We start from the raw sequence: 144,179 nt of genomic DNA on the forward strand, positions 1-144,179 counted from the left end.
TAATTTTGTTAACTTAGGTGAATTCTAAAAATCTCTATTTCAAGGGGTTGAACTAAGATAAAGAATTCCTGGAACATGTACACTCAAAGGAATGTGTGAATCTGCATAATTTTCATGAATATATATTTGACTAATACAATGAAAAAGTATGTAAGCGTTTTTATAGTTAACCGTGTGCATGTGTGTGGATATTCTCAGTTCAGTCAGAGAGAAAAGAGAAAGAATTCACCTAGGCCTAGCCTGGGAAAGTTAGGAGAAGGAATGAAAGCAATTATTATCTGTCTTTCTGTTCATGTTGTTTATAGATATGTTCTACCACAGTGTGCCATTCATAGTGCACCAATGGAGTGAAAGGTTTTCACTTTGAGACCAATCATATTTCACCTTAGCAATCCTGGTTATAAAAAAGGAATGCTGCTTGTTAATAAAGATTATTCTTTGCCTTCTGAAGATGGAGTCTCCTAATTTCCATCCCTGCCTCAGCAGCGACACATGTGGCTCTGCATCCAGTGCTGTTACTTTTGCTTTATCCCTTATTACACCTTTAAAAATTTTAAAGAATGAGCCTCATTTCTCACACTGATCAAGCAGTTGCTGAAGCTCCTAGAAACAACCCTAACCTCCTCCAACTTAGACGGAATCCCCACTAGGCAGGTGGACATTGGATTTTTCTGCTGTGGAAAGGATTTTCTTTCTTTGTGGAAAGGCACAAATGATCTTGCTGGAGGGCATGGGCCAGGGTTAGCCATACATTTCTCTGGGGCTGGGGGACCATCCACGCGTCCAGAGAGAACTGGTAGAGGGCCACATACTGGAGCCAAATGAAGAACAGGGACACAGAAGTTGACCTAATGTGAATCTGAAAGAAAATGAGACCACATAATAAATTAACAATGGGAGGAAAATGCCACTGGAATGGCCTGTGCAATGATCTGTCCCTCCGGCAGGAAGAGAGGGGGGTGGACACAGCGCACCATGAAATAGAAAGTCGTAGGACTGAGTGAAAGGATGGCAGGAGGGACCTCTATCTCATGTGGGGTGTGCTTGGTGTCCCCAGTGACAAGGTACTTGCAGTTTAGTAGATTGTTCCGTGTGTGAGTCTCGCAATCTCGAATGCGTGGCAGAAGCTCTGCTGTTGCTGTGATGAAGTGCCAAGATTGTTCCGTCTGTGAGTCTCGCAATCTCGAATGCGTGGCAGAAGCTCTGCTGTCACTGTGATTAAGTGCCAGTCCTGGTTGGAGAAATGAATGGCTTCAGTGAGTCTTAGCCGGTATGGTTCAGTCTTGTCTGTGGTATAAGCTTTGCTGCTGATACTTGGTATGACGTGATGTATGGCAGCCTTTGCAGCAATGCCTTGACCTACCCGATTTGTGTCATCACGCGGGGTAGGTCCGTGCTCCACAATTAGTTTTTTGACTGGTTAAAGGTCTCCCCCTCCCCTGCCTTTGCCCCCTGTGGAGGTGCCATTCCCAGGAAGGGGCACTGTCTGATGAAGTTGCCCTCCTGCATGTAGTGAAAACATTGGCCTTTAGGTGGAAAAGGCCTCGATGCTGGAGTTCTTGGGGCCGCCGATGTTGAAGCCACCTTTCCCATGGATTTGTCATCAAGTCCTCAGATATCAGGGTGGCCTTTCTTGTGCACTCCTCAATAACCTCATCAAGTGTTGGTGGAGGGGATGCTAGAATTGCCAAGATGACCCGCTGACAAGGTTCATCTTCATTGGTGGTGATGATCTCTAGAGTGAACTGATCTTGCAACTCCTGCCCTTCCACCCTCTTCTCTGCAGCGGCTCTCAGCCGGTCAACAAAGTCAATGAATGGCTCTGTAACAGACTGCTTAAGAGCAATATAAGATATTACAGGTTCCATAGAGGGCATGCTAAGGAATTCCCACTCTGCAGCGTCTTTTGTCAGACCTAACACAGCCCTAGGAATCCCTGCTGCCTGCTTCTGAGCCTGGCTCCAGTCACCCTCACCAACAAGGTGGTCTGTGGTGATTTCATCTTCTTCTATGTCTGTGGCATAATCAGCGCTCTGTAAAATACCTGGAAGGAGGTCCCCTGCTAACCTCTTCCAAGTTCCTTCCCACATTTTATACTCGGATTGAGGGAACAGGCAACTAAACAGATGCTTCAAATTGGCAGGGACCCTGGTGTTAGAGTTAAATGTTGCCTTTAAAATGCTCCTAAGGAATTCACTTGTAGGGCCAAATTCACGTTTGGTTTCACAGAGCTCCCTTATGCATTCATTTGAGAGGGGTTCCCATCTTGGATGTTGCCCTCTTGCATTGTAGGTTACTGGAGCCAGGAACAGAGGATTGGCATCATTGATCACTTTCTGTTTCCCAGGCCCGGCGCTCCCACCCCCCACGTCACCGTGGGAACTGGAAGGTGGGGTGTGTGAAACAGGAAGGTGATGGGCAGCGTCCTGGAGAGTGGAGCCTTGCGCCGAAGTGACGTAGGAAGAGGGCGGAGATGTTGGTGTTGTGGGAAAAGGAGTGTGACCAGGTGACGTAGCCTCAAGGGGTGGTGCATTGGGTGGAGCAGTGGATATTCTGCCAGGTTCCGGGGTTCTGGGTGGCAGCTGTGGTGAGCCGCCAGTCTGTGTCTTTAAGGTACAGAGGCTCAGCTAAGGCTAGCCTAAAGGGAGGAAAAATTAGAACAGGTGTTAAGAATGGATTTTGGATGATCGGGGTCTTGACCTAGCCAAAACCTGGATAAGAATGTAACTTTGTCTCCTGTATTATTTGTCTTATTTGATAAAGTCATGTCCGGTATATTGTTGTCTGTGTCCTCAGGTGGGTGCTGAATACCCCTGCCCCTCCTCTCTAATGATGGTTCTTGTCCCACCTCATTTGTGTCTGCACGCAGGGAGGGACTGCACTGACCTTCTAGTGTTTTTAATTTCCTCCCTGGTGGGAAATTCCTCACCCTTGTTGTTGATTTTTAAATTTCAAGAAATCATCCCTCATTGGGCACTATTGAGCCCAGTGACCCTCCTGCTGTCAGAGATGGCATGAAGGGTCTTTTTGAGCCCCTCTTGGCGGCCCCGGGAAGTGGCGAGTCGAGTGCAAGGGTGTAGGTTTTGCAATGGAGACTGTCCTGGGTGGAGGTCGGAGAGGCTCTCGGTGATCTCTTGTGGGAATGATGACTTTTCTGGCACAGACTTCTAGCATATTCTGTAACGTGGGCTCAGGGTCCAAGGGGAGGCTGAGGATCACGTTTCTGCAGGCTTCATTTGCATTTTGCTTTGCGATTCCTTTGATGATCGCCCTCCTGAGCCCCTCATCTGGTACTTGTAGGTCTATGGCTCTATGTAGTCTATCAATGAATCTAACAAAAGACTCAGAAGGTTTCTGCTTAATACAAAGATAATTAATAACTGGGCCGCTAGGTTTTAACTTAAAGAAGGCTTTTTCTGCTGCTTTCTTACTTAACTTTAATGCTTCCTGCGGAATCTTATCTGCTTGTTTAGGGCCTGAGTCCCAATCTCCTACCGCTCACAAATGATCTACTGATATTATCGTCCCATCCGTATCTATAGAGGTGTCCTGATTAGCCCATAGATCTGGCAACAAATGCTTTATTTCTCTTTTCCATGTTGATTCCCAGACTAAGAACTCTGCTTGTATTATCAAACATGAAAAGAGAGTCCTCAGATCTGCTGGTACATACTCAGCAGAGGATAATGTTGCCTTTAAAAGACCTCGGAAAAATTCACTTCCCTGCCAAATTCTTTTTGGACTTTACATACATCTTTTTATCACTTGCTGCGATATGGGGGACCATTGTGTTTCGGGCCTACCCCCTGCTGCGGGGTGTAGGTGACTGGTGCGGCAGTGAAGGCAGGCAGGGATTGGGTAGGTTGCAGTTCCCACGCTCCCTCCCAGGACTTGAACCGTGGGAACTGGAAGTGAGGTCCTGGGACCTGGAGGAGAGGCAGAAGGGGCGGAGTTAGGGCCAGGGATGTGGATGTTGGTGGGAAACTCCCCCAAGGGGTGGAGTCTGAGGGTGAGGTAATGCATAATTCATGAGAGGAGGTGGGCAGAGGGAAGGTATAGGTGGGAAAATCTTGGGAGCAGAAGGGGTTGGTTGCCGGGAGGAAGGAGTTTTGGGAAGAAGCAGGAAGGGAAGAAGCTGGAAGGGGTTTATGGGAAGGGGGAGCAAAAGTGGCGGGAAGTGCCATGCGGTGTCCGCTATCTTGTGCCTCAGGGAGGACACTTTGTGGGGAGACATTTTGGGAGAGACTGGGACTGGGGATATTGAAACTAACGAAATGACTCTGGGACGGGGCTGTACACGGAAATTGGGGTGAGGGGAGAGTCTGGAGCAGTGTGGCTGGCACTGCTCTGGCAGGGGTCCCAAGAGTTTTTGAGGGAGCCAGGGGTCTCCTGTGGGCACTGGCGTGTTGTTCCCTTAAGAATTCCCGGTCTTGGGGAAGAGGGAGAAGAAAAAGGAGTACGGTTTTGGGAACTGGGGTTAGAACTGGGGTTTGGTTTGTCAGATGATGGTTGTGGCAATGCTTCATAATTATTCTTAACAATATTGTGGAGGGCCATATAGGTATATTTTGAGCGGGAAGGATCTGCCTGTCTCAAAATTTCCCTGCCGACTTGATCCCCAAATGGGATCTGATATAATTTTCTTGCTGAAACATATGGGAAGCTTTGCGGCAGCCACTGAACAAACTCTTTAACATAATTTTTCTTAAATTTTTAGATCCTGTGGCACAAAGCTGGGTGACTCTGTGTAAGCCATTTTGTCTGTGTATGAGATTTCTACTTAAAAAACACCTGGTGGAATTAGACTCTGTCTCTCTTGGTCAAGTTACCTGACTGCTCAGTCTGTGATTGCTGTTACTGCATGAACAGATAGTTCATTAGCATTTTCAGGAGACACATTAACAGCAGGATTTACAAGCAGTTTATGCCAACAGTTTGAGGAGATGAATGCAGAGCTGGAAGAGAATAAAGAGCTTGCTGGGAATCGCCTTAATGAACTGGAGGAACTACGCCAGGATCTTGAGGAAGTAACAACACAGAATGAAAAGCTCAAGGTGAGACATCTGTAGCCGTGTGAGGGTGAAGGTGCTCTGTGGGATGTGCTGCCCTCAGCTCTGCAGTGGTGTGCCTGCAGAAAACCTCGTTAGCAGTGTCTGTTCTGAGCCTGCTCTTTAGCTGTGTTACACGGCTCCCGGTACAGGCCATGGAGGCTGTGGCTCCGCTTGCAGCTCGGTGCGTTGGTGACAGCGTGTGGCCACCGTTGGAAATTGTGATGGTTTCCTGCCCACGTCCCTTTCTGATCTTTGAGTCCATTTTAACCATGTCTGGTTAAAACGGTTTTCACCTCTTTACAAGTAGTGATCCCTCCTCCACCTTTCCCATGTCGTCTGTAAGTGGAACCAGAGAACAGAAACAATCAGGGAACTTGTGAGGGGAGAGATGCTCTTGGAAAGATTCAATGAATTTCTGTCTTTCCCACTGTGGGGGATGGCGAGATAGGAAACAGCCTGTGAGTTTGTGATGTTTTAAAGGCAGAAACACAAGAAGCTGTGGCTCTGTGGTAGATAAGTATATAATGGAAAGAATAATCCAAATTTCAGCTTAGTGGTCAGTGCCAGTTATAAGAAATGTCTGTCTTGATAACATAAATCCAGAGATCTGATGCAGGAACTCTCGTGAGGCACCTCTGAATTCTATTTACCCACATGAATTTGTTTTGAGAGGAGTGGTCTTTAGCTTACAGCTTCCCCCCCGCCCCCCCCGCCCCCAATTAGGTTTAAGTTGAATGTATATATATATATGTCTGTTTCTCTGCTGCTACTCACAATAATTTGTTATCTTTATAAGAAGAATTCCATTCTGTACCTTTGTGTTTTTTAAAAATTTCTCTTTCTGACAGTCATTATGTTAACATTTAGTAGAAATGCAGAAATTGCATTAGAACAGGCAGAAAGGAAAGCAGGAATATCCCTGAGAAGAGAAGCCAGGGAGAATGCAGCAGTCACCTGTGTTTAATATGACAATTTGTGGTATTTGATTATAAAGTCAGAAGAGAACTTGTGAAGAGAGATTGTTAGAAATAGGTACCTTGCAGTTCTGTCTAGTTCAGCTATAGAACTGCCTCTGAACACTTTAATAGAGAAGACATGGAAGCTGGAAGGCTGAAAATACAAATTCTTATCAAAGCTGTTGTTTGGTTTATTTTTCTGGTTGTCCTGCCTCTGGTACTTTCTGTCTGCTGTCCCATCCTTTGTCCAGTTCTTGGAAACATTTCTCACAAACTTTAAACTTCTACGCTAGAGACGCTTGATCTCTTCCTTCCTCTCCTTTCAAAATATACTCAGCTAGAACAACTTTTGTCCCTTGGGCTCTATTCCCAGGAGCTTATTCCTGACACAACAGGAGGGCCAGGATGCTGCGTTATTTCTGCAGCCATTTTGTCATGGCTGCTGGGAATTTTGGCAGGGATGTGGTGTGGCTTAGAGTCTCAGTGGTCCCTGTGCTTGGAGCATTTGAAGCCTGTTCCTAAAATCAAAATGGGAAGTTGAATTGTGACATTTCTTCCTAGGGTGTAATGTTTTCCCTGTAAATTTAATTTGCGTGGATGGTGCACCTGTCAGAGGTTTCTCATGGGTTTCCCTTCCCTGAAGCATGGAATCTCCTGCCTTCCTTCATCCCCTCCCTGCATGAAATAGCAGATACAAAATAAAAGGACTTCATCACAGGCTCTTAGACTATTCATTATCTTGGTGAAAGCATTCAGAATATATGAGTAAAGCCTTGTAAATGATGAGGAATCCTGAAAAGTGAGAAGCAAGATAGCATCCTGCCTTTCCAAGGAGAATCTGGGCTGCTGAGAGTTCTGCCATGGTGTAAGAGCTGTTAGAAGGAATGAGTAGAACCTGCTCCCCTTTCCCTGGAAATTGCTCCTGGGATTACAGGTTCTGGCAGCAAATTGGCTGAGGAATGATGTGGTAATGCTGCTGGTAGATTTTGGGGAACAGATGCTTCTTCATCACACCAGGACCTGGCTCATAAATAAACTGTCTGTGTCTTCAAAGAGCTTTGCTACAGCAGCAGGAGTTCCTTTTACAGCTGTGAACAGCAGCCTGAACTTTGCAGCCCCAGCAGAGCTGCAAAGCCCCTCTGTCCGTCCCCAGTCACTCTTGTATCACCTTTGTACTGAAATGAGCTTTGTGTGAACTCTGCCCAGGTTGGCATCTCTCTGCTCCTGGCAGGAAATGGATTCCTGAAACCATCTGCATTGATTTCCCAGAGGAGTTTTGGAAACTCCTGTCTTCCCTTAACAAGAAAAATAGAAAAATGTTTTGGTTTTGTTTTAAAGTAATAGCTTATTTGAAGCTCATTGTTAAAATAACTGAATTTCTCGGTGGTTTTTATTACGTTTAATCAAAATACTGAGAATGAGAATGTATGGAAATAATTAAAATTTATCAGGACTCATAAGTACTGGGGTAAAAAAAGTAAAGCGGTGACGGTATTCTTTATTAAAACATTCTCTAAACTCAGTGTCTTAGATGAGAAAGAAAAAAACCTCATCTCCAGTCTCCCATGCACCTTCTGTCACAGCAGATCCTCCTCTCTGCCACAGTCTGCAGGCATTGATGTGCCTGTGCTACTCTCCTTTGGACAGAAACCCACAGCAATCTCTTGTCCCCAGGGGATCAGGCTGGAGCAGTGGCTAAGCAAGAAAATACTGTGCTTCTGTTGGGCAGCAATAAGCAGAGTCTTTTCTGAAAAGGCACAGTTGGTGATACACTAATTCAGAGCAATCCGTATTTTGCAGATTGCAGACAACTACCAGAAATAATACTTAATAGTAGTTATTAGGAGGTTGACATTTTTTCATTTGTTTTTTTGCTTTTGAATGAAGTCTGATTTGTTGAATGATTTGGTGTTTGGAGCTCTGAAACAAAGCATTTTTGTTTAAAATATGATTAACATTTTAAATTTTTTTTAATATGTTTCTGGGCTCATGTGTAGAGATAAGGACATAAAAGCCTTGATAAAAATACTTATGAAATTGGCCTGAAATACTTCTTTCCTAGCGTTTTAATGAAAAGAGCACTATTCCTGTATTCTAAACAAGTCATGTTGGAGGTTGTGAGGTGCCAGATGCTGCACAAAGAAAAAGCTCTTTCTAGAAATCGGATTATCTAAAGCGGGGAGGGAGGGGAAGGGAAAGCAACAAAAGTAACCTCAGTGCCTTGCCCATCAAGTTTGTCAGGAATGTGGGGACATGCCAGATATATTAGACCTACCAAGGTGCAGGCCTGTGGATCCCAGGATTCCCTAGTTTATGTCCCAATTTCTCTTCCCCATGTTACTGCATTGGAAGGAGCAGACACAGAAAATACAGAGAACAAGCCCTGAGCAGGGAACAAACAGCTCTTGAGGCTATTTAGTCTGGGTCTCACTGTGATCAGCTTTTAGTGCTGATACAGAGCTTTTCATATACAAGGGCTTTTCAAAGGTTAGAGATGCAAATAGGTAGAATGTCTCCCTCAATCTGCCTGCAGCATTTGAACTACACCTAACAAGAACGACCCTGGGCATTTCTACAGGTGGCAGGAGATACAGGGAGGGAAAAATTACTTTGGTGACTTATCTGGAAGACCAGAGTTAAGAGACAGTATTACAAACTTTCTTTTTCTCTGTAATACAGGATGTGTTGGGAAGTGGTTTTTAAAAATTGGTAGAAAACCTATTTAAAAACACACTCAGTTTGGTTGATGCAGTGTTTATTCAGATGTTGAACAGCTTACCCTTCCTTCCCCTCATCACCCAGAAGGGAGAGAGATCCATTCATTACATTCCCGCTGAAATCACAATTCTCATTCTTCATCCACAGGTTGGTTTTGGTGACTCCTTTTGGTTTTGATGGGACCTTGCAATCTGAATAAATCATGGTCCAGAGCCCCTTTAGTCATCTCATCTGTGAGAAAGGACCTTATTGTCATCTTAAGACAGAGAATATTAAGGGAGTAGTTTCATACTGGTAAATATTTCACTTTTTGAGGTAAATACTGATTTACAATAGTGCCCCCTCTCCCTTCTCATCTTTGTCCTTTGCCACTGTGAATCCGTCCCTTCACCTGTCAGTGCAGAGTTTGCATGGCTTCTCTCTGGGAGGAGTGGAAGCCCAGCCTAGGCTCACAGGCAGACAGAAGTGGTAGATTGGTTTTTGCCAGGTTATTTTTAGCTGGGTGAGTTCCTTCACCACAGCTTCAGAGCAGCCACACCTCCATTTGCTGACAGAGCTGAGGAATGATGTGTGGTGAGTCTGCCACCAGGAATTTGTCTTGTGAGCCTGTGCCAGGAGGGAAGGGACTGCCAACACAGAACAGCACCTGCCGTAAAGAGGCATCCGTGAGGAGCCTTCACATGAACAGAGACTAGACCCACACAGAATACAACAAAAATGTACCAACAAAGGGACATACTGCCAATGAACAGTTTAAACCTTTTTTTGGTATCTTTATCTTTTTTTTTTTTTTTTTTAATTAATGCACAGAAAGGGCTAAAAAAAATTAATCTCACTGTACTGTAAGGTGAAGAAACGAGGAACTCTCATTGGATGCTCCTTGTCTCTTCAGTCCCTTGGGAATGGCTGGTGTTTTCCAGGAGAATAAGAAACTTGCTGTGAAAGGAGGAGAACTCAGGAGGGTGGCAGTGGCTATGGGCTGCTGCAATTCTGCTCTCCTGAAGAGCTTATTGCCTGGTTTATTTTTGCACCTCTTTCTGGCATTACAAAAGTGTGTTACAAATTTTACAGAGGAAGGGGACAAAGGGAGAAAAGGGGAAGGGCACAGGTATGCTGGCCTAGGGCTCTGCAGTTCTGTTTGTCCGTGCATACTCTTCCAGCTCTGATTTCCTGTCCATGGCGAGTTGCAGCTCCTGCTTGATGATTTCGATCTGCTTCTCCAGCTCTGTCAGTTCTTGCAGCACTGAGGTTCTTGCAGTGTGGAGGGACTCTGCTTTCCCGTTGGTGGTTAAGGAAGGTGGAGTCTCTGTCCTCCCCTGTGGTAGGGAGACGTCCTGGTGCTGATAGATTGTCACCTCATTTTGCCCCTCATCGGTGCAGATGTATTTTTTTCGGTGGCAGTTGCCCAGGTTGGCTGTGTTCCACACCGCATGCTGGCTGTTCCCCACATGGGCCCTGAACAGAGAGAGGAGAGTTAATACCACATCAGAGCCTGCTCTTGTGTGTGCAGACCTCCCCTGTGAGCCATCCTACTGGAAAAATATGACTGCTGTTAGACATTACATAGAAATATTATTCCTTTATTCCTGGAATTATGTTTTCTTGAGAAGCACAAACCATTAATGTACATGACCAAATTTTTGTCATTTAACTGTAGCAGAGGCTAGAACATAACCCTGAATATCTTCTTCCCCAAAACTTTTTTTCAGTTATGAAATTACTCAATTGGAAGTCAGGAAAATCTGAGTCCTTCAAAGCCTCTGAAAGATTTTGTGGTTTCAATGTGCAAGTTTATTGCAGTGTTAGTCCTTCATGTCTTACTACTCTGTCTGGCTCAGGCATTTGTTCTCATGGAGAAGGAAAGAGACTCTCTAGAGCTGCTTGTAGAGAGCTGGAGGGGGAAGCTTTGTCCTTTAATCTTCAAGTCTTGTTGGGGAGCTGCTTGTGCTCTGGGGGACGCACATCAAGGATGCTTATCCAAGCCTTGCAGGTTCATTCCGGAGCTTCCTGACACACCACAGAGACTTGGGGGCTGTCAAACTGGGGCACAAATTCCAATCTGGTAATTTTTCAAATGCTCCAATTTTTTTTTCCTGCAGAAATATTTTCAGAACCTATTGATTCTAGAGAATCTTCTCCTTCTCTCTGGGTGACTTCCCTTTGCTGGCCTCCCAGATCAGGCCAATTCCCAAGGCTCCTTCCCAAAACACAGAGTAGCCCATGGCCTCCATCCTCCAACTGGAACAGAAGGAAACATAGATTTTGCTGTTGTGGGAGACGAGCTTCTCTTTCCTGCCTGCTTTCCCTTTGGGACAGGTTGATGTGTGTTCATTTGATAAAGGGAGGTTTAAACTCTGAAGGAGTTGTGTTTCAAACTGCTCCCTCCTTGAGCACTTCTGTGGCTATCCAAACAGCCTCTGGGTGTGAGCTCCCCATGGGCAGGTTAAGGAAGGAGGTTGATATTTCAGGGTTGTGACTGCTGAAAGCAGCTGGTTTAAGGAGTAGCTACTTTTCTCACCTGCCTGCAGTAAAGGAACTTTGGAAAGTGGAAATTTTGTTCAAGGAGGTGGCGATCAGGGGAGTTTTCCAAGACATGTACTGGAAGAGAGGCAGGAGAGGAGGGTTCAGGCAGGAGAAGTGGCCCCTGCCTGGATCATGCTCCGGAGAGCTCAGGGAATCCCAGCAGGGATGTGCATGTAGAGTTGTTTATTTTTGTAGAGATCAGCTATTTTCTCATATTTCAAAATAAAAGATAGGAATACTCTCAAGTTTAGGCAGATGATTTTAAACAAGTACCAGAGACCACAGTTAGCACTCCAGTTTCACCAAGTCAATAAAACCATTTACAATTGGGCTACTGATGCTGAGCAGATTTTATAGTTTTTGATGACCTTAAAAAAACCCAACAGATTTTTCTCCATGAGGATACCAGCAGTAGCATGATGCCAATTTTTTCCACCTGTTTTCTGTGTCTTTGGTACTTTTAAGAGCTCCTCAGTGCCCAGCAGGAATGAAGGGACCTGTGATAATGTGATTTGAGAGCTCTGAGTTGTGCCCTGCCACATGAGTATTCATGACAAGCTGGACACCCCATTTGTGGGTCTGTCAAGTTAAATTCATCCCAATTCTGTGCACACAGCAGCCCCGAGATGCTGAGAAGAGCAAGGACAGTGGGTGGGTGTGCATACACAGACTCAGGGCTGACTGCTGTGTGGGCAGAAGGCTTTGGACAGCAGAACATCTTCACTCTCCTAAGGTGGAATACTATTTGCACAATCTTTTTGTAAGCCATTACCTGGGGGCTGATGCACCGTCTCCTCCTGTTCCACCCACCAAGGACGGTGCAGCAGGAAGAAACATTTTGCAGCACTCATGGCCTCTCCTACTGCTCACAGATCAAAAGCCAGGAGTGGTTGTGTGCAAGGAAGTTCCATACATGGTGTTCTTTGATAAGATGAAGGAATGAACAGAGGAGATCAATTGCAGGCATTTTTAGACACTTGCGTGTATAAAGGCAGCTTAGGAACTTAAGAGATACTTACTCCTTTATATTTGCTGCCTTTAGCAGAGGAACATCAAAGAAACACAGCCTATTTGTAGGTTTCAGTCAGGCCAACCATCCAGTAACATTCTGAAAGACCTTTTTAATTCTATACTCTGTGCCTGAACTTCTCTGTAGAGAAGCAGTGCTGCTGTCTGTGTCCTTACAAAGTGCACCAATTGCTGAGCATGTGCACAGTTCCATGCAATGCCTTATGTTCCTGGAAGCTGTACATCCCATTATCTCCTCTGCAGAAGACACAGCTATGAAAACAAGACCAAGTTTTTTCTCCCACAGGACTTGTTAGACACAATATTTTTTCAAAGGACTGCATTTGCCCCTCCTCGGCTTTCTTATTTCTCATTCTATAAAAGAAGAGAGCTGAAGGAGTTTCAGCATGTGAGTGCCTGATCTCTCTTTCTCTCTAAAGTCTCTGCCTCTTGGAGCCCTGGTTACCTGCCAGTGCTTTGGTACAGGAGTCATTCATTCCCTAAACCCAAGGGCAGTTGACTTCAACTGCGAAGCCTCTCTTTGGAATGGGAGGTTTTTTATTAGCTGTATGCAAAATCATGAAAGAACAAGATTGCTAGGTTTAATAGTAGAAAAAAATAAATTTCTGCCTCCCTTATTTGTCACTTCTATCTTGTTTCCTGTTATTTTCTTTTTAATTCTATTACCTTTGGTGTGTATTAGATTCATAACTACACATCCAAGCAGAAGGTATTTAATTTCAAAGTAATTTTTATAGTTTGTATTTTAAGGCATGGAGAATTTCCTACCTCTTTTCTACTCGTTTTTTCTTAGGCTGATGTTTTTCCTCAATAAATGAACTGTTCAGAGCACGATGTAATCTCTAGAGGAAAAAAGAGGAACATAAATCAGTAAAAGTAAGACTAAAAACGGCTCCACAAATAGGTAAACAATTTGGGCTTTTTCTGATGGATTTGAGCATAAATTATTTTGCACATCAAAGGATACAAGCAATTGTCTGTGCTTTGTCATTACAACAGTTTTATTTTCTTGTATGTTCCCAAAGAAGGGCAAGCTGAAAGTTTGATTAGTAGTTTGGGAACAATCCTTGGTGTTAAGTTAGTTTTAAAATATTTCTCCCACTGTGCTGCTTTAAAGCAATGGATGTTCTTTCCTTTTGTGCCTTTTGCTGTAACTTATTCCTTTAAAGCAAACATCCAGAGCAATTCTGTCCCATGAGTTTCTCTAGAATAATGAGGGAGGTTCCCCAGCATTTCCTGCATGCCTCACAGGTTTGGGAACCTGTAACAGTGAGATAAAATGTTCTGGTTTGTCAGTTCAGGATAACAACACTGTTACTTCCAACATCCAAAAGAGCTGAGATGTGAGGCTACAAGTGCAAATGGAAGGGTCCCTCTGTGAGCTTTGCAACTGAATATTTAAATAATTTCCTCTGTGCTTCCCATTCCATCCTTAGCTCAGCCTCTTCAAGCTTCAGGAGCCACTGTCACCATTCAAATGCCCACTGTCTTCAAATGCTCTTAGACCATTTTATACCTTGTTCTTGTCCAGGTTTTCTTAGTCAGCCACACAACTTTCACAGGGTCTCTTCAGAACACGTACCTGACTGGTGTGGAGCCAGTACTTCATCTTGGATTTCTTCTTGATTCGTGGCAGGACCAGTCTGTACACGATGTGTTCCCCAATGGTGGTGAGAATGGACAAACCAAAGCCAATGCATAACATCACGAAGAGCCCTGAGAAATGTTTTATCCCCATCTGTAGTGTCTGTGGATAAAATCAAAAGGGAGAGTTGATGCAGGAGGTTGTTAGTGTGCTGAAGCAGATATTTTGTTTTCTTATGTGGAAATGTGGTCTGACTGAATACACAGTGGTAAAATAATGCAGAATAGTATGGATACAGCTCACAGCAATGCCTTTCTGTGCTGCTTGTTGTTGAGTCACAGCAAAGGATCTGTCATGGGAAGGCAGCTAAACACCAGGGAATTTGAGTCATTCCCCTAATGAGGTAGAGTGTTAAACATGTACAAGAATGTGCAGTGTCTTCACATTTGTAAAAGCAAGTACTGCCTGATAGAATGTAGTCAATGAACTGTAAAGTAAGTCCTTCATCAGCAGTGAGCTACTGTTCATATTTTCAGGTAATTGATTGTGAACTTTCCCTTTTTGTGCTTTAGCCTTGATGGAGGGTCATGGAGAAAATGTGATATAAGTTGCACAAACACAGCACCCCTCCACTCCCTACATTAACTGGACTGTAACTGTGGTTTTTAGGAACTCTGACTGCAACTATGGAAAACAGGACCATTCCCACCTTTTTCTGCCAACCCACCCTTTTAATGTAGGAGAGAAAGCCTTTAATTAATTTGTCTTATTGGCATTAATAATGTTTGAACGCCAAGAAACTGTGTAGAGCAGAAATCTGTATCACAGATACCTGCATTGCAATGTGTGAGTGAGGTATGCATATAGTACCTTTATTCTCAGGCCTCCATAACTAAGTTTATAAATAACTAAAATCCCTTGTGAAAAATTACTGCCCACAGATTGCTATGGAAATATTTCCAGGAACACAAAATTCAGTTTTGTCTTTCTATTAAACAATGTTACTCGCCAAGTAAATGAAAAAAAAAAAAAAGAAAAAAAAGAAAAAAAGAAAAAAAACCAAACAAACAACAAAAAAAAGAGGAGGAGAGTTTGAGAAGGGCTGTGTGTCATCTGCAATGCTGCTACACTGGACCTATTGTGTTCATTTTCTCCATGGGTGGGGGTGGCATTATGCTTTATTATGACTATTTCTATAAGCTGGAAAAAGAAACTGGATTAGTCAAAAGATACATCACAGAATATTTGTGAAGTCTTGTTCTAAGGTAATTTTAAGCCACAGAGTTTGTAACCAATGAGTCCACTGAAGCTGAGGGCTTGGAAGTCCCACTGTGTACTTTTGTTGGGTGACTGTGAGCTGTATTTCTCTCTTCTGGTTTGCATATTTGATTTCTGGTTTGCATACTTCTGCTCTGAAGAAGAACAAAATGGTATGAGATTATCATGGGTTTTTTACAAGAACAGAGCTTCAGCAATCTAGTAGAGTGAGAACTTTTCCATCCTGGCACTGGCAATGGACCCTTGTTTTGGGGATACTATGCCAAAATCAACCTCTTTGCCCCAAAGCACACTGAGGAGAATTTTCGAGACTAGAATTTTTGTCTCAGTGAATAAACACTTCAAGGGTGTTGAAGGGTCTAATGGAGGTGTAAAAGCAATTTCTAAAGAAACTGCCACCTGGAAACCATAAAAAGCCATAGTGAAGTGGCTCTGGGTTAGAAGTGTGTCAGAATTTTGGCACAAGGGTTTTTTTGATATGGAAACTGCATTAATTCAACCTCAAGGCAAAACTTGCCTCTCCACATCACAATTTCTTATTGACCTGCTGTCTCATAGTTTGTCCTTTAGGGGCATAGGAGGATGACACAGAGATTACAGACAGTAATTCTTTACACTGCTAAAGCACCAACATGTTTGACTGTAGGTCTGACAGTGAAGCCCAACTTTTAGCCTAGGTACAATAAAATAAGAATGAGGTCTTTTTCTCAGAGGTCTCAGAGCTAAGGCCTCAGTATGGCCCATCTTTGAATTTGGCACATCTGTTAAGTATCTGTAAGAAGTAAAAAACCTGCTATCCCAAATAGCTGAACATACTGGTAAAAGGTACTTTTGCCAGTTCTCCAGGAAGCTCTAATGCAAATCACTCCCTTCCCAGAAAGGGTGTTCAAAGGCAAGTATACGATAACTTAGAGATGCAGAGCTAACAGTAAACATGAGAACAAACAGAACAATAATTAAAATAATTATGTGTTTGCTCAGTCATCTGATGAATACACTTAGTCCACCGATGCTCCTAGACTCCAGCTGTTGGATGTCACAGAGAGTAACAGCCTGTGGGTAGTTCTTGCCATGGGGACTAGGTTTAATGTGATATTATAAAAGCCTAGACATTCAAAACAATAAGAAAAAGCCCTATTGCAGTGGGGGTTCCTGAATGCCTGGGGTCAGTGTTTGATGTCACTCCAGCACTGCTGCAGAAAGTACACTTGGCCAGCTCCTTAAATGAAAAATAACTCCCTTATCTTCAGCAAAGCCTCTCTGATTTATGCTGATGAGAGTCTGGCTCCTTGTCCTGTCAGCTCTGCAGAATTGTTTTTTACCTTCCCTGGAAGCAGGTGAAAGAAATTCCAGCACTGTCATCCCAGATGAGTTTTTCACCTGTAATGGATGGCTTTTGAAATTGTCCCAAACAAGACATCTTTTCCTAACAAAGGAAGTGCCAAAACAAAGCATCAGTAATATTTCATCTAGCAATGAAGAAGGTAATGCATTGGGAGAGCTGCATGATAACAGCTGTACAGTAGAAGGAAATTTTTGAGACTAAATTAAGGGGAAAAATAAGGTAGGGGAGAAATAATACAGTGTGGAGTGTATGGAATGATTATACACAGCAGTATCAGGACATTTACAAACCATTGTAAAATGGCTATTTATCAGTTGTCCATAATTACTCTAGAGACATACATCTTAAATAGTAAAGGAAACCATCTAATAGAGGCACATCTCATTTTTAGCCTCTAATAGAGGCTCTGCTCATTAGAGGGTCAAGCTCTAATACTTATTTTGTTACTCTTTTAAGTTTTTTTAGGTGCATGCATAGAATATACGTGGAAAGTGCAGGAAAAAAGTAGTTCTCTGCATTAGGGCTTTCCTCTGCTCAAGGGGTAGGGGCCAGGGGAGTGGGTGTGTGGGTTGGGGGTGGTTACAGAAAACAAACTGTTGGATTTCTCTACTGCAATATCTTATTTTTGTTTCCTTTTATTTCTTTTTTTTTTTTTTTAAGGAATAAAAGTCCACCATGTGGTGAATTCTGTATTAAGCCAGGATAAAAATGAAGTCCTTGCTCCAAGTTTGTAATCATCAATCGAGGAGGTAGCTCCCTGCATTTTAGAATGAACTCAGTTACAGCCATATAATAGTTCTGGAGCAATAAGCAGTGTAGTCAATCCTGTGATAATTACTGCTAATGGGTGCTAAGCACAACAGTTGCAACAGCCTCCAAGTTGTTTCCCACTGGCAAATTGGGAAATTGGCATTTTCTAGACACCAACAAATACAAGAGAAGATATGTGCTTTTTTAACAATACGTCCCTGAATTTTATTTATCAACCCATATATACAATTGCTATCTAAATACTTCCTGTTGTTTCCACTCTAGTTATATGCCTTGTTATTTTTTAATCCTGAACAGAAGCAAAGGGATGCAGAGAAGCCAGTCTGACATTTGTGTTCACTTTGGAGCAGGCAGCAGAGACAAAAACAACATTAATGACTTCAGCATTTGTTTTCATGGGAAGAACTTCTGTTTTACTCCCTGCTACAGGAGATTGTAAATGCTTTACTCTACCTGGCTGCACTGAGTAAGTCATCAAATACTCCTGTGGTTCAACTTTGACTAATTAGAAGCTTGTAAAGATTCTTGTGGATAATCTGCAAGTTGGCAGCACAGCACAGCTATTGGTGCTACACACTGCTGAACCCAAATATTAAATATGGGTATAATGTGTGTATTAAGTATAATGATAAGCTGCATTTTCTTGATTGCATTTTCCCTGTAAGGATTTTAAAAAGGTTTGCTGATGTTTGGAAGTACAGTTTTGCAGCACCTGTGCTGAGAAGGAATTAGTAAGGATAAATGGATATGAAGAGCAAAATTCTAAACTCATTTACACATCTCAGTAGGCTTGCAAAATCCTACTGATACTGATGCTTTTATTTAGTCAGCTAAGTGTTACTAAAACATGTCCCCCCTCTCCATATTGTGGCATTTCTTGTAGCTGCAGAGAGACTTAATTTTAGACTATCTTCATTCTTATGGCTTTCTGTGCTCTCAAAGAAGTGGCAGCTTAAAAATAATACATATTTAATCTCTTCAGGGGGATTATTCATAGCAAAGACTAATGACCATGGCTTTAGTGTTTCAAGTGACAAATTTCAAGATACTGTAAATATTTAAATATGCAAAATAAAGATACTCAGATTGGCAAAACAAGTTCCTTTCCCTGATTGTTGTGAGGGCTTTTGCACAGAGCTGGAAAAACACTGTTTTGTAATAAATGTTTTATTTTCTACTCATCAATTTTCCAAGCCCTGTCAGTACCTCTTCAGACAGTCACCTTTTTCTTTTGCTTGTTTTCAGTTTCAATGGATGAATCTAAATCTTTTACTCATTTGCAGGACACATCTTCTTCTGACTCTGTTGACAGAGTCAGTACTCATTCACTCCTTTCTGCAGGACTGTGTGCAAAGTATTTTTTTCCACAGTGAAAACTCAGAACCCACTGTCTTTTCGCACACTGAGATGACCCCTTGTCAATGCAACTTCTGTCACTTTGTGAGACCCTTTTTGGTAACATTCGTGGTTCCTCCTGTGGGCAGGGGTCACCTCTTCCCCCCAGACAGCATATGTGCAGACTCAGAAAAGTGCCTTGGTACAGCAGAAGCTTTTTCCCCTGTTCTTTGTTTATCATGCTTTGGCAACAGGGTGCTGTGAAAGGTGACTATTGGGCAGCTGCTATTTATGAGCACAGGGCAGTTTGTTTCCTTTTTGGAAGTGAATGTATGGCCTTCCCTTGACACCTGCAGTACGCCGGGGACAAAGATAAAACAGAACTTCAAGGTTGGAAAAATCACTGTTGAGTTGTCAGGTGATGGGTGTAACAAAAAAGAAAACTATTGGTTAACCTTTAAGGGTACTAGGAAAAACACAGACCAGAAAGGCACAATTTTCTGGATGACAACTGGGTAAAATCATGGCAAGTTGAATAAGGCACTGTCTGATTGTGCCTCTTGAGTGATGCTGAGGCCAAAGGTCATCAATTCAGGCAAAAGACCAGAGTTTGAGCAAGTTCCTTCAGAAACTTGAGAGAACAGCCATCAACAGATCCCATCACTGATAGGAGATGAGAAGAGGATTAGTCACCATCCCTGAGGGGATTTAGAAGACCTATAGATGTGGCACTTAGGGACAGTTTAGTGGTGGACTTAGCAGTGCTGCATTAATGGTTGGATTAATTGATCATAGAGGTCTTTGCTGACCTAAATTATTCCATGATTCTAAGATGAAAGGATTTTTTTTATTATTTGCTATGTGGCTGGTTTGGATCAGATGGAAGGCTGTGCTTAAAGACCAGTCCCCACTGTTAGCATGGACTTATACCTCAGGCACTGGGAGGAGGTTCATGGCACTTTGCCTTCCCCAGCATCACCAGGTCAGGGTCACTTTGGGCTGCAAGGGTCTGTGTGCTTTCATATATTGTTATTTTAAATGTCAGGTTAGATACCATTTGTGTGAAGCATCAGCAAATACTGATATTAATAGCTGGGATAATGGTATGTGGCAATATATCATTTTTTGGTTGTTATCTGACTGAACTGCCTTAGAGTTTTAGCTCTTAGACTTAGAGTCTAAGTTCTAGAGTTCCAGGTATCCTGTGACCAATTTGAATATAAAAAGGAGAAATGCAAACCTTTCAAGTGAAACAGAAAATACAGTTTCAACAGTAACATTTTTTAAAGTGTAGCTAAAAAGCTATTAAAGATTGTGTGCACTCAATTAGCTTCTCCCAAACCATGGACCAGGAAGGGCTCTTCTTTTTTGTGGTGTCTTGATAAACCCTGCCCTGGTCATCACTGCCTGGCCTGAGCAGCTAAACCCACTGACTGCAGGCATTTTGCCTTTCAGGGATACCCCTGCCTGCTGGCCAGCTGGCTGAGTTCCAGAGCTGCTTTGCTCCAGGAGCAGAAAATCACAAAGCTTTTGGTTCCCAAAAATCACAGAATCATAGACTGGTTTGAGTTGAAAGAGATCTTTCAAGGCCATCTGGTCCAACTGCCCCACAATGAGCAGGGCCATATTCAATTACAACAGCTTGTTCGGAGCCTTGGATGTTTCCAGGGATGGCTGAACACTTTCAGGGATGGGGCATTCACCATCTCTCTGGGAAACATTGTGCTCACTTTCTGATTTTCCACCTTCTTGGTAAAAACCTTCTCTCTGCAGTCTCTTCTGAGATTGTGTGGAGCTAGTGGGTGGAAAGGCAAATCCCAAGAGCCTGGCTCCTTCTGAAGAGAAATCAGTGAGAATAACAGGAGGACAGAGGAAGAGCTGAGTGTACTGTATGCAAAATAAAAACAAAATACATTGACTATGTCCAGATATGATGTGCAAGTATAACTCTGGCATTCCCTCATCCCTCCTGCACCATGTTTCACCCTAAGTAGGGAACTCAGCAATTTTGACACAGAGACATTAATTTGAAACTAGAACATGACAATTTTAAACCCAAGCAATATTGCTAGAGGCTAGCACTCACCAAGAACAGCCACTGCCACCCTCTGCAGTGGAGAGGGTAAAGTGCAGCTCACTACAGTGTTCTTTCCAAGCCTGAGTTAGCTGCATCCCCCATAAATGATCCAGTGGGTCATTAAATGATCAGGGCCAGATGCCTTGTGTAAGTGGTTTTGCTGGAGAGGTTCATGCAAAGCAGCAGAGTCAAGTATTTCTGATCTCTGCACTTTCAGAAAAGAAACTATCTTTATTGGTTTCCCATCTTGAAGGATCACTGCAAACCTTTCAGCCCCAGGCTGAATAATTTCCTTCCAGGACAACTTTGTTTTGAAATGTGATTTAGAATAAGCAAAGTGCTCATCCACTGCCAGATAGAGAGAGATGGGAAGAGCTAGCAGTGAGTTCTGCTACAGGAAATATAATTTCCCAGTGTAAGATTACTAAAAAATGGTGAGTAGGAAGATAGAGCTCAAAACAAATCTGTGGAAAAATTAACTTCAGTAGGCAGGAGTGGCAGGTGGATAAGAATTAGGTACAACTAAAGAGGTAATGACCAAAATGGATGATGGATTTCTCACCAGTTTAAAGGCTATACTGATCAGTATTTCACCTACATATATTCCCATTTTGGTGTCATTACTCTTGGTCAACAGGTGCAGCATGTCACAGACCAAATTTATCAAAATGATATAGAAGAATACAAATCCTCACTTGTGCTGTCAAAAGGCAATTGCTGAGTCTCACTTTGGTATACAATCTGTGTGAATGACTACCCACCGAGAAGTTGAGACTTTTTCAAAAAATGAATAATCTGTTTCTGTGCTGAACATTGCCCACTCTTCAGTGAATCTGTAGAATACTACTGTGACTGAGTGCAGGGAGTTAAGTTACAGAGATTTTTGGGTTGTACAGGAGTAAATGATACAAACTAATATAAAGGTAAGTCCAAGACTAATTCCCATGCTTCTTGCTGTAACAGTGGGGAACCTGTACTTTGGAGAGTGTTTGCTGCTTGGCTGTTAATTTTAGTAAATTTCTCCCAACTAAGAATTCACACATTCTAAAATCTGCAGGTTCTTGCCCAAAAGGAATGGATGAAGAAGAGGGGGGATGCATGTGGGAGATGCCTTAAAAGTGAGGCAACTAGAAAAATGAAGATCTGGACTTAGTAGAGGTTACCCCACAAATGGCATAGACTTGCAAGTGGTATTCTGCTTCTGGTCACTTTCTGATTGCATAAGGACCTTTGACTGACTTTTAAGATTTACAGAATCCTAGAATAGAGTGGTTTGGAAGAGACCTTACAGACCATCTAGTTTCAACCCCCTGCCCTGGGCAGGGATACCAACCACCAGACCAGATTCCTCCAAGCCCTGTCCCACTTGGCCTTGGACACTTCCAGGGGTAGAGGAGCCACAGATTCTCTAGGCAACTTCTGTCAGGGCCTCACCACCTTAATGTTTAAATTCTTCCTTTTATCTCATGTCAACCTACCTCTTTCAGTATAAAGCCATTCCCCTTATCTTGTTACTCCATCCCTTGTCCAAGTCCCTCTTCAGTTCTCTTGGATCCCAGTTAGGCTCTGGAAGGGGCTCTAAGGTCTCCCTGGAGACTTCTCTTCTTCAGGTGAACACTCACAGCTCTCACAGCCTGGCTCCAGAGCAGAGAGGCCCTCTGATCACCTTTGTGGAATTCTCTGGATTTCCTCCAATAGTGCCATATCCTTCTTATGCTGAGGATCCTGGAGCTGGATGCAGACCCCATCCAGGTGGGATCTCACCAGAGTGAGCAGAGGTGCGCAATCACCTCCCTCGACCTCCTGCCCACACTTTTAGTGATGCAGCCCAGGGCATCTTTGGATTTCTGGGCTGCCAGAGGACATTGCCGGGTCATCTTTAGCTTCTAATCCACCAAAGCGCCAAGTCCTTCTCCACAGGGCTGCTCTCAATCCGTTCTGTATTTTGCCCTGCCTGTATCTGCACTTGGCATTGCCCACATGCAGGTGCAGGACCTTGCACTTGGCCTTGTTGGACTCCATGAACGGAGTCCTTCAGTTCAGACACCTGAACCAACCTGTTGGACTTTAGCTTCTGAACAAAAAACTCAGTTGTGCATGTTGAATTAGTGCAGCTGAAGATCAAATAAGGACTATGGTCAGACAGCCAGCCTGGGAGCAGCTACACCTGCTCTTCTTTTTGGACTTCACAGGGAGCTTGTACTCAAAAGACTTAATTACATAAAAGCACAACATGTCCTCCAGATGTGGCCCCATGCTTAAGGCCTCCCTTAAAATCCTGTGGTTAAAGCCTATTCAGTAGTGGGAAAAAAAAAACAAAAAACAAAGGAATTCCATGGGACTATTCACAGTGCAAAATCTGAATTTTCTTTTCAGACTGGAGCAGATTTTTGTCCCACCTCCTCTCCCTTGGTTGGTAGTCCTTGAGGAATTTTGATCATGCACCTTTATTGGTAACATTTTGAGCAAGGACCCCCATATAAGTATACCTATTTACAATTTTTATGGGTAGGTGTTACTCAGGTTCTAATACTTCTGCAGCCAAGAGGATCATCTCATGCCCCTCCCAGGGGATCTGAGCACCTCACTCTACAGACTTAAAGAAGCAACCATATGTTGTGGGAGAAAACCACTACTAATTAAATTGTACTTTTAACTGGAATTTATTATATGACTAAGAATAGAGAGTATACAGCTCCAGATGAATGCTGTGGGGTAAGACATGATCAGAGGAAGCTCCTTTTGTCACATTACTAGGGAATTATTAGGAAGGTAACTTTTCTCTGCTATAAATGTATTGAGTTTTAAGCAACATTGAGGTAATTTATAACATTACCTTGTCATTTCCTAGGATTTAATTCAAATGACTTGTTAAAATGCAGAGTAACGAGAAGTCATTGAAGGAACTGGCATTTTAAAAATACAATTCCCTTTTTAGGTGATACTACAATCTTCAGATAAGGTAAATCAGAAAGATTAGTGAATACACACTTCTGTTTAAGTTTGCTTTCTTGTGTTGAATTAATCCCATAAAAAAATAAAAAATTAGTAAGTTAGATAAAAAATATTAGATTTCCTTCTATAAATATCTGATGTTAAAATATAATTTATTTCCTATTGACAAAACTGTAATTAAAAGTATAAAAAGTAGTAAGACATGCAGAAATACCCCAACAAATTTTATATTAAAAATGCCAAATAAATATTTGCTTTGTTTTATCTCTAAAAATTGCTAACATTCTAGTGATTTAGTCAGCCAGAGCCTTGCAGCTCACCATTGAAAGTGGGAGTCACAACCCAGGAAACTGAGTTCTGTTTGGCAGGAGAATGCTTCCACTTCCTTGGGGAACACCAAGTGTGTGTTTGGCATTTGGGTCAACACTCTGAGAAGGAAGCAGCAGGATTCTAACTGGAAGACCTTGAGCTAAAAGAGTACACTATAAGCTTCAGACATTGCTGGTGCTTTTGATTCTTCAATACTTATCTTATTTTTTCACTTGACAGTCTGGGGAACTTGAGGAAAAACTATTCTGGTAAGAGTTATCTTTTTCTCATAAATAATGGCGTAACTCCTCCAATGTGGAACTTGGATGTATATTCGTAAATATTTATTTCAATTTCTCATAGATCTACATGAAAGTGAGACCTACTTCCTTTCTCTTCTTGGCATGGTGTCTTAACAGACCATTTCTAGCCTAAAATTCAATCTTTGGTACAGGTATCTGCCACCCATGTTGGGAAGTGGTCAGGGTGTATTAAAAATTTGGGATGTCCTGAGCTCCCCCTCTCTCTGTGGGTGTTGATACATGCACAGCTGAGTGGAATCAGACTCAGACAGGTTTGCTATGAAATGTGCCAGATCATGATTTTTACTGCCCCTTCCTGCCCTGCTTGTCTCCAGAGAAGCTCCCTGGTGCCTCACTCAGCAGCACAGTCCCACTCCTCCTGCTCTGACCTGATTGCTGCCTGGGTCAGCAGCTGCTTCCTTTGAAGCCTCCTCCTTCCCTTCAGCTGCCACTCATTCCCTGCCATGTGGGCATGCCAATAGGAATGAGGGGAAATAACTGTCAGCTTGCACAAAGCCTCACTTAAGTGACCCAAGTTCATCGCTCACCTCCGTGACGGCAAAGCTTCGTTTTCCACAGGGAACAACCTTGTACCACTTGTCGTGCAGAACATCCATGAAGCCATGGGATTTGTACTGGCTGATCAGGTCAGAGATGTTTGAGGTGAGTAGAGAGTTGGGGGGAAGACCAATGCCATAACCTAGAAGGGAGAGCAGTACAATCATCTCTTTCGTTCTTGTTTGGTTTTTACTGAAGTATGTTCATTTCAGCATGGAAGAGCAAGCTAACACTGTTTCAGACAGTCAGCTCAAAACTGGCTTACTGTGGTCTAAGAATGCTGAGACAAGACTTTTTTTGTTGCAAAATAAAGCCACCCAATATAAACAGATTAAGCAAATTCAAAATTATTAAAGCTACACAAGAAGTATGTAAAACTAGAGGTTCAAAAACTTAAAATGGAGCCAGTGGATTAATAAATATTTTCTCTAGAAACACAGACCTTTTCATGCCGTTGTCATGGATTCTTTCAGCAATGCAAAAGGTCCTCAGGTGTCACATAAATCATTCTGTAATCCTCTTGCATTGTTAGAGCAATGGATGTGACTGTGGTGTCAGATGTGACATTTTCGTCCTATGTATTTTCTGATGAGGAGCTGTATGCATGTAAATATATACAGAAGCAATCTTCACTGTTATCACTCAGCAATTTAAAGCCCAGGGGCTATGCTTTCAGTGCTGCTCTGGCACTGACAGGGACTTTCAGATAATAAATAAAGAAATGAAGTTTTTAGCCAATTGTGCAGTTTTAGCTGTGTTGTCTTCCACCATGTTAAAGTGTGGATAAAGAACTTAGTGTAAGTGAAAATGAATTCAGTAACTCTGAATGTGGTACTTCTATTTGCAGAATCTGGTCTTTGACTTTAGAAATTCTTAACAAATACAACTGATCCCACAAAGACATGCAGCTGCATGCCAATTGCCTGCAGAGATTAATTTCTAGTCCAATGTGGATTTTTGTTTTTCAGTTCAGAATTCAGAATTTCAGACTGTCTCCTTAAAAAAAAAACAAACCCACAACAACACAGGAAGAAAGAAAAAAACCCTCACAAACAGTCAACTGCTGAATTTTCCAGGACAATGGCTCACTTTTTAATGAGTGATGAGGTGGTAACTGTTCTTATAATGCTTCTTCCTTGCTGCTGAGTTTTTTACATTGTGTCTGTAATTCCACCTGAATAAATTTGGTCACATCAAAGGATTTGTTTCAGAGTTAGCACAGCTAGGATTCATAAATATCACATTTTCACCATACTTTTTTTTTGTAATTGGGTAATATGAAGGAAGTCCAGTCATCCAAAAACATATATTTCAGTGTCTATTTGTTTCTTTTCCTATATTGAAATCTAATCTACTTGACTGGAAGTTGTGGAAGCAGAGCTGACCTTTCTGAAAGGGATTTATCAGGTTTCTGAAGGAGGTTGTTTTATTGTGTGATGGGAGCAGCTGAAGCAATTGCCCTTGGAGGGAAAGAAAGTGAAAGCACCAGTCCTTTCCACTGTGCCTCTATCACAAAAGTGGTTTCTAAAGTCTGCTGCCCATGTACTCATCCATGCTGGAAGCAGTTTCACACCAGCTGTGTTTCCAGGCTGCCTTCTGAGCTGTCCTTGCTAATTTCTCAAGTCTTCAGGAAGCCAAGCACCAGGACAGGCTCCCTTCTCAATTAACTATAGATTCATTTGGAATCTTAAATGGGAACAATATTTGCCTGTTTCAGATGAGAGTGAAACTGCAGAACCGCATTTTGAACATGTTTGAACTGGGTTGTGAACCCATGTCAACAAAGAGAGCTGGCAGAAAAGAAGACTCATTTCAGGGGCCTCTATTTCATGGTGAGCAGGGAAATGGTCTCTGCTTCCTAATTGTCTGGAGACACACTGTCTGAGCACCTGGAATGATTTCTGTATAGAGCATTGCAACAGATCATAGAATCACAGCATAGTTTGGCTTTGAAGGGACCTTAAAGAACATTTCATTCCAATGCTTACCATGAGGGATCTTCTACCAGACCATGTTGCTCAAAGCTCCACCCAACTTGGCCTGGAAACAGGTGGTAAAAGTGATACGAGATATCAAAAAAAAAAAAAAAAAAAACCACAAAAAAAGGCTGAAGCTTTTGTTCTGCTCAGTCACTGAGGATTTTGTCATAATCCTCAAGGGGTCCTCAGTTTCACATCCATATTTTCACTGACAATACCACAGCACAACAAAACAAATTCAGCACATGAGGAACAGAGCAGTGTGTCATAAAACTGGTTATTACCTTCAATGGCGAAGGGTTTTCCCACAGTTAGGAGCTTGCAGTCAGCATCTATTGACACTTCATAATCTAAGAGTGCTTTATCCATAATGAAGGCATCAAGTTTCTCTGGATCATGCCTGTATTCAACATCAAAGTCAGAAACACAATCACTTCACAGTCTAGGTGACAGCAACATTTGTCTATGCAGTTTTTTTGAAAATTACTGTATGAAAACAGGGACGAGGGACTGCTATTTACACATCTGCACTTAAATTGAAAACTGATTTATATTTTGAAGGATGGAATTGTGCATGAGATGCAAACTTTGTGCATTAAAAGCAGTCAGTGTGTTTAGGACTTACTTTGCTGCCACAAAATACTATTGTTATGAAAGACAAAAATCACTACAAAATGTTGGACTTTGACTCAATTGAAAGTGGCACAAGGCTTTAGTGGAGAAGATCAAAAATTGCTAAAAGACTGTTGTTGTCCTGGTTTCTTTGTGATGTTAAACTTGGGGGATATTAAAGCAACAAACCAGAAGGATAACTTATTGAAAGGTACTTCTCCTCCTTTCTCCTTGAATAGAAGGTAAATTATTTCCTTCACTCAAGGAAGGAGATCTATCTTTTCCTTGTGTTGCCTTCATTAACACAATGACTGAATTTTACTAAAATAATCATTTCTGAACAGCATGTTTGGATAAAAATAATGATACAAAAGAACAGCAGCAGTGCCTGCTCTCATCTGATGCCAGGATTGCACCCTCCATTCCTGTCCCCTTAAAAGTCTGGGTGTTCTCCTAATGTAATTACTTCATTTATTTCAATCCATTGACTGCAGTTTGACCCAAGGAACTGCCATGTGTCTTAACTACCAACAGGATAAGTCTGAGGAAAAATATATAAACAGGAAACAACAGGGAAAAAAAATCTGGTGAAAAGTTCTCAGGCCATCTGCCAGGCACTTTTTAAGATAAAATGAATGAATGATTTCAGGCTTATTACCACCTCCCCTGTTTCCTGGAAGAAGTTTTTGACCCCCAGACTGTTAAGTACAAATGTCTCTGAGGCACACTGACACCATGATTCCCTAAAGCAACAAGACTTTCATTACTTTTTACCAGTCTAGTGCTTCTTTTATTAATTTTAATGATAAATTAAGGTTCCTCTGGGAGAACTTTCTTTCTTCCCACCACACTGAGGAACCTCATTGGCAGGTTTTGTTTAGACTGGATGTTTTTTTCCTGAATGTTTCTCACTGCCTGATGGAAGGCTTCCAAGCTCAGGAACTTGCCAGGAGTTTATACATTGCCCTCACCTGATGACACCCCCACACCTAGGTAGGCATTCCCAGCTGACCTAAATGCATATTAATCCATTGGACTCCCATGTTTTTTGGGACCCTCAGCACTGGGATGGAGAGGATCAATGGGACATGGCATCCATGGAGTGGTGATATTTTCTACATCTGTCTCTCTGTCACTATCTTTCTCCCCACCACCATCATCACCACCACCGCCTCTGTCTCTCTCTCTCTCTCGCATTTACTGTTAAATAAAATCCATACTATTGACTTTGGCCTCATTTTCACCTCAGTCCAAGCATCTCTCTTAGCAATTGTAATAACCAGATCATAACAACTGGCCAGGGGGCAGGTGTGGTGCTGCCTGCAGGGCTCACTTCAGGTAGGCCACCCCATCAGTGGTGGCAGGGACGTTGTAGCGCCGCATGTACTCGTGCATCTCCGGGAAGCTCTGCCTCACGTAGTCCTCCGCACTGCTCTCCCGCACTGTGCCAAACCGGAACCCTTGGGATGGGTGGTGAAGCTGCAGGGAGGACGGGAGAGGATTAGCAGAGACATTTACCTCCCAGCACATCTGGTATCTCAGCCCTAGTGTGCCAACAGTTCCTCAGAAATCTTCAATGTTCGTGGACCTGCCTCTCTGGGTGCTTTCCTGCAGGCAGCTTCCCCTGCTGCTGGAAAAGCCTAGATAGAAAGACTTACCAGGTGGCTAAATAGCCTGTCTGTGTACTCTCAGGGTTTTCTTCAAATGCTGAAAACAATCCCCATGAAACACCCTGAACACCCAAATGTAGGTGTTTATTGTGATTATTTGTCTCTAGAACAGATAATGTTTCAGGAACCATTATGAGAAGCCTCTGGGCTGGCTACAATCCACCTTCTGGGCTCTGGGTACCCAGCAAAGGACACACAGATTAGATTTGTTTTGGCAGAATGTTTTACTTTGTCTTTAGGGATGAAATTTAGCCTTCTGCAGAAAGGTAGCACCCCAGTTCATTTCTAAAAGTCTCTAGGTACCATATCACAGTGTCAGCTGCCATTCCTCACAGACAAACTGAGGACTGAAAGGTCACCAAAAAGTCTCCCCTGGCAGTGAGAAGGAGGGAGAATTCCCCTCTGCCTGGCCCAGGCTGCAACTGTGGATATACACACAGAGTCTTTTTGCAGTTCTGCACCCGGCTGTTCTCTGAACTGACTCCACAATTTGCAGCCCTATGGACCCCAGTTTAGGTCTCACAGACCCCTCTTTCCAAAGTTTCTGTTTGCCTTTGGAGCATTTAGTGGCTCCTGGGGGAAGTCTCAAGCTGCCATGGAGGAGTCAGGCAGCATCTTCCACTATGCCAAGCACTTCCTTGAGCTGGCCAAGTGCTGCCAAGCCACACTAATTAAAAAGCCTTCAGCTACCCACCAGCCTCTAACAGGCCAAGCTTTCAGAGCACAGGAAGCCAGACAGAGCTAAGGCTGAAGCAGTCATGCTGTATTTGCTTCCCAGGAAGCTCACAGACATCACAGCAGCTTGCAAAGATGATCTCAGCACAGCCACGATCTGCTTGGCAAAGACCAAGCAAAGGAGCATTCTGCCAGTCCATCTGGCTTCTGCATTATCATCTAAGCAGAACAGAGTGCAGGGAAGCACAAAGCCATAAGAAGACCTTTCCCAGTCTTCTCTTCAATGACCTCAGGGATAAAAGAGTGTCTACAGTTTTTTTAAGAATGGCAGAGGTAGGATGTAAACTCACTATCACCCAGTTTAGTCTGAAAAGGAAGAGAAAAAGGTATTTTTGATGGTGTTTCTGGTGCCATGGAAGCTATGAGCATTCCGTATTTCTGGTAATTTTTACCTGAAATTGAAAATTGAAGTGGGTAGGTGTTTACCACCTTGTGGTCTTCTGATCTGGTCCCTGTGTTGCAACCCAAGAATGAGATCTGCCACTAATTCCAAGTCTGTGGGTATGAGGAGTCCTCCTGGTTTGTTTTTTTTTTTTTTGTTTTGCTTTGTTTTGTTTTGTTTTGTTTTGTTTTTTGTTTTTGGTGTTTTTTTTGTTTTGTTTTGTGTTTTTTTGTTGTTGGTTTTTTTTTTAATGTGGTCTGGTGTAGATGTCTGTGGGAGAAGCAGTGCAGGATGTGCCCCCATCTGGTGCTGGCCATAGTGCTGTGCCAGAAGGACTGTGGGCACAGAGGGAAATGTTCTTGCCTGGGAGTGTGGGAGCAGCATTCAGATGCCAGAAGACATAAATAACAGGAGTTGTGCCGTGCCAATACATCATGGAGACTTCCAGCACAATGCTGCCTGCCCTAGTCCTGAGACACTGAAGACAACCTGTTTAAAGAAGGAACTTGGAGTGAGGTTCATGTACTCTCTGTCCCAAGAAGATCATCACCACAGTCTGGACTAATTTTTTTAGGTTTTATTTCTTGGCAGTTTTAATGAGGAGACTGAAAACCCCATTAAGACCCAACACTGAACCACACTGGCATTTTCCAAGTCAAATTAGGTGCATGTTGTTAAATTTGTGGCCTGCCCAGTGATGCCAACTGCAGAGCAACATCTGATCTGCAGATAAAGTCTTCACCAAAATGCATATCTCACTGAGACTGTCACCAATGTCTGAATTTGGCTAAACTTTTAAGCCTGAATGATAAAGGCTGGTACAAAAACAGTGAACTGCATCTCCATGCAATTTTCTATCCTAAACCCTTTACTGAGGACTGCCCACTCTTTGCTTTATGCTGGGTACACTGTCAAATTTCACCCCAAATGATGACAACACCGAAATGTTGATTATATCAGAAGTCCATCTGGCTTAATATCTTTTCTCTAGCAACATCCTATGCCTGTTGGGAAGTTTTGGGAAGCCTACAAGGGAGTTGTTCAGTTATCGATTGTTCCAGTGTTCTATCTGCTTCTGGTAATCTCTGCTTTTTCTTAAGCATCATTATGTGTCTGCAACTTTGTATTTGATCAACTCCTTTTACAAAGGATAAATGTTAACAGTTGTTTTAACCCTCTATATCTTTCAAGGACTTCTGTTTCTTCTTACTGCTGTTTACCCACAGGAGGAAAAAGTTTGCTTGCAGGTTTGTGGATTGACAGTGCTAAATGCTGCCAGAAGCACTTCACTGATGATTGCTAAGAGCGCTAAGGGTTACTTGCTTTAACAGAAGATAAAAACTTCAGGGTGGAAACAAGACTCATCACTTGTCATTTCTGTTTTCTTACCTTCTGTAGTCCTCTCCTGGGAAGATTATGTGACAAGACGGAAACCACAAATACCTGTATCCTGACAGGATAGGTAAATACCATAGTCTCGCTCTGAATCTTGCCTTATTAGTTGTCCTTTTTTTTCTAATATTTTCTGCTTCTCATGCTCTCTCTCTTTTATATTTCTTATATTTTGAAAGAATCTCTCTGTTTTCTATAAACCAACAATCAAATGTTAATGCCTAGGGCTTCGGAGAAATCATAAAGTCTAAAAAATCAGTATCTGAAGAATCAAGAATAGATTCTATGTATTTATTTATGGTTTTTAAACTCATATTTCAGGGGAGGCACTTACTTACATTTCTATCAGTGATTGCAAACATAAAGACCATCTTACTGGAAGAAATAGCTGTTGAAATTACAGTAATTTCTACTAAAGGGATTCTCAGCTTCTGTGTATATACTGTGTTTCTTCTGTGTATATACTGTGTTTCTTCATTCAACACTCAGTGTCAGAGGTGAATAACCACCACAAAGCAGGTAAATGGCACTAGAAAATGTTAAGACTTTTGTATCCAGAGCACCTGGAGGCTTGCTGGTGACTCAAATACAATTAAAATAGATGAATGCAATAACTGCGGATCCATCTCCAGACAGGAGTTTCCTTGGCACTTGGCTTAGACAGCCTTACAAAGTCCCTCCACATTTGTACATCTGTGACTGTAAGAAGAGGAAAGAACAAGGTTTGTTCAGACCTCGATAAGGCTCTGAGGTAACAGTGAAGTGGGATTTATGCACTCTGTGTCCTGAGAAAATCATCACCACAATTGCCTTGGCTTGACAATTCATTGAACAAGATGTGAAGATAGTCATGGGCACAGATATTGCAAAATAGCAGTATGTCAAATAAGGATATTTAAATTTCTTTATCAGATCATTGAATCTCAGAATCATTAAGGCTTAAAAGACCCTAAAGATCAGACCCCAACCACTAACCCAACAGTGCTGAGCCCATCACTAAAGTATGCCCCCTAGAGACACATCTACAGGTCTTTTAAACCCCTCTACAGCTCATGACTTCACTGCTTCCCTGGGCAGCCTGTTCCAATGCCTGACAACCCTTACAGTGAAGAAATTTTCCCTGGATCGCTCTTCTGAAGACCCATTAGCATTTATCAAGCAACCAGCCCTTTAAGTGCTGTTCTGGCAAGGCCATCACAGCCAACTGCAGTTGGCTGTGAGCCTCAGCAGGGAAGCACCAACAGCCTGGGCAGTCCAACAGCAGGGGTATGAACATGCCAATTGAGTAGCTATGTTAAAAGCTATTAACTGCTAATGTATTTTAATATTTTGTTTGTTAGAAGTTAAAAGGTGTTAAAAATTCTTTTAGTGCTGCTGGTTAATGGCTCTCCAAAAAAGGGGTGAAAGCTCCAGCGGCCAACAGTATCGTTTTGGCATCTCAAATACTGGAGATCATGGATTTCATATCAGTGAACTATTTTATACTTGAAGCAACGGTGTATACCATGAGGGGCCATTCTTTAGGTGCACCCCAAAGTTTTAGACTCAGCTCCACACTCTACTGTGAGGAAGTTGCTGCACGAAGTCGTGAGGATACACGTGGTGATGTCCCATTTGGACCTGGTTTAGTGTTTGGGCTAGTCTCAAGAGATGAGTGAGACATGGAGCCAGAGGGGCCTGAGCCCTTGCTTGTCTTGAGCACTTGAGTGCTTGGATTTTACAGGTTCAGGGCTGTGGAATGCCAAGACCAGAGGATCTTGCTGCACAGGACAGGGATGGATGGCTCCGGAGGATGTCCTATCTTCTGTGAAGACAGCAATCTTGAGAGGAAGAGCTAGGAAGTTCTGCTGCTGGGAAGTAGAGGATGAAGGTGCAGGAGAAAGGTTAAAAAGCTGTGATTTCTTCAACTGGTGTACTTTGAACACTGCTGTCCCTGCGACCTCTCAGGACAGACAGTAGGACACGTGGATTGTGCCCAGCATTTCCAAGAACAAGTCTCACTGCTGAAGAAAACGTATCATGGGTGAGAAACAAACAAGAGGCAATGTTTTCTTGCACTGTGTAACAAAACAAAGGGAAATATGAATGCTGCCAAGCACTGAGGAGGTGAAATGGCTGTTGGGTCCCTTGAGACAGGGAGGCCTTGCGGTATTTAAGAAAACACCAGAGCTTTATTGTAGTTCTAACTTCTCTGACAGTGCCAGGACAAGCTTTGGGACTTCTCAGAGTCTTCTGTGCCTTGCATAACATAGTACTCCCAGACAAATGATGTTTGTGCTTCTTGCTGCTGAAAGCAAACACTGCAGCTACCAGTTCTCTCGGCTTGGCCCCTTACTTACACATCTCTTTGGTTTCTGTCTGCTGTTGTTAAAACATCTGCTGAGTGGGAAGTGGAAAACTTTGGGAAGATGTTGAGACAAATTGGTCATCTGCATACATCTATGGCTTGGGGTGCCAATTATGCATGAAAATACCAACATGATAAACATCAATGTGATGAAACCACAGCAGCAGAAACAGAAAAACACAATCTTGAATGACAGGGGTTTTGCATAACTTGGCACAATCCATTTTATGTAATGCATTGCCATTGCACTCAGTGCTGTCAGCTGGGGAGAGCACCTAGATGCCAGCTTGAAAGCAAACAGGCCCAGAAATCCCCAGTGCCAGTTGGGATTTAAAACTGAAAATGCAGCAGTAAATCTTGGCACATTCAAGGCTGTGGGACTGTAGAGTTTTGAGGTCTTTCTAGCAGATTCTGGCTTTTGCATGACTTTTCAGTGCTGCAAAGCCACATAATTTACCTCAAGGACCTCTTCCCCTTTGATGCTCTGGTTTACTTTAGTATAATTTTGAGGTTCTCATCCCATCAGTTGCCATTTATTTTTGCAGTAAGAACCCAGGTACAGAAAATTATGGTGTCAGGTACAAAAAAGTAGGTAGTACAATATTGCCTGCTGATCCCATGGAGTTTGAGCTTGCTAGGACTTGTGAGGAGACAAGGAGCATCTAAACAGAGCAGCTATTGGGAAGGGAAATTGTGGCTATTTTCTACAAGCAATGATGTAACTGCAATCTAGAAAATCGACTGATGGGGTGCAGCAGCTGCCTCACTGAGTGTGGCTCAGAACCATTCCATGAAATGGGACTGGAGGAAAAATGCTTTGGGAACTCCATTTCTAACCATGATCTCAACTTACGACAAGCATTTCATCATTCATTCTGTTGGCCTCTTCAGTGCCCAAATTCAACTCCATTAACTATTTTTTTTGCCAGAAATGAGAAAAAGGCAACCCCCAGTATGTAGCTGAGGGCAGTGCCAGTGACCACTCGCTTCAGTGACAGGGCTAATGTGGATTTAGCGTTTACCACTACCTATAAAGGTGCTTTTAAATTTAAATAGGGTATAGAAAGGAGGAACATGGCTGAAAGCACTTTTCTAACTTTTGTAACAATTTCTGAGGAAAAACTATGGTGCAGTAGGTTTTAGTAGCTCACTTCCACAACAGTGCTGGTTACCTATCATAACACCAAGTGCAGTGTTTAATGGGCACCTTGTATATCAGTAGAATTGCCAGCATGATCTCTGCCAAGCAACTGCTGCAGAATCTTGAAAATCTGCTAATTTCAGTTGCTAATCACTAGAGAAAGATAGCATTAGAAGAATTGATGTGGTTTTAGAAATCTGCTTTCTTTACAATGACACTTTTATCTCTCACACATAAAACAGTAGTATTTTGCTTTGACTTATGTAACCCACACATTTAGGTGCCTTCGCTGCCACCAATAGATTTCCCATAGCCCAGTGAGAAAATATAAGCAATTGGAAGTGATAAGCAAACTTTCAGGGGAAAATGAACAAAACAAATGAATTCATAATTTTAAAAACCCCCAACCACAAATCAATATAAAGCAGTTTGTGGGCTTTCCCTTCTTATCTGCAGGAGTTTTAGAAAACTAACTTGTGAAACTAACTAGTGAATATTTATGGGGTGCAGAGGGAGATGAAAGAAAATTATTCACCGTGAAGCACATGAATTTCAGATTTTAGCAGATGAAAATTCACAGCTCAACTTCTGGAAGCGAAGGTTTTGATCAGGAACTGTCCTACATGTTCAAGCTTCGGAAGCTGAGATGTTCCCAGGGCCTCCAGGAGAGGGTGTTTGCAGAATACATTTGAATCAACACTTCCGCTTCTCTGTTGCGAAAAGTGTTGGTGGAGCTGATTCTTTCCTTGTCAGGATAATGACATATTTCTTTAAAATTCTGTCACTTTGGATCCAGCTCAGAGGGGTCATTAGCTGGCCTAAAACCTGACAGTTGCACAGAACTCAATGAACAGCTTCAACCTGGATATGAGTGCAGAGTCCACTGCTGACAGTTTATTTCTTCACTGCAACAAGGGAATATGTGAAAGGAAACTGTGACTTAGGTCTCTGCTCAAAAATATGAACATTTGTGTTCATGGTCCCTGTGTGAGTGCTGATAATTAAATATAAGGTCTGTTCTGCTCCTTTGTGTCTTGGAAAAGCTGTTCAGCTCAGGGATGAGACTGGAGACTCAGGTCTGTGGGTAATTTCTGAGGGTTGCCCTGATGATTCAGGTGCTGGACAGTGCAAAAAGCTCTGTAAGAAGAGCATTCTGGAGAATATGAACTCACAGTTGTGTTTATCCCTGTTTCTTAATAACATTCTAAGAGTTTTCTGGACAAAGGGATCTCTGAGCTGTGATTTATTCTGGGAGAGCTGAGGATTATAAGGTAGAAAGTGTAAAATATAAGAAAAATGGGTAGACTGAGGGAAAATAAGTGATGTAATTCCAAAAAGGCAATTAATCAGCAGCAGAAAACAGCTGTAAAGATGTTCCAGATGGAATCACTTCATCCAGCATGTTCTTCTGCTTGGTCCTTGTAAAACATGGCTAATGCACTGTCATGAAGGTGAAATGCTTTTCAAATTACAACTGAAGGAGAGCTGTGTGGCTGAGAAAATGTTCAAGCTACAAAAGAGACACCGAAGAAGATTTCTGATTAAAGAATTCTTTTTGTCCCTCCATCCTGAGTCTCCAGTTTCTGGATGATTAACTATCACAGATTTCTACAAGCATTTGAGGGCTAAAGGAGGAAACCTAATGTGGCAGCAAATTTAAGTGTGGGTAGTTTACCATCTTCAAAACTATCATCTTTAAAATCCTTTTTCTTACAAATTTCTTATGCTTCAGCTGTTGCTGGTTGAAGGTCAGTCCTCCTACCCCTGGCCATATGGAAACTGTCCCCTGGGTGCCAGGGATGAAAACAGTCCTCTCCCTAAACCTGTAGCAGGAATAGTGCTCTGTACTTTCCAGGAAAGGAACAAACAATGGGTTTGTGTTGTAAAGCGGTCATGAGTTACCAAGATGAAGGGGTTTCCAATTGTAGGTGGTGGAACTTGTCTACCTGCATTGCCCTCATTTCTTCAACACATTATTTGCTATTTGTTTTAGGTTCAAAAGCATCAAATGAAGGTAAATAAGAGGGAGTCTTACGTTACAGACAGATCCAACATAGGAACAGAAAGGGATTTTTTTCCTTCTTGGAATCAGTGACAAATGTGTTAAGCATGAAGTGTAAATGAAATTTGCAGCCATATTTGGATATCCCGGCCTCTTCCATGGTGACCATCAATATAGACATTAATATTTTACTTTACCTGGTGTTCAGTCAAATCTCAATGCACTCAGTGAAAGCCACTATTTCTTCCAGAGGACTTTGACCCTTGTCATTGATGAAATCCAGTGGATTAGTGCAGGATTTCTGTCTCCAGGAGGGTGAGCCAGACTAGCACTCTGGTCTCTGTAGATCACTATGGCTGTGACTTTCGTGAACAGTAATAAACATTCTCCATGCTGCTAAGTCAGCTACACAATGACCTTCCACCTGTCAGGTGGTAGAATCAGCTTGTGTGCCTTCACTGCTCTCTGCTACTTTTTGCCAGTTACTTCAGTAACTTCTTTTTGTAGTTCTCCACTTTCATTATTTCTTGCAAGGGTCTAAATCCCACCTATGATGCAGTTGCTATTGCTGGTGGTGGGCTCACTTTCCTTTTTTCAAAATATGTTATGACATTTAAATATTTAGGTTTTTAGCTTGAGAATAAGAAACTGACCTCCACATAGATGAGAAAATGCTAAAACACATTAATTTCCTCTGGTGCTTGAAGAACACCCTTCATGACCTGCACCACACAGATTGAAAACAGCAGGACTTCTTCTCTTCCACTCCTACCCCTAAATTCTTTGGCTCAAACAATGGGGGGAGATGAAGAGGAGCCAGGGCAGTTGGTGACAGAGTGAGGCAATGTGTGTAGGTGAAGACCTCAAGCAGTAAGGGTTAATATGCAAAGATAATAAAAAGATAATTGTTGAAAAGAAGACATAAAAAAGCATGGTTCATTGGGAAAGGAAACTTGATTTGCAGAACACTTCAGGCATTGTCTGATAAAATGGGTATCAGAATGAAGAAGATCTGAACAGATTCTGAACCTCCAAAGCTGTAACTTTAACAAGAAATCTTTAATGAGGTGATGGGGAAGCTAAACAAATCAAGTGTTCACCACCATAAATTGCATGGGGAAGCTAAAGAAGTCAAGATTGCAACTCCATAAATTGCATGTGCCTTTCATTCCAGTATGAGACAGCTCTGCTATTCCTTATTCTGGCTAGAGCTTGATGCTCCATTTTGCCTTTGTCTGAGAGTTTTCCACTTCCCTCTCTCTGACACTGAAAGTCCTTTTGAGTTCAAATCCTTCTCTGACTCATTAATACTCAGAAAATCACCATGTATTAATTGGCAGGATGTGATGCTGTGAATCATGACCTTCCTGTGGCCAGTAACTTCCTTCACAGAAACACATGCTCTGTAGTTTCTTCTTTTAATTGTAAAAAGAAGCCTCTGGTCTTGTACAAATACTAAACCCCATGGCAGCAACAAGATTTTTTAAAATTTCACTGAGTTTGTAACTTGATTTTTTTTCTATACAATATAATGTATTTAATGCATATTTAAATAAATGCTACTTCATTATCTATTTAACACATAGCAGTTCAAGTGGTGCTCCTTATAATGATTCATCTCAGGATGCTGCAGTGAAAGACCACAGCAGTAATTTCCATTAATGTAATTCCTACATAAATTCCTTTTTCAGGAAAAAAATTTACCAATAAACACACAGCAGTTATGGCCTCACTCTAAAAACTGCTGAACTCAATAGAAAATAAATTAAAAAGGAATTTAAAAAAATAAATTAAAAGGAAGATTAAAAGGAGTATTTGAATCATGCCTCTAATGAGGGACCACCTATAGAGTGGCTTGACCTTTCTTCTTCTGTGATTTGGTGTTGCTAAAACTCATCTGAAGTTGCTTTCCAGTTGTATTTCTAGACAGTTTTAATTTAAGTAACACAAAGTATTCAACTGATATAATAAGGGCCATGAGGCCTCTAAATTAACTGAGATGCTCATAAATCAGAAATGAGAGCTTGCACCCTCATGTTTTATATATCTAGATACAAATACCGGGGTGGTTGCGCATACTGAATTCCCGATTACCAAAACCTCAGAAATAACTTGCCTGGAACACTCAAAGGGCTCGATTTTGTAATAAAAATATGGGCATCTCATAAGAGCAACTCTTCAGGCACTGAACTATAAGATCAGAGACTTCTGGGGACTAATCCCAATGCACACCAAGGCTGTTTAAAGGACTTGCTGGGTGGAACTTGCCAGAATGACTGTAGGTGTCTGCAGTATATTTCTTGGGACACTTTTTTTTTTTTTTTTTTGTGAGTTTTGAAAACTCACAACCATCTCATTAACCATCATTAATGGCAGAGAGAAAGAGGCACATCCAGGAAATGGTTTAGGTGATCTTGTCCCGAAAACTGTTTTAACAGCAGCCTACCTGTAGAAACTATAACTGCAAAGGTATATTAGACTGACTAATAATATTTTATCTCTTCATTGCAGGCATGTCAATTTAGGAGAGACAATGCAGTGAAATTGCTGGTGATGGGACTAAAAGAAGTAGCCCTTTTTTGTTAAATGAAGCTAACTAGGTTAAATATTTTAAGTCAAAATACAATGCAGAAAGGAACTTTGCCACTGCCAAGGGGTGTTTTTGAAGGTAAAGTGTTGAAAAGAAGTGAAAACATAACCACCAGAGTAAATGACTACTCAAGTGTGTAGTAAAGATTGGAAAGAAAAGCTGACAGCTATTACAAAAGTCATAATGGGCAGATAGCACCCAAAAACTCATTAAATTGTTGAAAGAACAACACTGTTTGCAGAAAGGAAGGCCAGGTTTTGGACTACCTTATGGAAAACCTACTGAGCCCCTGTCCTGCTGTTTGCTTCCATCTTAGCATGTTTGAAATATTTCTTCTGCTCTATGGGCTTCCAGAATTAGTTTGCCACAAATAACCTGAACTAGCCAACAAACTCAGGACATCGTGTTCAATATGTGTTCTTGCATGAAAAAGCCAAAAGGCATTCAGGTTCCTTTTGCTGCTAAAAAACTCCACTCTCTGGGGAGATCCTGGGCAGAATCACCTGGAGAGTAAAATACCTTCTTTCTAGAACTTATGTGTGGCTGTGTCTGGAGAAGGAGTACCTGAACCTTGGAAAGAGCTCAACGCTGGGCAAGTACCTGGCTGCCAGGCACTCTGACAATGTTATAATATTGTTATAATACTTTTGTGCAACCTAAGCAGTGACATTAGAAGAAAAGTGAAACAAGCCTCTGTGATTCAGATGAGAGAAGAGATAAAAGTAGATGAAATGATACAAATACAATGCTTTTTCTCTATGTCCTCTGTCTGTAGACAAGCTTTTAAACTTCTTTGCTATATACTGTAGAGAGCTTCTTAAGAAGGATTCAGGACATGGATGCATAGTCAGTCTGGGCAGCCTGCACATTCATTCTGTAGCCATCCTATTCCCTTTGTCTCAAACAGGAGACTGAATGTGTTCCAGTGGACACAAAAGCTGTATTTGCCAGATTCCAGTGGCAAGAGATGATGTCTAAAACCTGTATAGCTAGAAAATGAGGGGAGAGTGGACAGCTGTGGCCCAAAACTTCCCATTTTCTTAGACTAATTAGATATTAAGATGGCAGGACATTGCTTCAAGATCTCTACAACCTATTGGCTCCTGTTGCACCTTCTAGGAAAGGGGGCAGCCACCTTTTATGGACACTGCAGGAGTGTGGCTTTAGTGACCTGCCCTGGTTAAGATTCTTACCCTGAAGATACACAGCAAGTTCCCCAAATTCAAGACATTCCAGTAAATCAATTCTCATTCCTTGCACTGCTTTCTTTCTGCTCTGGTTCCTGTCTCCCTGGCTGCTCCTCTTTTCAGCAACTTGATATTTCTATATTCTCTTCTATATCATTACTGCATTTAAAGGTCCAACTGAGATAGCTCTAATTCTGTCCTTCCTGACTGTTCACAACCTCAGATGGGATTTACCATTTATGGCTGACAGCCTGAAGAAATTAAATGTCTTACATCACCTCGAGAAGGCTGGTCTTCTATTCTGGGCTTTGTTTTTTAAATAAATTTCAAAAGCACAGTACAAAGGGCACATGCATACTGAAAGCAGCAGAAGGATGTTTAGAAGTATATTTAAATTAAAAAGGTTATTTCTCCCTTCTGCTGCCTTCTTTTTGAAATGAGTCTCCACCACTAAAAAGAAAGAGGTAAACATATCTGGGAAGAAAAACCCAAGCATAACATCTTTTAAGTCACATAAATTATGCTTTAAGTAACTAATGAAAATGTGGTGCCTGTACCTGTAAATATGTGACTGTTATGGCCCAAACATTTCTTAAACCTAAGCTTTAACTCTTCGGGAGAACTTTGAATAGCCACAGCTCAGGCTCTTGTGTGAGCTAGGTTAGACCAGTGCACTTTCTATTACAACTATTCTTTCAGACTAAGACTTTGGAGGCAAATGCATGAATGATACACACCAAACTACTCTGAAGCTCATGTAATGGCAGGCAATCTTCTTCTTCTCTAAAATCTGTGTTGTGTTATTCTCACAATGGGAACTGGTATCTACTCAGAGGCTTAGATTTATTCCATACAGCAGGGAAATACTTTCCCAGGAAAGGCCAGTATCCCACTGATGTAATGGAATCCCTGAGGTTACTAACCAGGAGTCATCGGTGTTTCTGTTCTGGACCAAGGTCTGTATCTGCAGCACCTGACATGCTTCAATGTTCTGCACTAAGCTTCAACAGCACAGTTTTAGAATAATTTAATTTTCCTTGGAGCTGCAGGAATTTCCCAATACCTGTTTTAAAAACACTGCATGTGGTCACAGCAATAATGCTGAAAAATAGAATGTAATCTGATGCAATTTGATTTGATAGATGAGGAGACGCCCACGCAAAGAGTAGAGGACCAAACTCATTTTCAAATCACCACTGTGGCTTCAGACAACAAAGTAACAGAGATATCCCTGGAGCTGGGGAAATTCAGCTGAAAGCTCTCATCTGCTTTTTGTGCCTTATATTGATGAAGATATTAATGCAATATTTATGATATCTTTTGTTGGGAGAGGAATGGCAGATTATTAGAAGCAATTTGCTTTAAGCAATAAATAAATTTTAGAGTGCCTTGGGTCAGCCACAAAACTGTTCTTTGTTTATAATGTTTTTGGTAAAAGCTATCTAATTAACATTGCAGGGAGTGAGCCAGGCACTGCACTCACAAAGTTAAAACTCTCTGGTCATCAGCCTGACTGTGAGGTTTCACTAATACAACAGATGGAGCCTGGCTTTTGCTGTCTGGAGGGACATATGTACCATTTATTCACACAGTTTACAAAATCAAGATGTATGCCCTGTTCTTGTGGTTTTGAAATTACTTTTTTTCAGGAACCACTATCTATCAGTTCAGTCCCTTGAGACAAACACATGGTGGATGGTTTCTGTACCAGCAGTTAGGTCATGAGTACAAAACTGTGGGTAATAAAATCACACCTTCACTACAGAAAATGCCACATGAGCAAGGGAAATCTGCTTGCCATCGTGTCCCCTGGACTGCCTGTCGAGTGGAGAGGGTGCTCTAGTGTCACCTGTAGCCATCTATTCTCTCTAAAAGCCATTCTGCCCCTTGCTTGCCTGATCGCTACTTAGTGGCATATAAATTAAGAACAGTCTTAGAAAAGGACTGGACTTAAATTCCAGCTGAAGACCCCTTGGGAAGTGGGAGAAAGCATGTGGAGGAAGTTCTGGGAAGTCTGAGCTCTTTGTAGATGGGCAGTCTAGAACACTGCTCATCTCCTCCCATGATGGCTCCCCAGCAGAAACAATACTGCAAATCAAATGCCTGACTGCTTGTAAAGTGAATTCCACTGTTTTGAAGAAAAAGGCAGCATTTTTCAAAATATTTCAGTTCAGCTATGTTTCATTTAGCATTCATGGAGAATTTTGCCAGCACTACCTTTGCCAGCAGCATTATGACCAGTGAAATATTTGAAAAAGAGGATCAATGGTTTTGTCTTGTTCTGTGTAGTTGTTTTGTTTGAGTAGATTTCAGGATGATCTGAATCATCCAACTCTTTTGAACAAGTCCCACCAAAGGGAACTTGGAACTGAACTCAAATCCGTAATCTGCATATAGAACCGACTATGTTGCTATCATGCTGGCATGGTAGTGTGGATGAAGGGTTTTAGAAAGGCCTTGGAAATGGGAAACTGAGGAAAAGATACATTTCTGTATGTCCCATTGTTTCGGGAAAGTTTCTCTTCAGCATTCCTCTGTAGACCCCCTTCTCCCCACCCCTGAGCAGTTCCCATTGGACCTGGCCCCTGGGGTGGTTCTGATGTGCCTTAGCTGAACACTGTCTCTATTGTTTAAGACCTTAACTCTTAATTTTGCTGTATAAAACTGTATCTGGGCAATAGCCCGGGACCTTTGGTCACTGCAACGCTTCAGGCAATACAATCTATCTGGACAAGCATACCATTGGTCTCTCTTGGTCTCTTTATCTCGAACCCTTGCGGCGACCGAGGCAGCGCCGCAGCTCGGACCGTGCTAACCCAGCCGCTGCCTGGTGAGCCCAGGGCAGCGGGACCGCGGAAAACCCCGGCCCCGGAGGGGACAGCTAGCCAGAGGGTCCCGGGGGGCCGGGGAGGGGCGGGGGACAGCAGTGAGGAACCCCCGAAAGCCGCATCACTATTCTTCTCTGCAGTGGAAAATACCAGAATACTTCACCTTTTTCCTCATCTTCAATCTTTTAAATACTTCCTGCTACACTCTTATGGGTGTTTAAAAGTCCTATCTCACTGAACTTTCCTCCTGAAATGCCACCAGGTGGTAAGTAATTGCAACCACAGTTTTCCACAAAGATGAATTTCTGATTTTGTTAGAAACCATAAATTATGCAGCAGTGAATTTTGAGTGGAGAGAAGAAAAGACTGAGTTAATAACAACAGACATGGTTTACCTTTGGGTCATGTATTCCAGAAAGTTCTTCATAGATCTTCTCTCCCACCATGACAGCAGCTAGATTGGCTGTGTATGTCGACAGACAAAACAAGCAAAAAATAGCCCAGAGATTCATTAGAAACCTTCCAGTCCAGCACTTTGGGGGTTTGATGGCAGCTGTTCTTCCAAACAGGATCGCATAGCAGACATTGAGAGCAGAGGAGAAGGAGAACACTTTGTTCCTGTTCCTTCCCTTAGGGGTCATTCCAAAAGGACTTTTCCACTCATACAAGGTGAGGAATACAGCTGTGATGTGAAGAGCAACAAATATCCCCAGCCACATAGTCCAGTGAAGTGGCCACATAAAGGCTCCAATTGGAGCTGCAGTGTCTTTGGTCCTCACTAAGATCCCCAAGCTGGTTGAAAAGAAAGGGCTGGTGAAATCAATCACTTGGCTTCGGGCAGTGTTGATGCTGAATGATGTCACCGCCATGTGAGCTGTACCAGCAAGAAGGTCTCCTACCAGCCCTGTCCAGTGACCATTCTTCCAGGCACCGTATTTTCCATCCCCAACAATGTACAAGTCAAAATCAAAATTCATATCCTCAGCCAGCTTCTCCAGCAAGTCAATGCAGTAGCCATAGCAGCACTTCTTCAGCTCAATGGGGACAGTGTCATTTCCACCTTGGAGGGTTTCAAACAGATTGTCCAGCACACCTGAATCATTGGTCAGTGGGTCCAGGCACAACTGCCCTGCTGGGCAAAGACCTTCATCGTCTACATCCCTTGTGAAGACAAAGGGATGCTCAATCAGTGTCACCACCCTCAGGTGCAGCCGGGTGGGGTGTTGCATGTGACTTTTATGTCTCTGTGCCTGTTCTGGCCATATCCCATAGTCCATGATGATCTTCCCTTCTTGCCAGCTCCCCAGGCGTGTCCACATTGGGTTTCCAACAGGGTCGTGCTGCAGATTCCAGATGAAGAAATTATTTTCTGAGCTCACAATGGATGAGCCCTTCACCTTAATGTGGCCACTGAGACCATCAAAAGTTGTGTTGGCTAAAAACCTGTTGGAGAGAGAAAGCAGGGGAATCAGAAGCAGACAGCTGGACCATGAATTTATATTGAAGAGAGTAGATAGGGATGTTGCTGAACACCTGGACCATTAATAGCACTATGGTACAATGAACCAGACACATAATTTATGACTAAATGATATGGGGATGCTCCCCTACGTAGCTAATGCAAATGAAAACTCCTCAGGAAAGATGTATTTTTTTACTTACTAGAAAAAATGAGTACAAGAACCGTAATTTTTTCAGTTACCTTTGTCTCACAAACTGATGAAATACAGGTTAGTTCTAAACTGAACTCACCAGATCTGCTGTCACTTTCCTAGATAAAAATATGTATGAAAATGGAAGAGTAGAAATTATGTATGAAATGCCCTTCCAAGAAAAATGCTATAATCTCAGTAAGATCTCTCTTACATAAGAGGGGCTACTGAAGTGCTGTCAACAGCTTTCAAACACTCTCAAGTGAACCAATCTGGATTCAAAAATGCAAATTTGGCATTGGTAAATCACTGTTAGACACTTCAGAATAAAGTAAGGGAAGAAAGTGAAAGATGGTTGTTCTAGGACAGTCAGTTTTAATTCTTACAAAAAAAAACCCCAAAAACCAAAAAACAAACAAAAAAAAACCCAAAAACAAAAAACCAAAAAAGCAGTTTAAAAAAAAAAATTTGCTAAAGTAATGTTCCTAAAAGTGCAGTGCTGCCATTGAAGAAGATCTCATGAAGTGTGCCAGTTTTGCACCACACATTTTGCATTGAGAATTCCGGGCTTTTACTATTCCAGATACTGACAATAAAGTTGCATATTTCCTTTGTATTGAAAAGGAGTGTTTGCTAGTAGTTGTCCTCTGTGCCTGTTAAATTCAGCTTCTGGCAAGCCATCATCAAAGAGGCTAAAAACAACATGGATAAAGGAGCTGAGAATTCAGCAGGAATTAAGTGTTTGAAGCAGAAAATCCTTTTCAGTGTGAACACCATGACCTGCTGAACTGCATGCTGCTAACAATAGAGCTGCTATGCATTTGGCAGGGGCTGCACAAGCCTTACAACAGTGGTTCCATTAAAAACAACTGAGTTACATTCCTGCTAATATGGTGCAAGGCAAGACGTGCATTTTTTTTTTTTTTCAATAAGAGGCATTCAGAAGACAGACTACTCAGCTGTTGTAGCAGAATACAGCACTTCACATTAGTCCTGAGAATTGTATGAAAAGAAGAGTTGGAAGATGTATAAAGGCTGCCATTCCAGCCTCAATAAGGAAGACATTAACTTTTAGGTAGACTTAACCATTTATCAATAGTTACAGAGGATAAAAAATAACCTTAAATTGATTTGAAAAAGATAAATCAATTGCAAGTGTGCATACATCCATACTTCTGTCTGGTTTCTACACTTTGTTTTGATGATTTTTGGTGGGGTTTCAGCAGTTAAAAATCTCCACTGTTTAAGTCTCAAGGTCATATAATTTTACCCCTTTGCAAAGGTAAATTTATGAAAGTAAATGCTTTAGTTTTGAGCATGGTTATGTCTGTGATAGCCTTCTCTAAGGCAGCTTCACAGTTCTTGCTCAGTCTCCTTTGAGTAAGTTGAATTTGGAGAAAGATGACACAGACAATACTTTCAAAAGAAGATGATCTGTACATGAGCTAGCCAGGGTCTGGAAATCATACCTAAAAAAGGCAGACAGATGTTTATAAATATAAATGTATATAAACTATAAATACATTTTTTATGTTTAAAATAATTTACCATTTAGTCCAGTATTAAAGGACTCCACTCCAGTAATCAGTGGCATCTGCCACTGTTTGCCCACTCCTTCCCTCCTAATCCATACTTTCTATCTAATGGTGTAACTTCCCTGTTTGTGTATGCAAACACTATCAAGACAAAGTTTACGGGAGCAGGCAATTTTTAACATTAAAGGAAGGTTTACGTGCCCATAAACTTGTTTGGGTTTTATCTCTTTCTTACTTTTATCACCATCAGTCTCTGTAAGAAATTATTCATTTACAAGCCTTGCTGGGCATATAAGCCAAAGCCATCACTGTGACAGTAAAAGTAAAACCATTCCATGTATGTAGATGGACCTGCATGAAAGCTTTTTTAGGAGATGTCCACAAGAATGCCAAAAATGGAGGGAGATGTCCTCAGGCGGAATAAGCTTGCAAAGCTCTCATGACTTTGGCCCCATGTTGCTAATACAGCACAACCTGAGCATGAGAATGCTGCAAAGCAGGCGCTTTGGGAGTAACTGAAGCCATGGAACAATGCATTACATTAATTTTCTGAAGGTGGAAGGAGACCACTGGAATTAATGCATGCTGTTCGCTGACTCGTACAGTAGAAGCAAGCACACCCAGGAGGGCAGAATGAGCCCTCTGTACCTGTCCTGTGGTTCTGCTAGAAGTGGATACCTGAGAGAGATTTAGCAGCATTTGAATGTACAACTTCATAATCTTATTGAGTTAGTGGCTTACCTTTGCAGCTGATTTGCATGTTCTGTATTTTTTTGTAGTGACAGAACATGAATCAAAATAAATGATGGGAACCATGATGGAGAAGCATTTTAACAACACTCTGTTTTATACACAAGCAGCTGAGGCTGCTGAGCATTTGCATGCACTGTGAGCAGCACCAGTGAAACTCGTGCCAGCAACTTCAAGTGAAAACTCCTTTACTTGAAAACTTAGGAAACAGATAAGAGTCTCTGACTACACTTCTTAAGCTAGAAATCTCCAGCATGAATCTTTGGGAATTACAAGTGCTGGGTACTGCACAGACATGCTGGCAGTATCTGAGCAGCTGTTTCAGAAGGTCTACTGACAGATTTGTATGGAAAGTCTGCACAAATTTCAGAAGGTGAAGGGCCAGATCCTCAGGTCTGACAGCTGAATGAATTTTCTTGATGCTGTGTCAATATATGAGAGCTGATGTTCACACTGACAGTCTATGATAACTGCATCAAAATTTTATGAGTCACTTCAGTTTAAATTACTCCAAAATGTGTTATTTATTCATTTCAGCTTTGTTTCTCATGTGCTTTATTACAAGAACTGCTCCTTAGAACTTCAGCAAAGATACTCTCCAGTAGCAGTATCTTTATCGTATATTTAAGAATGACCTACTGAAATTATTTTCTCTCAATCTTGACAGTTGGGTCATTCCACCTCTCTTTTTGGGGAGCTTCCCGGAGGCAAGAACTAGAATTGGCAGGGAAAAAGAGAAGGTTCTGGGGAGAACTTTTAGTGGCCTTGCAGTCCCTAAAGGGACTCAACAGAGGTGGAGAGACTTCTTACTGATAGCACAAGAAGGAATGGCTTCAAACTGCCAGAGGGCAGGGCTAGATGGGATACTGGGAATAAGTATATACTGTGAGGGTGGGGAGGCTCTGGCACTGGTTGCCCAGAGAAGCTGTGGCTGCCCCATCCCTGTAAGTGCTCAAGACCAGGTTGGACAGGGCTGGGAGCAACCTGGGATAGTGGAAGGTGTCGCTACCCATAGGAGGGGGTGGAATTAGGTGATGTTTAAGGTCTTTTCTGACCCAAACCATTCTGTGATTTTATGGATCTATGAAATAGCAGACTGATGAAATTACCCAAGAAGGTGAGTTAAAGCTGTAAGACTAATTATATAAGACAAGATGAGGCTTTGAAATTTTAATGCCTTGTTCCAACAAGGATGCTCCTGTGAACAGGCGAGAATTGATGAAGGAATCAATTTCATTATAAGAGGAAAAATGGACAGTGACTTACAACAGTAAAATCTGCAGGGGGTTGTACATCTATACCCATATCCATACAGATACAAGCATGCTTTGCCATGCACAAGCCCATTATTCTGCTCTTGGGTGCACTTAAATGTCTGCACAGCCAAGGTATGAAATCAGTGCTGGTAGACAAAGCTCTTGCTGTGCCAGAGAGTGGGGCTGCTGTCCATCCACCCTTTGCAGAGGGGTGAGGTGGAGGTCTGAGCACTGCTTCTGCTCCATCATCCCCTTCTCCATCCCCAAGCACAGCAGCTCCAAGGCTTCCCACCAAGACAGATGGGCTCATTCAGACTGAAAAATACATTCATTAATAAAAAGCAGTTAAGCACCAGACAAAATTTTCATCTTTGGAGGATAAAAATGCCTAAAAGCCCTGGTGAGATGGGCCAGGTTGGTCACAGTGAAGCCACTCATCAGCATGTCACACCTGAGAAATTAATGCCACCACTCAGAGCTAATAGTTACACTGCTGACGCAAATACATCACTTTTGGCCGTCAGGTACCTGTCTCACTCATACACTGCAGAAACAGCTGCACTGATCTAGGACAAGGGTTTCTCTAACCTGTTATTTTCTCTTTAATAGAGTTCACAAGCAACTGTATAGGGAAAAAACCAAAGCTAAGCATAAAATTCTTTCTTTTACTTCCACGATATGCTTACCAATATGAAGGGAAAAGACGTTTCACAGATGTGAAATTGCATATTGTCTCCCAAAATATAACAAAAGCCAATGGTTCTCTATGAAGAGCAAATGATAAATTATTTTTCATTAATACATTGAACTGTTTTACTTTTGTTTTCCTTTTTTTTTAATCTCTTCTTCAAACCTCAAAAAGCCTATTCATAAAACTGCTGTCCACTTGTTACTTTAAAAGGGCTCCTGCTGACTTTTTTTTTTCAGTTAAAATATCCAGAAAGACGTGTCAAAATAAACATCACAAGTCAGTGTGGTATTGTGAGTCGGTCCAGTGTTTATTTCCCAAACCCTCTTCCACTCTTTGGAAACAGAGTTTTTGACTCTGAATGAACAAGTGGACTAAGGAAATGATAGGGTCTCAAATGGTTGCGTTTTGAGCAGTGCTGTTAATACACTACTGTGCAGACATATCCAAGAAAAAAATATGTTTTTGGAAAAAAGCCTCAAAAACTTTTATCCTAACTAAGGTTTTGTCCAACAAAATCTTTAAGTTGAACACCAGATATAATGGGGGGAAAACATGCAATAGTTGCTGGATGTAGATTACGTGATGAATTAATGTAGTTAGCAAAGACATTTTTTGTTTGTTTTCAAAAAGTACCATGCAGGTTTTCAACTCATATGTTAACAACAATAATATTTCTAAACAGGAACACAGAAGTAATTTTGGGAATAGCTTCTATATAGTGACATGAAGCAGAAACAGTACATTGTACTTTTGAGTGCTCTCACCAGAAGAAACCTTCTGAAGAGATGAAGGTGCATCTTTTTCCTCTCTTTTCCATGGAAGGGCTACTACATCATGGGCTACTACACATCTTTATATTGTCCAAGGGTTTAGACAGTGCAAATATCCTGTTTTCTACACTCAAAATGTTAGAGAATTTGACAGTAGCCCACTTACATGAATAAATATAAAGTTTCTGAGCACAGTCTGTAACCTAGCCTATGTTTACTATGTGATCTCTACTTCTGTGGAACAGTGTCTTCTTCCACCAGAATCTTGAAGTTCTAGCTTCTCTCCCAGTGTGGCAAAGTCAAAATTTCATAATCTGCCCAGAAGTAAAGAAGCAGGAAGAAACACTGAAACAAACTTGTTTGTGAGGGAGGGTTAGCAGCATGATAATTAACCCACAGAGAACAGTGGGAGGGAGGAAAAAAAACTATTTTTCTCGCCATACAGCAAATATTACCTGGGGTGAAGGGAAAAGGTAAAACTTACTTTGACAAATACTGGCCTGAAGTGATATTCCTTTCATCTGTGTCCATGCAGTTCATTGTACTTGGAATGAGAGCCAGTTCAGGCTGGATCATGGTGGCTGCTGCCACAGCCCTGGCTACCAGCTCCATGGCATCCTGCACATAATGCTCGAAGACCGACTGAGTTGTCTTGCCGTGAGCGATGAGACCGAGGGGCAAACCTTCTGTCCTCAGCTCTTCCACATTCTGTGAATCCCCAATAATCCAGTGCAGCTCTGCAGGCATCACAAACTGCGTGGTTATCTCAAAAATCCTCCGCGTTTTCTCCATGTCACACCCAAACATCACCATGGTTGACGTGTCTTTGATGCTCTCCAGGTAAAACTGCAAGTAGTTCAGAAGGTCACTAGTTGAAGTGAAGTTTGCTGTGATGTTTATAATGGACCCCAGGTGGAACTTGGAGCTCTGTTGTGTGAGGAAGAGAAAATCTGTGATGTTCCACTCCTCCTGGCACAGCATCAGGCTGAAATTGTACCAGTTGTTCATTGCGAGAATCGAGAAAGTGATGTCAGCATCAGAACTCAGTGTGTTTTCTAAGCTCATCTGCAGGTGAAGGGGGTTCTGTGGTTAAAAAAATGAAAGATTATCAGAAATATACTGGAAAAAAGCTAATGAGTCTGAATAATTTTTATACACTCCTTTAGTTCAAAGTAACTACTTGCCAATCAACAGAACTGTGTGAGCAGCAGGAAAATTTACACCCACCTAGCTTAAATGGACTGTGATTCATGGGCTTTCTCTGCTAGCTTGACTCAACTGCAGCAGTCATTAATGACTCTGTTTCTGAGAATATGTTTTTTCTTCTATCTACTTGTGCTTTTGGATTTCGAAGCATTCTCAAGCAAAGATTTTTCTGCACCCCCAACAGGGATATGAGAAGTTATTTCCTTGAAATAACTTCTGGCTCAAGTTCAGCCCATTTACAGACCCATTTACAAATGGATGCTGAAAAGATCATTGATAAACAATAAGAAAAAATAAAATAACCCCTCAGTTATTTTCATTATAGCTCTTTTTGTGTGTGTGTGTGTGTAGTTGGGGATGTTTTTACAGACATATGAGTAACCTTATAAAATGGATCACAGTCTACAATGAAGGCACATCATGTACTGCCAACAGAACAGGACAAGTTACTCAATGCACAAGAGGCAAAGATATGAGTCTGTGATTTCTGAGCTGGAAAAGATTTGATAAATCATTGCATATTCATTTTTTTCCATGTCAGGGATGCTATTAGAGAATGTAACTCATTATGTTTCCCAACACCATTGCCCATGGCTTTATCTTTCCCAGAAAAGGAGGGATGATTTGAGGCTAACTCCTCTGTACTCTTGAAGTGAGTAGTTCCTACTATTTGATCATTCTTTTCCCTTACTCTCATTTCTCTCCTTTCCCTGGTCTTAAAAATAAATTTTTATTTCCAGTTTTAATAAGAAAGGAAAAAAGTTAAAGAATATAAGCAATTTCTGGCATTTGCTCTGAAATAATTCTCTGCCCTAAAAAATGGCTTCAACCAGGCTTTCAGCTAGCATATTATATATTACTCCAACTTTTGCTTTTAGCTGACATTGACAGTCTTCCCTGTACCTTTCCTAAAGAAGTTGTATCACTTTACACTGGTATTCAGTTCCAGCCATGAGACTGTCCAAAAAATGTTATGTCTGTTCCAGTGTATCTTTTGGTCTGTGAGAGCTTCGTTATGACTTTAAGACAGCATTTGTCTGTATTTGTGTCCACTCAAATTGTATATGACTCTACACAGGTACCTGGATTTTGTCTTTTTATCTATTATGTTACTAAACACTTTGGGTTTGTTCATCCTTCTCTTAAATCCTCAGTAGCTAATGTATATTATGTGAGGAACCAAACCTTTTCAAAGTCAATAAAAAATGTCATTTTTGTTTTAAAAGTACTTTACTGAAAATAACAGGCTCCAGTTTGTATCGATCTTAAAGATGTCATTCTGAATTACGAATAATACAATAATGAATTCAAAATAATACAGTAATGAGTCAATTTACCCTAGTTTTATTAAATAAATAAAACTATCTGGGCTCTCTAACACAGATGTAAGGGGTGAAATGACCAAAAAAAAAAAAAAAAATAACCAACCTAAAAAATCACTCAAACCCTGAGGAGCTGGGGTTACTGGTTATAAGGAGGAGCTTACTGGTTATAAGCAAGCCCTTGTGTTAATTTGCAGCAACATGAACTCATCATCTGTTTTCCAGATAGTTTAAATTCAAAGCTTGATTAAAAGAATGCTGTAATTGAAGATGTTCTCAGTTCTTTCTGTTATCTCTTGGGTTTGGTACCTGTGGCCTTTTTGTTTTTTTATACCAAGATGCAAGAACAAGCTAATTAAACAGATCACTGTCCACAATCGATACACATCATGTACTGCCAGCAAGACACAAGAGGGATGACTCTTTGATAAAGGACAAGTTACTCAGTGCTCAAGGAGCTAACCTGTGCAGAATTTCTGAGTTCTGAGCTGGAAAAAACTGCCTACTAATTAAAACACATGATAAGTTCAGGAGGGAAATAAAGCACTGTGCATAGTGGGTTTGGGAAGCTGGTTTGAATAAACTAGTCTCTGCAAACTGAATCACAATAAACATTTTTTCGGAGGTTATGAGATTATCAGGTATTAACCTAGGCCCCTCAACCACATACAGAGAAGGCAGAACTCTGCCTCAGGGCCAGAAAAATGGATGCAATTTTACTTAGCAAAAAAGCTGAGCAGGTGAAGGCAATTTTCACCTGACTGGGAGTTCTCAGGTCCAGGGTTGGACTCTCCTCCATACAGAACCACATCCACAGCATTAGTCCTCAGGAGCTCCTGCACTGTGATCCCTGTCCTAGGTGCAGCACACCTGCATGTGTCAGCATGGTCCAAGAGCCCATTCCCATGATGACACACTCCTTCCTGAACAGGGGTGTTATTTGGGATAACCTGCCTTGGACTGAGCCTGCGGGTAGAAGTGCTCCTCAGAGTGAGACCATCTGTGCTTCAGCCATCACCTTCAGGAGCCCACGGATGCACTGATACAAGCACTTATCATCACTGTGATTTATTAGCTACTAAATTCCCTGCTAAGATGCTTGAAAGATAAACATTCAGCCCTGGAAAAGCAGCAGAGTCTCTTTTCTTTACTAGGAGTATTGGACTGCCAACCTGTTTCAGAATTTTCTGATACAATAGCGTACATAAAATTTAGTCACTAGTCATTACTTTTGCTTAGGTTTCAGCTAATTGTCTCTGCACACCATGAGAACAACCCTGTAGGTGTTGGGAAGGAAGAGTAATTAATGTTTTCTTTGTACTGGGACTGAAGGAAGGGAATGCTTCTTTGGAGATGTTTGGATTTAACGCTTTCCTAATTATGTTTTGAAAGGTTTTTTTGCCATTTGTATCTCAGTTGCAGTTGAAGAAAAATACAGAGAGGCCACATTTCAGTAGAGAGCCTTTGATATTACAGTGTTCTTAATGCTTTTACATAACTCTTGTTGATTTGTCTCTCTTCAAAGTCAACACTTACTGGTTTTTAATGAAGAACTTATACTAATTATTTATTAAACCATTCAGTAGTAATTGCTGAGACAGTGACTTTCTCAGTAATTGCTGACACTTCATAGAGAAGGTTTCTGAAAACTGAAATGATAATTTAGATGTGTACAACTTCATGGTAATAATGGAACAGAGATTTATGACATTTCATCTGTGTATTGAAATCTGCTTGACCCTTATTAAAGTTCTTATGCAAACTCCTTCTTTACCTCCCTTTGAAATTAGCAGAGTTTTACTATTTCAGTTAAAATGACAATTAAATCTCACAGAGAAGTTCAGTTTAAATGTCTTTAAGGCTGAGTTTAAGCTGACATTGAAGATGGTATGCTAATTGCTATCTGTTTTTAGTGATGTGTTTACACAGTGCCACTAGCAGAAACATCTATGTCCACAAGTGCTTAATTTTTTATTGGACATCACTAGCTCCTGTTTTATAAACCAGCTATGACCACCTGACTTCACTGTTTACTTGGTAAAGAACAGGCCTTGAATCCCTAATTTCTGACTTCCTGCCTTTGGATCAGATGCTAACAATCTTTCCACTGACTTTCAGTGGGCTCTGGACCAATGCATTCATAGAACATTAAGCTGTACATGGTCTGATGTGTGTCTTCTCCAGCCCATCAGCAGAGACTGTAACTACTGATTTGCTTCTTGTATCCCAACCAGAGCAGTTTTTTCAGGTTTTTCCTATTGCATGAGACACCTGAGAGAGCAGGTCCATTTAACAGCTGAAACACAGTTTGCATTTCATTAATGCAGCATTTTCCAGGCCTCCATTTCATCAGTCTGTCAACCCATCCTTGTAAATCTTGTGAGCACAAGCGCCTGGAGCTAGGCTGACTTGCACCATGAAGTATCTGGTCATTTATCTCTTCAACCAAATTTGTAATGCTAATTAGGCATAGTCACAGCGACATTTTATTTGACATTATAATAGCTTCATTAGAAGAGTTAAAAGGATAGATGTGAACATTGTTTTGCTAACTGTGTAAAAGTAAACAAAACACAGAAAAATATTTCCCGCTGACTCTTGGGGGTAAAGGCAGTGCTTACATACATATATAAGTATATACATTCTTTATAAGAAACACAAAAGAGAAAACAGGCTATGTAATCACATTAAAGAAAGTTCCACAGAAGGAAAAACCCCTCCTGGCTTGCAGTGCCACTGTGGGGACTCACAGCTGTAAAACAGAGATCAACAGCAGCTGTGAGCAAGGTGATGCCACAGATTTAAAAACTGACACGACTGGTTTTATCCATGGTTGAAATTAGAAAATTTAGACCTAAAGCCCCATTCCTTAAAGTCTATGGGCACTTCCTCATTTCATGCTATCATAAAAGGTGCTAGGAGATGCTATTTTATTTTTTTAATGTGCACTGCCTTTGCTGAAATGGCAATACTTCAAGATGGAGTTTGCGCTAGCAGCTGACAAACTGTGGGAAGTCCTGCCCTCTCCTCCTGACCAGCTGCTGAGGTGCCCCCTCTGCACCACATCCCAGTCCCTGCCCAGCCCACCAGCTGCTCCAGAGGGGAGGTGAGCTCCAATTGCAGCAAAAAACCTGCTCTGCCCTCAGCATGTTGCTGCTTTGGCTGTGCAGACCTCTGCTTCTCTGGGGAAGAAAATCCCAGACCTGCTTTGGACCGAAAACCAGTGAGATGATGCCAGAAATTCCTTTTTTCCTTCTCTTGTCCATCCGTCTTCTTATACACCCTGTTTGATCAAGACCATAATTGGTCCCCAAACTAAAGACTATTTTTTTACAGAGGGTTTAAAAGCTCAGAAAGAAAAGCTTTCTTAAAGTAGCCAGAGCTGTCTTGATTCCTGCAGTAAAAGAAGCCTGGCATCCATCCAGGCAATGCTTACATGCAAATCCTAAAAACACACTGCTGGTTTTAAAAATCACTACACCACAGGAGCTAGCTTAATTTAAATTTTGACTTAGTTCATCTTGAAAATTATTTATTTTATTAGACCAGACAGACATGACTTGAGGTTGCTTTCTCTAATGCTACACAAAAATACTCCAAATGAATCTGAATATGTACAGCTCTCTTCAAGGTCAAAGAGGTAAAATATGAACTTCCAGCTGATCTTGGTAAGCAGGGTCCATTATTTATCTGAATAGCCACTTATAAATTATCCTCAGTAATATTACTTCAAAAAATTCAAGGTGTTCTTTGCTTCAGCAAGAAGAAAAAATTCAAACATTCAAGGTTTGATGAAGAACATTTCATACAGATCCAAGAGAGAGAGCAGTTTTCAATTCCCTAAAATTTGCCTTTATAGTTTAAAAAAGGGCATGTGGTCACTTGTGTAGACAGACCAGGGGGAGCTGTGCTAATTCTCCATGACATTTCTTTAAAATGGCAGTACAATTCAGATGGGAGGAAGTGGTGGGTCCATATCTCTGGCGCTCACTCCCAGGAGTCACAGAGTTGCCATCAGTGTCCAAAAAGCCCTTGCAAACATTTGAGCTGCCAGGAGCTGCTGTGCGTGGACGTCAGAATGGACTACTGAAGTGCGTGAGGACTTGCCAGAAAGAGCTGCCCCACTACAAGTCTTCCCACATCTGTAAAGAAAACAAACCACAGGGGCAGTTCTACTAAGAGCATCTTTTGGGGTTTCTTCTGATTGCCACTATGGGCCTGGATAGCTGTAAAATGGTGTTTAGCAGAATTTAATCCTACCCTTAAGAAGAAACAACATCCTACTGAATAAATGGCCTTCAGCAGACTGTTTAGGTATGTCTGAGTGTTTTTCTGTAGAGAAGCACCTCACCAGCACTGGTGTTCTGCACATGCTGACTATCAGTCCAAAGAGATCCATTTCAAAAGAGTTCTGAAGCAGGCAATGTTTAGTTTTCCCATGTGTTATTCAGACAATGCATAGGGGAGGCACTTTTCCCCCCAGTTTTTGTTCAAGCAATTCAACTTTTGACAGCAGCAGAGCCAAAACAGCAGCTGTGTATTGAAGCTGATAATACAAATACTTTGGGCTTTCTGAAATTTGCCTCCTTGCTCCTCGCATCTGAGGTGTGATAGAGGAAGACTCTCTTATTGTAAAGAAATTTTGATAACACACAATGTTGCTGGTTTAACTTGAAGAAAACTATTTAAGCAGATACAACAATGGTGATCTGTGTGTGTGTCTGCTAATGGAAGAGCTCTCATTGGCCTTTTAGAGTGATTACCTACAACTCTAGATCAAAGATAGGTGTGACCAGGCTGCAAGAATAAAATGTGAGTTGGATTATCAAGATTATCGAGAAATAAGACTTTGAAAGCTGATTAAAACAAACAAACAACAAAAACAAGGTTATAGTGAAGATCTTCAGAAGTGATACCACAAGGTAACAGCAAAAAACACCACTGCCAGTACAGAATGGCACCAGGAGGTGCCAGGGCTAAAAATCACCACTCACCAGGGGTCAGCTACTGGTCACTAGGAGATTGCAACCTTAAGAACTGAGTGGAACAGGATTTACACAAAACAAAGGACAACTAACCAGTGTGTAAAACATACCACAAATGTGGACATAAGGTAGAACTACAAACAAATGAGGAATGGGCAAGTAAATACAGTAGGCATGCAGGCAGCATTAGCGAATACATATAAGAGACCAAAAGTGTGAGAAACTCCCAAAACCAACATTAAGCTCCTGCTTTGAGAAATCCTGGAACACACATTACTTGGCAGTCACAACCCCCAGCCTCCAAAAACACACAGGCACACATGCTCTGTCTCTCTAAAGATCTGGAAACCCAGAGGATGATCCAGAGATACAGAGACTCTGACTACAACATTTTGAACTGTTGTTACTAAGAATGAGCTGTGGCACTTGCATAATTCCCCTGCATCATCGGGACAAACAATATCACTTTGCTAACAGTGCTGAGACCTCGATTAGGCTAACAATGAATTCCTGGCTTTGCACATAGAAAGGGTTTCTAAAGCTCACATTAACTGAGTGCAATATTTGCTCCCATGCCTTGCTCTTGAGGACCCCTGCTAACACAGCACAAGAGCTGACAGGAAATTTGGCAACCAGGGCTGTAATTATGAAGCACATAAGCATTGCTTCACACTGGGCTCCTTGGCATGTCACCCCTGCTAGGCTCCTCAGCATAAAGGGCTCTTGAAACAGCATCTTTGCCCTGTTTCAGCAGCTTCCACCTTCCCATCAGTAAGATGGACATCCTGCAGCATATTGCTGGAAAATGCTGCTTTTTCAGAGGCATGACAGGCTGTGAGTACTCTTTCTGTATGACTTAACTTTTTTGGCATAAGCTAAAAAGTGTCTGAACAAGAATAAATTAATTCTGGAAGGAAATGTAGAATTAAAGAGAGGGTATGGAGAAGACTGATTCATACTGTGTTGGTAAAAGGAGTCTGGTACCATTTTACAAAAGCATCTATTGTCCTTTCTGAGATGTACCTGGTACATGCACACAGCATTTAATCCAATTAGATTGTATTCACCATTAACACCTGCAGCAAGGAATAAAATCTGATAGAGAACCATTTTCACTCAACAGTGCAATTACAGCATGGCTTGAAAGTGTTTTCAGCCCTTCCTGAGCATTTGAATTCCCCATACCCCCAGCAGCTGTGTCCCTGAGAAGTTTTCTTCTTCTTCTCTACAGTTTCCCCCTTCTTCTTCTGCTTGTCAAAGAAATGCCCATGTAGTGATCCATGGGGCACCCCTGGAATGATAGCTGTATATAGCAATATACAGCAGGGGAAATTAATGCTGACCCATGTCCCATTCCTCAAAACGCTAGCACCAGCTCATCATCTCATCCTCTTCTTCTGGGCCTTGCTCCAGGCATGTTTCACAGGATTAATTTTAGCTACAAGGGCATTTTGTTCTATATTGATTTTTTTGTATGAAAGAAAGCTGAGAATTAAGCTTGCAAAGCCTGCTCTCTTAACTCTATTAAATGAGGCCAGGGTAGATTAAGTTCGTAGTTCATCTTTCTGAGGCTAGGTATTAAAAATATGGCTCTAAGGTGAATTCTTGGGTGTACGTGGCTTGGCTCAAAACAAGCATCAGAATTTAAACAGCTTTACTTGAGGTTTCTTATTTAATATGCCAAGGATTTAATTAGAAAGATGGGAAATTAGGAAAAAAAAGAGTTAAAATTGGCTCTCAGAGCACAGGATGAGAGGGGAAAAAAAAATCAAACATCTATTTTAAAAACAAATATAGTCTCCATGTGATGGGATGCAGGCAGCTGACAAAGGGGATGGCCCACTGGAATGTGCTGTCCTGAATGGACTTGAAATGTCTCATGCTGCTGACCAGAATGATGACCAGGGTCAGAGGGTCTCATCCTGCATGGGCATCCTCAGCTCGCTGGGTACCTTTCACTAATCAGGCAGTAATGGTCCCTTCCTCAGCTAGGGGCAAACTCAAACAAACTCAGAGCTGTGATGTTTGTAAGGTCCTCAGCTGCAGACTTATCACCTTTCCACACAAGACAGGAATCTGAACTTTTGAAAATGCACCAAAGCCTAGTGGCTTCTACCCACTGCAAATGCTTTAACCTACTCCCTACTTTTAATTCCCAATACTGACTTAAAACACTGTCATTAACAAATGAACAAAAACCCAAAAGACAAGCCAGCATGTAGAAGTTTTGTGGCCGTGTTTTGAAGTTGCTTTTTCTGAGCGTGCAAACCACAAAATCAGGCAAGATCCTGTAATCAAGAAGCGCCCACCCCCCGCCCCCAAAGGCAGAAGCATTTGAGTTTCCAATAAAGCGTTATAGCAACGACCCACTAAAGTGTGTGACTGCACAGAGCCCGTTACCAGGCACACTGGAGAGCAGGAGGAGGAGGAGGAGGAGGAGGAGGCGGAAGAAGAGGCACCGTCTGGCTGTTCAATATAGCAGCTGAGCAATCCAGTGTGCGATCCCTGCCTCATTTCAGTGAGCAAACCCCACTGTAAAGTGGGGATAGCCCCCTCCCCAGTGTCCCGAGGGGACACATCACCACCAGGCTTTTCACTCATCCTAAGGCTTACAGCAATATAAATACTTCACAGCCTTTTACACTGATCAGAGGGAAAAAAGGGAAAACAGATTAAGTAATACATCCAGCCTTTGCTAGAAGCAGAATCTTAGGCCCAAATCTCCACTTCTTTGCTGTGCTAGACACAACTGCCTCAATATATAAAAATTAGAGGAAGTAACAACCATTTGTTTTATGTGCTGTTAAATAATTTGGGTATTTGCACATTACACTGCTCTGATGCACTGGTGTGTCCTTCCAACATCCCACTGAAAATCACTTCATCAGGGCCCCATGTTTATGGGTATTTTGGTACTGTAATTTCCTCATTAGTTTAAAGGGGATAAGCAAATTACTAATGGTCCACAGTATTCCAAAAGAGTCCTGGATACAGACATGGAACAAGGTCTTGCTGTAGTAGGTACCTCAGAGGGCAGAAAGCAGTTTACAGCCAGTATTATGGGAAGGTTTGGGAGAATGTGTCAAAAATCATCAGCCATCCCTGTCTCACTCTTGGATTTATAATGTGCAATATCATCAAGTGAGCATTTACAGCTCCTACTTGTGACTCAGTCTTCTGGGCTGATCTAAATGCCTGACAGAAAATACACAACACCTTCACCTCCCTACTACAAACAAATGCTTGCATGACTACTGCTACCAGTTTAGTTTCACTCTTCACCTATCGTAGTCATTTGGACCAAGAATGAAGTGACTGCACAAGATTTGTAACAACAAAATATGAATCATACATATTAATACCTCCTTTGAATCATGTTTGGATTCAGTGGAGCAGTGGTAACTGAGGCTTTAAGCAATGTGTCCATCCATAAATAACTCGGCATACTGCTCTTACCAGGCAAGACCTTTCATGGTAGGGAAGTTCAATACACTCGTAGGAAAAAGATAGAAGGTGGACAAATTGTTGAGACACAATTAAATACCAATTTAACTTCTCAATAAACAAAGTTTATAAATAATAAATAGGATGAAGAACCTACCTATTTATAAAAATCTTATGTGTACTGATACCTTACATTGCTTAAGGGGAAAGAGAAAAAAAACCTGTTGTGGCAGGTTAACAGGGGTTGGTCTTGTTTATGAGGAAATAATTAAAGTAACAGCAACAATTTAATAGCCTGGATATTAATGATTGTAAAAATGCTTTGCAGCATGGAAATTATGAAAAAGGCTTATAAAATCAAGTTTTGATACTGATTATGTCTTCTCTGTTGCAATTCCTTAAAATTTCCACAGCCTCTATATCCTATTATGAAATAATACCTTATTATCTCCCTTAAAAATTAATGTACCTCCTCCTTAGAATTATGTAGGGTTTGAAAAGCTCTGTGAAAGCTGAAAAGCCACTACACTCATTGCAGAGCACCAATTACCCAAGAACATTGGGCATTTAGTTAACTTATTAAGAGCTTCAGCATCTGCTTGGGCTGCACATTTCTGTGAGTCAAAAGCTCCCAAACATTCTGAACCAAATGAATCAATAAACTTTTTTCTGTGCTTGAGATTCCTACAGATGTACAAGATCTTTCTTCCTCATGGCTCAGCTCTCCCTGCCCTGATCCATGAGATGATGCCTACGGATGTTATGCTCTCTGCAAGTCAGCTTTCTGACCCTGAAGAGACAGCTAATGAACTTTTCCAGCTGACAAGGATGCTCTCAGCTCTCAGCAATGAACTCTAAGAGTGTTTTGATGCACTTGGACAGCCAGTGGTTGGGTCTGTGGGTCTTCCAGGTGCAGTTGGGGCAAACATCGTCTTTATTTGCAGTGCTGAGATCTGAAAGCATCAGATTAATAATGGACCTGCCTGTGTAGCCTCCTCTCCTCTGCACTTAAAAACTTGTAAGTTAACTTTCAAGTGACTTAGAAATTCTAAAAACACAGCAGCTGTTCTCCTCTTAAATAGCTCCTCAGTCATCAGAGCCACCATCCCTCTGACAGCTTTGCCAGTCCAGTGTAACCAAGACTAATTAACACAGTCAAGTCTAACACTACAAGTTCTGCAGGCTAGAAGAAATAATGACATTCATGAATTTAGCAAACGAGACAGAAGTTATGAATTTAATGATTTGGGAGCCAGTCTTGAGTTATGCAAAACACACTGAGTTAGGTATTCACAAAATTGCTCCGGCGTAATGGTTGCCACGTGGATTGTTTGCAAACAGCTTGCACAAACTACTTAGTGATAATCATTTGTTCCGTGACATAGTTAGTCATGCACTATTTCTGCTCCTTGAGTGGGTGATTGTATCCTCCTGAAGAAGAGGGTAAGAACCGGCGAAAATGAGGCACACCCTGGGAGTTTAACACGGATAAGCACCTTCAACAAAATACAGGAGTGTCACGTCTCACTAATCTCTGCAAGATGTTTGTGCCTTTCCAGCCCCATGCAAATAATCCATGATGACTCTGCAGAGTCTGGTGAACCAAAGCTTGGGGACAAGGAATGCACGGCGCCTATTTATGGCACTGCGATTCTTTTTAACACTCCAAACAAGGGGGAGTGTTGCAGAGGAGTATCTAATTCCCCCAGACAACCTGAGAGGAAGGGATGACAGATCACCGCTCCCAAGCGTTTGGCAAGAGCTTGCAAACTGCTGTCGCTCTCTCTGCAGGAAATGGTACTGCTTCAGGGAGACAGAACCTCCAGCAAAGACGGCTACAAAAAAAAAAGTATGTTCCCTGAAGACACAAAAAAATTGGGATTTTATTTCTTTCCACATTTTAGTTTTTGTTTACATGATGTTAGCACTTGAGTGCAAGTCTTGGTCAGTCTAAGACACAGAATCCTAAAATGGTTGGGGTTGGAAGGGACCTTACCCCCCCTGACAAGGGCAGGGACATCCCCCACTAGATCAGCTTGCTACAAGCCCTGTCCAGCCTGTCCTTGAACACTTCCAGGGATGGGGAATGTATTACAATTATTATATCAATGTGCAGAATTACAGTTCCACACACTTCAGTGACCTGGAATGGAATTAAGGAAAGTGAAAAACTGTAAGCTGAATTGAATTTTGTTGCAATAAAGCACTGATACCCCAGAAGTGCTCTGTGAGGTACCTGGTAAACTGGAGTTAAACAGTCAGCCAGCAGTGAGAATAAAAGCAACAAAGAGAGACTCAAGAAACCGGGATCTTCTGCTAAAGGATGTCAGAGCACCACACAACATTTTCAGTGGCAGCCACATCACTGCCACATTGGGCAGTCATTGTTTACAGACAGGTAACAAATCATGGGTAATTCTGATGTCCCCTGGCAACTTTTAGTCTTCCAGAGGAGACTTCTGACAAAGTACAGAAATACATCTGGTCTTCTTCATGCCCGGACTGGTAGACCAGCCCAGTGTACTTTCCTGTGGTTTTAACTGTATTGAAAAGGACTGAATTTCTCATTTGAGTCCCCTGTTCAGTGGTCAGACTGCAGACTCATTTCTCCTGATCTTACTGAGAATAATAAGCCATTTTGCTGCTTATTATACTCCAATAAAATTGTAATAATTTTGTATAACTCTTGGAAGACATGCATTTGCTCTCACAGTGCTGACATAATATGGATCCACAAAAAGATGAATTGTCTGAATTATTCTCAATGATATTAGTGAATTGCTTTCTATAGGATTTTAGGCAAAGTGGGAATTCTGATGAAAGTAAGTCAAATTCAGGTAAAATTAAATATTAGAGTTGACAGAAGTCCAAAGCTTGTTTATGAATATATTTTTAGTATCACAGCAACAAACCACAAATCCTATTGGACTAGTTCCTCATTCAAAGCAAAACAATACCACACTTAAATGAAGTCTGAATACTTTTTAAATAATGTCAATTGCATCAGAAACAGCATGCATGCACTCAACTGAAAAGATTCACTTTAGCTGTTCTTGTTCTCCTCAACAAGAACATTTTTCCCTTTTCATGAACGCTTCTGTAATCAAATTACATTAGGACAAATGCTTAAAGAAAATGCACAGCAAAATCAAACACTTGGAGTATTTGCAAGTTCCAGATTCCATGTATATCACCATTTTCTGTGTTTCTAAGACTGGGAAAAAAATTTCATAGGCTTAGTTAAACAACCAAAACTGTATGTCAAACTGGCCAGTGAAGTAAAAGGAAGTAGTCCCATAGATGTTGTGGAAGGCTCTGGGATGCTGCCATTCCTTTGTTCTGGCTTGGTCCAGAAATTTCAGGTGGTTTTCAGGCAGAGAGAAAAAATGTCTGTGATTATCAGATCTCTTATTCACTGTGAATTCTCACTTCATTTTCCTCTTCAAGTACACTTCTGGACAGGAATACAAGGACAGTGTGAGCTGGTCAACAAGCTCCCATTCCCTGTCAAACAGAGGATCTTTCTTTTGTTAATCATGTGGCACTGCTGCATCCCACCATGGGTCTAAATTTGCCACTTATAAACATGCAAGGGTTGTGAACACTCCAGGAGGACATCATGGTACAACTCCTTTCCACATAACTGCATGGTACATATTTATATGCACTGTCAAAATGGTGGGAAGATACAAAACTGTGTTTCACTGGAATCCAGCAGGCTGAGCTATTTATAAATAAGTGCCTTATTTTTGGTGCTCTTCAGTGCAGATGAACAGTGAGTGATGAGCAATTTATGTTGCTGATCATTTGTATCACAATAGAGCTTTGCAGTCTTTTTCTTCAGTTCATAGACTCTGCAAGTTCAGGATCTGTAGTATCCTACAGTGGAAGACAGGATCTCATAACAAAGACCAGTGGGCATAATAAAGAAAGGATGAAATGAGAATGCCACACTGAAAATGGAAGAGTAGATAGATAATAACATCTGAAAAAAATATTTGAGCATTCCTAGGGATTCTGGGCATCAATATCCAAAACAGACTCACCACCCATCTCTCTCTCTAAAAACAAATTCTAATTTTGAAGGAATCCTTTCCCAAGAGTATTCCACACTAAGGGATTTTCAATTTAGACAATGGAAGGAAACATTAAACAAAATATGGCTTAATGAACATGAAATAAGTCATTAGAAATATGACGTACTTGGAAGAAATCTTAGGGGTATAACTGAAATGAAAAAGGAGGTTTTAATTAACAAGCTTGTAAGCACACTGTACTCTGTAAATAATTCATGTATATAAAAACATGATCATAAGGATGACTGAATGATCATTATTTTGGCTTCCATGTGTTGACTGCTGATGTAAGGTTCCTAATCAGATGACACAGGAGCATTGTTAACCACACCAGCCTACCCAGGATATTCTATACCAATGCATGGTGATAGGAAATTTTATAGAGGTGATTAATATGTATTTTTTTCTCTCCCCATTATCTCAGAGATAGAAACACTTAGGCCACCTTTTACCATTTCCCTGGTCATGAACTCTGGAGCAGACACTTTCACAGACCACAGAATAACTTGGGTTGGGGGGAGAGGCCGTGAACACCATTCCATTCCAACCCTCTGCCATGGGCAGGGACACCTTCCACCAGACCAGGTTGCTCAGAGCTCCATCTGACCTGGCCTTTAGCATTTCCAGGGACAGAAGATGAGACATCTGAAATTTTCATGCCTCAACACTTACACAAAAAATACCAATGCTTTCTGCTGTAACTATTTGTCTCAGGAATGTCAGTGGGTATCTATTTGTTGCTTCTGTAGTTTATCACCTATCACACACAAAACTTAAGCAGAAGAAACGCAAGCACATAAACATTTCATCTTTTTGCCCTTCTAAGGCAGGGGTAAATCAGCTTTGCAGTATTAGCACATTAAAACAACATAAATCACAGCTAAAACACTTTGGGTACATTCTCAAAGGAGGGCAGATCCAAATAGAGGTCAGATCTGTTTTTCCCACTTTTGATACTTACATTGAGTACAGAAAATTCTTAAGAGCAACTGCTGTCTTACAGAAAGCAGTTGCATATGAGTGAGCCTTACACACTCAGAAAGTGGTAAATAATTATGCTTTCACCTAAAATAGCACCGGAAAATTATCAAACTGTGAAGTCAATGATACCAACTTTTCATCTGATTTGCAAAATAAAAAGATCTTTTTAAGCCAGTTTGAGAGAGCATGCTATTAAAATGAGTGTAATGCAACTGCTCTATCAGTAGCATCATTGAGAGAGGCTGGTGTGTAATTCAGCTGCTCTTTTTGGTTATTATTTGCTATGTCTAATAGCTCTTTCTTTGCAACAAATGCAAAACTTCATTTTTAAAATCTAAGTTGATGCTTGAAGATCTGTCTTGTCTTTTGACTCTGTCTCAAGTTAGAAAGTCTTATGAAAAAATGTCATATGAACAGCATGGGCAACCATTTCCTTCACAGTCTTGAAGAAGCTGGAAGTGGGATAGCATGCCTTCAGGGAAATACTAAGAGTTTAAAATATGCCTGTGCAGCACATTCATAGATTTTTATAATCCATTTCAAATATCTTCCACATTGTAAAACAGGCTTTGGAAATAAGCATCATAGATGAAAGCGGGTGAAGAAAGAGTAATAAAAATACTGTAGAAAGAAGAGGAAGAAATGGTGTCTGTTTCTTCTGAGCTCCCCAACATTTGATTTTTCTTGTATAATAATAAGACTCGAATCATCACAGTAATTTCCCCATTTATTGTGGTTCTGTGTCAGCCAAGGGTGCACCTGTGCCCACCTGTGCCCTCCTCCTCTACCCTCCCCCCCTCCACCCTTTGCAGCCTGCAGCCACCCAGGCTGAAACATTTCAGATAGAAGTTAATTATCCAGCACTAACACTGCACACTAGAACTTTCCAAACTGCTGCCAACTGGAAACCTTCCCATCAGCTTCTGAGGGCTCTCCCAGCTCACCATTCCTGCAGCAGGGAGCATCTGAGAGGTTCCGTCATCCCCCCGCTCACTGACAAGGCACTCAGAACGGGGGTGGCACCTGATTTCTGCTTGTACCAGCAGGGTATTCCTATGCTCCAGGGATGCAAGATGCTCATCATTGCCTGCATGGACCTACACTGCAGGGGAATGCCACACAGAGCTCAGCTCTGAGGGGTGAACCACCAGGCCTGAACAGAGAGATGCTCTGGAACTCTGCAGCCAAATCCAAGTCTCAAAGTCAACTGCACGCAAACTTTTGGTTGCAATGCCCCACAAGGGCAGCATGTAATGTTGCAATGGCTGTGGTATGCCTGTCTCAGTTCTTCATGAAGCTGTCCATAATTACCAAGAGCTGTGTTATCAGCTTGCTGTGACAGCTGTGAAGCACTTGGGGCCAGGCTGTGAACTTCTGAGTCACACTGATGAGGACCCCCTTGAAACATGCAGCTTTGCTTGAGTGTGACTCCCTTAATAAATGAATCATCTATCAGTGCTGCCTACTCAAGCTTAAATCCTTCTCCCAGTTCTCCTGCTACTTCCACCATCTGCACATCCTTTCCCTGTGGTGGTGAGAACAAATTTGGCTGACTGACAGGGTTTTGGGGAAAATGTGGAGTCTTTCAGAGCCAAACCAGAAGTAAAGTACAGTTGCTAATGTCCAAAGCTCCAAACCTAAATTCCCTGTGTCTGAATCTGCTCCCATTTATTAGGAAATCCCTTTTGGGTACCTATTAGGATGATGCTGCATGTATCCCAGTAACTAGGTGCTCTGAAATCCTAATCTGTCTGACCCTGGGCCCCAAAGCATCATGAGGGACTCTGATCATAGCTTTCAGCATGGAGTTTGCCAAAAGGCTTCCATTAATCGCACCCAACCACACCAAGGCCTCACAGCCTTTGCAAGACATCCCTCTGGCAACAGCAATAAACCATTATCTACCTTTGAAATGAATCCCTGTTCCCACCACTGCATCCTAGATGCTCGCTTAATCAGTTTCCTGAGAAGTCTGCAGGAAAGACAATGGGGGCAGAGGGTGCGGCGGGGGGGGGGGGGAATGATTTTTGGGCAAGCATTACTCACTGGAAGCAACTGTTCTTAGCCAGGGATCAAGGCAGCCCTGTGAATTCAACCCTGATGTGGGCACACCATTTTTCTCTGTGCTTGGTGATTCCAGCTCTTTCTCCAGTGCTTTCCAACAAAATTCAATTCCCTTATTTTGTGCTTCTAGAACCACAAAAAGTAAAGACAGGGAAGGGCACCTCTTCTTTCTCTTCTCAATTCAGCTTATTTCCTCCTTCTCTTCCCCTGCATCACTGACATGTGATGTTTCCAGTTTTCTTGCTTCCTTTTCTTGTTTTCTTCCTCCTCTTTTCTCTGGATGCTTTCAGCTCTTCAGAACAAATTCTGCAATGCACAGTTATTTGTATTGCAGTGAGATCTGATGCACTCTCTCATTCCATCAAATTGAGAAGACAACCCTTCCACTCTTTAAAAGCCCTTCAGTAAGGCCTACAGAAACATGGGTTTATAGTCTGAGTCTGAAGGCAAATTTAGGATTTTTAATAGAAATGGCTTTTTCCAGTTTTCTGATTACAATAAATACATAAATTCTAACCATGCTATGCCTGGTTTTCTTTCACATTTAAAAATTAACAGGAAATCCAGAGAGGGAAATAATTGAACATGATAATAAATATTTTGTTTGGGGGCTTAAAATTGTAACTAGATCCAGCACAATCTTAAGTCCTAAAACTATGTGTTTTCAATATTTCATGGGTTTAAATAGTAAACAATTTATTAAATATACCCTAAATGATAACTTTTAAAAGTAGTATTTGAATTTAATCACAATAAATAAATTGAATAACACATCACAAGATCATTTGTTGATTCCTACTTTCTAGAGCTCTATTTCCACTGACTTTCATGGACAAATTCTTGGGGGAAATTACATTGACTACTCCAGCTTACTTCTCTTTGCTAACAATCTGTTCAGTACAGTAACTTATGTACTCATAAAGAATCTGACAACAGGTTGTCTTTAAATTTGTCTATTCTAGGCAAAATTATAATTTTTACTTAGTGGATTAAGCCAAGTATTCCTTGATGTTTCTTCAGATAATGCCTGTCCTTCGACAAAGTAATAATCAATGTTTTAACGCTGTCATATTTTAATCACTCATCACTGACAGGAGTTTGTGCAGTGTGTTATGAAAGACCTAGCAGCAAGGAAGACATTGCTTTGTGAACTCCCAGAATAGAAAAAAAGAGCCAAACCCAAAATAAACATCATGTATGGTACTGAATTTGATGTTAACTCAGCTTTTCTGCATCAAAGAATCAGCACGAGACAGGGAATGAGAAAACCTTGTTACTGGCCAGCTCTGAATGAGTGCTGTCCCAGCAGACTTCAGGCTCTTTCTGTCTCCATGAGAGTTTAAAATTAAGGAGCCAGAGGAGAACTGAAGTTAAACATTTCCCACCCACTTTCCTGCATTCTGAAAAGGGATTTTCTGCAGATGTGACTAACTGCATCTTCCTTAAACTCTTTAACTCCTATAAAAAAACTAATCTGGTTTTTTTCCCCCTTTTGTTGTTCCATGCAAAGATTTTTGATATATGAAATATCACTGGGGTCTCTGGCTGAAAGAGAAGCAACTGGGCATTTGTTTGCAGATCTTTTCAGTTTATGTCCTCAATTCCTCTCAAGACCCCTCTCATAAACCCTCCTGAAGTACACAAAAGGCAAATGCCACCACCCTATTTACTCAGTGTGAGGTGAGGAGGGTTGCTGGCCCCAGGGAAAGACTGAATACATATTCCTCATCTACAAAGAAATTAACACAAGCTTCCAATATCTGGACTAAAACAGATTAGCAGTGACTATTTGAATGACCAGAGTCTGCAGCCAAACATGTGTGTTGCATTCTCTCCCTGGAAAATGGAATTATCAAAACTTTCTCCAAAATCAAAACCACTTTTCTGCAAAAATGAAATTCTGTCTCTGAGGAGGAAAGAAAAACAGTATCTTTGGGCATTTAGTTGGGCAGAAGCTTTCCCACATCTCCATCCGTTTGCTGTAATTTCTGTCTGCCTTCATTGGTGCAATGCTTAGTCTGTGTCTTGCAGGTCAGTATGACTTCTGAGAACACTGTATTCACAGTGATGTTCTTGTCTATTTCCAAAAAGTCCTGTAATTCCTCACCCAGGCTGATCTCATATATCTATAAATTAGGAAGCTGTTAAAAAATAGCACTTAATTCCTTTAAAAACTAATTTAAAAAAATAAAATGTTTATAGGCAGTTTCTTTTCACAGCATCTGTTCTGAGGCTGAGCTTGCTTTTCACTGGAAAATTCAATTTAATCTGGAACTTTGATTTGGTTTATTTATTCTTTTGGCCCCTTCTGAAGTCATAGCAGTAATCAGTAGCACTGCAGTTTCAGTTCCTCAAGAAGCCCAGTAAAGCACAGACTGTCAGGGACTGATGACTTGCAATTACTTTACTCTGTTTAGTTGCTATGAGAAGATTCCTTTTCATGTTAACAGACACCAGAGATCCTGATTTATCTGAAACCCACTAAAAATACTCCTTTAAATTCAGAGAACACTGCTGGAAGCATGACCTCCCATGTGTTTCTGATACTATCACCAACAAAATGGATATTACAGGCTATTCTTCCCAAACTCTCAGCTCTGAGCTGTGCTACTAGAAGCAGTATCACTGTATTTATTTATGCTTCATGTTCTCTGGATCTTTTCCCTGTTCCATCCATGGGAAAATTATTAATGACATTGGCAATCTTGGAATCAAAAAATAAAGGGCTTCTCTTGATACAAACATACATAAAATGACAAGCCTTGCCTCAGTGGCATCAGTGCTTGTGAAGATGCTTTCTCCAAAATAATGAGCTGTCAAAGCTTCACTACAATTTGCACTTGTGTTAGTAGTGAAGAAATCCAGTGCTTGTTTTTTCCTTGCTGAATGACAGTGTTAAATTGTTACTTTTGCTTACTGAGTGTGAAAATTTACTGAAATGACAGTAAAGTGAGAAAAGTAAACAGCATTTTTTCAGGTCACAACAGCAGTTGTATTTACTGTTAGTGTACATTAACAATTAAATCACATATATAAAATGAAAAAAGTGTATCACACTTTACTCTGTGTTGCCTCCCTTGAAACCAACACACTCCCAAAACCTCCAGAATAGGCTGTTGCTTTGTGGGAGAACAAGTGTAGCATCACACCTTGTGATCATTCATGTCATGGGGAAAGACTTTGCTGTCTTTTTTTTTTTTTTTTTTTTTTTTCTTTATCCTCAGGGTGGTAGAGTTTAATGAGAATTGGATTTTTAAATATGCTTGAACATCGACAAAACTTTTGAAAACACTGTCTAGGTATCTTACATTACTATATCTGCCCATCTGTAGTGCTGTACATTTCCTCTCATGTTATACATCTGAAGTATTACTATCATCAAATACCAGAGATAACAGGCAGTATTATTGAAATGTATTTAAGTTCTGAATCTTTACCTTCCCTTTTATTCTAAGCATTGCTTTCTGCCATGTTAGAGAAGATTTGCTCCAAGATCAACATGCTTTTCAATTACAGTGAACATTTGTCTGTTACAAACTTGTGCATGAAGTAATGACATTAACATTCAGCAGCAGTACAAGACATTGCATGTGTATCTTCCTCTCCTGTTGTAGCGTGGAAAATGAGACTTTGCTAGACATTGCTACCTTAAGACCACCCTAATAAAAGATTTACATATTGAGGAGAAGCAGTGACTCAGCACCTACTGAATAGTGGGTTTATTATGTTTGCCATGGTCTTCACTGTGCAAAATGCTCTCTAAGGGCAAAACAAGTTTTGGGTCTGCTCCTGTGCCTGTGTGGAAGGAAGATATCTGCAGGCATTCCCAAGGGCATGCTGCAGTGGTTTTGTGGGAGGGAAGATACTCTGTCCAAGCATCAGCAGAAGGGGTGACTGCAGGAGTGCCAATTCAGAAGCAGGGTTAGATCAGTCTTCTTTTCTCCTCTGGAAATCTGCACGATGGGCCTATGAGCAAAAACTGCCTTGTCTACAATGATGTCATTTACAACTGCCTCCTCCAATATGGCCAGTCAGTAGAAGAAGCCAATCTGCAGCTCCAGGTCTATAGAGATAAGAAGGTGACAAGTCTGTGGTGTGTTCATTTCATGTCAGTGATGGTATGGGACTGTGAGCAACACAAAATCCCTGCCTGCAACACAGACTGCTGAGGCCAACATCTCCAGGGACTCCTGGGTCTAATATGCTCTTAGAAATCCTGTAACTCTAGGAAGTATGCAAGGCAAAGCTGCTGTAGCACTTCCTCCACCATTAGCCTAAAAATGGTATGTAATAAGTGAAAGTATGAAAAAAAAAAAGTGTTCAAAAAGATATCAGCTCTTCCAAGACAACCTTGATAGACTAACACATTGAATACAAGTGTCTGCTGGTCTTTGAGTAAGACTGAGTTGTTTTTTTAAATCCATAGGTCCTTGAAAAGTTTTTTTATTTTAGCTCAGCCCAAAGGAAAAATTGAGTCTCTTCAGCACAGGTGCAGTGCCAGGCATTGGTTTCACTGTCACTGAAGACAATACCAGTTAAAATCTGCTTAAGAACAAAGTCCTGATTTGGAAAGACTGATCCATTGGGCTCCCTGCTGAGAACAATTTGAAAGTTAAGCACAAGCGCTGAAGTCCATGGAAAGCAGCAATGAAATCTAACCCTGTGCTGCATGTGTTGAACACATCTGGTGAACTCAGGCAGCTCTGGGTGAATTTAGACCCTTCTCTGAGATGGAAGATAAAATAATGCTAACAGCCAGAGAAAATCCTGGGTTTAGGATTTGGCCCTCGGGGAGCTTTGGCTGTTGACTCCAGCACCATTGTGACTGCAGATGCAAGGGTGGTAGATGTAACAGCAAACTTGGATGCTACTGGCAGAATTCAGCAACACTGATTAACCCTGAGTTTCGGCTTAAACCTAGAGAGACCTGAGTTAGATGAGTTTTGCTGATGTGGAGAAGCCTAGCTGAATTAAAGGGGCTACAAAAGAGCTGGAGAGTGGATTTTGACAAGGACATAGAGTAACAGGAGGGGCATCAGCTTCAAAATCCCAGATGGCAGGGTCAGATGGAATACTGGGAGGAAATCCTTGACTTTGAGGGTGATGGAGACCCAGCACAGGTTGCCCAGAGAGGCTGTTTCTGCCCCATCCCTGGAGATGCTCAAGGCCATGCTGGATAAGACTTGGACTTGGAGCAGCCTGGTCTGGTAGAAGGTGTCACTGCCCACGGCAGAGGGTGGAACAAGGTGGTCTTTAAGGTACCTTCTGACTCAAACCATTCTGTGATCCAGACCAGTATACAGCAGTCACATCTTCAGTTACAGACTAGGAACTACTTAACACAAGACTTTTTCTACCATTTGCGTCACAATTCAAACACACAAAAACGGAAAAAAACCCCAAAACCACAGAAATTAGATCCAGGCTGTGGTCTGAGTATATATGTATATATATATATTTTTTTTTTTTTTTTTTTTTTTGAAAAGCAAGTTCACTTGGCAAAGTTTTTTTTTTCTAATTACATTTTGAAAGCAAAGGTGGGCTACCGTTTTTTACATAAAACAACTATTTATCCTGTATTTAAAAAGCAGCTTGTACCATTTTACTCTGGACTTCCCTTGCACAGTCTTTACAGAATACAGCATTTTCTTACAGCTCTTTAACCTGAAGATTATTCCTGGCATCAAACACACTGTTTCAACATATTGTGCCTATTACCTTTCTGCAGAGTGTGTAACACGGAGTTGCCATCTTTGTATAATAGAAAGTTTAGCTCCTAATGCTGCTTCTACTTGCACCTAACAGTTTTGTCAAACACCAAGAATTTAGTTTCTACTATTTTAGCTACACAATCAAACAGGATGGGCTGCAGTTTCCACTACTTTAGTTAGGCAACTCGAATTAGCAAAAATCTGATCTAGTACCAACATATGAACTACAAATGAAACTGAACTACAGAAAATCCTGGCGCTTTAGCTCAGCTCGATGCAAAGTCAAGTTACACTGAACAACTTCCCTGAGAAGTGTCACTTGGTGCCCCAACCTACAGTGCCCATACACAGATCACAGCATTAAGACCATTAAAAAACACCCTGGAAGCCGTTTGGGGTTTTTTCGGTTTGCACTTTTTTTTTCTTTCCCCCTTAACAACCTTTTCCTGATACGCAAAGCAGGTCCTGAATCCCCTTTCTGCTCTCGGCTGCGGAACTTATCGCCGTATATGAATGACTACGGGCTAAGAACTTCGCTCGTGCCACTGAGCGCTTGTCTGCCTTTCCACAGCGAGGATGCTTCTCTTCGCCCCCCCCGGGGCTAAAGCACAACGGGGTGCTAAAGGAGCGAGGGATCGAATTGCGATTCCAGCAGCCCCGCGGTCTGAGCGCTTCTCTCTCGGTCAGAATCCTCCCGCCGAGACCCCTGCCCGCCTCCGACGCCGGTCCCCCGACCCTTCCCCGCGGCGTCCCCGGGGCGCTGCCCTGCCCACCGCTTTCTCCCCGCGTCCCCAGCGCCTTACCAGGCTCCGCCGGGGGAACTCGCCCAGCACGATGCTGACCACCGGGATGCGCAGCGCCGCCGAGATGAAGTCCAGCTCCAGCATCTCCCCACGGCTCTGCGGGAAGGCGAGGATGGCTGAGACCCCCTGCACCACCACAGTGTGGCAGAGACTTTGCAGGAAGGAGACGGGGTCGTTGCTCCAGGAGGCGCTGGCTGAAGAGAAGGGGAAGAGGGGCAGGTCGCCCAGTCCCGCCTCGATCGCCATCACCACCTCCAGGGACAGGTTGTAGGGCAGCAGCCCGGGCACGCCGTTCAGGTTGGCCACGGCCAGCAGCAGCGCGTCCCGCGGCGAGGGGGGCGGCCGCCGCTGTCCCCCGCCGCCCCCCGCCCGCCGGCCCCGCGGCCCCTCGGGGCGCCCGCCCGACGCCTCCCCGGGCCAGGCGGCGGCGGCAGGGGCGGCCCGGGGCTGCAGGTGGGTGGCCCCCACTCGCACCGTGTGCCCGATGCGCCGCAGGATCTGGCAGGGCTGCGGGTGGGACGCGGAGCCGGGCACCGCCGCCAGCACCAGGGCGCAGGGCGGCAGCAGCAGCAGGCACGCTCGTCCCAAGACCCCGCGCACCCCCGGCCGACACATGGCCGGGAGCCCCCCGCCGCCGCCTCCTCCGGCCCCGCCGCCCGCATCAAGCGCCCCGCGGGCGGGCGACGGCGGCATCAGCCGCGGCGGGCGAGCCCCGCGCAGAGCCGCCCCCGCCGCCGCCCATGGGGCCGCCACCGCCTCGCCCCCGCCCCAGGGCTGCGGGGAGGCTCAGCCCCCGGACCGCCCCCCTCGGTTCCGCGGGGCCGGGGAGGCACCCGACCCCCGCCGCTCGCCCTGCCCGGCGACCCCGCCGAGAGTGGGATGCTGCCCTGCCCGGCTGCCCCTGCCCGGCCGCTCCTCCGCAGCCGGGGCGGGCTCTACATGGCTCAGTTCCGCGCTCCCTGCCCCGAGCCCTCCGGCGCGCCCCTGCCCGGCTCCCCGCCGCCGCTCCCGCGCTGCTCCCGGCTCCGTTCCCCGCCTCGCAGCTCTCCGCCCTGCAACCCCGGCCCGGCTCCCTGCGCCAGCCCCCTGCCCTTGCCCTCCGCAGCCCTCGGAGCGCTCCCCGCCGGCTCCGGAGCCGGGCAAAGTTGCCAGCGAGGCTGCGGGCGGTCGCTGGGCTGCGCTGCGCGCCCGCCGGGAGGGACGGCGAGCGCCGGCCCCGCTCGGCTCCTCCCCGGGCCGCCCAGGGGAGGAAGGGGCTTGGGGGGCCGCCCCTTTGCACCCCCCGGGGAGCGTCCCGGGACAGCCCCCACGGAGCTCTGTGTCCGCTGCTGCCGCGGGACGCCCCCTCACCGCGCCCGGGCAGCGGAACAGTTCTCCGCGTCCCAGGGGCTGCGAACCGAAGGTGAGGCTTCGGTTCCCCCTCGGCCGGCGGTGGAGCCGTGTCTGCCGCTGCCGCTTGTTGCGGAAAGCAGTGCCCGATACCTTCCCATGCGCTGCTGCTTCAAACGGAACCAATTTCTAACATGTGGGACCCGAGATCCAGATTCCGCAAACCCGGGGCACTGCCTAACATGGCTTTTAGGACAGAACACCCTTTTCCTAAGGGGAAAACAGGGCAGAGCTGAGATGGGCGTTTGTGTGTGCGTCTGAAAGGATCAGGGGAAATCCCCGTCATTGTCTCAGTTCTGGTAGACGGGTTTAATCCTGGGCTGTTGGAGCCATGCTGACCCCAGGTCTGAGACTAATACCGTGCTTGGGGTGTTGACACGTTCCACGTCCTGTGTTGGATCGCCAGAATCTCAGAGGAATCCCTCTCTGCAGCCACGCTGGCCATCACGGGGAAATCATCTCAAGGGTCTCCCCGGCAGCGAGGCGAACGCTGCCTGCTTGAGTACACCTGAATGTATTTTCTGCCCGTGGGACTCCTGTCATCTTTCCCTGTTTGAGTGCTGAGACCAGCCAGCGTCCTGCTGTCCTGCATGGAAGGATGGTTTGAGACATTCACACTTGGAGTGTTTAGAAGACTTTTGGCAACTCCTCCAGCAGTTTACCCTGACCTAGTGTTTTAACTTAAGATCTTTTCTGAATGTTAATAGTCTATCCCCTTTATTTGAGGTTTATCTTCAGAGATATTTATAAAGAAAAAGAAAAGAGAATCACAGAATGGTTGGGGTTGTAAAGGACCTTTAAAGGCCATCTACTCAAACCCTCCTGGCATAAGTGGAACATCTTCAAGTAGATTGGGTTGCTCAAAGCCCCATTCAGCCTGACTTTGACTGTTCCCAGGGGTGGGGCTATCATCACATCTCTGGATAACCTCTGAAAATGTTTTACCACCCTTGCCGAAAAAACTTTGCTGTCCTCTCTTGGTTTTTCTTCCGTTGGTATACACAAAATCTGCATAGAAATAAATACTTCCCATCACGCTGCATAAAAGAGGAGGTCACTGCTTCCCAATAGGTCTGAACTGTGCATTTTCTGATTTAAATTCATCTTTCTTGAGCCGGGGTCACCAGAGGTGTACAGAGTCTTCAAGGCAAGGTCTGACCCACATCTTGGGCAGCCACGCTGCTGTTTGTCTGTCTCTAAAGTCCTTTTCTCCATCATGTCCTTACTCTCAGCATGCTGACATCACACATCCCTGCTACCTTCCCAGCTCCCTGCAAAGCTAGTGTTTTTCTCACAGTGCTCTCTCTAAATTGGTAAAAGGCTGTAAAATTGGTTTCCAGCATGGAAAAGTACAGATGGTAGCATGGCAGTCTATAGGCGAAGAATGCACCATATTCTATGTGTGCAGGTGAGCTAATAGCAACAATCTCCTATTTCCCCTTTTCTTCTTCCATTTTTCTTCTAGTCTTGTTATCACATTTTTATTTCTTGTCTGGTCAGTGCAGCTTTCTCCTGTCACTTTTCCTCATTTTCTTTTAAGGGATGGATGGTATGTACTAACACAGGTGTTCTAAGTCTTCTCTGTTAACAATAAGAATTATAGGCTGGGAGAATTTGCTTTGGATATAGTAAATCTCACACAGTACAGAGAAAACTTTTCTTTTTCCCTGAAACACAGGAGCTACCTTTCAGGTAGTGAGAAAGAGATCATTTGAGATTTGTACAGCTCCAGAGATGTTGTCTTTATCTGCATCCTGTTTATCAGGTTTGAAAAAAAAAAAAGGTAAGTATATATATTTTCTGCTCTATAGTTAGATAATTACTAGTTTTCATGTGGGAATTATTTTTATAAGAAATAGTGACTCTTCTGTGTCTTAAGAGACAGCCCTAAATTGTTATTTATTTAAAGCTTCATTATAGCAGCAAATATTTCTCTGGCTTTTGGGCACACATGACACTAATTTAAAAAAGCACATGATTCAGGAAATATAATCAACCTTATTATTGAAAGAATTACAAAAATTACACTAGAAATCAATTAATAAAGTGAAATAATTAGATATCTAATTTTTATCTTGTTTGCCTCAGATTTTTCTGGTGAGTTTTTAGTTTGTTTAGGTTTTGTTTTGTTTTGTTTTACTGGGGTTTTTTTTCTTGTTTGTTTTTCATTTGTGGATAATTTATAGCCAGATTGTCATATGATTTTTTTTTGGTCATCCATGCTACTCCAGGGATTATGGCTGTAAAGAATTTGTGCTCTGGATTCAGTTTTGAGCAAGTCATAGCAATTGGTCACTGTTAGAAACCTGACCTGTAAAGAGCAGTCAAACTTTTGTTTATTATACGTTTGACTTAAATGGCTCTACATCTTGAAAGTATATTTTCAGCTTGATCATTTGTAGCAATAAATAAATTATGAATTTGTCTTCTCTGAGATTTGAGTTTATTTTTACTCTTTGCTCAAATATTTCTGTTAATAAAATTCTCTGCAATGTTCCTGATATAACAAAGTGCTTCAGCACAGGCTTTGTTTTCAGAAGACATTAAGTACTCCTTAAGAACTGTTCTGTGAGAGGCTGGAATATTTCCAGAAAGTGCCCTGAGAAAGGATATAAACGCCACCAAACTTTATATATTTAGAAAGTTGTGTCAGTATTTTTTCTGCTTTTTTTCCGATAATTATTCTTATGCAAAAGACCACAGTTGTTTTAGTCTAATAAAATACTTGGAGACTGCTATGAGTTGCACCCTACTTTTTAGAAGTACTGCAGTCTCTCTTCTAGGAGTGAATAAAATACAGAATATAATTTTTGAGAGTTGACTTTTTCAACTTCATGCTAAAGACTGGCTGCCTTCAACACTCCCTCATTTTCCTTTTCTCGGGGTGGTTTCTGCCATAGGAATGTCCATTCTGCTCTTTATTTGGTGTTCCTGTGGGAGGGGACTTGGGAAACTGTCCCCCCGAATTACCCTGGGAGGTGACAGGTGTGTAGTTCCCTGCCTCCCCTGTTATCAATCAGTATGTCTGTCATCCCTTGGTGCTAGAAAATTCTTTGTTCTTTATACCTCCATTGGTTCCTTCCCTGAAACCGCTCTTTCCCTTTACCCTCATTGGTTATAACCCTGCCACTCGACCCTGACTCTGCCCCCGAAGCCTTCCCTCACTGAACGCTTCATGCCTGGACCCTCCCTCTCTTGTCCCCGTTATAATCCCGATTCCGCCCCCTGTTCGACGCTCTCAGAGCGAGCTCCCTCCCGGAGTGGTTGTTTTCCCTTCGCTCCCTGAATTGCTGTTCCTCAATAAACGCTCCTGGAAAAAAGCCGCCTGTGAGCCGTCCCGCCTTCATAGAGGAAGATTTCATTACGCTATCCGGCTTTCGAGGACTCGGCTCTCTGACAAGCAGAGTGGTCAGAGACCCAGAAGCCGCAACTGGCGCCCGAACAGACTGGCCCCTCTCAGGAGTCAGCCGCAGAGCGTCTCCTCGGCTGCATCGGCTCTGTGATCCGGCTGCCCGAGGACGAAAAGCGCCGTTCGCCGCCAGTTCCACGAGCGGCTGCTCTTCGTTGAAGAAGATCGCCTACCTCGCGGGCTGCAGACACCTCGTCCTGGTTCGACTTCGAGTTTGGGAGCAGACTCCGAACGGGACGAGACCTGCAGCGCTTCCTCTCCCCCTCAGAGGCTTTTTCGTTTTGACAGCGGTCTTTTTGTGGTGAGTTCCTGGTGCCCTGTCTGGCACCCGACCCTGTCTCTTTTCCTTTTCGTTTCTCGCTTTGTCTCTTTGGGGATTTCCTTTTTCTGCAGTGAGAATGGGCAATCGCTTGTCTCCTGCCCGGCGGGATTTTTACCTCCACGTTAAATCCTCCCTTGTTTTGGGTAACATTTCTTTTAAAAAGAGGGACCTTAAAGCTTTTGTTAATCTTATTTTCGATAACTTCCCTGACACCTCCAGGGATGATTTTTCTTCTCTTATTTTCTGGGGAAATATTGGGAAACTGTTATACGCATTACAAGTAAAGGGGAATTTTTCTGTGGGGCATTTTTTTCCACTCTTTCATTCTATTTACACTTTATTTAAACAAAAGGGTGAGAGTTGGGTCCCCAGTTCTCCTAACCCTCATTCCGCCCCCCCCACTCCTAACTCGGTTTCCCCTAAGGGTGGGTCGGGCAGCAGATCCTGCCATAACCAGGCACAGGGCTGCTACCGTCTCCCTGCTGCTCCCCGCCCCACTCTGTCCTCTCCTCGTCCTGGGACTGGCCATCCCAGTGCGACTCTTTCCTCTCCCCAAAGCCCTCAAACCCCTGTACCCAGTTTAAAACCATGTTATTCGATTCCTGATCTCTGTCACCACACCTCACAAAATGGCGCCGGCCACATGGCCGAGCAGCCCGCCACCGAGGGACAAAATGGCGCCTCCTCTCCACCTCCTCACTCCCTTCGGGCCCCTGCCAGTCCCCCTCAGGCTCCACCTCCGTCGAGTGCCGCCCCTGCGTCGGGTCCCGCCCCTACCACCGCGTCGATTGTTACGTCGTCGGGACCCGCCCCTCCAGCCCCCATGGCCACACCCCTGGGTGGGCCCCCGGCGGGAGGGACCGGCCTGCAGGAAGGCCACGCCCCGGTGGGAGGGAACCCCCTGCCGGAAGGCCACGCCCCGGTGGGAGGGACCGGCCTGCAGGAAGGCCACGCCCCGGTGGGAGGGACCGGCCTGCAGGAAGGCCACGCCCCGGTGGGAGGGACCGGCCTGCAGGAAGGCCACGCCCCGGTGGGAGGGACCGGCCTGCAGGAAGGCCACGCCCCGGTGGGAGGGACCGGCCTGCAGGAAGGCCACGCCCCGGTGGGAGGGAACCCCCTGCCGGAAGGCCACACCCCGGTGGGTGAGCCTGGCCACGCCTCCCCTCAGGCCTCTTCTGGTTCCCACGCCACCGGAACCGGAAGTCGGCCTGGCCGGAAGCAGGCCATCTTGGCCTGCCGGGCTTCATGCCACCGAAGCCCACCGGCCAAGGGGAAGGTCCGAGCCCTTGCCCGTCCTGCCTCATCCTCCGATGAGGATGAGGACAGCGACAGCCCCCGGCCCACACCTAGGCCGGGAGGTGGGTGGGCCCGGATCAGGGCAGAGGCAATTAAGGATGGGGATTTAGAATTCGCAAGAGATCTGGGGCCGTTCGCAGCACCTGTGGTGAGGACCAGGGGGCAGCGGCCACACTGGGAGCAACTCCCATATGTGGAGATTAAAGAACTGAGGAAGGCTGCCAAAGACTATGGTCGAGACTCTCCTTTCTTTAAGAATGTATTGGACCTCGCTTTCTCGGGCCATACATTGGTCCAGCATGACGTTAAATATATTGCCAAGTCCCTGCTCACTCCCACCGAGCTTTTATTGTGGGACATTCAATGGAGAAAGCTCCTCAAGCCTCTTCTGAAAAAACACAATTTAGCAGAGGCAATTGGAGAGGGAGAGGAAGCCATAGAAGCCCTGGCAGGGGAGGGGGAGTTCAGCCAGCCAGAGGACCAAATACTGTTACCCACGGAGGTCCTAGATGACATCAAGGAGGCTGGCCGAGCGGCACTGTTAAAAATCCCCGATGGGAAAACCCCGCTCCAGAACTTTTCAGCTATTACCCAGGGCCCAGAGGAATCTTTCATAAAATTCGTGGACCGGCTGAGGGAGGCCATCGACCGGCAGATAGACCATCCTGCAGCGAGGGAAGAGCTCCTGAGAAAGATGGCCATGACCAACGCGACAGCCGAGACAAAGAAGATATTAAGGACTTTACCTCAGGACCCCGAACCCACCATCGCACAGATGGTGGAGGCCTGCACGAAAGCCGCCTCCACCGAGACCACTGTCGCCCTTGCAGTAAGTAAGGGGATTGGGGAGGCGATGTTGACGATGAACACCATCCGGTGCTTCGGGTGTGGCCAGATGGGCCACATACAAGCCAACTGCCCATACTGGCCCCCGGAGCAACCACACTACTCGTACACACCCTCCCCAAGACCAATACCCAGGAACCCGATGCCCTACCATCAGCAGGCGGGAAACGGGTCGCGGAGCGCGGGGAGGGGCCGCGCAAGGACAACAAGTGGCCCCTCACAGCGCCCAGGCCTCCCCACCATCCGGGAGGACCGGTGGCCCAGCGGACAGTTCCGGAGGGTTGGCGGAGCCACGACGACGGGCTCCGCCTCTTCCGTAGAACCCGCAACTTAGATTCAGACACTCACCGGGTCCTCAAAAGCTCCATCACTGTGACTCTCCAGGATGAGGACCTGGTGAGAGTTCCCGCTGGGTTCCTGGAACCCCCTTACCGTAATTGTGAGGTAACAGTGTTAATACTCGGAGATTGCAGGCTCACACCAGACCGTGTTACCGTCGTTCCTGAAGTGGTGTGTTTTCAGCCGGGGTCCGAGGTCACCGTCTCAGTCGTCTGCCATCAACCACCTTGCACCATCACCAAGGGGCTCCCCTTCGCTGCCATGTACCTCCTCGACGTGGCCGACCTCACCGATCCACCAGCACAGGACTATTTTGCTGGACATGACTCCGGGGAAGACAATTTTGTCTTCCTCACACAAAATGTTTGCAAATCCAGACCAATGATTGAGACTGTTTTATCGCTTCAGGGAAAGTCCATCAAACTGGACCTGATGGCAGACACTGGGGCAGACGTCACCATCATACCCCGGTCAAAGTGGCCCCGCGACTGGGAGTTGGTGCCCCCTTGTAGCACAATCTCCGGAGTGGGAGGAGCTGTCAACTCCATGCGCAGCAAACACCTGGTAAGTGTGGAGGGCCCTGAGGGACAGGTTGCCACCATTCGGCCTTTTGTTGTTTCATCTAACATCATGTTATTAGGCAGGGACGTTTTGTCCCAATGGGGTGCCCGCCTCGATATCCCTAGCCCTGCATGGGATTTTTAGTATGGGCCACTGCGGAGCGCACCTCCCCACCGCTGAATTGGAAGACCGATGTTCCAGTGTGGGTGGACCAGTGGCCCCTTGTGGAGGAGAAATTAAAAGCGCTCCATGAATTAGTAGAGGAGCAGGTCCGCCTGGGGCATTTAATACCCTCCACCAGCCCCTGGAACACTCCTGTCTTTGTTATTAAAAAACCTGGCAAAGACAAATGGCGCCTGCTCCAAGACCTGCGCAGGGTCAATGAGGTAATCGAGGACATGGGCCCCCTGCAGCCTGGCCTTCCCTCACCCTCCATGCTTCCCCGAGATTGGCAGCTCGCAGTCATTGACATCAAGGACTGTTTTTTCAACATCCCATTGTATCCCGGAGATGCCCCCAGATTCGCGTTCTCCGTCCCTTCCATCAATAGGGCGGAGCCTTATAAGAGGTACCAATGGGCCACTTTGCCCCAGGGAATGAAAAATTCTCCAGTGCTCTGCCAAACTTTTGTGGCCCAGGTGCTTTCGCCGATCAGAAAGCTGTTCCCTGAAGCGATCATCCTGCATTATATGGATGATGTCTTGATCTGCGCTGAAACACAAGCTTATCTGCAGATCACACTTTCCAAAACTGTTAAGGCCATTAAAGCTGCAGGGTTTGAAATTGCTGAAGAAAAGATCCAGCTGTCAGCGCCATGGAAGTATTTAGGCTTTCACATTACGGGAAGGACTGTCGCGCCCCAATCTGTCACCGTCAAAGACGACCCACGGACCCTGCGGGATCTCCAGCAGATCTGCGGTACCATCACGTGGATCCGACCTCTCCTGGGACTCACCACGGAGGAGCTGGCGCCGCTCTTCAACCTGCTACGAGGAGATGGCGACCTAGCTTCCCCTCGCGAGCTAACACCTGCCGCCAAAGGAGCCCTGGAGAGAGTCGCTGAAGCCATACGATCCCGTCAGGCCCACCGTGTGGATCGGCTCCTTCCCGTCACCCTTGCCATACTGGGTAAGTGCCCAAACTTCCATGGTCTGCTTTTTCAATGGGACGCTGGGCGGAAGGACCCACTCCTTATCATTGAGTGGCTGTTTCTCCCGCACCAGCCAGCGAAAACTATTTCAACTCCTGCAGAGTTGATGGCTAGAATAATAATAAAGGCCAGACAACGCCTCCGGACCCTCGCAGGGTGTGACCCGGCGTGCATTTACCTACCTCTTAATTTGGAACAATTGGAATCCCTGCTTCAGACAAACGAAAGTTTGCAAATTGCTTTAGACAGTTACCCTGGACAGATTTCCATTCATTACCCTAAACATAAAATATTCAAAGACACGTTATATTTGGCCCCAAAGTCGTTCAAAAATAAAACACCTATTAAAGGTGCTCTCACGGTGTTCACCGATGGGTCGGGAAAATCCCACAAATCGGTGATCACTTGGAAGGACCCAGAGAGTCAGAAGTGGGAGTCTGACATCCAACTGGTTGAGGGTTCCCCCCAGATCGCAGAACTTGCTGCGGTCGTGAGAGCATTCAAAAAATTTCAGCAACCTTTCAATCTGGTAACAGATTCGGCTTATGTTGCCGGGGTAGCAGAACGGGCAGAACACGCCCTGCTCAAAGAAGTTCAAAACAAACAGTTATTCGATTTGCTCACGGAATTAATCTGGCTGATCTCCCACCGAGAGCAACTCTATTATATTATGCACGTCCGGGCTCACACAGACCTGCCAGGAGCTATTGCAGAGGGGAACCGGATGGCCGACCTCCTTGCAATGACATCTCATTACTCTGCACCTGCACTTTCATTAACCTTACCAGACATTTTTGCACAGGCAAGGCTCAGCCATGCGTTTTTCCATCAAAATGCACCTGCCCTTGCCCGACAATTTAAAATATCAAAAGAACAAGCCAAAGCCATACTAGCCACATGCCCAAGCTGTCAGTCCTTCGCCCTTCCACCGCTGCCAACGGGGATAAACCCCCGAGGGTTGGCAGCATTGGAGCTGTGGCAAACAGACATCACTCACTATAATCCTTTTGGCCGCCTGAAATACCTGCATGTGTCCATAGACACATTTTCTGGGGCCGTGTTCGCGTCACTCCACACTGGTAAGAAAACAAAAGATATCATCAAACATCTATTCATGGCATTTGCCACATTAGGAGTCCCAAAAGCCATCAAAACGGACAATGGGCCTGGATTCACCTCGACAAGATTCGCACAATTTCTACAACAATGGGGAATTGCCCATTCCACCGGCATTCCCCATAACCCCACAGGACAGGCAATAGTGGAACACTCCCACAAAGAGTTAAAAAGGCTGCTAGAACAACAACACGATTCGGCTCTGGCCATGACACCAGTTGAAAGATTATGCAAGGCACTTTATGTTCTTAATTTCTTAAATTGTTCTGACCGAGAGCCGAATCCCCCTGCACTCAGACACTTTTGCAATAACACCAGGGCAGTTTTGAAAGAGCGTCCGCCAGTCCTCATCAGAGACCCAGAATCAAAAATCATCTCAGGGCCGTACCCTCTGATAACGTGGGGGAGAGGGTACGCTTGTGTTTCCACAGCCCAGGGTCCCAAATGGATTCCTGGAAAATACGTCAAACCGTACCTGGAGAGCACTACCACGGACCCCCCAGCGAAGAGCAACCCAGCGACCCCATCACAATCACCACCAGATAATGCAGTGGCGTGGCGACGGAGAAAAAAGAAGAGGACCGGAAGACCACCCAACATCGTCTCCCGGGTCCTCATCACAAGGACATACCTACCTCTGCAAGACTTAACAACTTCCGCCACCCCATCCCCTCCTGTGCCGTTCCCTCTACCCTCATACCTAACCCGTCATCCCTTTACCCCTCCGTCCTGAAATTTATTTTTATTTTAACCCAAAAGGGGGAGCTGGGGGAGGGGAGGGAACCAAATGTATGTTGGTAATATTGTTTTGTTTAATTTTAGTACTAGGATGGCTGCCAGAACATCATTCACCCAAAAGGAACAACAGAAGATGTCCCACTGCGCCCAGCTGGTTGCAGCCACGCTTTCCATCCTCCTGTGGCTGCATGTAGCAGATGGCTGGGTGGTACCACAGCCGAAAGAAAACGTCTGGATCACGCTGGCAAAGTCCTTGCAGCAGGATAACCTATGTCTGGCCATGGGCAACGTGGACAATCCCCTGTCCACTTGCCTGGTAGGGGTCCCCTTGGTAGCTGATGATTGGCCGGTATCCAATTCCGACCTGCTCCGAACCACGGGTAGGAGGCCTAACCCGGTCGATACTTGGGATGAGTGGACCAAAATTTTGCCCAACAGCAAAGAGGAACCCCAAGAATTGGACTTACTGGGGTCCTCCACAGCTAGATATTGTGTCAAATTCTATTATAGGAGGCCAAGTCAAAATTGGCACGGAATTGACTTGGCCAAAAACACATACCGGAAAGATGTAGCACCTATCAGTAAAAAATATAACAGCCAAACCTGGTGCAATTATACTAGCCAGGTGATTTCGGTTTCATCCACTCATCCCAAGACATTGCCCAGGGGGATGTTTCTTATCTGTGGGGACAGAGTATGGTCGGGAATTCCATCTCGGCTCCAGGGAGGCCCATGCAGCCTTGGCAAGCTTGCTACCCTCACTCCAAACAGAACTCAAATTCTAGATTGGAAAAAAGAAAGACAATTGGCACGCACCAAAAGATCATATGCTCAATTCGACGAAAATTGTGACTCCGAAATTTACGATTGGGGAAAAACAAAGAGGGTCGCTGTATCCATCTTTTTACCATGGTATGCAGCAGCTAAGGCCCTCGGTGAGCTTTCTCACCTGGAGTGTTGGATAAGTAAGCATGCCAACGCCTCGTCTGCCGCCCTCTCCGATCTTCTGGCAGACCAGCAAACCACCAGGCAAGCCACATTACAAAACAGAGCGGCTATTGATTTCCTGCTGCTCGCCCATGGCCACAGCTGCGAGGACTTCGAAGGATTGTGTTGCTTCAATTTAACATCACGAAGCACTTCCATCCAAGCCAACATCCAGCGGATCCGGACCGAAGTACAGGACATCAAAACGGAAACTTCAGCTGTGGACCCCGTCCACAAACTATTGGTGCAGTGGGGCATTCCCGGGTGGGCAGCCTCCATTTTAAAAGGACTCTTTTGGATTTTCATAATTATCCTTCTGATTTCAGTTGCCTTAACCATCTTCAAAAAGACGCTTACCAAGACTTTGGCAAATATTTATTTAATTAACAAGAACGGGGGAGATGTGGGAGGGGACTTGGGAAACTGTCCCCCCGAATTACCCTGGGAGGTGACAGGTGTGTAGTTCCCTGCCTCCCCTGTTATCAATCAGTATGTCTGTCATCCCTTGGTGCTAGAAAATTCTTTGTTCTTTATACCTCCATTGGTTCCTTCCCTGAAACCGCTCTTTCCCTTTACCCTCATTGGTTATAACCCTGCCACTCGACCCTGACTCTGCCCCCGAAGCCTTCCCTCACTGAACGCTTCATGCCTGGACCCTCCCTCTCTTGTCCCCGTTATAATCCCGATTCCGCCCCCTGTTCGACGCTCTCAGAGCGAGCTCCCTCCCGGAGTGGTTGTTTTCCCTTCGCTCCCTGAATTGCTGTTCCTCAATAAACGCTCCTGGAAAAAAGCCGCCTGTGAGCCGTCCCGCCTTCATAGAGGAAGATTTCATTACGCTATCCGGCTTCCGAGGACTCGGCTCTCTGACAAGCAGAGTGGTCAGAGACCCAGAAGCCTCATTCCTTATTCAACTGAAAAAAGACCAGGCAGACCCAGGCAAGTGGATTCACCTCCTCTGAGCCGGTTGTCACCCTGTGTAACCAGGAGCAGAGCAGTGCTGGTGGCATTGATCCACATTGCAGAACTGTGGCCACAGAATTTATCCATCCTTGATCAGTGTCTGAGCATTAAAATTAGAGCTGGTGAAAGCCCTTCAGCAATAAAAAATGCAGCAGGGAAATGTGATTAAAATCACTGCTCATATTTCTCTTGCAGCTCTTTCCACTTGCTTGGCTCACTGTCATTTCTTTGAAGTAGGGTTGGTTTGTTTGCTTTCTGGGCTGCAGAACATTTGTCCTGTGTGTATCACAGCGACCTTCTACAAAGCTTTTTTCCTCTGAGAAACTGGGCTTGTTTGGAAATAGATTATCACAGTCCTTCTATCCAGCTCTGTGTTGTCCTGCTCCCATTGCTAAAAAAACCCCAAGGCCTTGCAGGGATGATATTACTTAAATTCATATTCATCTGCCCCTTTATTAGCTGCTCACATCTTCTAAAAGGCCCAAGTCATGAGCTGAGTTGCAGGACACCTCACATTGTCTCTTTAGCCTCGGAGTGGGTGAGAGGCTTATTTTGGGTCAGCCTGGAATGATTCCACCCCATTCCTTTTCATAACCATAGTTAGAAAATGAGAGAGAAAAATTAACTGTTCAGATAAAGTTAATCCTTTCATTTACTAGGAATGGACTGTTTTGTTTCTATTTAGATGTTCCAAATTATCTAAATGCAGTTTCTAAGATTCAAAATGCTATGTTTTCCAGCTGAATTGTCACTTGAGGGAAAAAAAATAGTAATCTAGATGTTCCTTACCTTCTGTCCTCCACACTCTTTCACCAGCCAGGAAAAAAATAAATTTGCAAACACTTTCAGATATCTAAAACTGCATTAAGGATGTTGAATGTTATGTTTGAGAACCTTCATGTTGCTGTGCTGGATCATCAGTGCACTGGCTGCTCCAGCCTTACTGTGGGATGGATGGTGGTCCTTGAAGGAGTCAGGAAGGGCCAAGGCTTACTGTGTGCAGCACATGCTGTGTTCATTTGGTGCTATCTTTTTCAGATGGAGATCTGCGTGGCTGATATCACAAAAGGCTGAGCTGACTGTGGGGGGAGGTCCTGTGAAGGTAAGATGTGAAGAACAGAACAAGGCTGTGCACTGAAAGTTTGAATGACAGCACAGCTAAAAAGTGAGTTTTGCCTGTCTTTTAAAGTTCTCATCCCTGCATAGGCTAATAAGCTAAATGAGGTATGTGCTACTACATATGTGACTAAACTACTCAACTGTCCACCCTGATCCTGCTCTTTGTAAGATGGAGGAGGTTAAGTTTGGGCTGTATATCAGGAGGGTAAAAATTTCACCTAGCTAGGAGGAAGACGCAAAAAACCCAGATGGAGACAGGTGACTGGTTGCTCTGCTTTCCCTTCTCTCAGGGAAGGGCACTTTCTTGGGTAAGCTTCTGTGTAGGACTACTATTACCCAAGTTAATACAATAATATGGTTTTTATTAGAGTTCTCTCACTGCTGGTATGTTCATCCATAGGAATTCTGAATCTGTTATTTCTGTTCTTTCAATAAACTGCACTATTTGTGAATAATCTGTGATCATGACTGTTCCTACTGAATGTGACTAGTCTGATGGTGCAGAATTGCTCCTAACCAGAACTGAAGCCCAGGCACACCAAGCCCCTCTGATCTGCAAGGGTTTGTTTTCTGCCAAAACTCACATGCTTAACACTTAATGCCTGCAAATATCCTTCTGTGGTCAGGCAAGCCAAACAAACCCTTGAAGTCAAATGGATTTTCACCAGTGAGGGCTGTATGCTACTTTACTGCCTCACCAAGAGAGGCTGAGATAACTCTTGCCATCTGAACAAAACTTCCACTTTGTTTAGTTTGGCAGTATTAATCCAGAGAGATTGATCCTGTCAAAGGATGTTCAAGAAGTGAGTGAGGAAAACTTTGTCTCTGTGGTCCCTTTTGGATAGAAGAGTGCAGGGGACCTAGGAATATTGGCAGGAAGTGTCACAGAGCCCACCATTTCCTCTGGCTTTGATAGTCTCCTCTCTAAATCTAATGCTACCATGGAAAGACCTCAATATATTCCAAGTATCCATAAATATTAAAAAAAAAAATGTTACTAGTACTCAGTAATAGCTTCTTTCTATCACTGGAACTGACTAAAGGTGCCTACAGGACATACAAATATATTCCATGAGCCCTGTTTCTACTGCCAGAATGAGGGACGAAGTGTTCAGCTATGTGTGACATCATCATTCTCTCATCACATCAGTGTGAGTGATCCAGTTGATTGTTTTTATTGTTCCCTGTCCAAGGTGGCAGTGTATATTTTTCCAAACAACTAGCTGTAAAATCCTCCTGAGATTCCCACTTGCCACATATTTTGTTCATAGCATGTGTTTTAAGTTTAATGCTTAGTCATATTTTCCTCCTTGCCAGTCATTTTTAATACTCCCTGTTGTTCTCATCTTGGAGATACATTAATTCGGGGCAGAGAGACAACTGGAAGAGAAGCCACTATACTGACTTGGTTGATTAGTAAGCATCTGGCTTAGTACCTTGATCCTCTATGTGAAGTTTCTGTCATTGCCTTTAGTTATTTTTACTCTTAGATCTACTCCATTCTGCCATATCTTCTGTCTTTATTCATATGACAGTGGTGGAAACAGCTCCAGTAGATAGAATAGGTCACAGCACTGTTTCATGATGGGGACAGCACAAGCATCATGATGGGTGGCACAGAGTCTTTAGAAGGGCCTAGTGTTAGGCAGGTGGTGATCTGGGAAGCCAGGAGCTGCTTGGATATAAAGGCTCTCTCTTGGGTCTTGAACTCTTGTGGAACCAACTGTACAGGAAAGAGCTGTCTGGGTATTCCAGACCTGAAGGTAAAGCAAAGACCAGCCCAGAGCCCTGCCAAAGAAGAACCAGGTTTATGCCAGAAAGCTGCTATCCCTAATACCCACAGTGAGATGTTGAAGAAGAAAAGTCATTACCACTGCTCATTCCTTGAGCTGGCACACCCTGTCCCAGAGCATGGAAGTGGATCCTGGAATGCTGTGCTTGTGTGGTTGTGTGTCTTTGCTGTGAGCACATCTATTTTTTAACTGAATTTTTTTTCAGCAGGCAGGCTAACAAAAATAGATTTCATCCTCAGTTTTTGTTCCAGTAGGATATCCCCTATCATAGCCCTGCTCAGGACATCCCTCATGAAAACAGGATGCCATTCCATGTATTTTTGTAGGACCAGACTGGATTTAATGATACTTTCCCTGTATGTTTTTCCTTCTTTATTTCAAGATGACAGTTTTAGTGCTTGTGAAAATTCAGGGAGGTGCAAAGCGGAAAAAAAAATCTGTTTGAAGTCAGTGTCAAAATTGTTACCAGCATCAATGTCAGTTGAGTAGTGAGGTCAGACAAACACCTCACAGAGCAAACACAGAATTTTGAAAAAAATATCAATACTGCTTTGCTGGTATCTTGGTGCCTCTGCATTACATCTCCTCCTGCTGTGAATTCTGCAGCAAATATAAAATTATTACAGGCTTTGTGCAACCCTTGCACTGCTCTGGTTGGCTTCAAAAGGCCACTCGGTGTAAACATTCAATAAAGATGAATGACGAGTGTTTAACTTTCAGGGAAAGGCTTCAATTTTCACAAGGGTGGGAGGGCACCCCACTGCTGCATCACTCTGGCAGGATCACAGGCTTCTTACTGTTTGTCCCCTTCTGCTCCCTCTGCCTTAGACATGGGGGTAAATAAGGGATGAGGAATAGTAAGAAATCACAAGGGCTTATCCTAGTTGAATTATAAGAATGATCAAAAAAACTAGGAAAAGACAGAACAAGCAAGTTAAGGGAAGGGCCACAACAGCACGTATTTAAGAAATAATTCAACCAATTCATCGAGCTAAACAAATCCATCAAGTTTACTGAGGGCAGCAAAATTGGCAAATTGCCTCATCTGCTCGGAAAAGTGTAGAGGCAACATGGGCTTAACCCTTCTCTTTGCTGCTTTAGAAACGGACTTTGTAAACCCCTCATCAAATCAGCTGGGCAACCGTACCTAAATTACTGGCTTTAATGAGGATTTCTGGTACAAGCAAAATGGATTTGGGCAGGAGTCGGCTGTATTCTTGAAAGACTGTGGGCTCTCTAGTTCCTCCAGGCACTGTCTGGAGCTGCACAGCAGAAAATGCAGCTTGCCAGGGGTGCCACCCTGAAAGAAATGTGAGTCTCTGTGAGGATCCAGACCTCATGCCGAGCTCCCTCCTAGCCTCCCAGCAGCAGAAAATACCTCCTTGAATCCTGTGTGTCCATTCTTGCCTCCAGCCAAATGTGGTACCCACACCTGTGTATTGAGTCCTACATGGTTGTGACATTGAGGAGTCAGCTGCTGCTATCTTCAATAACTTGCTTTGTCTGCTGTGGTCTAGACTACAACTAAATCTCCTTCGAAGTAGTATCAGAAAAACATACATGACAAAGAAAATGTCTTAAAAGGGCAAACAATTCTGCAGTTTGGCAGGATTAGGCTCACATAGGGAATTATGCTGGCAGAAGGAAAACATCTGTAAAATGCTGACACATGAGATAAAGTACAAGTGAGAATGACACTCACCCAAGGCTGTGGTTTTAGGAGGAAATAAATGAACTGGATATGTGGCTTTTGTTACAAGGAGCCTTTAAATAATGTGATGCTGGATGCTCTCCTGTCGAGGTGGTGCAGGAGAAGCAGCCAGACATGTACATAGGACAAATGGTTTTTGTCATACTTCAGAAACAACCTAAGAACTGAAGAATTTACACAAGCTGCCTGATGAAAACAGAGCCTGATTTTTATTAGTCTGTTTTGGAAAGCACAAGTCCCCTTTAACAGCACATTCAAGGAATTGCCAAGCACAAATGCTGGTGTCAAATTATTCCTGTTGTGCAAATGTGCTCTCTCCAAGCTCAGGTATTTTTAACCTGCTCTGATATCTCCTGCACTATATCTGGGGCTGGATAGCAGAGGATAGGTATATCATGTGGAAAGAAAGAACAGAGATATCTCAGGCTATATGATGTTATCCTGGGCTTTGAAATTGTGAGAGTGCTTTAAGTCTCTGTTATACACTGTGAGTCCTCTCAGAGTTTCCATTTCTTCCTGTCAAACATAGAACTCAGCACTCCTCTGGCCCATCACAGGGACGCACATGGGTGTCACTGGGAATTAAACATCTCTGAGAAAAAGGAGCACCACTTTTGCAGCACCAGAGAATCTTGAAGCCAACATCCTCTTGGCAAGTTGGTTTAAGCACCTGAGACCTCTGTGAAGAAGAAGGAAGTCAAGGTTTTTCTATCTTGTTTGCAAACCTGGAGAAAAGCTAAATGTCAGCTGTAATTCTTATAGATGGAGATTCTGATGGGTGAATCTCCAGGGAAACCCCCAAAGCATCAGAAATTAAGACATAATCATAACATATTGAACTTATGCTTTTGTGTGTGTTTGTTGGAAGCTTTGGGTGTTCCTATCCCTTGACAAAGGACTATGGAAAAAACCTGCATTTTTGCTTTTCATTAGAGGTACTGAATAGGAAGACAAAGCAGTCCCTGCTCATTGCAGGGAGATTGAACCACATGACATTTAAAGGTCTTTTCCATCCCAAACTCATCTGTGATTCTGTAATTATTAAATACGGCTCTGCAGTGAACTCACCTTTTTGTCTTCTGTATTTTAAAAGGTTTTTCATGTGAGAAGTTGGTTGGATTGGTAAGACCATGGGCAGTTTAGATACCGGGCCTCCAGAAGAAAGCAGTTTTCCTGGTCATTTTTACAGCAGAGGTGTTTCTGTAACTCAGCTGAGAGTGAATCTGTCGTGGTTTGACACGGGAAAAGAATTTTCTTGGAAGGAAGAGGTCAGTCCAGTCAGGGGGCAGATTTGGATATTGACACTTGGGGTGACCAATTGAAGGTGGACACGCCTCTGAGAACACAGAGGGGTTAAAAGCAGAATTCCCAGGAGGACTTTGGTTCTGGTCATTGGGGAGTGCAAACCTCCCCTGCCCGGCCATGAGCCGGGTGCGGGAGGGGAAAAGCCATGTGGCCTGGGAAGGTAGGCCAGGGGGTGAAGGATTGGGAGCCGAGCTGGGCCAGTTCCTGCGGACGGAAGGGTGGAGAACGTCTGGGATGTCTTTGTTCCCCCCCAACCTAGAGGGAAAGAGATGGAGAGCCTGCAGACACCCGGGAGTTTGCTGGCAGAGGAGGAGGAGGAGTGGGGAGAAGATGCCCAGCGTGGAAGACAGCACAGCATCCTGGGCCGAGATTTCAGCTGTCTGGGGAGTCCAGGAATTTTAACCCTTTCCTGTGTAATGAAGGCTTTGTGAAATATTGCTCCTCCTCAATTTGAAGGAAAGAGAGACAGCCAGGGACCTCAGTTGTTAGGGAAAGAAGGTTGGGAGGAGATGATGGAGTGGCTGTTGGCTGGACTCTTCTTGTCAGCCATAGACTGAACCAACTTCTCCAAGAGAGACTGCATTTTAGGGGGATGCAATGGTGAGCCAAGAGACTCCTCCAGCAACTACCAGTTCAGGAATGAACAGAGGTCAGCGGAGGAGGGTGTGAGGATGCCTTTTGTCTTCAGAGAAGAAGAGAAGGTGATCTCTGTTCTTGGACCCCCGGCCCCAGGGAAATGGGGGGGACTGTAGTCCCAAAATGAGACACTGGACTGTTGTTCCTGTTGGTCCTTGGCAAAGCATCCTTAAAGGGGCCCTGTGAGCAGTCTCTGTCCATGCATGGTGGTGAGAGCACTGTGACATGGAGAGGAGAGTGTCACACTGGCCGGTGTGTCTGGGCAGTGCCATGTGTGACATGGAAATACAAGAGGTGTCAGCTGTGTGTCCTGGGGGTCTGTGGTGCAAGGGAGACTCCTCTCTCCCCTGATGGACTCAGTATTGATTATGTGGAAGGGTGAAGACTGGATTAAGGGTCCAAATGTGTCTCACTGTGATTTATTTGAGTTGGGTGGTGGGAGGAGGAATGTTTGAAAGGTTTTCATTTCGAATTTTGCGTAGTTTTTTTTCCCTTTTATAGTAGTAGTAGTAGTAGTAGTATTAGTAGTAGCAGTAGTATAAAGTTTTCCCCTTGTTATTAAGTTTGGCCTGCTTTGCTCTGTTCTAGATCGCATTTCACAGCATTCAATTGATAGATTATATTTTCATGGGGGTGCTGGCATTGTGCCAGCATCGAACCACAACGATCTGCTACATGCCTCTAGTAATAAAGACATTACAGAGTACTGGCACCCTGAGTTTAGCTGCTTCACTCATGTCTAGAGAAGCAAAATTATGGTCTGTCCTTGCTGTGTTTGATCCCCAGCTAGCAGCCAAGTGCCACACAGCTCCTTGCTCACTCCCTGCCCTGTAGGATGAGAAGGAGAGTCAGGGAGGGGAAAAACTCTGAACATCTCATGGGTTGAGATGAGAGATATTTAATAATTGAAAGCAGGACAGTGCCCACCCCTTATGCACCATTTAGGTCGCACCAGGTCTCATACTACCTAATGCACCATTACCTTTCTGATCTTTTGACAGATTTTCTGACAACTATATTTCCCTTAATCTATGGACCATCCCTATAAAAGGCCACTGAGTTTACTTCTAAAATTCCTGTCATATTTAATTCCTACACAAGTTTATTTCTTCTACTATAATTAAAATGTTACTCTCCAGCCTGAAAACTTAAGAGTAAGGTGCAGAGTTTGTAAAGTAAGAGGATAATCAAGGGCTTCTTTTTTCTCTTAGTGGCCACAGTTTGGTGTTATTCCTGTGCAAACTTGTGTTTGTAGCACATTTAATGGTATTTTATATAAAGCAAAATTCACACTTGGCACATATTTCAGATTAGGGGAAGCCTAGCTATGGCAGACTGAATGCAACAACTTGTAATTTTCAGACTGAAAACCAGTCCGAACAACAGTAAATCATGCAAAAAGTGACAAACATCAGGCTTTAAATATATGCAGTATGAAGCCAGGATGAAATTTTTAGCTTTTCAGGCTAAGGCAACACTTTCACAACTCTTATCAGCCACAGCAATTAAATTATACAGCTTTCCAGTTATTTTTAAAATCCTCCTTTATGCCCAGAACAGTGTGCAGTTCTATCCTGACAATGATATAGGCACAATTAATAAAGCACTGTAAAAATCCCCAGTACTTTATTACTTCACTTGGTGTAGTTGTTAAATCCTTCTCTTCCTCAACAACCCTCAAATCTACCAATGCCCATTTCTGTGCTATTCCCCAAGCACAAAGGTTATGAGAGTATTGCTTATTTTTGTTTTAAAATTAAAAATCCTAGGATTTTTGCTGCAGTACATTGCCAAGATAAAATTACAGCAGGCAAGGCTAGGCTGATGCATGTTTTTCAATTTAAGTTGTACCACAGTTGGCATTTAATTTAACTTAAAATTACTTTTAAAAAGTGTGTACCTGCAGAGGGACTCATAAAGCACATTCAGAATCCCAGACTTCGGGTTTTCTTGGCCAGGTTATGACCCAACAGGTTACACTATCATGTGGGAGAAGGCTGATTTTGGGTAGTACTTGGGGGTCACAGGAAGAGTGGAGCATGGAAAGGCAACCAGGACCCAGAGTGGGGGAGGTAAATGCAAACATCCCATTAGTGCAGTTCTGAGTCACCTCCATTTCCACAATTACAGAAAAACAAACCCTCTGAAAGTTTAAAATATGCCTGCAAGGGCCATTTTAAAACTGGCTATGAGTCTCAATGTAACCAGCATTTGATTTCAGAGATGGAAACATTTCACACAGTCAGCCCTCTCCCATGCACTTTTTAGCTTCTGGCTGAGGCTGCTGTGGCAGTAAGAAATAAAAATGATTTTGCTCAGGAAGGAAGCTAATGAGTTGAGACTGGCTCATATGCTGATGACACTAAGGTTTGATCCCTTTGTGGGGGATTCACTGAAGGCTTGGCCCGATCATCCCTGTGCGTCCCTTCTAACTCAGAACATTTTGTGATTTAGACCTTGCCCTTAGGAAGGTCAAGTATTCTTTCAGGGTAGGAGAGATGGTGTGTGGTGGTGGACCTGTGGAAGTCAGCCCTGATTCCATTACTGCAGCACTTGTCCAGTTTGGTCACAGCTCATTTCTCATCAGTAGGGTTGAGCTCAGGTCCCCAGACGTGGGGTGGCAGAGATGGGCACCGTGAGGTGCTAGGTCTAGTGATGGATGTACAGCTGGTGCAGGAAGATAATTCTCACCCAGAATCAACCCCATTCCACACAACAGGATTCCCTGTTCTCCCCAGTTACCCACCGAGCACAGCCAGGTCCTTGAGCAAAAACAATCCCACAGATGAGTTTGTCTTTGCCTGAGGCAGGAATAACCCAGGCTGCTTTCCCCAGCACATTTTTAATGTGTGTTGCAGGAACTTTATCCCTTTCTACCTTACATAAAAGTTTTGACTGGGCAGGAAACCAGAAGAGTCCTTTACCCAGTTTTCATAAAAAGATTCAGACTCTCACTGAAGGCCAAATCCTGCTGAATTTGTGCACTGCTTGCCCCCAGCAAATTGACCTGAGTGGGAGCAGGGAGGGAGTGAGGCACCACTCAACAGGAGCAAACAGTCTGTCAGTGACATTAACAGCTGGCCACCTGGGCATTGGCTCCTAAATTAATAACAGAAGCATTTTTATAGCTGACAAAGGCTGAAGTGAAAGAAAAATTTTGGAATCTGTTCAGAATGCAGATCATATTTAAGTGCTCAGGGTCTCCTACCTCACACTTTTTCTGCAGGCAGCAGGAAACTACTTGGGAACATCACTTGGGGAGATACTATTTTAGCTGCTGAATTTCAATATGAATGGGAAAGATGTTCTAGATTCTTAGAGGCATTTTTGTCATGGAGGAGGAATCTTTATTTGCAAGCTGAATTATTTCCCACCTGCACACAAGTTGTTCATGAACTGAACCTGAAAAAAATATGTAAGGACAACAGCAAAGATATAATATAGGCACACACATTACTTAAATGTCCCAAAGTCCCCAGCTGTCGGGGATATCTCTTATGGATCTGTAAGCTGGGAGTACATAGCTGCTTGGTTTGGGTAGGAGTCGAAGTAAGGGAGAAGACAAATCCAGGAGTTTACCCACTGAACAAATAATAATAAAAAAAGGAATATCTGATGTGACTTGGATAAAATCTCTGTCTAATAAGGAATCATAAGTATTGTGGGGTGCAGAAAAGTGAGCACAGGAAATCCAATATTCAACAGCCTCAACACAAATTGACATGATCTGAGTCTACCAAAAATAACAGGTGGTTTCTGCAGCTAGTATTTTGAGAAAACCTTTTTTTTTTCTTTAACTAAGCTACTGGTTGGTTTACAAGAATGGATTCAGTTGTGTATAACAGAGTTCTTGTACTCCAACTGAGTAAATTGTGTGTATTTTGTCCCCTGAACTTACTTACACATGAAAGTTTATTTGTCTTGGTTTGCTTTGCTTTCAGATATCCTACCAAATTAAGAAGAGAAAATTCCATAAGGACATTACACTTCTTTGAATACATTTTTATAAAGTAAGTATCTCATCTGTTCAAATGTGATCAGAGTCCTAAACTCTATTGATTAGTTGGAAACTGTACAATTGTGTCCTGTGCTCTTAGAGTGGGAAGAAGTAGTTAACATTCCCTGCTAAGTTTCCCTGCTAAATCCCCCTGGTTAATTAAATGAATAAATTCTAACTTAACATTGGAAGTAAGTCAGAAAATGAATAGTCTTGTGGACTTCAATCATTCTCTTATCCCACCCCATGGGAAGAGGTGTTCAGAGGAAGGGTTTTCAAAATCTTCGGTTTTGAACAATGGCCTACTCCTCTATACAGGGTATAGGGTTTTATCACCTTATAAAATTGTTTCAGCTATTTCAATCATCATGATAATGCAATATGAAGTGGGATTTCTTCTCCAGTCTGAGGTGAATTTGTGTTGATTTTTATTTCTCTTTTTAAAAATAAGATGTGAAGATTCCTGAATTCTATTCTAAACAACAAAACAAGGAAGTTTGGAAATTTATTATGTTGTAATTTTCACAGAGCTTTAAATAACTACTTGGTTTTTATCTGAACTCAGTTCTCTTGGGAATTGTGAATGAATAGGATATGGATTCCTATTTCCTTTTGTCAACAGGGATGGCAAAAGGTAGTATTTCTTCCATCTGTAGGTGTGGAAATCATCATAATGCTCTAGCTTCTGCTAGTTCAATACTATAAGTATCAGATAATGAAAACTAATAAACTAGTTTTATTTGTTTGTAACAGATAAAAGAGATTCTGAACAGAACTTCCTTCTAAATATAGCTTTCTGAAAAAGAGAAGCTGGTTTATGCTTTTTTGTGTGGAGTCCTTTTAATCTGTGGACAGAAACACTTCTGTGGGAAGAACTGAACTTGTTTTAAGGGTGAAGTTAGCTTCTTAGAATGTTCATAGTGAAAAAAAGATACTTAGCATGGTCTATAGTAATTACCTGAAAATCTAATTTTATTTGGGTCTCCTGACACTTACTTCTTGTGGTGTTGCATCCACATAAATCTTTGTAGATTGCTTTCATTCCAGTTTTCCTTTGTGTGCTCCATATATATTAAGTAACAGAGTGAATGCTTTCATTCCAGTTTTCCTTTGTGTGCTCCATATATATTAAGTAACAGAGTGAATGCTTTCATTCCAGTTTTCCTTTGTGTGCTCCATATATATTAAGTAACAGAGTGAATGCTTTCATTCCAGTTTTCCTTTGTGTGCTCCATATATATTAAGTAACAGAGTGAACCCTGCCTTCCAAGTTTGTTTTGCTTTTGAAAATTATATTAAACCTACTATTGCTGATCCCTTGCTTGTCCTTCTTTAAGTCACCTGAGCCACTCACTTGCAACAGATGCAAACAAAATGTAAGGATAATTTAATTGTGCTTTAGTGGATTTCATAAACATGAAGCTCTTTCAGAACACTTCCTTTTGAGGACTGATAATGATGGTGTCTGAGAGAGACTAGGGTCTTCAAAGAGAATCAGAAAGTGTTTTGAGAATATAATATTCACCATCAGTTTTGGTCCATTAGCTGTTATAATATCTTCAGAGTTAATCACTATAGTTTTCTTTCTTGATAGTTCTGAAGAAAATAAATCCATTCCTTGTTCTTGCAACAACTCCAGTTTGCAAACCCCAGATCTCTTCCATTTTTCTGTATTTTCCACTTCCTCCATTCTCTGCCCTATTCTAAGAAAATCTCATCTGAGATCCTCCTTGCCACCCTTCTTTCCTCCATGTTGGGTCTGGATTTGGCACTGCAGGAGGAGACTACCTATTAATGCTCAGATCAACTGCTTCAAACACTCTGTCAGCTCTCTACTGCTTCCTCTGTGGAGGATCTACTAGGTGGTGATTTTCCAGGTCTGTTGTGGGGGAGGAAATCCAAATGGCTGCTCCACAGAATTCTTCTAATATCCATGTGTCTCATGTAATCTGTTTTTCTCTCTGATATTTTGCCTCGTGGAACATTGGCAAATGGAGGGAAAGGATGCTGATCTCTGAGCATCAGCTCTTCCCTGAAGGTCAGACTCAGGCAGACACTTTTGCTTTATGTGATGGATCATGTTCCAGGCTCTCCATTATACAAAGACAGACATAAAAAAGGCTCTGAAAGGTTTTTTTTTTTTTAATTAAAAATATAAATCAAAATTATATATATAATAGTCTATGTTAGTTTAATTTGTCTACATAATGCAAAATGCAATTTAAAGATAACTTAAATGAAGTTTTTGAAGATGAAAAAGGTGACAGCATCCTGACATACTGTTGTCAAGAGCAGTTCAGTTCCTTTCATTAATCCATAGCAAGAGAAAGTAGGACCATCCTGCAAATACACAGCCAAAGTTGATGCATTACAACCCTATGAATCACCAATTTCCTTCTACTTCTCAAAACTGAATTTTGGATTTAAATCCTTTTAGAAACATTCCTGTAGGCAATAAATGAGGGTGTTCTCCATTAATCTGGAATGGGTGGATTTAGTGGAGCCCTAACTCCAGTCATTCCTTACAGACTCAAGTCTGACTCATGGTTCATTGCTGCTTTTTGGTTTTTTCTCTTGTGTCTTGATTACACCACTATTTTTCCTTTGATGAGTGAGTGAATATGTCATTGAAGAAACAAATCCAGTCTCTCTCTCTCTCATCAAAAGAGAGATTTGTGGCTGAGGGGCTAGGGAGTCAAATAAGAACTGAGGATTAGTGACTGGTTAAGCTGAAGGTCCAATTTTCCAAGTCTGAATACTGAGCTATTCCAGAAAATGAGGTAATATTGCTGTATCTGATCTGGGATGCACTAAAATGGAGAGTCCAACATTACTAATTGATTTTGAAGAACTGGATCTTTGCTGAAAAGGCCAGCATCTTAGTGGGGTAAAAAAAATACAACAAAACAAAGAAACAAAACCCCACACCAAACAAAGAAAACCAACCAAACAAACAAACAACCACAAAACAGACAAACAAACAAACAAACCACCACCAACAAAAAAAAACAAAAACCAAAAAAATCCCCAAAACAAACCATGCAAACCCAAACCCAAGAAACCAAACTAAACCATCAAACAAAACACCCCATATGCCAACAAAACCCCAAAACCACACAAACAAGGAAAAAACCCCAAACAAATTAACAAACAAAACCAAACAGAACTCCACAAAACCAAAAATAAATCAAAATAAAAAGAAAATGAAAAAAGAAAAAAGAAAAAAGAAAAAAGAAAAAAGAAAAAAGAAAAAAGAAAAAAGAAAAAAGAAAAAAGAAAAAAGAAAAAAGAAAAAAGAAAAAAGAAAAAAAGAAAAAAGAAAAAAAGAAAAAAGAAAAAAGAAGAAAAAAGAAAAAAGAAGAAAAAATAAAAATAAGATTTTCCATTATATAGCATCAAAACAGCTGCAATTAAAAATTCAGAATAAGCATGGGCAGTTTTTGTAGCCGGAGATGAGGTTGATTGCTTGTCTCTGTTAGCAGTACAAAACGAATGGACACCAGGGGAATTGCATGTTCTGCACTGGAGAGGCAGGGAGGGCACTCGTGCTTTTTTATTAAAAGTCTGTGCACTGAAAATCACTCTGTTTGTTCTGATGAACTGAATGAAATAAGTGGTTCTGTTGCAAAGGGAAAACCCTCTGTGCAGTGCTGAGGTTTGCCCTGTGCCACAGGTATCTCGAATGTGAGACAGCAGGTGAAAAACATCTCTCAGATAATTTAGAGGATGGTGACTTGTTGCATTCGCCATGCTAAAAACTGCTTGTAAATCAAATTGCCCCTAGAGTAGATTTAATGGTCTGGTATCCTTGTCTTCATTCTCAGTATTTTGTTCTTTACTGTGTTTCCATAATTAATGGAATTATGTGAGAAAGGCATTGGAGACATCAGGTGCTACCCAAACTAGTACTTCTTCCACAAGAAGCATATTGCCTTGCCTATTAAAGTCTCCAGAAGTGGTACAGCCTGAGTGTGCTGAGCACAAGCCTTGTGGTAAAATGATGGAAAAGCACTGTAAATCTGTATTTTTCCATCATGAATTATTCATGGATGTTACTCAAGGCACAAACAGGAAACTCGTGTATAAAGTCAGCTTGAACAGGCATTCATTTATGAAGAGATGTGAAGGTTTGCCAAATGGTCCTCACCAGAAGCAGAGATCCAGAGCCATATTTTCTCCTGGTGTACACAGACCTCAATACACTGACTCTAATGAAGATGCAGTTTACATGAGCTAAAGGTTTGCCCTCTTTCCTCTGAGAAAATTTGTTGTTGTTTCTCTACTGACCCATTTACTCTTCCTTGATCTGGTTGGAATGTGGTTATAACTCAGGCTCATAATCTCTCCCCTACAATTGTTTTGGGGTTTTTTTTGTCTCTTCTAATCCATTATAGGGATATTTCATGGAGGATGCTGGATATTTTTTGCTTCACTTGATATTCAAGAGGATTCAGATGTTTAAACAGTGATAAAAAAATAGTCTTGAAAATATTACTAATATAGTAGCAATGGCTACTATAACATGTTCAGATTAGGAAGGGCTTGTTTCAGAGGACAAAATATCTTTTAAGATTAGCAGTTCCTGTATTAAAAAATGAGCAGTAAGTTTTCACAATGGGTTCTGTTTGCCTCCCTCCTAATCTTCCAGCACTGGAAGTTATTTCAGAGCACTGTGAGGACACGGTGGCTTTTTGGGCCAAATGAAGGCTTCTCTCATCACCTCACAAAGGTGGGCAGTGGGCAGCAGGCTGCATGTGGAAGGCTCTGGCTGCAGGAGCCCTCTGTGATCAGTCAGGGCTGCCTGGACCCAGATTGTGCCCCTAAAAGCCAGAGTATTCAGAATGTGTGAAGATTAGTGAATTGTAGCAATTTATGAAAGGCCTCATAGTTTGGAGATGGAGCTGCAATTAATTATAATTTAACTTTCTTAGAATGTAATGGGACAATTCCACAGATTTTTATAGCAAAAGAACTGAAATTCCTTAGTTAGTCCTTAGTTAAACAGGCAAGGACATTAAAGAATAAGAGTGCATCTAAAGGCATTGACTTATGTGATGATGCACCACAATTTTTCCTTAGCTGCTGGTTGGACAAGACAGCCAATAGCCAGCCAAATGTATTTTAAACCATATCAGGTACTCAAGGCTCAGTAACATTGCTATTAAGTATTCCTGTCCTTGCTTAGGCACAATTGCCGAGGATATTAATTTGCAAAGCAGACTGAAACTAGTACACATAAGAAAAATCTGTGCTGTCTTTGAGTGCAGCTTTTTAATGTAAAACATTTGAGTCTGTTCAGCTCTTAGTAAGCAGTGGCCTTTAAGAGTAATGTTTAAGAATGATTCTCACTCGTAAGATACTTTCTCTGAAGCACACCCAGGAAGGATTTTTGAGATGAGAAAGGCAGAGCTGCGTGCAAACATGAGTCCCTATTAGTGCTGCAGCCCTGTGCTGTGCCAAGTGTAGGAAGAGGCTGCAGGTGAGAAGAATGAAGAGCTGAACTGCATAAACCCCATCTCTGATGCTGGAACCTGGAGAAGGAGAGACCAAAATGAATGGAATCCTGAGGAGGGCTTTAAATATCCTGGAGGGATTTGAAAGACAGATGGATGTGGCCCTTGGGAACATGGTTTAGGGGCAGGCTGGGCATTGTTGCACTCACAATGGACTCAATGATCTGAAATGCCTTTTCCAACCTCAGTGACTCTTGGATTCTCTGAGTTCTCAGAGTCTGTGGTTCAAATTGCACCTACCATGCAGCACTGATGAGCAGGAAGGGCTTCATGCTGGAAGCTCTCACAGGTGGTTGAGCTTCCCCAAGTCCCAGGTGATCAGTGGGACAGGGCAGGCTAAGTAGAGGAAACAAAAGGATCAAAACTGGCTTTAGTGAGGAACTGTCTGGGACTCTTCCTAGCAGCTCCATACAGGTCCCTGAATGGGAAAGCAAGGAGATATTTCAGGTCTCATAACCCTGTCAACACCAGCAGCAAGTTAAGGAAAACATGGAATAACAGATGTGTAGGTAACTGCCACACTGCTCTGGTTTAACTGATGCCTCACACAACTGGACACTGACCATGCCAGGAAAAACCTGACTTCTCTTGTTATATGACACTTTGCAATACTACAACAACAGCAGTTTTGAAAATTTGCCTATAATTCCAGATTTACCTTGCTTGTTTATTTTTCATTCTTGAATAATGAAGCTAATCTAATAATTCCATTTTCTCTCCCAGAAAAAGTATTTATCTGGATGTGCAGTAATTCAATATTGGTTTTGCATCTTGCACAGATCCGGGGACAACCCAGCTTTACTATTAAAGTACAAAGGTGCATTTCTTTTCCTCCTTGGTTGAATAGCATACCATTACGCTGATCAATTTTAGTAAAATCTAAAGTAGTGGGGCATGAAATAACCAGCTACATATCTGTTCCTGGTGTCTGAACTGGCTAGGAGCATCACAGTTGGAAAATAGGTGAATTCCTCACAATAAAGCAGTAAATCTACGTGTGAAATTTAGTTCCTATACAGTATTTCAGCCAGATGGATCTGTCTTTTCTTCTTTGACTACAGAAAATATTGCCACAGTGCTGATGTCTCATTACTTCTGTTAGGCTCTTCATCTGCCTTGGGCAGCTGTAAGGATTTAGAAATGAGAATGTGTAGTTCTGTGCTATGACAAGGAACCTCTTTTGTTTCCATATCTTCCCTGACATGATCCTGCTCCACCACTGAGCCAGGCTGGTAGGAAAGTGGGTTTTGTCACTCTGCTTGCCACTGCTAGTCAAACATCTCCATTTGTGGAGGCAGATAAATCTAGGATCTACTTGGAAAATATATTCTACTGCAAATGAAATATGACTTCTTTGAAGTTCCATGGCAGTATCTAAACTGGTGGAAATGTTGCACATCATTCCTGTGTGGGTAATTCTGTGTCCAGCTTGCTATGAGCAATTGGAAGCATATGGTGACAGCATTTGTGTCAGAGTTTTACTTAGAAATCAGAAATCACAGCAAAAGTTAACAAGGAACCTCAATTCACATCTAGATTTGGACTTAAATTTTATATCTGCTTTTTCCCTGCCCTATTTTCTTCATGGTGAACCCAGGAAAATGAAGCTAAACAATAAATCGTGGTTCCCAGGGACACCTATTGTTAGAATCAAATGCCTTTCTTACACTTTAAAATGTTTTTCTATATGTAATATATCAAGTGTACTTGGACTGAAGAAAACTCTTCTGTGTTCATATCAAATCAAATTGGAAAACAGCAATGCAATATATACTCAGTCACGATCAGGTGAAACAAAGTGTGATGGCAATACATGAAGGAATAAACCAGAAAACATTAAATTCTGACATTCAGAGAGAAAAGAGTAGAAATTATTTGTTACCATTTCCATGTTGTGAAAGGTCAAATGCCAGACTGGGCACAAGACAGAGACTGGTGTTATTTGAAGAAAACCAAGAAGTAAGTGTGAATGTATGTTTTTATGACCTGCAAACTAAAGACTGAAGAATCAAGGAAAGGAAAGACTGTGATTGAGCTGATATTCTGGTAAAGCTAACTAAGGACATGATGATTTAGGAAGTTTTCTGATGTTATTAACTGGAAGCTTTCCAAGGCCAATGCTTTGGTTAAGTTCATCAACTTCTGACAACTGATGTGGATTTAATTCAGATTTCATGCAGAGGCAAAGACACAATAGAAGCATCTCCTTCTTTAGAGTGTATTAAATAAACACCCTGCACAAGCAAGTGGAAAAGCTGGACTGTGGATTTACAACATATTTTTGCATGTAAGCTAGAACTTCCTGTATTCTTTCAGCCTGATTCTTAAGACAGGATTTTCAGGAAAAATGACAACTAAAAACTGTGGTGCAGCTTGTTTCCCTTGTTTCAGAGCTCCCAGTCTCTTGAATGAGATTTTAAGTAAATACACAGATTTACCATCTTTATTTCTTTACCCTTTTGTCTATAGACACATAAAAAGTCATACTGCTAATTTTACATATGCTTTTTGTAGATCTTGGCTAGATTTGTCTTTCTTTGTGCTTTTTTATGGACTAAAGTTGGAGGGTTAAAATACACCTTCTATGTGAAAAACGTTCCTTCTGCAATTCCCATAATTTTCATGAAGCTCCTGAAAGAGGTGTGGGATCATTAACCAAGGGTCAGGAAACGATGTGTTTCTAGAAATGCACTAGGAATGGGAACATGTATTTTCATGTGGCTAATATGTCAGGAGCTGAGACAGCCAGAGGCCACTGGCCTGGGCAAATGAGCAGTGACTCATGGATGTTCACTGACATTTGTTATAATGTGAACAGACTTAGGAACTCTTATGGTAAAAAATCATCCAGTTTAAAGAAAATGAAGATGGAACTAACACCTGCTATAACCCATGCCATTGGCTAAATGCAGTCCTATAACAACATTCTGCAGTGCTTTGACAGGAATAAAAAATAATACAGTCCCACGACAGACATAACATGTCTCTTTTTCTTACTGCTCATATCAACCCAGGAACCAAAGATAACTTCCGAAATGATAGGAGAAAAGGACTTTCTCATCACTTCTGCTTTACCTGTAATGTTTCAGAGTCTCATTATATTTCTGTCATAGTATTGGGATGTTGTTATGGTTTGTAAGTTAAGGCTGATAAATACTCAGACCTCAGGATGAAAAGCATCCTGAAACCAAATAAACTCACTACCAGAACCAGGATCCAGATCTGGCCAGAACCAGGGTCCAGATCTGGTTTTCTGTTCCTCTGGTCCCTACCAGGAATTTGTCTCATAAATGTAATTTTGATATCGCAAGGTAGCTCTTGCTTTTGTTACAGCTGCCAAGTTGTTAAAACCACATATTTTGGCTCAGCAAGCAGCCAAAGCTTTCCTAGAAAGCCTTCCTAATGAGCTCTGTTTGCAAAACAGATATAGTGGCTGACTTTTTAACTGCTTTGGAGAAAAACTGCAAGAATTACCCGGTCTCATTTTTTTTTTTTTTTTGGTATTGAGGCTCCTTCCTTTGGGGCAGGATATTGAGACCTCTGAAAATCAAGATTTTTCTGAAGCTTGCTTACATTTTTTTTCATTGAAATGAAAAGGATATGAAAAGTAGCCTAGTTTGTGAGCTTTCTAGTGTTGGTTGTTTTTTGTTTTTGTTTTAATTTTTGTTTTTGTTGTTTTTGTTGGGATTTTTTTTTGTTTGTTTTGGTTTTTTTTTGGTTTTTTTTTTTTTTTTTTCTTATTGAGAATAAGTTTAGCTGGGGATTTTGAGAGCTTTTTAATTTTGCTTTTCAGAGAGAATTTACTCTTTCCAGTTTCTGCATCATGAAAATACAGACAGTGTGAAAGATTCTCTCTTTTTCTCTTATGTTTCCCCAAGCCAAAAAGTACTTTCTGTTTGCTTTGAATTTCCAATATGGCTACCATGAAAAAAATGCTCGTCTTATTTCTGTCTTTCAGAAATCAAATTTTCAGAAATAACTTTGCCTTGAACTGGCAGGCCCAGAAATCCACAGAAAACTTGAAGTGACAGAAGTCAAACCAGCATGAAGCCATGATCCCTTCTTCTTTAATTTTCATCCCTTCATTGTATACCTGAGGATGTCACCTCCATATGTTCTGTATGGTGACAGACAGATTAAAACAGAGGTGAAGCCTTGCTCTTTGTAAATGTAAAATTTTATAGGACTGAAGATGGATGGTAAGAGGCAAGGCATTTTTCTACTCACCTTGCATTCCTTTCTCCTTTCCCATGGTTTTTGTGGATGCAGTATTAAAGAATGGAACAGGTAAACAGGAAAAGGAGCAATAAAAGCAAGAGGGGACGATGGTTCACTTCAGGCAGGTTTTGTTCTGAATATCATCAATTAGAGTGACTTATCCAGGGACAGCTTGTGCAGGCTCCTGCTGCTCTAAAGGCTTCTGGCACCATTTGTAAATTTCTGGAGCTTGAAAACATCCCATCATAGCATGTCTTTTCCTCTCTGCTTTAGGCTTGGTTGGTCCCTGATAGCAGCATCAATCCTGCCACCTTCAAAACAGTTGTTTTGATGAGCATAAAAAAACAGCTGGTCTCTTAGAATTAGTTATTTTGTATGTGTACCTGTTTTGTAAGGAGGATAAAAAAATACATAAAAGAACCTGAGCATATAATATCTGAATGTCTTGTACAGTGATTACATAATTAAAATTCTCTCAGAATATCTGTCTGCATTTCTGACTTGCACAATGCAGCCTTAATGGTTTGTTAGTGCTGAATTTTGTCACAGATGAAATGAACACAAGAAGTGCAAAGCTTCTTAACATGAGCCAAGCCTGCCATTTATCTGATATTTTCAGCACACTGAATGTGAATGGCAGTTTTTCTGCCATTAGAGAACTTATTTTAGACATATCAAGTGTCAATTTTCTTTCAGATCATGAAGAAAGGCCACAGAACAGGAATTTAGTTGTTCTGTTGATAAAGCTCCTTTAGATCATCACAAAAAGGGGCTGCAACAAAGCAAAGCTGCTTGCTGCACACAATGCAGTAAATAGCAGTTCTGTCACAAGTGACAGAATTAGAAACCAATTCCTGCTGATGCTCCTTATCTATGCACCAACGTGTAATTGGATCAAAGTGATGAGGGCCACAGGGAAGTACAGATACACAATTTTGTGACAGACTGCTGAGTCTGGGCTCTGTGTTAAGGCGATTGGAATGAGGAAGACCAGAAGAAGACAGGGATGAACAAAGAATTTTCAAGCAGGTGTAGGACAGAGACCAAGTGTCCTTCTACTTCTCTAGCACAGGAGCACTCATGTAAAAAAATCACTGATTCCTGCTTGTTTTTGGATTGGACATTTATTTACCTTTTTGTCCTGCACTTTGTGCAGCACAGAGAGGCTTCAGGATGAGGGTTTGGTTACCTGTCTCTTAAAGTGGCAGCATCAACCCACACAATGTACTCCAGACACTTCTCTTGCTGGGTTTGGTGGTGGAAGATCAGGACATCATTACTTGGGTGCAGTGGCTTTTTTAATCCAGGTCCTAGAACTTCTAGGAGAATTTAGAAGCCTGAAAGTGTTTCAGATGCAATGGCTGGAAGGTAATTTTTACTCTCAGTGGTGTAACTCAGGAAGCTGGGTTGGTTAGTGACATCTTTGATAATTTCCTCCCTCTCAAATTTGTCTTCACCCTCTGGATCTGCTTGTGTGGCTGTGTGTACTCTCACATACAGGTGCCTGAGGTTGCATTGCCATCCAGTGCAAAGGATGTATGAATAGAAGGTGGAGAAGTGGAGCTGAGTTCAGCATAGCAGCAACATGAACTACAGGCTGGTATTAGCAGCATCAGTAAGATTTTGAAGAGTAAGGAGAAAGAGCAATGTCCCAAAAGGATTGAAATTCCTGCTCCTGGGAACCTGCCTGAAGTTTTGTCTTGAGCTTTTCTTTTGAGTCTCAGGTGCAAAGAATGTTTCAGTTTTCTGAATTCAACTGCAGGAAAAAATTGGAGTTGAGCATACAGGACCCACAAAACCCAAATAAACCAAAACCAATAATTGTAGTCTGATCACTCCAAAACTTTCTGCAGCCTTTCATGGGCTGTGGCTGAATCACTAAAATTTTCCCCTAAATGACAATACCAGGTCTAATCTAAAAGTTTTTCTTGACAGGGTACACAGTTTGCTGTGTGCAAGAGAAAGAGAAAATATAATTGATTCCTGACACAGTGCTCTGGGGCATTCAGATGAACTGCATAATGGAGCATGATAAAAAATTAGGGCCTATGAACCTATTTGCTGTCTTATTCTGGAAAGATGTTGCAAGTGATGCCATGAGGGTCAATTGTAGCAGGGAGATAATGTCTTTTTGAAGACCTAAATGATTAAATGGAAATGTTGCGCCTATCCAGATGGTGTGGGGCTGTGAGCATGATGGGTAATGGGTTTAAAATAAATATGATTTTGATTAATTGCAGCAAGTGCATGGTATCAGCAAGATGAAATCCAGTAAGAGCAAATGCAATGTACGATTTTAAATTTAAAAAAAAATGTGAACAAAGAAAAGCTGGGTGACAGAGATACAGAGATCACAGACTAAGTCTACATCAGCTGTGCTGTTGGGGAGGATGGAGGAGGGGAAGGCACTTTTAATTAAAATATCTCCTCGAAGGAAGATCAAATGTTGGATATAGAAGGAAATAATGCCTGGGCACCAGTGAGGCCAGAGCCAGGCGCTATGTCCCAGTACAGGCACAGGAGTGCAGGGATGATTTTTGCAAACTGGAGGAGGGAACACAAGGAGTGAGGACAGATTTATGGAACAGGGCCTGTGAGGGAAGGTTGAATGAATTAGCTCTGTTCACCTTAGAAATATAAGGCTGATGGGAGAAGAGGGGCTGTTTTTTAGAACTAAAATACATAAGGAACAGCAATAAACCATTCTGCATGACCTCTGCTTGGGGAAAGTTAAAAGAAATTTCCAGCTTAAAAGAAAATAAAAATCAGAAAAGAGCTTGTGTGAAACTTTTTATACTAAGGATGTGTGATCAATAAAAGGAGCTACCTAGGGAAGTTAAGAAATATATTTTTCTGGATGATTTAAGGAGAAATAAGAGTGACATTTTGTAGATACCTAGAGTCTAAAATTACCAAATTATACCTCAGGAGAGAGGGAGAAGGGACTACCTGGAAAGAGTAGTCCTCTCCTGCAAGAATCTAGGGATCAGGGAAGTAGAAGCTGAATGTACAGATCCATAGCCTCTGTACTTCTGAAAGGACATTTGCATTTCAAGAAATCTTCCAGCTTTTCTGGAGACAGAGTGTATCAGTTACATGCTAAGGAATATTTTCCTGTATTAAGTGGGTATTCAGGTAGCCAGATAAATGTAGTAGAGGTGTTCAGAAGTAATAAAGTAATGAAAATGTAGACAGATGAATATGATGGATAAAGCTTTAAAAGTCAATTATTTTCTTTTTCCATAGGAAATTGCTTATATTTACAATGAGGGCACTAGGCAAGACAGCCTGTAAACAGCAGTTTGTATCAATCACATTTTTTTATACCCTTGCGTTTCTTCACCAAAGACCTGTCAAAATAAGATGTGTTCAATCTTTTGGCAGCTGTGCTCTTCCATATTCTGCATTATCTGCAATATTTTCATGCAGAAAAAGCTTTACTTTTCCCTTTTGGTGGTTTACAAGACTTCTTTAATAGATCACAATTAATATATGCATTTTAAAACCCTGAGAGATGTTCTTGGCTTGAGGCAAAGGGTTGGATTACTTCTCTGAAATCCCTTCCAGCCCTACTTTTTCACTGATCCTATGTTTATCTTTCCATGACTCAAACATAAGAAATTCAGAGAATATTCCTGAGCATGGGGTTTACCGTAGAGATATACTGGTATTTTCATGTGAGATTTTAGGCCTAAATAGAGAAAAACACAGGGGAAATGTTGCTTTTCTTCGGTTTACAACTCCCTTGTCAAAAAAAAAAAAAAAAAAAAAAAAAGAGGGAAGGGTGACAGGAGAGAATAAAGCAACTCTATTAAGGTCTATACTATAGGGGAGAGGAAAATTACTTCTCCAACACTACCTCAGGACACATAGGGGGCTGGGGGCTAGAGAGACTGTGTTTTCACGGAACATTTTTTTTCCTTTTTTAATTTTTAATTTTTCTTTCTTTTTTCTTTTTTCTTTTTTCTTTTTTCTTTTTTCTTTTTTCTTTTTTCTTTTTTCTTTTTTCTTTTTTCTTTTTTCTTTTTTCTTTTTTCTTTTTTCTTTTTTCTTTTTTTTCTTTGTTTTTTTTTTCTTTCTTTTTTCTTTTTTCTTTTATTTTAAATTATTAACTGTTAATCAGAAGGAGTAAACAACATGAACTCCTTGAGCCCTACTCCCATGTAGGACTTCTCTTTCAGTAGAAGAGTGTATTGGTTCAACTAGTTAAAAAAATCAGATTTTGGATGTCTTTAAATGTACAGTTGTTAAATTTTCTTATTTAACTTGGTAGTGACAGTGAAGAGACAAGGTGTCAGAAATGGTTTCTGCTCTGCTTTTTTTTGTAAGCTGAATTTCCTCTGAACTTTCCAGGCAAAATCTCTAATTTCAGAAGAACTCCAGATTTGTACCACACTGACAGTGAAACATTTGATCTTCCATTAGCTAAATTATACCTTTTCATCTTCTTCTAAAGGCAGATTTAAAAGATCTTTTTTCTATTTTGTTAAGTAGGAAAGAGCTGTGAAAAGGAGGAATTTTATGTCTTGGCAACCTCGTTTGAAAACAATGACCTTTTGTGTTCCTTTCATGAAGCTAAGTAGCCTTTCCTACACTTTCAGGCAGGGAGGAGTTCATGGACCTTTACACTTATATACAACAAGAATTGAGTTGTGGTGACAAACGTACACCTTCCTGGGGGAGTATCTGGAATACAGCTAGGAAAGTTGTAATGTCTAGAGAAAGTGAAATTATCTCTCTGGTCTCTGCACCTTTTTCCTCACCAGAGATCTTTTGCAGACTCAGATAATTGTGGAAGGTTTTGGAAAGACATTTTTTATATGGATGGTCCCCTTAGCCTAGGAACTTATATGGAGAAAAGATAACTCAATTTAAATTATTTACTACTAATAATATCAATCCTCTTCTTTTGTTTTAGCAGACAAGTTTTTGGATCTTTTTAAATCCTCAGATAATCATATTTTTATTTAAGGACAAAAGGAGCAATTGGAGTGGTGTGTAAAGATGCTTCTCCTTTCTAAACAAAGAAAAATGGAGGTAAAATTCTTAAAATTATTTCCAAACAATCTGCCTGCTAGATTATGTTATTTTATGGTAATTTTGTGGATCAATCTTTGATGCTTTCTCCTCCCTGTGGGTCTTACAGATTCTCACAAATGGAGAAGTTCTGCCTGTGGCACAGCCTGGTTGCAGGAAGGGCACAGATTCATCAACCAGCTCAGAACAGAATTGTCTGAGGGAATAATAAGAGGTTTTCACCTTTGTCTAAGGGTGTCTGTGCCCAGCAGTCACTCCTGCAGCCCATAAGCCACAGCTGACGCCTTCCAGCTGCCTCAGTCATGGTTTGCATCAGAGAAGAATTCGGTTTTTTGTGTTCTCTACTTTATGATTTGCCAAGACCCAGAGTGCTTTCTTATCTTCCTGAGTTACTATCCCCAGTCCCAGTGAGGCTAAAGCAAATCTAATTACATAATTAAAAGTAACAAACCCCTCTGTTTAGAACAAATTCAGACATAGCTGTGTCTACACAACAGGCTCTTGGAAAGTAAAATAGAGCTCAGGATCAGGATTTATTAATTCCAATCTTTGCTATTAAGGCTCAGACTAAGTGGGTTGCTGAGTAGCTGAGCAACAGAGAAACATATATTCCACAATTATTCTATTTGCAAGGTCACATTTATTAATACAGCAAGGGACATTGTGATAAGATATGCAGGAATCTTAGAAGTTGTGTTTAAAGGGGAAGGGAAAGACAAAAATGAAATCGTAACAAATTAATTCTTTTCTCTAGTTCACATACAGATGATCTGTAATACCATTTTTTTTCCTTTGTTAGCACTTTAGCTATTTTCCTCTGGTTTTGTTTATTTGTTTTTGTTTGTTTGCTTGTTTTTTATATACTTGCACACCACACAGCTTTAGTCAAAACTCTGTTTTTTCTGGTTCATTGTCAAACAAAGCAGAAAAAAAGTTTGCCCTATCCCAACAATCTCTTCAGGTTTTTAAGAACAACAAGCACTTTTATTGACAGTTTTAATAAAAGGTAAATGCTTCTTCAGTTGTTTAAATAGTGGGTATGTGGTGGGATTTTGAGTAATTTAAATGTGACAGTAAAAAGAAACATCAGCTAAAAATTCAGCAGTTAGACCTTCATCATATACTTTGAATGAAGAGAAGAGCAGTGTTTTGTTGATACACTCTGCCCTGAAACTCTAAAATTAAAAAAAACAGTGAAAACATAAGTCCAAAGATGTAACTATGATAAATTTTTTTCTGATTGTGACAATGAAAGAAATACAACATAAAATTCAATTTAAAATGGTCTTTTAATAAAGGGAAATATTTCTTTTGGTCTGATTTCTGATTTTTCTCCTAGCTGAACTTTACTACAGTAAGTGCTGGATATAAATTGGCAAAATGCCTGATAATAATAGGAAGAGCAGTGTTCACACACTGATACTGCAGCTAACATTGGATGAGAATGTTAAATCACTGAAATTTGGAAAGTGCATTTAAAAGTGAAAATCCCTCTTTAGAGCTGTTGTTATGAAGGCATTGTATGAAGTGGAAAGCAGTAAGAGAAAATTAAGGTCTGGTCTGGTCATGGATCCATGCTTAAGAGAGGAAAAAGGAGATTGGTCTCATAAGTACACTACTGTGATTGCTTTGCCATACACAGAAATAAGTCTGGGTATATATTTATTCTCATAAATCAGTAACTTAATTTCATATTCTTCTTTTTATGCTAGATACCCTTTTTGGAGAATCAGGTGCCATAAATCTGTCCTATAATAATGAAAGGAATCAGTCCCTTTATTGGCTTGTAAAGAACTTAAAAGACATCCATGATCTACCTGCATTCAGGAAATTATGAGTGAATTCTGCTGAGACAGGGATTATTAGAAAAGTAGGCCACTGATCTGTCATAAAGAAAAAAAAAAAAAAGAGATCAGGCTTTCCCAAAAGATATCTGGGAAAGAGTATAAAGGGTCTGCTGACAATATTAGCAAGATGCCAAAGAATTCCTGCAATTAATGGTGTTTCTTCCACTCTCTTGGAGTGCAAGCAGCAGCTGTGGCTCTGCTCACAGTAATTCTGGGTGCTGCAGCAGTGAATTCCAAGACACTGCTGACAGCCCAGAGTTTAACCCCAAAGGCAGCACAAACACCAAGGGAGTTTTCCTGGTGTGGATCTCTCCTGTCACTTCCAGGAGCCACCAGCTCCCAAAGCAGCTGTGTCAGTGACTCCTGCAGGTACAGCTGGAAGAACTTCAGCCATGGCAGTGACCTTCAGAAAAAATAAAAGACTCTTATGAGCCCAGATGCTCCTGCCCTGGCATCCAAACCCCTGTCAGGATAAAATCCATCTGTAGCTGACCAAATTAGAGGACTAAAATCTTGTCCTTTTGCTGGAAATAATATAACTTTAAAATTTTTTTCAATTTTATTTCTCTAGTCAAGCTTGGTGTGCCTTTGCCTTGGAGAAAGGAATCTTAATGTGGTTTTTTAAGGGATGATGCACCACTCAACGGAGATAACCTTAACATCTCAACAGACTCAGAATAACCCAAAAGATACCAAAAAAGATAAAAACCTTCAACAAAACATCAATGACCATCAGAAAATGTTAGTGAATATCTTCCCCATCTCTACTGTCCCCTGGCAAGCTGGAGGCACCTGGTCTGGAAAAAGATGATAAGAAAATCAGAGTGTGGACCTAATTGATATCAGAGGTAAAGAAATCCAAGTTCAACAGGAAACCAAATACTAAGAAATACTCAACTTGAGATCAATGAACATTAAACCAATGGACTTCTATGGGTTTTGGACTGAATAAAGTTTGGGAAAAATCTAGTAAAACTTATATGTATATGGAATGTTTTCTTTGACACATCCTGGTCAGAATAAAGTAATGCCTGGCTGTCTATCACTTCAAATAGGGTTACAGGTCTTTTTATTTTCTTCCCGAGTTTTGGTGACATTTGGAGATACCAGATTTAGTAGTGGTTTATAGTTTCATTCTGATTTCACTTCTTTTGTAGAGTGAAGCACCCATATGAAAGCAAGAGGATATGTGGCATGCCTGAAAGATGTAGTCATGTTATTCCCCAAATTTAGGACTGAAGCTGTACACACACAGTGCCCTGAAATCAGTAAGCTATTGAATGCTGCACCCAACTGTGGGCAAATAAAGACACCTGCCTGGGGCCTGGTTTTTTAATGATAGCTACTGGCCTGAGATGTCCTAGGGAGCAATTAAGAAACTAATTATAGTCTTTCTGTGACCCCTTGAATTTACATGTGGAAACACTTTCAAATCAATAGGTATTAAGATTCATGATGGACAAGGTATCTGCCTTCCTGTTTCCATCTTCCTGTTCTCTCCTTCACAGCAGCTGTTTAAAAACAAAAAACACCCAAAAACCCTGCTTTTTTCAGTTTCAAAAGATATAACCTTAAATCTTTTAAGATTAGTTTTACCAGTCCTTATAGAAAGGAGTTTCATCACACGTGTTAGCCAGCAGGCCCCACAAGCCTTGAAGGGTACAAATTCAACACATATATTTTCTTCTGTGTGGGAAGCATAAAAACATAAAAACAATCCATAATAATCATAATTGAACCTTCCCCAGGGCTCTAATGAGTAGAAATTGCTCTTTGTTTTATGCAGATGTCAAAAGAGCTAATATAGCAAATCACTAGAATAGGCATGTATAATAGAATTTTCATCGTCTGCTTACCTGTCTAATTGAATAAATGGATAAATCCAGACTGAACACTTTGTAACCTGTCTTTACCAGAACTGCTTCTGGGAATTACCATCCCTACTTTATGTATGCTGTGTGGTTTACCCTTTTAAAATATGGTAAAAGGGTTGAGGTCAGGGGCTGAAAATAAAGAGATAATATTACTTTTGCAATTTGAAAATTATGAGAAAATACAACTGAAGAAAAAAAAGGAATTAGCATTAGTAGTTTGAACCTTCTAGGTAGATGGTGCTATTAGTACTGACATTGTAATTGGTGCACTGTTTATAGAGTTTTCTTTGTTTATATTCTGATGGACTATATTTAGCAAGAACCATCATCCAAAATAATTTTCTATTTGTCATTCTTTTTGCTGTTGTTTTGGTGTCAGAGGCAGTGTGCTTAGATATTTGAGGCTCCTTGTGTTTAATTTGAATAAGCTGCATACTGTACTTTGAAGATGTGGCAAAATGGTATGATGATTCAAATTCATCTGCTTTAGAGGTAACAGCTCATTTTTCTGACCATTGTACCATGTTTAGACAAGAACAAAGAACAAGGTGCTATGTGAAAACAAAATGTATGAGTGCTATATGTGTTTATTCAGCACAGTGATTAAAGCAACAATTATTTTTCTATTGAGGTCTCAAAAATAATATAAATCAGAGTGTACTATGGAAGGCCATAGGTGAGGAGGAAGCATCACCTGATCAGGACCTCCTGATCAGCTCCTCTTGGAGACATCTTCTGAATAATTCCACAAAGCAGTGCTTTAAAACTGGATAAAAATTCAACCTGACTGGGTACCAAATTGCTCTGACTGTCCTGAATCTTACTGTCTTGCAAGACAAAGACATACAGGTGTTTTGCATGCTGGTCCACACCTGGTGTGACCCAATCAGAGCTGAAAATAGAACTTTTCTCCATCCCTCTCCTTCCTTCACCAGAGGGTTTACGGCTCCAGCACTTTGGGGAGGCACCTGGTCCTCGCCTACTGATCTCCTGCTGGTTCCACCTTCTCAGCTGAAGGCTGGTGATGGATGGATCCCCAAGGACACTATAACTTCAATCTGGTTGTGTTCAACATTTGCATTCAGCCATACCTGGATTTATGGAAGACAGTGAACTCTCCAAAATTCCTTACTTTGACTTGCACTGTAGGCTATTATCACAGCCATTATACCAGCTAAAAGGTGAGATAACAGATGAGCTGGATTCTGTCTAATCTGCCTTCAAAGTAATGAAGAATAATGACACTGAAAAGGAAATTCTGCAGAGAATCTGCAGAGCAGCCTCAGCTTGAATTTTCTTGAGAAACTCATGCTCCAAAGCCTAACTTGCTACAAGGATTTCCCTATCAAGCAGCCCCACCCTGTTCCAGGTAATTATTAATTTACTTTTGGTCCATGGTTAAAATCAGATTCTCCTGGTGAAAACAGGAGAAGGTTAAAAACTTTTGAGATCTCTTCCTGTGTCATGGGGCAATAGGTCAGCTGAATGTGGAGTCAGCACTAGGCATTTTCAGTAGCCTGTGTGGCATCCAAGGTCACTTGGACCTGCAGCATCCTCTGACAGTGTGTGTCACAGCTCTGAGGTGTGCCCCACTTCTGCTTTGCAGCAGAATGACTGGGATTCAGGAAAATGAGGCTTCAATGTGTCATTTGCTGCAGTATTGAGATGGTGACAGACATGTTTTACAGAACCAATCCGGAGACTGAAGATTGTTTGAAAGTCAGGAATGGAAGAACATCAAGCTGAGTAAATGATGAAGTTGGTCTCATACCTATACTAAACTGCAATCCTTTCAAGGTACATAGAATGACTTTTAACATTCATGTTTCTGGAGTTATATTTTCCAGATGTTAACAATTGAAACACAAACCATTTTTCATTTGGTCTTGACCTTTCAAAAGTATTATTAGACATCTGGTATGCTCTATCAAGTGTAGAAGAATAAAGTTGTTCAGCTAACACAATTGCAAATTGCAGTAACTGTTGAAATTTTTTATTTCTTCCAGAGAATTGGTTGCAGTGTCATCATGTTTCTGTTGTTTTGAAGCAGAAAGTTATCTAGCACTCACCTACAGACTTCACAGGACTAAGGCTCCTTCATGTTGCTTCTTCTCACAGGCCACATCTGTTTGCACTTGCACAGCTTTAGCTTGTAGATATTTGTTATGTTCTTTTATTCTTCTTTTCAAGTGTATTTTTATATAATGTATTTTTCCTTTTTTACTAAGGTTTGAAGATGTCCATTTTCTCTTTGTACAGACAAAAGAGTAGATCTCTTTTCTCAAAAGAGAAAACTCTCCTCTTTGCACAGAAGGAGAGGAACAGAGAATTTCTCAGATATGTGATGATTTTCAAGATATCATTCAGTATCTTCAAGGCACTAGTGACCTCAGATATAGATGTAAGAATAACAAGATATTTTTACAAATAATTAAGTAAATTGAGGGTATAATTCAGTAAAAGTTTAAGCTATGACTTTATCGTGGGAACTTAACCCCTAACATTTCAAAATCCTTTGTTACTAACAACTTGCTTGTTTTCCCTGTAAGTGAAACTTATCTTTGTCCTTGGGAGAATTAAGTCCTTGTTTTTGTTCTGTTATGCTCTCCTCCCATCCAGATGGATTTATTTTGTTCCTGTTTGTGGTGCATCTTAGAAATGCTCCTTGCTCTGACAGGGTGAAATTGCTTCTAGCTGCTGCTGCTGCAATCTGCATGAGAGAGGATTTTGTGGTGGTGTTGATGTTTTTGCAACACCAGCAGATGGAAAGGAAGCTGCATTCACAAAACACTTTAAGCTACATGATGGCTCTTGAAAGCCAAAGGAGGGTGAGGAAGGGAGGGCACTCTGAGTGCTCTGGAGGGGCACATGATGTCTCTGCCAAATGTCATGATGTAGAGCAGTGCCAGCTGAGCAGGGGCCTGAGGAGTGAGTGCCTGTGGGACTCACACTGCTGGTGCAGCTTGCTCTCCTCCTCACCCCACTGTGCTCCAGCTGTGGGACTGAGTCCATTGGACTACTCAGTGTGTCTGTCAGCCCCAACTCAACCTTTTTATGGGCTTCTGGTGGTGCTGGGAGGAGGTCTGTACCCTTTCTCGCTGTGCTGGGGCAGAAATGGATAGAAGAGATGAGGCTGCTGTCTTTCCCTCTGTATGCAGGCAGTGAAATTGCTGTCTTGCTTGATACACTCAGTGGAAGAGAGCTACGACTCATTTTAAATCACAGTCCTTGAAGCGGAAGAAATAGAGGTTTTCCACTATGACTTTTTTGTCTTAATTTTTTCCTTTTAACTTGAAGAGTCTGAGCATTATATGGACAGTCAGATGTTTCATCATCTGCATAATGAGAGGAGGGGAGAAGGGTACAGGGCTTTTTTACCTGTGGGGTTATTTCTCTGGTTTTGGTGTAGAAGCAGAGCTCTACTTAAGATTCTGTGCTTGCATAAGATTTCCTCCCCACTGGAGGAAACTGGGCTTAGTGTAGTATCCTTAGTGAGACAGACTTTCCTACACTGTGTATAGATGGGTAAGCTCTCCCTCTTTCAGAGTTTTCAGGTATATTCTGAAATAACAGCCTTTCCTGATCAAGACCAGGAAACCAAACTTGCAGGTCATGAAAGTAAAATTATGAGAAAATGCGTGGTATCTCTGAACAGGGTTGGTTTTCAACCTTCACAAACAGTGTTGGTTTTGCACATGTTAAAGTCAAGCTTTCCTTGTGTAGATACTCTGGTCCGGTTTGAGAAATGTCTTTTTTGCAAAGTACTTTTGATTTGCAAAGCCCCTCATCTCTTTACCTTAATGCTGGCTCTTTATTCTTTCCTTCTTCTATTCCTATGTCCTCCTCTTCCTTCCTCCCTCCCTCCTTGCCTTCTTTGCCACTTTTTCCCTCCTCCCTTTCTTTCTTGCATTATCAGATGTTTCAATAACCAATAGATCAAATCCAGGGCCTTTCTTGTAAGAACTGTGTTAGGTTTTCTCTTAGGGAAACTAGTGCCTGTTCAAAAGCTGAAATTGGACTTTCTCCATTTTGTATTTTGGGAACAATGGACAACATTGCTGGTATAATGGGTACTTCATTTTTCATGCCACTTTTCTATTTCTTCATTATAACTTATATCTCAGATGAATTTTGAATCTCCCTTCCAGAATGAAGCTTTTTCTTGTGTTTGTTCTTTGAGTCTAATCCACCATCAATGAATGCTAGATAATCAACAGTGCCATGGTGATTCAGAATAGATGGTGTCATGGTTCTATCTGGGATAGAGTTAATTTTCTTATTAGCATCTGGTGCAATGCTGGTGTTGGATTTCATATGAGAATAATGTTGGTAACACACCGATGTTTTGGTTGTTGCTAAGAAGCGTTCATTTAAGTCACAATCATTTCAGTTTCCCAGCCCTGCCAGTGAAGAAGTGCACAAAAAGCTGGGAGGGAACGTGGCCAGGAGAGCTGAACTGGCCACAGGGATATTGCACACCACAGAATGTCATGCTCAGGGTACAAACTGGAGGGAGTTGGCCAGGAACTGCTGATCACTGCTTGAAGATATTCTGGGCATTGGTTAGTAGGTAGTGAGCAATTGTATTGTGCATCACTTTTTTCTCTTGGGTTTTATCTCCCTCTCTTTCCCTTTCTCCCCACCTTTTATTTGTTTATTTATTTAATTAATTGAATTGGGATTTTTTAATTGTTATTATTATTGTGGTTGTTATTACATTATTATTATTATTATCACCACCTTATTCTTATCTTTTCCCCCCAGTTATTAAGATATTGTTATCTCAGTTTGTGGACATTAATTTCTTCTATGTTTTTCCTGCAAGGTAATGTCTTTAATATGCTTCTGGGGAGTCTTTTCCACTTCCTGCTCTTCACGCTCTAATCTCGCTGTGCTTACATATATCTCACCTAAGGGTCTTGTGTACAACACATTATCATAATGTGACGTGCAGGGGCCATATTTTAGCACCTTTGTCTCGGAAAAAGTGTACATGATTTCATCTGTTGTCTTGCATTCACTCTTTAAGCTTTATTTGGTTTTAACCTTTAAAATACAGAGACAGTGGGCTCCATTTTGCTCATGAGTACCGGAGAAGCAGCTCTTTTATGTGTGCTACTCCTTTCTTCATTTTTTCATGGATATGATTGAGTGTCTCCATCACACACTGCGTCAAGAATATAAGAGGACAGTAGACCACCTAAATATTTGAGGAAGAGAGGCCACTTCCTTTTAATTAGTGCCCACCATACTGGTATCTCTGCTGATGTGTTGGTCTCTGCACTGATGCACCCTTTATGTTTGTCACTCTTCCAGGGCAGTGAGGAGTTTCTCCTGGCTCTGTTTATTCTCTGCCTCGCCCAAGTGCAGGTTCCCACTGGCTTGACAGTGGGTCTTCCTGCAATGACCTGGGAGGAGAACAGCTGTGTGCACAGAATGTCACCCCTGGTGCCAGCTGTATTGCCTTCTGGCCAGAGAACGACTGGAAAAACACCAAGCAATTTTAACTTTTAATAAGACAAACATGTGTCTTGTGTGTTCAATACAGGGCTAAGAGCTAAAGCATTTTTTTGCCCTCAGGGCTCTGTCCTACTTGCTCAAACAGACATTTCTGATTTCTCATTTTAGCAGCTATTTGTTCCTGGAGGGGTGTTAACAAAGCCCTTGTTGCAGAGGGTATCTTGAAATGGCTGTTGAATTGCAATAAATAATAGCAAATGGAGGTAAATGTAAATGTTTGGAAAAATTGTACATAGCCAAATCTTCTCTGACAGAAATAAACACGTGTTTAGGAAAAGAGAGCCAAAATCTTATTTTAAGGTGGACAAAGTCACATTTTGTCTATATTCGTGATATACACAGTGTTGATATATTGTCTATCTGTGTTTTGGTTTTTGTTTTAATATTCAGCCAGGAAAATTTACTTGTCCAGAATATTTTATTGAGAGTGTGATTCTGGTGCTCTGCTGTGCCTCTGAGATTTACAAATACTGCAGAATAGCTGGGTACCTCAGGCTGATCTTGCACTTCTCATTCACTTATTAGACATAGCATCAATATCAGATATCATGAGGGTCCTCCCAGTAAGTGTCTTGATTCTTAATTTTATTGAAACTAAGACATGGAAAATATTCTGTGAATGGTTTATACAGGATTTGGGCAAGCAAACATCTGTACAGTTATGAGCAGTTACTGCATCACTAATCTAGATGAACAGTGAGCTGCTTAAGTGACCTCCTTTAAAGCAGAGGCGAAGTGTCACAGCATAACAGGTACACACTCCCCTGGGATGTGGGAGTCTTGGTACAAATCTCTTTTGCCTGATACAGCAAGGTTGGCTCCAAAGTGTCACACATCATTAGTGACTGCCTTAAGTGGTATATGAAGAACTCTGGAGCAAAACTTCCCAAATATCTCAGGGCAAGGCCATTCCACAAGGATAGGTCAAAGAGACTTTAGAAGTATAACTGCAAACTAGTTTTTCAGCTCTCATGGAAGAGTCCTACTGGCTACTGAGTTATTTTTTCAGTCTCAAGTTTAGCAGGTGTGTAACACTTCAGCAGGACAGACTGAAATGAGTTATTTGCAGAGCACTGTAAATTAGGTTTATAATCTTACTCTTCTAGGAAGCTGCAAAAATAATGCAAGGAAAGTTCTTTGCTTTTGTTGCAGTTTGCAGGACTTGGTTTCTTTATTTTCCATATATGTCCTAAAGTTCAGTGTTGTAGGGTTACTCCATCGTTCACTGATTTTATAAATCTGGTCTTTTACTTCTAAAATATTTAAAAAATTCTTTTTTACTTGAGTGTTTTTTATTTCTGAAAAAGAATTCAACAAATTTGAATTAAAATTATTTAAGTCAACACAATTAATGCCTTCACACAATTAATTGAAGGCATGCACATTGATGTGTGTCACTGCATTATTTTTACTATATTTTACTCATACAATAGATTTTGCATTGTGTATCTCCAAAAATTCTGTTTGCATTTGCTAAGCACTGTGTCTGTAGGCAACATATGTATTGTCCTAAATAGAACAATGTTAATGACTTAGAAATAAAGAATGTAATTGCTGCTCTACATCCATGTGAAAGATGAGAGAATCTGAAGATAAAAATGCAACATCTCAGCATCTTTGCTGTATGGCTGTCAATTGAAGAATTTTAAACCTTGTTGCTGTACACAGAAAAGAGTGAAATCTTGCCACTTTTGCTACCTTTGCTGTATCTCTTTTTTCTGCCTGCAGATACCCGGGAAACAAGGATCTTCTCTGTCCCAGCACATTAAGGTAGCTCTAAATTCGATAAAAATGCATGGAGAACATAAATTCTTTAATCTAACATTTGGTATCTCTTCATAGAAGTGAGAAAAAGCAAGTTAGCCAATAAATCATTGCAGATTTCTGCAGGAAAAAGGCATTTGAGGCAAACAGATATTTTCTAAAGACTTCTGTGAAAACCATGTCTTGTAGGAAATATCTCTAATGAGCTAGGAAATTGAGTGAGACATGGCGTGAGAATAATTGCAAGGAATTCTAGTGGATTTATTTGCTGCTATTTCACAAAACCCTTTTTCCCAATTTAAACTTGGTCTTTGGTTTCATATTTGCTTTTGAAAGTATTGTCCTATATATGACCTAAAAATTGGCATATACAATGTGTCTAGATGCACTTCAAAACATTGGGGTGATTTTTGTTTGCCAGGGAAAACATTCCTGCATAAAGTGCTGAATTATCCTAGTGATTTCTGAGTATCTCTTCCTCTTCTTTCTGCCTTTCTCTTTTTTTTTTTGCCATGAGCCAAGTCCATCTCTGATGTTACAAGGTTTAATCAATGGAGTTATTTAGCATGCTGTGCTGAATTAGTCCCTGATAAGCTTCGATCCTGCTGGTATCCAGCTCTTCATGGGTTTCCTGTGCTGTCTTTGTTAAGGTAATTGCCAGGCTTGACCACATGTGAAAAGGATGACTTGCTCTCACAGATATGCCAGAGCAGCAGTTCAGCACTGATTGAATTTGTCATGGTCTGGTGTTTGATGTGTTCCTGGCTGCTCTCCTCAGAACTGAAGAGTAAAAACTTTGTTGAGAAGAGGTTAATGTTACAACAAGTTAAACTGACTGAAATAGTACATCAGGTCAGGACAGGGTTGCCTACTGTGAGGAGACTAAGACCAGGTCATTGTAGGTAGATTTTTGCTGAGATAGATTTGAAATAAGACACTTCTGAATATTACCAGGAAGTGAAACTTTCACAGGAGAGGAAGAGCAGTCCTTTCTTTCAGATTATGTTGATTCACCAGGTCAGTTCTCATCACAATGCTAAAGTTTTCAAGGACTCTAAGAGAAGAATTCTCACAGATTTGTAGCAGCAAATTAAGAGGTTTCTTCCTTCAGCTGTCTTCTCTGTCCTCTTCCAGAGACCATCACTTTCAGACCAAAACTAGTAAAGAATACTGGAAGATCACAGATGGCTTGGCAAAGAGAAAACCGTGGATTTTAACCTAGGAAGTCTGTGGTGTAGGGAGGATATAATTGCAATTTTTTCAGAGTGGCCAAGTGGAAATTTTTGTGGAGTTGGTGGTTTTTTTGTGTGTGTTTTTTGGTGAGCTATAGTTTCACCCAGCTGAAAAGAGCAAAAGAAAATATTTAGACATTGGCATCCTTATCTCTCACCATAGCTATGTGGCCTTTCTGGGAGCTGTTTCAGGAGGATAAGTTGAGCTGGGGTGCAAAGGGACTTTCAGGTGCAATGATTTAGTTGGGATGAGAGTCTATTTCCTCTCCTGTCACAGTGGAAAGTTCAGGATAGTTTCTTTTTGTACAGTTTTACTCCACTAATTCCCTTGAAAACTGTGCTTGCAGAGCTGACCTTGTGCTTAAGTGCTGGCAGCAGAAATCTGTGCCCCCCAGTAGTGTCCAGGGTGATGGATGTGTTACAGCAGGATCAGCTGATGCGAGGGAGTGCTGTCTGCCTGCACACCAACATCTCTGCTACACTGTAGTACTTGGATATTTACTTCCTCCCGTTTTCCTTACAATTATTTAGTTTTAGCATGAATGGTGAGTATTTTTAACCCTTTCTATGCAGAGAAATTAACTGACAATCATATAAGAAAGTAATCCATCTAAATTGAAACAAAATAATCCTAATCTAATCAAAATCCTAGTGATGTAGAGATTATTCCTAAAGTGTTTTATGTTACCTGGTTGAATTGGTGAAAGGCATTTGTGCACAGCAGAACTCAGTAAAAGGAACTCAAAAGTCCCTGGACCATTTTTTGTGCCACTTCTAGGGGGTATTATCCTGACCCAGCATCTTGAGAATGTTTTCATTAGAGACTTGTGGAGTTCAAATATCAAGTGTACTTAATCCATGGAGGACCTGCAGAGGGTATGTAATGAGACACAGACTTCTTTGTGCCCCATTCACCATTAACACATGGCCAGTGGAGCTAATAAAAATTACACTTGCTGAAAAATACAGCTTTATTCTTCAGCGTCTTTTTTTTCCCAGTACTTACCTACTTATAACAAGAGGAGCAAAGTTATTTGTGCCATTAGATTTTAAAGTCTGGTAATAAGTAGGTACTTTCAGGAAAAAAAATTATTGCCTAGGCTGATGAGAAATGCAGGAGGTGAAACTATACTTAGCTCTGATCCTGCTGGTTGATTCCTTAAAAATCCAATGAGAGCAGTGGATAGCAAGAGCCCTTCAGAGTGGGACCAGTCCTTCAGAGAGCTCTGGAAGCCTTAGCAGGGCTGTCAGAAATCCCTAGCATGCATCCACTCACTCACTCAGAACCTACACCTCACTCTTACAAAGGCTGCATAATGTATGAGCTGTTGTTTCTTTCCAGAAAATTTCCCCAATCTTCCCAAAGCTTCTCTACACATATTCCTTAAACCTGAATTCATGACAGTTTCATTTATTTGCCAGCAAGATTGCCCATGTAAGGGAATATCCCTATCCAGAATATGGATATATTGGACTGAAGCCACTAGCTCTTGATCTGAGAGCAGAAATTTATAGATTTGCAGGAATATGCTTGATTGAATAATACTCTGGGAAATGCAGGCATGAGTCACTCAGAACATGCCACTTATAAAAAGGGAAATACAGAAAAATTGATGTGTTCCATATTTTTAATGCTCAGTGAAGGGTTAATTTGAATGGACCTTGTAACATTTGGTGGATTATACTTATTTTTCTCTTTTTTTTTTTTTTTTTTTTTTTTCTTTTTATTTGCTGCTTCTAAAAAAGGCCTTGTATTTTATTAAAAGACTTGATTTCTCCAGGAGTGTATTTTGGTGATTCATGAACTATGGACTATGGTGTTTGCTGTAATTCAATTGTTTTTCCTAACATTCCAAAAACATTCTAAATTGTTTGAGCACAGCTCTTGCGAACTGCAGCTATTTAAAAATTAGGTGTTTTCAAAAAATAATTGTTGGAGGGTTTGTGCTTTTGAAGGTCTGCCTCTTCCCTTTCCCAGTCCATTGTTTTGAGCAATTCTGCTGTCTTACATGCAGTATGAATGCTGGACTTTGACATGCTTGGAATAAAATTTTAACTTTATGACTATTACATACATGATGTGATGACTTTGAGACACTGCTATCACAACGAAAATCCTACTGTGTATGGCCCTATTTAGACACAGGGAAGTAGATCTAAACAAAGAACACATAAGTGATTTTTGATATTATGTGTTAGAATTAACACAGCATGTGCCAGCAGGTTCCATTTCTTTAGTAAAGACTTAAAATTATGTAAGTTTCCAGAAGCAGTTAGTATTTTGCTGAATGCCAGCAAGTATCTAAATTTTAGTGGCATTGAATGGCTTCTGTGAAGGTGATGGCCCAATTGAAAGTATCAGAATGTGTAATTCTGCAAAGATGAGGTGAACTTCAAATCAGAGTATTCAAGCACAGATATCAGACATTAAGAAGGATGGAGATGTCCACAAATATAATAATAATAATGAATTTTTAATTGGAAATTATGTTTATTAATAATTACTAATTAATGATGTACAGAAATCAGGAATGCAACTTTTACTTGGAAAAATGTCTGAAAGAAGCTCACACTCCAGGTCTTGTATGTTGATAGATATTGATAACTGGTTTTGAGCAGCTGGTGGTTTTATTGAAACACACTGTTACTTTCCACTTTATAGAGAAGGAGCAGGCTGAGCCTGCTGTTGGAGGGATAAGAGTAGAGTTACCCCCAGCATTTGCACCCTTCAGGCTGCTTCCTACTCCTTGAATCCATGCTGTTACAGATGCAGGTTCTCTGCACTGTTTTTTTTCCTGGAATCATGTTCGTTTTCTTCCCAGGGTCTGGTGTGGGCAGTGTTTTGGATTTGTGCTGAACACCACGTTGAAAACACAGGGGTGTTTTTGTTATTGCCCAGCAGTGTTTACACAGTGCCAGGGCCTTTGCTGTTCCTCACGTTGTCCCTTCAGTCAGGAGGTTGGGGGTGGACAAGGAGCTGGGGGAGCACAGCTGGGACACTTGATCCCAGCTGAACAGATTCTAGAAGGCATCATGCTCAGCATGGAGTGCTGTGGGGAGGAGAAGGAAGGGGTTTATGTTCAGAGAGGCAGTCTTTGTCTTCCCAAGTCTTTGTTACCAGAGCCCTGCTTTCCTGGTGGTGACTGAGCATTTGCCTGTCCATACACAGTGATGAACTAATCCCTTGCCTTGCTTTGCTTGTGCACACAGCTTTTGCTGTGCTTATTTTACTGTTTTTATCTCAGCCCATGATTTTTCTCACTTTTACCCTTCTATTTCTCTCACCCCCATTGGTATGGAGGGAGTGAGTGGGTTTGGGCTGAGTTGTCATGTGGGGTGAAATCAGACAACATCTGAACTTGTCCCACAAGCAATGCAGAGCTTCATAAATCTCTTCTGGGTCTCCCCCAGAACCTACACATAAGCTCTGTAAGGCTGTAGGCCACCGTGGAAAAGACTTTCCCCAGGCATTCAAAAAGAATTGAAGAATTGCTTGACGGAGTGGTGAGCACAAAGCTGCATCTGGAGATCTCTCTTCACAGGAGGTGTGGACTGGGATGAGGAGCTTGAGGACTTGGAATTTATGGAAAATAATTTTATTTTACATCTTTTATAACCACTTTCAGAAAATAGTCTTGATTTCCTTAGTTTGAGTTTGACTTGGGTGCTTCAGCATGGAGTGCATGAGTTCCTGCAGTTCAAGGAAAATCACATATACAGTTTTTAGATTTTCTTCCCCTATTCTAAAACTTTTTCATTATAAAAAGATTTGTGGGTGTGATCTAACACCTATCTATATACTGCCTAGATACACAGGCTAAATCTGTGCTGTCAGTAAACACAACACTAAGCACCCAAAATGAGATTGCTCTAACCTTTCTGTTACAAATTATTTACTGATCTTTTGGAACAGATCCCATAACCTGCCTTAAATCATGCTAATTTTGAAATATTCTGGATAACAGTCTTGCTTCAGAGTAAATTCCCATTGCATTCCCAAATGGCTGCCTGCAACAGCAGCTCCCTTTCTTCTTGAGGAAGGGCTGCAGATCTCCAAAAAAACTTCCAAGCTTCAACAGGATGACCATCTCTAGACAGCCCATAATGTGTCTCATTGTCTCAGCCCATTATCCAATAAAATGGCAGCCTTAGGCTATTTCTGTTACCTTATCTGTTTGAGATCAAAACCATCCACTTCTAAGAACAGCAACTTCCTCCTCTGCCCCACATCCAATACCAGGACAAGGACTGGGGAGACAAAAAGTAAAACTTGTGGGAGGAAAGAGAATGGTATTTCTACTTCTACTTTCTCTCTTGCTTGTAATTGCAGCCGACTTGGCAATATGTGCATGAAGAAGTTAGACACAATTCCCTTTTCCTCAGAGCAATGTGTAAACTCTTTGTGTGGTGCAGTGTATTTAAGAGTTTGAGAGAGAGAATAAGACTACTTGAGGTGCTGTTCCAGGAGGAAGAGTGCACACCTGGGGTCCTATAACCTGTGGTGGGAGAGGGTCTGTATCTCTCCTCCATAAGGAATATGTCTTTCCAGGAACAAAGTTCTGAGTTGAAAGACTGGCATGTCTGACTACTGTCTCATTTTGGCTTTCTTTGAAAAAGAGTATTTAATTGTAAACTGAGGTTGCTTCATTCCATTGTTTGAATCTTTGCTCATTTCTGATTTCTTCTCACTTGTCTTTTTTTTTTTTTTCTTTTTTTCTGTTTGACCTTATCGTTTATGCCCTTCAAAAAAACAAGGTTAGTGTGATGCCTTTCAGTTAATACTTCTGTTACGTTGCCACAGGCTCAGTGCCTGTCTTCTGCAAAGTCAGTCATCCCTCTGGATGCAGGAGCCTCCCAAGATTGCTTGGTGCAAAGTGTGTCTATGCTGAGAACAACTCTTTTCTCAAACATCCATCCATAATGGATTATGTTATGTTCCACTTTCAGCTTCTAACAGAAGTCCTAGCTGAGCACAGAAATGTCAACTTTGCTGTTTTAAGAGGCTGCTGACTTCTTAAACAGAAACTCCTCTAAGTCAGCTTGTATGCCATCACTGGCTGTCAAAAAGGGTCAATTGTGTTTGCCCTATATTGTTCCTATCTACATTTATACCTAAAATATCCCCAAGACTAAATTGTAGTACTACAGTAATAGAAGGTACGGACAAAGGGCAGCGATAACCTCCTGTATGCCTGTCTCCAACATCTGTTTGCTATGACAGATCCTGACTGAACACAAAAACCCTTCCCCAAGTTTGGCTCTTTCTGTTTTACAACCTCTGTCTTTATGGCATTGCTAATAGCTGGAGCATGTCTAAAGAGCACTGAAAAAACAAACAAATTACTGTTGTGAGAGCTGCACACAAAATGCTTTATATTTTTTGTCCGAAATTATGTCTTGGAAATGGTTAGCATTCATCCTTTTCTGATTCCCTGAAGAGCAGTGTGGTGGTGTATCCTTGAAAATGTTCTTACCTACTGATAACTGCATGGGAGCATCTAGTCCTCTAATAAAAAGTACCAGAAATTTGTATGTTAGGGATTCTTCTTGAAAGTTTGTTCTGATCTTTTGATTTTTTTTTTTTTTATGTTTTTGCAGTTGTTTGTGCAATTGTTTATTGTTGTTTCTTTGGGGTTTAGTTTTTGTTGTTGTTGTTATTGTTTTACACAACTTTGCTCCAATATTTCTATCTAGTGTTTTACCCAGATTTGAATCATTACATAGTACAGCTCCGGGGGGACACACATTCTTTAATTAACAGTGAAGCTTGCACTGTCAGATGTGGCTATGAAGTGTCAGAATGTTAATTTATTCCCTCTCCATGTATGGAAGTTACTCTGGTTTTAATCAAAAGATCATAATTTTTGTATAAACTCTTCCTTGTCACATTCTGTGCAATCACTAGCTGGCTTTCCAAAATATAGGAATAGTAGCAGTGTTACATAAAGATAAATGTAGAGTCGCTTTCATTTGCCAAAGAGATCAGCACTACAGGTTATCACAAAACTGTGACACAAATGGATCCAATGGGAAAAAACATCTATCATACTTATATTGGGCTTTCTCCTTTTTCTTTTTTTTTTTTTTTTTTGTGTTTTGTTTTGGTTTTTTTTATGGGTTTATTTGTTTGTTTTGTGAACTGATGGATGTTGCCTTATATTTTGGTTCATAACCTTTACTGACCAATAATCTGTTTTTAATGCTCTCCTGTTTTGATCCTGTTATGCCGCACCTTTAAAATAAAGATAATAAAATTTGAATGTGCTGAACATCCTGGAAGCTAAACACTTTAGTATTTCATGGTACCCAGACTACTCTGACACAGCATCACAAAGCAGTCTAAGGAAATCTAAATCCCATTGCATTTGGGAATGCAATGGGAATTTACTCTGAAGCAAGACTGTTATCCAGAATATTTCAAAATTAGCATGATTTAAGGCAAGTTATGGGATCTGTTCCAAAAGATCAGTAAATAATTTGTAACAGAAAGGTTAGAGCAATCTCATTTTGGGTGCTTAGTGTTGTGTTTACTGACAGCACAGATTTAGCCTGTGTATCTAGGCAGTATATAGATAGGTGTTAGATCACACCCACAAATCTTTTTATAATGAAAAAGTTTTAGAATAGGGGAAGAAAATCTAAAAACTGTATATGTGATTTTCCTTGAACTGCAGGAACTCATGCACTCCATGCTGAAGCACCCAAGTCAAACTCTTCCCTCTTATGGTTTTATCTCTGTATCAATCTTGTCACAAAGGTATCTGCAGCTTAATGAGTGTCAGATTTAAGGCCTCAGGGAAGAAAAAGAACTCTTGTATAAAAATATTGGTTTATCTCCTACATAATTTCTAGGTGTACTAAACTAATAATGAGCCACTTTCAAGCTAAGAAAAGAGTTTATATTTGGCTGTCTTGACTAATCCAGATGCTCTACAGAGAAGGACTGTGATTAACATTTTGCATTATCAATTCCAAATGCTGTTAATTGATGGTATCTGACCACCTTCTTCCTTCTTCTCCTCCAAAAGTGTCAAAGTCATTGTAATCAGTTTACTGCTGGCAAATTTCTTTAATTGATCAAAGTAACCCTTGGTGGTTGGGATAGAGGTGGTGGAGCAGAAATTATTTCTTATGTTAAATTTGGAAAAACTTCTATTAGCAAGCAAAGAGCCTCAGACACTTAATTATCCAAATACAATCCATATGCAGGCATATCTAGGAATTCCTGAAATTATTACCTGCTTTAGTTAAGATCGAACCACAACATTTGACCTTCAAGAGTGTTTGAAAATCTTACATGGTTTCCTACTCAGGAAATTGGTGAACTTGGGAGAAGGTTTTTCTTACGCTGTTCCCAACTTGTTTAATTTTCACTATGGAACTCTGGGATGATCATCTCCTGGGAGAAATACTCAAAGAAAAAGCTCAGCAAGGACACATATCTATGTGAGCAACTGTTCACCAGAAACAAACTGCAGCCCCAGGAGCAGGGACACTGAGGGAGCTTGGTGTGCTGCCCTGAGAGAGGCAGAAAACAAAGGATGGAGTGGTACAGAGGTGTTGTGACCATGTTTAATACAATAGGAACTAAGCCAAAGAAAGAACCCAGGTGGTGCTTGAAACCTGAACTTTGCTTTATTAGCTCAAAAACACACACTTGCTTTTCCAACCCAGTGGCATTTGCTGCCCTGTCATATGTTAATGAAGGAAAACCTGCACGTGTTTCCCAGATGTGACCAAAGTCACTCAAACTGCACCTGATCATGGAATGGCACTAGGTGGAACTTTATATTTTATTACTCTATCCTGTGATTTATGCTTCTGATAGCATCAGACCACACCCAGGTGAAACTAGGCTTAATAAAGGGTGAAGTTGAGCTTAGCGAACAGAGCGCAGTTAGTCATTGGCCTTAGTATATTTAGTGCTAACAGAGTAAGTATATTTAACAGCAGCAATTCAGAACATGAATAATCTGGTGCTTCAGTAAACCACACTACTCTTGAATCAGCAATTGTGCAAGTCCTTACTGAGTGAAATCAGACTTACAGAGCCAAATTGGTCATAATCAGAAATGAAGCCCAGCCGTATCCAGCCACTCTAATCTCTGAGTACCAGCTGGAATGCAATTGGGTTTATTTTCTGCCAGATTTCATCCTCTAGTGCAACAAAAAAAAAAAAAAAAAAAAAAAAAAAATTATAGTCAGCAGGATTGCCATGAATGAACTGCTGCAAAAATACAACAGTCATAATTCTGAGAGGGAATAGAATGGGCCTAAAAAGTTTGGGAGAATGAACATAAAGGGGTAGATAGAATGTAGATAAAAAACTACAGAATTGTGTAAAAAGTTAAAAAAATAGAATGACACAAGTATTATTTACACAGTATTAGAGACTAAATTATTTTGTGCACAGAGGAAATCAAAGTGTACTGTCTCCCCTCAAAAATTCCAGATTTAGAATATACTGCTTTGAAATCCAAAAATGAAGTTTCGGAGACATTACTGACTTTTGAAAGAAAGTACTAAGAAAATCTCAGTACATTACTAGATCTCATTATGAGTGAAACCCAAAACCTAAGAACAGGGAATAAGGAACTTGAAAAGGTATTCTCTGCAGCTGAAAACTGGGAAAACCAGCTGCAGGAAAAATTAGGCCTCTTGCTGAACCTGTTGCCATTCTTGGTTTAACTAAAGGAAGCCAAAAAGTGGAAAACTGTGCAGACCCCAAAATATGGCATGGGGACATCTGGCCTGGTGATGATAATGATGAGATGGAAAAAGGTTCTGATTTCCCCAGTACCCATAATTTCCATCCTTATGAGGCTGAAGCAAGCTTTTGTAAACTCCCTTGTTGACACAAGGACATAGATGCAGTAATTACTATAAAGCAGCAGACAACCTATATAAAAAGGCTGGTCATTAAAAAGTGAAAACTGCAGGAATTGATAGAATTTAAAGAATGCCCCACTGCAAACATGACCTAATGGCTCCCTGGTAACAAGAAATTAACCAGTGCTGAAGTACTGGTTGGTGCCACTAAAACTTGTATTTTGGGGTATGATTTGTTGTATGACAAAACACGGAAATTCCTCAATGGTCAGTCTGGAGTTCTGCTGGATGAGGTGCAAGAGAAACAAAATCTTTCTATCTGGAATGACTGAGGTAAGTTATGGGTCTTAATTAATGATTCCACTAAATTTCATCAAACACAAGTTGCATTCTAACGTGAATATTTAATGTACAAGTTTTCTGTCAAGAACACATGCTTAGCAGCAGCACCTTCATTAGATTTGCAAAGCACTCCTTAACTTTGACAACCTTCTAACCATTCCCTGGGTATCTGCTTGCATAGTCAATCATTTGACCAAAAACGAGAGTTTTGGTTCTGCTTTATTCCAGTGAAGAGCTTCAGTCTCACTTACACACATGAGGAAGAAGGACATTGGTATTATGCAGATGTTGTATAATCCAATAGTAAATGACTCACAGACCCAGTTAGCATAAAACTGATCTATTCTAGGCACTCAGTCGTGTTTCCAGAAGAGTTAATACAAAATATTCGCTCAGACCCCCATCAGCTCTTGGTGCTCCTCTGATGTTATTAGCTGGGTGCCAAAGCTGCCAACAGTTTTCTGGCCCATGTTTACTTCTGGATCTGCACCCATGCATACAGTGGCAACTGATTTGGTGGTCTTTGCTTGTTCTCAACACCCTTTCCAGAATTTCCATCACTTCAGTTTCAGAAACATTTGCTTCCAAACCTGGCAGAAGCTGTAATCTTCTCTGTGTCAAAGACAAAAAGGATACCAAAAAGTGGAATATTAACATATGTAATTGGTAATAATGAATCACAGTTCCATATAGTTTCTAGGTCCATTACATCTTGCTCTTTCAGAAAAAGAAGTGCATTTCAGAAGTGCATATTTTTACCCATCAGCTTTCCATCAATGCCTGGTGTGAAATGAATGTGATCTATTGCATTAATTTTTCATTAAAATGCACTGCAAGAGATCAATTCATGCAGTACCAATATTTGACCAACATAGTATATTTGGGCATAGAAAGATACCCAGACTTGGTGGAAGAACTGAAGCTGAAATCGACAAGGTATATTTTAAATATTTAAAAATTTTAAATATAACTTAGTGCTTATTAGTGCAAGCTGTTCAAGAGAGGGACTATTTTCTAAAGTTTGAGTTTCATTGAACTGCAGTTCTAGGTGGTATGCTTCCATCAACCCAAAATTCAGTGTCTCAACAGTATTCTTGGAGTATTTGATGAAAAGTCTATGCAGTGTGAGTCACCCCTACCTTTTCTGATAACTATAGCTCTTTGTTCTCATTCTGATTGTCTGTTGTGTGTCTCAATCTTCTTCCTAAAGTTAGAGAGTGGCTTAATGGAAGCAATAACTTCCAAGGAGAGACAGAAAATTTGTTTTTCTTTTGATAGCACTGACACTTATTGTCAGCATGCTGTACAAAAAAAGAAAAAAAGGGGGTTTTGTACCCTGATTTCTGATCTTCTCTATCCAGAACTGAATTAATCTTGGGACTACCCTCTCTGTTGTAAGAAGTTTCAGACAAATAAAATCAGGCCTTATGAATGATTGATTCAGGCTAGCTTAACAGAATTTATGTTGCCCAGTAGAGATAGATATTGATTGATGCATGTTTCTCCAAAAAGTTATGGATAACAAGGAGAGGACAGAAAGACTGTCTCCCATGATACTATTGTTCAAAGATACACGGTACTTCCAAAATTTTTGTTGAATGATAAAATCAATGCAGCAGATTACTGGTATATTCATTCTTTTTTAAACAGGAATGTCCACTTTAAAAAAAATTTCCCTCCTTCTCGATAGAGAACAAGGTGAAGTCAGGGAAGGGGTAGCCAGAGAAATGTTTCTAAACTTGTTGCCATTGTAAATTCACTTTATAAACTGTGTTTCTTTAGCACAGTATCTTCAAAGTCACTGAAGGAGACTGAAGGGAGGCAGTAAAGGCCCTCTGTGTTCTCTCAGGGCCCTCAGCAAAGAAAGAGTACCTGTAAGATCTGTGGGAGAACATTTTAAGATGGATCTACAGCTTGTGCTGTTTCCAGAATGAATCTGTCTCTTGCAGCTGGCAGGAATAAATTAATGTAACACAGTGCAAGGGGCTCTGCTGCTTGTAGTGTAAGGAACGATGAGGCCATGTCATATAAAAATTTAGGAGAGAGACACCCACATGCTTTCCAGATTATCCTCAGATTACTGGGCTAAGGGCTGACTAGACCTTGCCCTTTTTAGTCTGAATGCTGTTTTGCAAATCCTTGCAGGACCTTTGTGATGCAGAGTCACAGATAATCTTACAGAGTAACCAATTTGACACAATAAACATGCTCATTTTCAATATGAACTTTCACAACCACAGGTTCACAGTGTGGTTTAGACTAAGTCTGGGAACATTGATGATCACAGACTCACAGATAGTGCAGTTTATTGATTGCTACAACTGAATAGGATTCAGAAATTACTATTCATGAGCACACTGGAGTAAAGTTTACCTAATAGGCATCCTTATGGGGAGAGATGGGTACAGCCTGTCATCTGTCCCAGTACAGAAGGGTGACACAATCCTCTCTGAAATGACACTTATATTATTTCCTTTGAGGGTGAGGGAAAGATAAAGTTGATGTCATTTCATGATCAGGGTGATCATGAGTGATTTCAGTGAAATGTGCAAAGCAGGTTTTACTTCATTAGAGTATTCAGAGCATGAAAAGCAATATGTGTTGAGTTAGTGAAGCAAAGTTCAGCTTTTGTTCATGGTTGGGCCTTCCTTGGCTTAACTCCCATTGGCCTCATTGCTTTAAACAGAGCATGGCCACAACATCTCTGTGCCACTCCATCCTTTGTTTCCTGCCTCTCTCGGGGCAGAACCAAGCTCCCTCAGTCTCCCTGCTCCTGGGGCTACAGGCTTTTTTTTTTTTGGTGAATTATTGCCCACAGAGACACTTCTCCTTGAAGTGCTTTGTCTTTCAGTGTTTCTCCACAGACTGAAGTGGCACATGTACTTTTTCTGTCCCAAAAATACCAGCACTTAACAACAGTTACCCTTGAGGTGGAGGATTTTGACAGTTCTGGTTAGAGGCATCCTTCTGCCCCCTGAAGATCACAACTTCTTTACTCTATGTGGGGCACAATTGTGTTGGTCAAAATGGGATTTTTATTCTTGACATATTCAAGAAAAGGAAAGGCTGAAGAAGAAGAAAGTGACAAGAACAATTGCCACTTCTATCTGTCCCAGTTATGGTGAAATACTGCTCTTATGGCTGCTACCAAATACATCTCTTGCTATCTTAACTTTTACTGTTATATACTGACTCTGGTACACTCACTATCTTCTAGTCATTCCTGAGATTTAATTCCTCTAAGACATTTTTGTCCTGAAACAAAAAGTTACAGTGTTAACGAAAGTATTTTGTAGCTTCTTTCTCATACTTGGACCCCCTGTGTTTTATTTTCCCAACCAGATAAATTAAGAAGTAACAGGCTCTAAAATTTTCAGTTTGCACATACAGAAGTCTTTATAGCTCTGATATTACAGGTAATGATGGGTCTTATATATCTTTACGACATAGCAGTCATAAAACTAAAAGTCATTACAGTATTCGATATGAGCTTTTAATTGTGCTCATAACTCACTGAAAATTCCTCACTAGCTAGCCAGCATGTTGTTCAGGTCAAACATAAAATTTGTGTTTGCTAGCTGAGAGAACAGAGATAGCTTAGGCCTAAAGTTGTGTTCTATTTTGTTTCTTCTAGCTAGATTAAAAAAAAAAAAGAAAGCTGAAAGGTTTTAATTGCATGTTTATGAACTTACCTGTAGAGGTAACATCCCAGTGGATAATACTGAAGTCCTATAGATCTCAGTAACCTCTTTGCTTCTCTGCTACTGACAAGTAAACTTTTTCATATTTCCTCTAGAGCACAATAGGGAGACCATACCATATTCTTGGCAGGTCAGGACAAACTGATGTCTACAGGTTAAGAATATTGCTTTTCTAAGTTTGTTTGTTTGTTTGTTTGTTTTTTGTTTTTGTTTTTTTGGGGGATTTTTTGTTTGTTTGTTTGTTTTTTGTTTTTCTTTTTAACTCTAGCACTTAAACTCCTCACTGGGTTACCCATCCTGGTTTAAACAGACTCCTTCCAAGACCATTAATTTTTAAGCAGACCTAAGTTCCTACATCTCCTTAGAATACTTAGGTATTCACACAAGTGTATACAAACCAATCCTTAGCATAACCAGGAGAGTTTCTAATTAACTAGGACCCAATTATCTTCCTTTTCTCTTAATGGCGTTTTAAATAATGATTTTCTGAATAGTGAGAGAACTTAGTCTTTCTGAGAGGCCATTAAAGACAAACTACAGAAAAAGACAGATGTTTGCTAAGCCCAAATAGTCCTTCTGCTGGACTGCAGAGGTCCTGCATTGTTTTGCCTTTTAAGCTTTCCAGTACTACGGCTTAGCTTTTACAGCTCCTCCTTTAGTGTGAAACTGAAGGACATTTCCAGGGTAACTGAGTCTAACATTATGAATTTCCCAGAGGCATTCGTGTGGATGCTGTTAACAGATGGTGATTCAAGACTGAAGCACTTGAGTAACCCAGCTGATCTTCAGAAAATAAGAGGAGGAGGGAGGATGCAATGGCTTCTGGCCATCCCCATCCCAGGTATCACCCTGTCACCTGCATCAGCTGTACTTGTAGCCATGGCTAATAGGAGTCACCTTGTGTTTAGTCTGTAAGTGTCTTCACCACGAGAAAAGTCATTTGTCAGAAAGGCGGCTGTGGGAAGTGGTCCCTGTGACATGGGAGGTCAGTTAAAAGGGTATTGCTTTCTCAAAAGGACAAAAAAATTTCACAAAAGCACACATAAACTATGTGGAACACTCAGTAAGCAAGATTGCAAGTGCTTCTCTTCCAGGAAGTTATTGTGTTAAAATTTTTGCCACCTCAGATTAAATATTTTTTGTCAATTTAAAATAATTCTTTTCTTGTGGCAATTACTTAAATTCTTGTTGCATACAAGGCTAGCTGAAAACCAACAAACAAAAATGTTATCATATGTTAGTGTGCACAAACATACCTGAAACAGGACAGTGGGAAAGAATTTTAATCTTTGACCACAATTATCCACATTTACAACTAGGAAAACTTAGTATTTTTACAAAAACTTTATTTCCATCTTTTACCCTTTTAGTCTTTTTCTGTACTCTTACTTGACTTTCCTTCACATAGCCTAACCTGTGTAAAGCAGATCTGCTCATCTTATACAACAGACAATTGGACACTTTACAGAGACAATCAAGACAGGCAGCACACATAAAAACCTCAGAAAGTGCCAGATGGTTGCAAAATACACTGTATTTTACCACTATTCTTTTTTCCTTCTGAAACAAGGGGATTTTTTTTGTGAGCAGCTGCATCTATTTCAGAATCTCCTTCCCTTTCTGGTACATTCTCTCCTTTTCCTCTATCATAGAGTAATTGAGGTGGCAAGGCAGCACTGCAGATCATCTGCTCAGCCCTACAAACCAGAGAGAGAAGGAGCAGATTTCTCAGAGTCATGTCTGGCTGGGTTTTGGACACCTTCAAGGATGGAAACTCCACAAACCCTGTTACACTGTTTGTCCACTCTCCCTGTAATAAAAGTGTACTTTTGGATTTTTTTTCCCCTTAAAATTTAAAAATGGAATTTTCTGTATTTCAATGAGCATCTATGATAGAATAACATTCATGAAAGCAGGAATAGGTATATTCTAAATGCAAGAATTAGAATCCTTTTTGTTAAATTATTAAAAAGAAAGCCACAAAAGCTTTCTTCACATAAGTTTGATTGGCTTGCAGTTATTTATGCACAACACTAGTTAGGAGATAGGCATTCCTCACTTACCAGGTAGAAGCATCTGGTTGAAGAAGCAAATACTCAGGTGGACTCTCAGGAATTTGAATTAAAACTATGACTTGTTCAGTGTGTAACCACAAGCTTTTAGACAGGAAGATATTTCTTTTGTAATTTTTAACATTTTTTACTGAACTGTGATTCCCAAGTTTATTGGTTGTCCCCTTTTTTTCCCACCATAAGGAGTAGTCTTGTAAAATTTTAATTGCATTGTATTGTATTGTATTGTATTGTACTGTATTGTATTGTACTGTATTGTTATGGCTTTTTTTTTTTTTTTTTTTTTCCTATTTTCCTTCTTTTCTTTTTCTTCTCTCATGATTCTCTGGAGAAGTTTGAGCAGCATATATTTGAAAGGCAGCTTTCATCAGGTAATAAAATTCATGAGTTTGAGCTGTTTCCTGGGAAAAAGATGTTTTCTTTTTCTCTCTCCACAGGATCAGGAAAGGAGTATCATGCTACTCTCCTTTGTCTGGAAGATGAGAATTACACGGACCCTTGTCCTGCTGCATCCTCATGGGGAGCTGGAAACAGCTAAGAGCAGATAGGGATTGTTTTCTGCAGCGGGTGTGCCTGCAAACAATCTGTCCTTGACTCCCTCAGTCCTCTCTGTTTATGGGAAGAGGACATGAGCTTCTTGAAGGGCAAATGGTGATATTTGCTTCCTGAAGAGCAAGGTCACAGGCATGCACCTCTGTGAGGTCCTGCAGAGTCCCATGAGGGGTGTCTCCTCTGGTCCCCCCAGCTCACCTCATCAGAGGAGTCAGTCAGGTTCTCACTGCCCAGTGCAGAACACTCAAATTGTAGCATTTTTGAGACCTCTGTCTTTCTTTTTGGATGGGTACAAGGGAGGCTGCAGAAAGTCAGCTGCATTTTCACACCAGAATTTTTCTTAGGACTAAGAATTACATTTGAATGAAGTTCATCTGCTTGAAAAGGATATAGGTCCTTGTTTTCATAACTATGTTTCTGTGAGCCACAAGTCTTTTCTGTGTAAATATCTATTTTTTTCTGACTCCTTCTGTGCTGAGCTCACACAGGCACTGGGTAGGATGCCAATCTCCTCACAGGGGTCAGCAGAATGTCAAGTGAACAGGCCCTCCTGACCCCACTGAGGTACCAATTTTAGTTCCTAAAATGTTTTTGTGCCCCTTTTCATCCAGAAGCAGTCTGTTTTCTTTTAACTGGATAGCCTTTTCTCACATGAATGTAGTGATAAGGTGTTTTCCTTCTTGAGTCTCAGCAGGGGATACTTTGCACCTCCTTTATTCCATGTCCTCCATATTTCTAATCAGAGTCACACATTTGAAAACCGTCTTAAAAAGAAAATTGGAAACATGATTCTCTTCCCAGTTTGAGTATTTGGATGTCTTGTGTTTTGTAAATCTACCAAGATACAATAGTTGGCATATCTAGAACGATGATATTCCTGTTTTTTGTTGAATCCAAGAACACAGTGGCTGCTACCTATCAAAGCATTATCTCACATTGATCTAAGCTGTCTGCCTTTTCTGAGGCATGTACAAAAATAACTGTACTTTAAAATCTGTTAGTTTAACATGTTCCTAAATTGTTTTAGTAATATAGGTTTGATAACTTTCCTGTTAATCATTATTGCATTTTCAAGTGAGTGGTTTCTTTTAAGGCTCGGAGCCTCTTTTGATATCTTTAGCCTAAAAACTTAAATCTGTTTTATACTGTTCAAATTGTACTTCCTTGGGGCAAATACTGTATGAGTTTACCCCTACTTCGAAAAAGACTTATTTTAAGGGTATATATCTTTAAGTAAGCTTGAATATAATCAAGTTAATAAATAAAAAAATTACTCAATCAAGTAATCTTGAATGTCTGTGCTACATAATAGCAGACAGATTGTGGTAAATTTTTGCCCCAGAGTTTCCTTAAGTTGGTGAAGAATTGATGAAAAACAATGTGAGCTGGGCCCTGTGCTTATCTTGCACCTGGCTTAGCCTGAAGACTGAAATAGATCTGGAGTAAAGCGAGTCTTCTCAGCTGATGTTTCAGTGAGGCACAGGAAAACATCTGCATCTCTGCACCAGCCACTGGCCTCACTCCCCCTTCACTGTGAGAAACAAGCTTTGTTATAAATCTGGTTTGTTAAGGAGATAATGAAAAAACTCTCTGTTGAAGGTCAGAGATCTCCTACTGCTGCCTCAGAAGGTGGAGGAGGACCCAAGTGTTTATTTTACCTCTTGTATCAACTATAAATTCTAATCAAAACCAACTGAGGCTCTAATTTACATATTAGTTTTCACCCCCCTAAGAATGTAAATGAAGAAAAAACGAAAACATGCCTTACACGTATGACCATGGTCACCAACATCCAAACCTATAACAGGCGACTGTTCCACCCCTTTGGGAAGGGCAAAAATTATAGTATAAAAGAAGAGTGGTGTTGGTGGCAAAAAGGGAGAGGGAGAAACATCTCTGCTTGCATGGGATGGGTCCACAGATTCTGTCTCTTCTCCTCTTTTCCTGAACGGCCACTTTTGGGTAAGTTCTGCGCTTCCAGCTCTGTTGGGGCAGATGTGGGAATGTTTTTGTATCTGTGTCTATAGATAGATTATATATGTATATACAGACATAAATATACATGTATATATATTTTATACATATGCATGTATAAAATATGATACATATATATCATCTATATCCCTCTAATAGTGTTCTGTTACTGCAGCCTGACATTCTGTAGCTAGAATGGTAGTTCTGAATCTACCCTCTTTCAATTAACTGACTCATTAATTTTTTGTGAAATTTGGGTGAATTCGCATAGAAGTTCGTGATTCTGGGTTGCGCAGGTCCTTCATGAACTCATCTCTCAGGAGATGGTAAACTGCACTATTTGTGAGCCTGTGGTCAAATAAGTTCCTATGGAACATGGCCAGGCTGATCGTGCCAAATTGGCTGAAAACAGAAATGAAACCCAGCTGCCCCCAGTGCCTCTGATCTGTGAGGACCAGCTAAACAGAGCTGTTGGGATTTTTCCCTGCTAAAGTTCTATACCCTTATCACAACACTGGCTTTGAAAAACAAGAGAAGGAAACATACCTTTTGAGTAATGTGGAGCATAGGAGAAACTTTTTGTCCATTTTACTACCCTACCTCTAACAATAGCTTTAGTTAGTCTCCTCCTTGGAGAATTTTCTTCTGTTACAGGACATTTCAGATGCAGAGATTTTGCCTAATACAGGGAAATACCAGTTATTAAAATTACAGTTCTGTTGCAAAAGCTTTGAGTAAGCATATTTTACGCTCTGCTTAAATTTCCTTTGAAACTGTGCAAGCCTGGCCTGCTTTGCATCATTTGAGCTTTACTGGAATCATGAAATGTGTCTGTGTACAGCCAGGAATTCTGTCTCTTGAAGGCAGCTGTCTCTTTTACAGAATTTCACATCCATCTTGATGTGAAGTTTTCATTGTCTTTAAGTTGCATATAGTACTGAATTTTCAAGGGAGTAGAATACACAGCTCACACTAAAGTTTGATGCACCTCTGCTCACAGGCAAAATCTCTTGGATAAATACTTACCTAATATGTAACATTTTTGTCTACTGATGATAAAGTTGAAGTTTCCTTAAAGAAACTGATTAAGGTCATGCACACAAAAAATGAGAAGCTACTGAAAATAA

The 144,179-nt window shown here is 41.7% G+C and overlaps 1 protein-coding gene across 1 annotated transcript; it reads right to left on the reverse strand.

Moving 5' to 3' along the window:
* Positions 1 to 8,745: 8,745 nt before the first annotated feature.
* GRIN3A (glutamate ionotropic receptor NMDA type subunit 3A) lies at positions 8,746 to 75,596 on the reverse strand. Its single transcript, XM_021541456.3, has 9 exons — positions 74,904 to 75,596; positions 50,796 to 51,394; positions 44,053 to 45,100; positions 28,717 to 28,862; positions 27,056 to 27,171; positions 24,783 to 24,934; positions 13,860 to 14,024; positions 13,046 to 13,119; positions 8,746 to 10,180 (listed from the first exon to the last, which is right to left on the reverse strand). Exons 1-9 carry the CDS (start codon positions 75,594 to 75,596, stop codon positions 9,844 to 9,846), a joined length of 3,330 nt encoding a protein of 1,109 aa, XP_021397131.3. The 3' UTR covers positions 8,746 to 9,843.
* Positions 75,597 to 144,179: the final 68,583 nt, after the last annotated feature.

Source organism: Lonchura striata, chromosome Z (genome assembly GCF_046129695.1).
Source record: "Lonchura striata isolate bLonStr1 chromosome Z, bLonStr1.mat, whole genome shotgun sequence".
Taxonomy (NCBI): domain Eukaryota; kingdom Metazoa; phylum Chordata; class Aves; order Passeriformes; family Estrildidae; genus Lonchura; species Lonchura striata.

What these genes read in the sequence shown, in the direction of transcription:
- GRIN3A (XM_021541456.3), bottom strand. Translation starts at nt 75,596, where the DNA reads ATGCCGCCGTCGCCCGCCCGCGGGGCGCTTGATGCGGGCGGCGGGGCC. An exon ending in GATGGGGTGGCCTACCTGAA is followed by an intron (nt 27,172 to 28,716) that starts GTGAGCCCTGCA and finishes TGTTGAATACAG; the next exon opens with GCATGATCCAGAGAAACTTG. An exon ending in AAAACCCTTCGCCATTGAAG is followed by an intron (nt 24,935 to 27,055) that starts GTAATAACCAGT and finishes TCTCCCTTCTAG; the next exon opens with GTTATGGCATTGGTCTTCCC.